Source organism: Platalea leucorodia, assembly GCF_965183815.1.
Source record: "Platalea leucorodia genome assembly, chromosome: 11".
Taxonomy (NCBI): Eukaryota; Metazoa; Chordata; class Aves; order Pelecaniformes; family Threskiornithidae; genus Platalea; species Platalea leucorodia.
The window spans coordinates 694,562-809,880 of record NC_138833.1 but is presented as its reverse complement, the minus strand read 5'-3'; the positions used below and the strand labels follow the sequence as shown (position 1 = coordinate 809,880).

At 40.6% G+C, this 115,319-nt stretch overlaps 3 protein-coding genes and 1 long non-coding RNA gene across 9 annotated transcripts in view; 2 read left to right on the top strand and 2 right to left on the bottom strand.

Moving 5' to 3' along the window:
- Positions 1 to 20,672: 20,672 nt before the first annotated feature.
- PWWP2A (PWWP domain containing 2A) lies at positions 20,673 to 52,795 on the top strand. Of its 4 annotated transcripts, none has more exons than XM_082323833.1 (3): positions 20,695 to 21,410; positions 35,080 to 36,047; positions 50,386 to 52,795. In XM_082323833.1, the coding sequence occupies exons 1-3, from the start codon at positions 20,725 to 20,727 to the stop codon at positions 50,397 to 50,399; spliced, it is 1,668 nt and encodes a 555-aa protein (XP_082179959.1). In that variant the 5' UTR covers positions 20,695 to 20,724; the 3' UTR covers positions 50,400 to 52,795. The 4 variants fall into 4 exon arrangements, with proteins under 4 accessions (XP_082179957.1, XP_082179959.1, XP_082179956.1 ...); XM_082323830.1 differs by having other exon boundaries at positions 35,080 to 36,777; XM_082323832.1 differs by lacking the exon at positions 50,386 to 52,795 and adding an exon at positions 47,147 to 47,275.
- Positions 52,796 to 53,341: 546 nt separating this feature from the next.
- LOC309596081 lies at positions 53,342 to 65,590 on the top strand. The gene is made up of 6 exons (XR_014229440.1): positions 53,342 to 53,475; positions 59,765 to 59,867; positions 60,943 to 61,091; positions 61,934 to 62,015; positions 62,686 to 62,864; positions 65,443 to 65,590. It is a non-coding gene; the product is annotated as an uncharacterized lncRNA (long non-coding RNA).
- TTC1 (tetratricopeptide repeat domain 1) lies at positions 63,869 to 99,413 on the bottom strand. 3 transcript variants are annotated; one of them, XM_082323836.1, is made up of 9 exons: positions 99,338 to 99,413; positions 98,370 to 98,702; positions 85,725 to 85,785; positions 83,740 to 83,852; positions 81,671 to 81,707; positions 79,754 to 79,902; positions 76,076 to 76,155; positions 73,557 to 73,611; positions 65,354 to 65,486 (listed from the first exon to the last, which is right to left on the bottom strand). In XM_082323836.1, the coding sequence occupies exons 2-8, from the start codon at positions 98,691 to 98,693 to the stop codon at positions 73,572 to 73,574; spliced, it is 804 nt and encodes a 267-aa protein (XP_082179962.1). In that variant the 5' UTR covers positions 98,694 to 98,702; positions 99,338 to 99,413; the 3' UTR covers positions 65,354 to 65,486; positions 73,557 to 73,571. The 3 variants fall into 3 exon arrangements, with proteins under 3 accessions (XP_082179961.1, XP_082179960.1, XP_082179962.1); XM_082323835.1 differs by lacking the exons at positions 76,076 to 76,155; positions 99,338 to 99,413 and adding an exon at positions 98,816 to 99,050 and having other exon boundaries at positions 63,869 to 65,486; XM_082323834.1 differs by lacking the exon at positions 76,076 to 76,155 and having other exon boundaries at positions 63,870 to 65,486.
- A 13,750-nt stretch (positions 99,414 to 113,163) lies between these two features.
- The window catches only part of ADRA1B (adrenoceptor alpha 1B), a gene marked incomplete at its 5' end in the record, with an annotated part of 17,937 nt that continues 15,781 nt past the window's right edge, over positions 113,164 to 115,319 (bottom strand). The window contains one exon of the mRNA XM_082324550.1: positions 113,164 to 113,811. Coding sequence (XP_082180676.1) covers positions 113,249 to 113,811 — 563 coding nt within the window. The 3' untranslated portion in view covers positions 113,164 to 113,248. The remainder of the gene's footprint in view (positions 113,812 to 115,319) is intronic.

Here is a 115,319-nt window from a genome sequence, read left to right as displayed (position 1 = left end):
GACAGGATACGTCATGAAATTCAAGTTGCATTTCAGAACATTTTTGTCATTCGTACGGATGCCAAAGCAGAACAAACTGACCACCCCCAGACATATACTAGATTGAAGTACAAGAACTGGTGATGGAACATTCAGTAAACATAACATCTAACCAACACAGTAATCAATGACAGGGGAGTGAAAGTAATACTAAATGCCAGTGGTGCTCCAACATTAATTATCCAGGCTGCAGGCCTCAAAACCACAAAGAATGAACTTGTATGAAGTGCAGATTGCTAGGAAGCAGTGTTGCAGTTTCAAATCAGTCTCAATCTTTCCCCCATAATAAATAGAATGACATGGTACAGTTAATTTGTTTTTCTAACAGTTTTCCCCTCTTTTTATTCTATTAGTCAGGTTGAGCCTAAATAGAGAAAACATATAATCTTGCAAAAAACCCCAGTCATTAATATGTCCTTCCTTTTCAGAATGAAGTATCTCTACTGCGGTTTAATTTCTATAGTTTTCAAACTGCTATACACTATGCTGGGAAAAATGCATTTTTAAATCAGTTCTCAATGTTTTTGCAGCCTAACTATGCCTACTAGAAGCATAAAGAAAAACAACTGCACTTCTAACCAACCATTCCAGTGAACAGAATTAAATTTAGGCTGGCAAAGGTATCTTTTCCTAGTAGAGTATGTACTATTCAGCATGGTGGTTTTAGCTGTAGTGGGGAAGGAGCTCCATCTGTTAAAATAAACTGTGCTATAGAGCTACATCAGCATATCCTTGGTCCTGCAGACTGGGCCCTTATTCTGTGATAAGCCTCCACATGGGGAATTAGATTAGTACAACGACAGAGAAATGCAGCATAGTTACACCAACATATTTCCTCAAAAGGATGGTGAAATACTTGTTTTCTATTACATGTTTTCTAAATACAAGGCTTGTAATTTTCTTTTTATTATTTACTGGGGGGTGGGGAGAGTTTCAGTCGGACAACTCTAGAAATAAGGGAATTTGTGTCATAAAAGATACTAATACTGCATCGTCCTTCATATGTAATTCAAGACATTACTGCTATTACCGCAGTGAAATAACAGTGTGTGTTTAAACAGTCTGCACTATTTTCATGCATTCTACTACCATTTAAGAATCTGCAGTACCTACTGAGCACCACTATTCAAGTCTCCTTCCCTAAGGCAGGCATATTACTTTACTTCACAACTTATTCTCTGGTATTTAAATTAGCCAGTAACAAAAAAAACCAAACCAACCAACCAACCAACCAAACAAACAAAAAAGAAGTGTGGTGACATTGAGAATTTGCCTAGAAAATACAATGTTATGTGCTTTAATTACAGCATTGAAACTCCGGGCCTACAGATACTGCAAGATACTTTGTAGAAAATACCATACAGCCTCAGTAGATTCCACACTAAGAGTTGATATTAACCAGACAGAAGAAGACGGGACTTTGGTACATGACAAAAATGCAAGCGTTCCTGCTAACTTCAACAATATAAAAATTGGGCTTTTGCAGCTTTAGAAGTCACTTGACCAATGGAAGAACTGCAAAAATGAGAACAACGCCATTCCAGCTTTCTGACAGAGGCACATTCACAAGGTCCTGAATTCAGCCTTGCTGTCAGACTCCGTGGGCTGTGCACAGCTCTGGAGAACTGTGTGACATGGGTAAAACATTCTGTGAGACAACACAGCCTTCCTCCTTAGCTCCTTGTAATGCCCACCAACAGTTCAAATTTCATTGACGTGCCCTGAAACTCTGCTCAATGTCCCAAAATCGCCTGTCAAAACTTTTCACGGATTCCTGCTAACCAAACAACTCTCTCCGAATACAAACAAGAACCCAGTTCCGCACATTACGCTTCAGCAAAACTTCCACTGACTTCAACTGTCAAGTAGAACACAGACAATAATCACAACAAACAACAAATGCAGGAGCTCAAACGCAAGATCCAGCCACTCTTATTTCATGGAATGCAGTTAAAATGAAAAAACAATGTTTTGCAAATTACCAAGATTAGTTCTAATTACGGTCATTTTTTGCCTTTAGAGTTGCCAATAGATAGATATGCAGAAGTCTTGGCTAAACACAGGCTGAATGACACAGTGGCAGACATGTTATTATACCTTGGCATTTGTAATTTTATGGACTTATCTGTGACAAGACCAAGGAAAATGATTTTTTAGAGTTTCTATTTTGACTGCATCACTCCATATCTACATTCCCAAAACTTTTGGACAAGCAGCATTTACCATCTTGCAAATTTTTCCACTGATCACCATGTGTCCTTATCATTGACAGGATAATCAAGTGTCTTACATTAATCGTCTCTGACCTGGTTTTGTGGACCAGCTGCCAAGCACTTACCCTGACATAACAAACCACAGTGGTTTATTGATTACAGTATCAGAACCACAGCCTGTTTTGTTTTTGGGATGATGGAATGTTTTTTCGATGGCTATAAGGCTTGAGTTAAAGGGAGCCTCTGCATGAGGGCAACACAACTTCCCAGCCATTGACAATCAAGCAGACCCTTGAAAGATAACAGAGCAAGCTCTTAGCTTGAAGGATTCTTTCTCTTGACGTGCAAACCAATTGCAAATAGTGTTCTCTCAGAGTTTTAAGTTACAAGATAACCTGGTAAGAGCAATTAAAAAGCGACCTGACTTTATCAAAGGGAGTGAATTGCCAAGGACCATGCTGGGTATTGCTGATGAGCTCTGAACAGAAGACAGGCTGAGCCTGAACACTCCATAAATTGATCCTACCTGGATTTGGATTAGGTAACGGTAAGAAACCATGTGCATCAGATAGGCATAAAATAGAGGTGATAAACTTTTCCTTCTTTTGAAATACACTTAGAACAACAGGTTCTACAACTTAAGGTCCACAAGAAAACAGAACATGAGACACTGACAAGAATAAAGATCTGTAAAAGAACGAACACAACATGACGCATTGAAAAGAGCAAAATGGTTTAAGATCTAGAAAGAATTAGAGTGGTCAGAAATGCAGATATCTTAGTAAACAGGATCTAACGTTTACATTCCCATTTCATTGTGTTAACGACTGAACTCTGCAGTCTTGTGGCCAGACTGTGTCTTCTAAGTGCTCTCACTTCAGGGAGCACTGAAAGTCGCTTCATGCCAGGCATACTTTGCTGTCAATGTGCAGGGGAACATTTGTGTTCTGAAAGTAGTACAGCATTTTCTCCCTTGCATACTTAATGTTCGCAGGGTTTTAGCAAAGGTAGGTCTGTGTAACTTTAGGCTAACCAAGCCTGGTTAGACAGTGGCACAAATACAAAATTGCTGATGGAATTAAGGCATGTGACATCACAATGTTATAGCATAGCTATCCTTTATTACGTGATGGAAGCTATTTCCCACCTGAAACTCCAAGTACCACACATTTGTCGATGCAAATGAAGAGCTGTTCAGCACATGGCAGAGAAATGAAGATATTTTGCAAGATTAACTCCACTGTTAAAGATGAGGTAGGATGACAGCACCCAGCTCCAGCTGCCGAATGCTATGTGCATACCTCTAGGCTACTGACAAGATGGCGACAACATCCTCAGCTACTCCCCATTTTGGGGGAGGAGGTGAAAGGGGGAAAAGGACCTTAATTCGAATAGCTAAAAATTTGTACTGTCTTCCAAAGAAAGTAAGGACATAAGGACACAACAACTCTCCCTTTCCACCCCACTCCCCAAAAGGATGACTGAGAGCAATCTCTGTAGTTTATTTCTCTATATATTCCCCCTCAATACCTGTGATATTTTAAAATCGATAATAAACTTGTCATTTTTATTAAACAGTAGGGACCATTCATTATTTTTATCAAGAATGCAAAAATACAGAGAGTAGATAGGGACACATATAGTCTGAGGTACATTTTCAAGATCAGAAGAGCCGAAAATACTTGTCTGTGATGACAGCATTTCTTGAATTGGTAAACCATGCACATCAGATGAGGCCTGAGGAAGTAAGAGGGTGGATAAAAGGGAACTCTGTGGAAAGGCAGAAAGAAAAGAGAAACAGACAGATAAAGGAAGAATGAGAACCAATCCTATAGCAAAATGTTACCAAAATAATTCCGGGAAAAAAATGTCTGGCATTGAGAAATTGCTAACTGCAATTTTTTATTCTAATTTTAGTCAGAGAACAGAGCATCTGATAAAGAGATGAAATGTGCACATTAGGCACAGAGACATTAGCATACACAAATGGGCCATGACCTCTCCAACTGTTGTTAGTGCTTTTTTGTGTGTGCGTGTTTGCAGACACCATGAGGGACAAATTCATCCTCAGTGTAATCGGATCAAAAAGTCAGTGGAATTATATCAGAAATGAGCATTACCCTGAATATCTCTATATTGATGTGATTACATGGTATGGGAAGATTCCAGCTCTGAGTGGCTTTTTCTCCCCCTCACATGCGAACTGCAGACCTCAGTACCAGCTGGGGTTTTTTGGTTGGTGTTTTTTTGGTTTTGGTGTTTGGTTTGGTTTGTTTTAACTGAGAGCTTAACTGGATGGCATGGCTAAGCTGTATGCTATGCTTTTCAATACTTTCGTTTGGCCTTTTTAAGCAAGGGGGAAAAGCTTGAAAAACTTGGATACCTTGTCATTTACGCCACACCCTTCCTCTTTGAACAGTTTCAAAACTGTATCACAAGAGAGGCAGAAAGAACCAAGTTAGTGTGGAATCCTAGGCTCCACAGTGTCTCCATTTTATGACTTTCAAAACATCAGAGAGATGGCAGATAGCAAACTCAAAGGAAGATCCAATTACAAAATATACCAGTTATGAATGGCATGTGGACAATAAGACAAGGATGTGAGACAAAAGTTACTCACTCTTATTCAGGGAAACTGTGAAGTCAAGGTGACTTCAAGAAGGACTGCCAATTATAAGCCCACTTTTTAAATCTACCTAGAAAATCCCAAAACAAATTTGTTCTATTTTGTTGACCTTACTGCAGTGCTTAGCTCTGATTCGTAGCCCATCCATACATAATTGTTGCGTGTAAAGCAGTGTCTAGCTGGAAAACACATTTGCCTTCACCAGCCATTTTACTGAAACATATCCAATTAGTCATGTAAACCAATTAGCAAGAAAGCTGAATGTGTCAATAACTCTTAATTTAAGGAGAGAAATTAATTTGAAATTTATGGAATAACTAGGTGCATCTGAAAGACTAATTATCTGGTTACTGTGTCTTTGTCAAGGATAACATTTAGCACTTACATGGAACTTTTCATCCTCAAGTTGTTTGTAAACATTCACTGTAATGAATGTTCACATACTTCTGTGAATGAAACGCCATTGTCCATACCTCACAGCCAGCAAAGCTGAGGCTACAAATAAGTGGCAAAGAAAAGGACACGGTGTCAGAGATGTGTCGGCAGCTGCTTGCTTCAGCTCGGGAAGTACAATGGTTGCGAACGATTACCAGTCAATTCTATTTCCTCTATTGTCCCATCTTCTTAAGCTCTTGTCAGCACAAAAACCTAAATGACAATAGACTACGTAGGATTCCCATTTCTGTAAGTAATTAAGGTCAGTATTTTGCCATTCCTGTTATTCCTATTTGACATGAGATTTATCTCCAGGGACCACAGGTAAGGAAGAGCCACACCTCAACAGCTGCAAGTTCTCTTGATCTTGGGGTCAACAGAGCTTGTTTACAAATGTAGAACAACCTCAGAAACACTACTGTGTTTCCACAACCAAAGAACAAGAGAGTTGCTTTGACGTATTATTTAAGGCAAAAGACACTTTTGTCATTTGCTCAGAAGATTTCTATGAGAAATTCTAAATTAATTACCACGCTAACTTACCTATACTTGAGTTCAGGCCTCCCAGTTTATCCTAGCTCCAGTGATAATGTCGCCAATGCATTACAGGCATGTCAGTAGCATACGCGTTTCAACCCACAATCCACACCAAACCAACTAATTCTTGAACAATATAGCCATGAATTTGAGATGGGTATTTTTGCATGGAGGCAGGCAGGGATCAGGATAGGAACAACGTTGCAGTTATAATATGGCCTGGAGGGTAAAATGTAACACACTTATATTTGATACAAATAGTCTTTCTGGTACTGCAGGAAAAGCTGCATAGTTATTTGTGTTACAGTGGCAGGTAAAGGTTACAACCAGGGCTGGGTCCAATCGTTTTGTGCTCCATACAAACATATAAAGAGACCTCCATGTACCTAGCAATCTGTGGTTTTGAAAATACTTTAATGGGAAGGAAAATTAAAAAATAAAACAAACAACAAAACAAACAAAGAAGAAACCTTGGGCAATATACTGACCAAATAAATGTTTCCATCTCTGTACCCGTTTGGTAGCTTCTGTCAAATCAGAGTGGGGTGCGTTTGTGGAGCAGGCCTGGAGCTCAAGGGGTAGGTGCCATACAGCACCGGGGAAGAGAGCAACGCTGCTGCCTGCTTGCGCTGTGCACTTCCATGGAAAACAAGAGCTAATAGTTCATGTAATTCATACACAAGTACATAGAAAATATTGCAGAAAAGACAAGACTCGGGAACAATTTCACAGATAAAACAAAGACTGGTGCCTAAGTTTCTTCTCATTCAAATAGTGGTAATATTAAATAGCTAGCACGCTCCTAGAAATAAGGGGACAAGGGAACAGGTCAGAAAAAAACAAACAAACAAAACTGGGAAACACTCAGAAGCCCCAACAGGCTCTTTTACTTCAAATGCCAGTCCTGCCTTAGGCATTTTTTTTGTCCTTTCAACTTTTGAAACACTAGACACATAAGTTATTTCTTCTGAAGATGCTGCAGTAACCAGGAAATTTCTTGACTTGAATCTAGCAAGAAGTAATTTCCAGAATAATTTCCAGAACAGGATTTGGGAGGTCATACTGTTGGGAACAACTTCATAGTACAAAAGCTCGGATATCTATTTATACTGAACTCATTGCTGTGGTAAGTCAACTCATAGTAACAGGCATCTGATCCTAAAGAGCACACGTGTATCTGTAATTTTATCTTTTGTGCATTTAACATCTGATAAAATATTCTACTTTTAGAGTCCTGCAAAGCAAATGATCTGTACATGCACAAAATAAGTTTCTTTACAGCACTAGTACGTTCCATCCCTTCCAGAGGATTTATTGATCTGTGGGCCTGTCCATACGTTGAGATGGATGCAGCTGCATGTTTGTCCTGCTTTCCTGAACCGGGCAACGGTTGGGCATAAACCAATGTCAATCCACAGCCTTTTAGACATGTTAACATACAACTGCCGTTGCAGGAAAAGACCTGCCCCCTTGCAAGGCCCTCAATTAACGTACCTAGGCTAAGCTAATGCGACACCATCTAAGCGTGTCTATATAGACATGCTCTGTCAACAGTCCCCTACTGACTGGCTCCGTGTCCTGAAGAAGAGGCATCTTCTCAGACACAGACAGTTATCTGAATGGAAATAAGATAGTGATCTTCAACTCGCTTTCTGTAATCAGGCAACGTTCATAATCTTGGTATACAATAAACAGTTCTAGGCTGAATTCGGATCCGTCATAAGACACATACTCCCATGTAAAATTTTCCTGCACTGATGTTACTGCAGCTGCCCACTGATCATTTTGCTTTGATCTTAGCTCTTAACTGAAGGCTAGTGGACAAGTCAGTGTGGCAGACTGAATCAAGTATTAATTTAAGACAATCATCCTACTCTTCCCTCCTCCTTTCTCTCTCTCTTTTAAAGAATGTAGATTATGTAAGTCAGTGTTCTGTAAAGCACTTTAAGAGCCAGTAATTGTAACAAGCAATTTAAGTGCCAGCTCAACACAATATTTAAAGGAGGAAAGATAATTACTAATAGCACTAAAAATTAAAAATTAATTGTATAAAAGGGACAGTGTGAATAAACAGCTCAAGAATTAAGCAGCTCAAGAATTAAGCAAAAAACTAAACGTACTTGAGACACCGTGGTCAAATTATTTTCATTTAGAAAAAGATTATCTTGTTCAATGATTTTCCTGTATATTATTCATAGATGGCTAAGAGAAATATTTATGACAAAAGGAACAAGACAGAACAAAAGCTTAGATGAAATAAGAGCTATTAATGAGGAAGAGGTACAACTGCAGAAATAAAAGGATTCCATTTAATTGTCAGAAATGAACTGGGTCTTTGATGCCCAGCAGACATGAACCGAAGTGATCAATTTAAGAGAGCTACTCTTACTTAGGCCTGCTGAGCAGCTGCCTCCAGCAGTTACAGGAACATGGTGGTGTTTACAGCACTGTCAATGATTTGCCAGGTGACTATGGAGGAAAAACAGTTCTAAATTTTCAAAATTACCATTTGCTTTGGACATTGAGGATTTTCACCAACTGATTTAAGGTCTGTTTTCAAAGACCCTAAATGCCTATAAAGACATTCGAGTAGATAGGTTTAATTCCTACCTGAAGAAAGGAGGTGTTCATCCATCACACCTTAGGATACATTTTGTATTTTGATGTCAGTGCTTTAACAGAGGGACATCAGATGTTTCTTATCTGCTGTATACTCAATGCACTAACATTTATGAAGGGGAAGTAATTAGAGAATTTATTCATTTGCTTTTTCATGTAACAAAACCACCCCAACACTCATCTTTAAAGGAAGGTGTATCCTGTTTCACTTGGCAAACAAGCACGTTGCATATAATTTAAAGGTAAATGTTCACATATTTTATACTAACTACGTAATACCATACATAGCAACGCACGTGTTCGACACCAAAAATAATTTTGGGGAAAGGTTTAGGAATGGCACAGAAAATCCTGAGAAACTTTTCAACAGTACTTTCACTTAGTGCAATTTGGTCCCTTCCAAACAAAAACATTTTAAAACTGTTATGATCAAACACAAACAACTTCCAGCAGCTTAACAAATTGCAACTACTCAGCTGAAGCACTGCATGAGACACTGGATTTCAGTCCTCTGTCACGAAATCAATAATAATAGCTTACACAGCAGTAAAATACAGCCCCTTGTGAGGACCTGTAGAAGGGCTTTCTCTTGTAGAAGAGAAACAATGTTTAAAGTAACCGTGTTCTACCTCACCCTTGGAGTGGATTCGCATAGGCTCCTGCAGTAACTTGGGTTACACTGGGCAATGTGTTAAAGCAGTGTTACTTAATTATATGCCCATATAATTTACAAGTTAGTTTACAAGACCCAAATGAATTAGGTAGTATATGGGCTTAGTAAAAGAAAGAAATGGAAATCAAAAGGGGCAAGTAAAACTCTCAATCATCTTTTCCACTTGCTTATAAAAGTGTTTTCTCCCCCACCTTAGTTCAGTCATAAGACAAAAGAAAACGTCTTCAATACTCAGTCTTGCATTAGCTAAGAAAGAAAAACAAAGTGACAGTTATGTCCTTCTGAAAACATTTTCTTTCCACTTCCACATGAGTAATTTCCCTCCCCAACATGTATGCAAGAGTAAGTAATTGACTGATTGACTATTTTCTCACAAAATCAAGCATAATCCAACTTGTAAGTAACAGTTCTGGCTACCCTATCCAAATAGGATACCTTTTCCCTATCTTTGCTCCTTTTTTATTTCATTAAACACAAATTTGAGTATAGATGTACTCCACTTCAGATTTCAAAAGGACAGTGAACCTACATATTTTTTTACCTGCAGCAGGATAGACTTCTTCAGAAACAATGAAAATAATTATTTAACATCAAATCAACACTCTGAAAACAACTGATATTAAACCAAAATACTCAGTGAAGAATCCTAAACAACAGATATGATGTCAGATGTTTTAAAACAAGAGTAATATAATAATATGCAGAATCCCCTGTTAAATAGTAACAATTAGTACTTGTAATTGGAAGTCTAACGTTTCAGCCAAATACCAACTATTTTTTTATTACTGCTTTTTCCAGGTACCCTAACATTCAATACAATTTCTTCTCCCAAAACACAGGTGACCATCAGTAAATAGTAAATACGGTTTTCAGAAGTGCTGCCCAAATACTTCCAGCTCCCATTTTATGGTGCAAAGAAATACAGTTGCTGTGCTCATCCCATATGAAAATCAAGCTGGATGTGACCTGATAAAGACAACCAAACCTACAAACTGTTAAAACACTACTGACGAGCTAAAAGGAATTTGAAAGATTTGGTTTACTTGGAAATTTCCAGGAAATATTTGTATACTATATTTTCCTGCTGTTCTCTTTAGATAAGACTTAAAATACTCATCTTTCATAGTTCTAACATTTTAAAGTCATATTAAACATATTACTGCCACATATTTGACTAATACATATTGCCTTGTTTATTTGCCACAAACATTCCAAGGAGCTTTCTCACAAACAGCATGCTTAAATAATTAAAGGAGACTGAACAGAAATTAATGGATCAAGATGATGTATTCATAGATAAAATAACTGTATTTGTACCTTAATTTAAAAACAAAAAACCAAGAAAAGACAGTAGTTGCATGGCTAAGAACAGAAGAGCCAGGCAATGCCAAAAGTAAGTTTGCATACACACCCTTTGTCCCTTAATATGCATTTGTTCAGATAGCATTTAAGTCCCTGGTTGCATTTTTCAGTACTGTATCACTCATTTTTCATACCTTTAGCTATACAAATTTCTCCACTTCCAAGGAGATATTCTGAAATTCACTTACATACAAAATATTCATAAGATATATTGCATTACTTGAAATATAATTTGTGATCATTTAATTGCGCTGCAATTTTATTTTGCCAACTGGAATGACTGAGACTTACAGCTACAGAGTGCTTGGCTTTTGATAAATTAACCATTCTTTCATTTCCATTTATTCCCTTAATACTTTTCAGACAGAAATCTAGAAATCTCTCCCATTGGTGTCCCAAAGTAAAGATAGAGAACTAGAGCTTACAATGTAAATTCTTACACAATCTTAGTTACAAATAGCCCCTTTCATCCTAAAGAATACCTAAATGTCCATGCATAACACACAGAATTCATTAAATTAGACATTCTTGACTGGAACTCAGGACCTAAGGAAGGAGGACACAGATCCTAAGAAGCTGGTTTATGTTGCTCAAGGTCTAAAGCAACATCAAATCTCGCACAACCTGCCATTTTTACAAATGAATCTCTGGGTGATTCAGAAGTATCCTAGTGATTCTAAAAAACATCATTATCGTGGCTTGATCCAGTACCTGTCACAAGATAAAAGAGGACATGATGGCAGGGAATTAAAGCCAAAAAGGAGCTTCTAAACCTTCACCTCAGATAGGAAAGTCACTAAAACCCAACCCTGTTCCAGAGCAGAACTTAACGGATTTCAACCACAACTCAATACCTAAGGCTACTGCATTCAGTTTAACTGGGGGGGTGGAACCCAACACACAAACCACACCGCCCCACCACAGAAAAGAAAATACCCAAGTCATCAAGACTAATATCCTAACTCTTAGGAGAAGTAACAGAACTTCAGTTGCTTGTTTTACATTTCAAGTCAAAGACAGTACCTCCAGGAGCACTCCAAGGGCTACTCCCCAATCCCTATTCTGGAACAGCTTCCTTGAAGGAATGATTTTCTTCATTCTTGGACAATTACTTTAAAAATACAGAGACAAAAGTGAGTTTAGTCCTAGAGCAGATCTTCAGGTTCAAAGAGAGACAATCAGAGGATGAAACCTCAAGCTAAGGCTACGTAACGTACCAGTATTAGCAGTGACTGGCCCTTACAACAAATTCTGGAATCATTTCTTCTGCTACGCAAAGTAAAAGAAGTAACTCAGTTAGCAATTATAACTGGCACAGCTGCAGGGCTCTCCACACTGACAGCTGTGGCACCAATAAGCACCAAGGGCACTTCTACTGGTGCTAGGGCAGCTTGAAGAGATTATGCCACAGCAGCAAGGGTATCTGCAAAGGATAGTCACGGTTAAAAACTGCACTATGAAAATTACAAGTTGCACGGCAAGGCCTCACTTTGGAAAGCCTCATTCAATCAGAACAGAGTATCCATAAAGGGAATTGTTCTGTAATAGTTTCTGTGAGCAAACTCTTCTGCTATGTGAGCCATTACTCAGTGTAGGACGCCGATTTAGCACTGATTCAGGAAAGACTGTTACTGACTCAATTAGTAAATCACTTGAGTATTCTGTAGGGATCTCCCACTCAAATTCAGGTAAGGGCCAGTCCTGCTTGCCATGTCAGGACTATATTTCAATGAGTAACTGACACATACTGTGCCATAAACTTCACTGCAAAACATATAAATAAGGAATGAAAAAACTTAGAAAGTTTTCTCTTCAATCTACAGTTGAAGGGCTAAAGATTTAGAGAATACAGAACAGGTATCTATTAACTAATTACTGGTCAAAGGAGGTGGTATCATCACAGATCATTAAGGAGGGAAGAAGCTGGAATCTAACAGCCACAGGGGAGATCTTTAAAAGAGTGACAGTGTAAATTCTTAAATTAACATGGGAGACAAGACTAAACAACCTCTCTGCTAAATCAAGCTTTCAGCAACACTATGGATTCTGAAAGCCATGACTGTGTTTTAGAGCCATAAGTTATACCTAAAGATAAAGTAATCTGAAGAACTACAGCAGAACTTCACAAGTGAATGTCTACATAAGACACAATGAAACGCCTGGCAAGACACAGTTGCTTTTCCATCCATTAGAAATATTTAGACACTTTGAGAACACGCATGACTTTCCTATAAAAATTTATAATCTTCAAACTGAAATATAAGTATTTACTTGCAAAAATCCGCAGTTGTGAATAGACATGTGATCAAGGTGCAAAAGCAGCAGCCAGCTATTGTAGAAAGGAGCATGTACAAATATTCATGACAAGTCAGAAAAATTAAAATCTGTACATTACAGTTCAGTCACAAAATTAGAAATAACTGACCATATCCAAATATACAAAGACTTGCATTCCCACAAGAAAGAACACTGTATAGACTACTTGAAGCAAATGGTTTCCTTTACATTAGATTTTTTTATACCACCTTATATTTATGCCAAAACAACGTGAGACTCTGGCTAAAAGATCATCTAAAACTTGACTAATAATATATCCTATTCTGTTCACTACAAATCATAGACAGGGAAATCTTTAAACAGGCAGAAAGAAAAAAAAATTAACATCTGATGGACATCAGTTTTCCATTTCCCTAGATCTTAAATTCCGTAACAGTCCCCAAGCGTGCTGCTCTTGGCACTAACAGAGTCATCCAAAGAGAATACACTAGCTACAGTTCTGCTCTTTGCAAAACACATTCTTTTAGAACAGGAAAATTAAACTTTCCTAAAACCATCAAGGAAAATTAATCAAAAATTGTTGAGGAAGAACACTTCTGTAAGTAATACTGAAGTCTGTTTAAAAAATGTACATAAGTAATTTTATTCCTGAATAGAGTCAGAAATTGCATTATATTTCATGTAAGCCCTGAAAACATAAATGTTGTTTTAGCCACAAAATTATTCAGAGAGCCTAAGGCCTTTATGCTTTCAAAAATACTTAGCCTTAGCACTCAAAATTAAGACGAAATGGATGCCTCAACAGATTGGTCACTTACTGCCCAAACAGACACTTGTTAACATTTGTAGAACCTTCCTTTCCTCTTGAGAATACGGCAGTACAGGTGATAATCACAATTTCAATGTTTAAACTGTGAAGCTAGAGTACCCATATAGTCGAAAGGGCAGATGGTCTTCCGAGATCACTTCAGAGCTAGCTTAGCATCCCTTTCTGAACCACTGTCCTGACAGTGATCCCTTTCTTTACTAACGGAGCTCCTAAACTGGCTGTTTAATCTAGGCACTTAAATCAGGTCATGTCAATACCTTCCTCTATAGCTAAACGACAATTGAAAATGAACTTTCTTCGTCATTTAGGCCCACATTAACCAATTAGCATCTCCCAGACTGAATCCACCTGGTCTATCAGAGCCTGCCACGCTTGATGAAGAGGTGGCCAGATGGGCTGCCAGCCCATCACGAGGTTTGTAGCTCCAGCAAGAAGGAACTGGAGTATTTCATACCCGACTCTGACACAAGGCAGCTTGTGTGCTGACAGAGTGGCGTCCTAGCCCCACCGCCTCTCGTAGGTAGACTGATACACCTCTGGCCCACAGCACTATAAAGGCTGAATTGTCCTGACAATAGTTTTGAAAAGGACACCCTGCAAACTCTGCTCTTTGATGCCTTGGTCACATTTTAGACTAATTTTGATTTACTGAGTCTCCAAGACTCAATAAGATTGATTGATCTAGCTGGGCATTACAAAATTGTATCATATAAATGAATGAATTCGTTCCACATCCACAACTTTTAATACTGATAATAAGTAACTGTGGAAGAGGACTAGCATATGTGTGTGGGAAAAGGACTCGCACTCTATCTACTAAGAATTAGTTATAATCAATAAATTAATCATTTAATAACAATGATCATGGTTTGAGAAACACTATAGACCTAATTTTTAATGCATGATTAATTTATTTTTATTTATACTAAAATAATGAAAGATCTTTTATTAAAAGACAGTTATAATGTATGCACGCAAAACTAGAGGTAAGGTTTTAGATGTCAAAATACAGGACAACAATAGTATTAGCAATTTTGTGCCTTCAAAGTTGTTTTATCTGAATGGAAAGATATGTGGTGATACAACGTGGATACCACCAGTACCTACAGATGTACAAATTTCAGAAGATAGCAGAAATCAGTCAGATTACAAGACAGGAAGTAATTTCAGATTCACATTTGTCTAAAATTATAAAGTAAATGTGAGACATCATCAGTGAGCTAGTGCCAGTGCTTTGCCCCAAGGGCTCATTTATAGTTGCAATTTTTTTTAAGCAACTCCAACTATGGTAATGGATTTAAGTCAGTTCTCCATATGGACATCAGGTAAAGCCCCAATTGTTGACTTCATATCTGGCTCACAAGAAGTTTAGCATATAATTAACTTTTCAAATTGCAGAGTAGACTTCTGGGGAATGTGTGCATGCAGTGAGATTTTACAAATCCTTTAATGATCATTCATAAACCTAACAAAATGAGCTCTACATTCATAAGGCTACAAAAATCAGTTACCATACATTACAGGAATGACTGATTATTTTCTCCTCCCATACCAATCTTCTGTAATAAATCAATAATGAAGTTTCAAAACAGCTTAAATGCAGTTAACAATTGTTTTAAGAGCATTACTTTCCTGTTATAGAAGCAGCGAGTCTGCAGCATACAATCAAGACCCAATCTTTACTTTCCATTTGTTTGCTTATATTCCTTTGCATTGCTTACATACATCTGCTTTCATTGGTTACACTTTTTAAATAGGAAAGCCTTGAAAATGTCACAACAATAGCAGATCATGCCTTGCAAACACTGAATAATGTTAAAACTGATTTATTAACACAGCATAAAACTGTGGTCCCTAAACCTTGACTTGCGGAGGTTTTTGTGAGACCCTCAGACCTTCCTCAGGGTCACAGGAAATTGTTATCACTATAGCAGTCACAGGAAGCTATTGCCACTACGATTCAGACTGACGCAGGGAGAAACGTATGATGTTTCCTGTAGTACACTATTTCTCAGTGTTACTGAAGAGCCAGCAAAGACTGGAGCTATTGGATGTATATAAACCACAATCTCTTTAATATGTGGAGTCACAAAGTCTCAGCTAGGTTGTTAGAACTTCAAATTGTAAACCTCTAATCTAAAATTCTTATGCTCCAGTCTAGATATTAGGAAAAATATCTGCTATCCTACCAAGACACTATAACCACTCCCTATAAATCCACACACTCGTTTAGAGCTTTCATATGCCTACACTAAGACAGATCAGTTGCAGCATGAGCAGGCATAGTGAACTTATACATATCCAGCTCGCTTGGATACCAATAACACCACAAATTCCAGCTACCAGGCAATTACCAGGGTACGGCCCATTCTGGAGACTGCTGTCACAGTTTCACCATTATTGGTAGCTAAATTAGCTTCAAGAAAGCTGAGTATTTGTAGATATGCTGCCATCATGCACTTTGGCTTCCCTGCAACCTTGATTATATTCCGTTTATGTATATTGTTCCATTACAACCTTGCATTTTGTGTTGGCTCTTTCATGGTAGTGCACTTTTATGGAACTTGATGCCCAGAGAACGATGTTACCACTATACATCACCTTAAACTATACACGCTCTAACCCAAGGCACTTATTAATTGAAACACACATACATGCTGCGACTATTCACAGACTTCAAGATTTTCTATTCATAGTTAGGTCAGGGCAGTAATACATTTTGGTCATGACAGAACAAATCAGTATCGCTAACACTGAGCAGCACAGGCCTTTAAACAGTCAAGTCTGCCAGACCCGATCCTTATTACGTCCCAGCTTACACACACAGAAACAATTCTTTCACCCATGTATACCCATGCATACAGTCGTATCTACTTCTTACAGGCATCATGCAACCGCATCACATCCGTTCACTCACTCAACCCAAACTTACTACCACTTCTTCAGCTACCCAGCCTGCCAATATGCTGTTAACACATCTTCATAGAGGTTTGCATTTTTCCTGCCGTCAAATTAATCATTTTATTCCCTCCAATTGTATCAGTTCCTCTCTGAAATTCATAGTTTCTTCTTTCTACTTCTGTCCTTTCTGCCACTTGCTGAACACATGAAGAAGACTCGTTTTAATCTACAGAAAGTGTGTTAGTGCAATTTGTTTCATTAACTTAATTCATTTTATTTTGGCAGTTTCTAAAGGTTCCAGGAGAGAAATGAGGCTCCAGTTGCCAATCACTATGCAAACCAGCCACAGAAAGACAAACCCTATCCTAACGAGATTACAGGCTAGGTTTAAAATAAACAGAAATTAAATGGTGATTAAAGGAATTTGGGATGGAAAAAAATTATATAGCGAGCACTTTTTTGTTAAGCTTACAAGTTTCATCCTGTATCTACATGCCTGCTGTTATACTTCCATTTAAGGGTTACCTACGGTATCCTATTTCTGTTGGCCATTAGAGTGGTATATAAATGTTCTTATCTACCTCTTTTTAAAAGCACATATAGCACCTTTCAACATCCAAATGATACTGCAAAAGAGCTGTTTACATTCTATTTTAAGACCCCCCAGTAGTTTAAACTGCTTGGGTCAAGCACGTAATCTCCTCTGTTATTGCAATGAAACATTTCAGAGTGTTAACAAGCCATATACCCAATTTGTTTCCTATGCTTAGCATAAGGATTGCTGGGGACTCCAGTAGATGTAAAAGATGACAGTTAGCATTTTAATGGTAACTGTCTGCCATAAGGAACACCTGCTGAAAAGCAAGGTGGATTTCGGTAACCATTAACCTCACTGAAGTCTTGCAAGAGGAAATCTTCCATTTTACGCCCATCCTCTACATAAGTCTGAACTTAACATAACAAAAAGCCTGCTGGGCTGAGCTATTGGATCTTAATGTCCCATCAGCTCAAAGGCTGAGCAGTCTCTTTGTATTAGTTGGTAATTTCTTGTAGGCTCAGAATTTACTGCCATCCTTCTATGCCATGGCACAGCAGCACCAGAGAAATGAACTGTGGCTAACTGAACTGACCGGCTAGCACAATTAAAATCGCCAACCGTACAAAGTATCTACACAAGCCATGCTGTTTTATAGCAAGGACCATGACAGTTCTGGCCTCCCCTGCGTGAAAGCTGTCTGGCAACTTTGCTTTTGCAAACTTTTATCTGAGTGCAAGTGTTCATAAGCTTTTGATATACAGTACTATGTCTTCTGAGTAAAGAATAAAAAACAATTTAAAAAAATAGAATGGAGTATATGACAATACATATCCCTGTACCCTGCCAGCCCTTCTAGCTAATGTGATGCCTTTTCCTCACAGTATTAGTCTTGGGATGAACAAATGGATTACTACCGGTGTAAGACAGTAATAAGGAAAACAGCATTTGAACAGATGATCGTTCCTCTAACGTGCAGAACAGTCCTGCACATGCAGAGTATGGCTTGGTCTATTGTTGAAATACAGTTGGAGTACCTCCAAGCACAGTGAAATTCTTTGCGTAGGAGAGCAACGTAAAAACAGTTCTGGTGTTACGTATGAGCCATCTTCGCTAATATGTTTCTTTAATCTGTCCTAGGACTCATCTGAATAAGGTAAAAAGTTTCTGGGAAACAATCTTCATTTTCTACATGTCATATGTTGTCATAATCGCACAGAACAAAAATAATGGGAGGAAAGAACAGCAGACTTCTCCTTCCACTCCCACGACCGTTTCTTTTATACTAGGCTTCAAGATGAGAACTCTTTACGAACCGTTTGCAACTTCTATGAACCTTCCAGAGCCACTATTGCATTCTGCTTGGCAGAGCATACAGAAAAACCTGAAATCTCAGATCTGAATTAAAACTGAAATCTTTGCACAGGGATAGCTTTGAAATGAAGGTAACTCAGTAGGAACACAAATCTTCTCATTATTCTCCAGAATTCTGGCAAAGAACATATTCAGCCTTAGGGGCGCCTAGACAGTTGCCATCTTTCAAAGTATTATGGCCTCAGGATACGGAATACAGATCTTTCACAAAGATGGTCTAACAAAATTGTTTCAAAATTATTTAGGAAGTAATAGTAATGGTAGGTAGTTTTGGAAAAGCTTACCAAATCTGATTTCTTTTAAGCCACAGATCATATGCTGAATCCATCTGCTGTTTCTCTGTGATACAGACTGACAAAGCTGCAAGCACGGCTGGAAAAAAATAAATTTGTAATTCAGTATCTACTACTCCTTCCCCAATAAACACATTCTATTCTACCCACCCACACTACCAAACCATTGATTTAACAGATATGGTGGTAAAACATACAAAAATTTATTAAGCAGTTTTATCTTCAGCAAATTCTTTGAACTATTTCTAATGTGTTTGTCTCTAGAAATGTGTCTAGCTGTTCTTCCTGATGTTCCCATATGTTCCTTACACACTTTACACCACCGATAATGCAAACATTATGTTCACCATGCAAAGTAAACCACTACCAGATACAAAAGGAAGAGTCTTTATGTCTGGTACATTAAGTCAAACCACTATGACCAGGACAACAGAGTAGATTAATCACACCTTTACTACTTACTTAAATCCTATAGCTAGCAGCTTGCAATATCATGTTCTACTTGCATACAGTTATGCATAACTTTTTGCTGTTACAGAAGACATGTAACATGTCCGCATTTATTATTACTAAAAAAAATTCTTTGCATTACCATAGTCCTTTAACTACGTATAACTCACTTCTCCTACAACGAAGAGAAAAAAGGTGTGTGCAGTACCAGGCCTTAAATCTGATTGAGGATTTTTTTTCTCATCCTTCTTGCAAGAAATTTGTTAGATCTTCATGCCTGTTATTTATAAGTTTTTTACCTGACAATCCGGGGTGGAGCTCTGTTTCTATTGTAAGCATATGGTTGGTAGGAACTTTGAAGTCTGCCAATAAAAGTCACTAACATGAAAGAAAAGGAATACTTTAAAGAAAATCTTATAGATTTGACTTGTTACTTTTCAGAAAATGTCATTTGATGCTGAACAATATCTCTCTCATAATAACACTAGGAAGAAAGAAACCAGTCACGCTTTAAGATCACTTTTGTCTACATCTCCAGTTGCTCCTACTTTTCCTTCTCATCTGTCCTTCCTTCTAACAAATTCCTCCTTTCTACAAAGGACTCGGCTTCCCAAAATACAAAATTATGCATATAGCAGACTAAAACCTTTCATTTTTCATTAATTTTTCCTTAGGAAATACAAGATTTCCTACCTGGGGGGAAAAAATGCCCACACGGTAGCAACTATTGATCCCACAGGAAGAAAAATCACCGATTCAGAACACCTTAAGGGAAAACGTTAACTCTTTTTCCTCCCCTTTTCAACACTGCGCTTTTCACCTTTATCCGACGTACCTAATTCACGCGACTTAATCTTTTAAAGTGTTGCTTTACTTCACAAAAGACATCAGGCCCCCTGCCTTCATCACATTTTCCCTCTCTCCAGCGACCCGCCCGCTCACCACGCTGCTCCCCTCAGTAAGGGCCCAGCTCGCCCCCACAGCACGGGGGCGGGTGGCGCCACAGACCGGCAGCACCCGCACCCGCGGCGCGGTAGGAGCTGGGGGGCAGCGGCGGCCTCTCCCCCGCGGCGCCGCTGCAGGGCGGGCTAACCCCGAGGGCCGCCACCCCGGGCCCGCCATCTTCCCCGCCTCCCGCCCTCGCCCGGCAGCGCGCGTGCCGGCCACCGCACGGCCCCTGCCTCGCGCCGCCCTGACGGACGTTTGGCGCCGCCAATTAGCAGCCTCCCGCGGGAGCGGCTCCTCCTGCCGCCAATGAGACGGCGGAGCAGCGCTAGAGGCCCAGCCCCTCTAATCTGTAACGGCCTGTAAAGCACTAAGCCACACCCCTTCTTCCTCTTCCCGACTCTTCATTGAATGAAGTCCCCGCTGGCCAACGAGAAGTTCCCGCTGGGCTTGACGGACTACTCCGCTCTCCAGTAGACGTAGAAAACTGCACCGTACCCTCCAATAGGCTGCCGGATGCGAGCCTGGGGGCGGGCTCTCCCTCCCAGGCGGGCGGGGAAGGCCGCGGTTATCGATCCCGCTGCTGGAGGGAGGCGGTGGTGAAGCAGCAGAGAAAATGGCGGCTATGGCTGCGGAGGCGGCGGCGACTGCCGCGGTGCCGGGCGATGGGGGGGCCGGCGAGGCCGAGCCAGAGATGGAGCCTATCCCGGGCAGCGAGGCTGGCGCGGACCCTCTCCCTGCCGTCACCGAGGCCGTGGAGTCGGTGGTGCCCGATGGGGAGGAGGCCGACGGGGGGAAGGCTGCTCCCGGCGAGGCCGAGGAGCCGCCGCCTGTGCAGCTCGCCCGGAGCCCGGCCGGGACTCGGGAGCCGGAAGCCGAGAGGACAGAGAAGCTGCCGCCCGGCGCCCCGCAGGCGGGCTCGCCCCAGGCCGAGCACCGGGGAGCGCCGAGCCCGGAGTCCGAGGAGGAGCCGCAGCCCTGCCCGCCGCCTGCTGGGCACCCTGAACTTCCCGAGGAGGAGCCGCAGCCCTGCCCGCCGGCTACTGGGGGCTCCGCGGAGCCGGAGCCCGGGGAGGAGCCGTCCCGGCCGGAGGAGGAGGAGCCGGATGCTGCTGGTGCCGCCGCCGTCGAGCCGAAGTCCCCGGTGCCCGTGGCTCCGGCCGGAGGGGCGGCGGAGGCGCCGCTGCTGCCGGGCTCCGAGGTGCGGGTCACCCTGGATCACATCATCGAGGACGCCCTGGTGGTCTCGTTCCGGCTGGGAGAGAAGCTTTTCTCCGGGGTCCTCATGGACCTCTCTAAAAGGTGAGATCCCACGGGGGAGCCGTCCCGAGCCCCCGCCCCGCGGCGAGGGCAGCGGGCTCGCCCGCAGCCGCCTGCCCGCGGCGGGCCCTCCTGGGCTCGCCCCGCGCGGGGAGCGGCCTGGGCAGGGGCCGAGGGGCGCGACGGCAGAGGCCTCCCCTCTCCCCCTTCGCCCTGCGAGGCCGGAGCCGAGGGTCCGCCGGGGGGCACGGGGCTCCTGCCCCCGCCTCCCCGCCGGGCAAGGGGGGCGGCAGCTGACGGGCATCCTCCTCCGCCCCGGCCCTTCCCGCCGGGGGTGGGGGCAGCGCGGCGGGGCCGAGCCCCGCGCTCCCCGCCCGCCCCCGGCCTCAGGGCCCGTCCCGCGGCGCGGGCTGCGAGCGGCGGCTGTCCGGCGCCCGCTTTGTAGCGCTGACCCTAACAAAAGTAGTCCCGAGTGGGAAGGAGAAGACGGGGGAGCCGGGAGAGGGGCGAGCACATGGGCGCGTCCTTCCGACTCGGTGGGCGTCCGCGCCGGGCCGCCAGCATCCCTGTCTGCCGGGGAAGGAGGACCTGAGCTACAGATGCTGGCATCTATTCCAGCCTTTGTACAAACGTGCAGACCGAGAGGTCTGTTTTTCCTGTTGTGTGTTATATTGCCTAGGTAACCTTATTTTTCAGTACGTGTTATTTTTCAGAAGAATGGTTTTCAAGCCAGGCTATTACAGTCCTGAAGAACAGTTATTAGTACTGATTGCTCCTTGTATGCAATGAATGGGGTGAAGTTTAATGGTTCTTAAATACCCTTTTTGTTTGGGGGGGAGCTGTTATGTATCACAAAATACCGTGAAGCCTTATCAGACTGTGAGGTCTGGGGGTTGTTTTTTTCATTGTCTTCCTGTAGCAAGAGGTCTCAGGAGGCCAGAGGTCATCAGTGATACTGTATCTCTTAAACAATCTGGCTGCTATTTACAGGTGAAAATACCTCTTCCTCTTATTGTTTGTTTTCTAGACAGATAAGGATTATGCAAGTACATGAGAGAAAAGTGAAATTTGACCAGGGTTATTATTTAAAATAATTAGTATGCAAAAAATGCAGCGTGCTTTTCCCCAAAATTTAAGCTGCATGTGTGGTCATATGTCTTTTATCACTCCCTTTTACATTACTAGTAGGTCTTTAATAACTTCCTGTAATATCAATATTATTAATGCTTTCTAAAAGGAAGGGTATTAGGGACCAGCACTTTTGTCCTGGGCCTAGCTTCTTGGTTGGTTTTTGAAACAGAAGGCCTTTTCTGAAACCCAAGTTCTGGATCATGTCATGGAAGTAAGTTTTAAATTTGTCCATTCTTGTGGTTTGAAATGCTAAGTTATCAGTTTGTCTTTTGAAGCCAAGTACTAAAATGTGATCTGCAAACTGTCCTCACTTCTAGTGGGAAATACTAAATGTCTCAAAGCAGGCCCGAAGGCATTACAACTTAAGTTGCAGTGCTAGTCAACATCGATTCTTTTGTAGCTCTGAAGTTATACCAGCAAAATTATATTGTTGCCCTGGTTAGCAGGGTGACAAAGCACATGCTTCTGTGCTTCTAGGGGTCTGTGTGTGTGAAGAAGGAAATTCAGCTTCTCCCTTGCTCCTGAAAGATCATATCTTACTAAAACACACATTGACCACAAACATCCCCTCATTTGCCTGAGGTTTTCTTGTGCAGTGAAGATCCTTCTCTTATGCAGCAGATCTACTGCAGCCCTTTGCAATAAAGGTCATCTGTAGCAGGCAAGCTGTCTGCTGCTTTTGCATTGCGGCTTCAGCAGAAGCATGCATCGTAATTTCCTCTGTTTTTAAGCACAGGCCCTGGGGCAAGTCTTCACACTAAGAACTGTGGAAAAGTGATACGTGAAGGCTTGTGCAATTACTCCCAGATTCTCTTATGCAGTGGAACCACTTATTCCTTTATCTCCATTCATATGATCTTGGACTTCTTCAGAGGTGCTTGTTACATGGGAATCCAGAAGGTGAAATTTAAATTCTAAAAGCCAAGCTCTTTGGAGTGCCTGGACAAGAAGAACTGAGTTTCTAGACATAAGGTCTATAATATTTGGCTGGTGACAAGTAAATATTTGTAGGTGAATACCAGTCTCTGTTCAAATGTCTCAGAGCAGGAAATGCAGTGGTAAGTGAACTCTAGTAATAGTCCAAGAACTTGCTACCTGTAAGAAATTGAAGCATTATCAGAAAACAGGTGTTACATGGATGCCCAAGATTTAAATTTTATTCTAGACTTTGACTTCGGTGGTGAGTGACTGAATGATAGTACTGTTTAGGTATCAGCTTTTCTTTATATCTGTTTATTTTTGTTTTGTGTAGCAGCACCTGGACTTGTAGAACATTAACATTTTTCGTGAACTTCCTTCTCTATCTGTGGCAGGACCCGGAATTCTTATAAGTTTTTCCACTGGACTGAAAAAAAAAAAAAAAAAATAAAAAGGAAAGATAGGGTTAAATCAAAACCACCTAAATTCCAGCATGCATTTTACATGAAAACACTGAGATTTCTAGGATGGAAGATGGGTGGTTACTGAAAGCTGTCTCCACTAGCTGATTCAAGTGCATGGGAATAATCTTATAAACTTTCCTAATGCAAAGGGGATCAATATCTTAAGACTGCCAGTTCTTATTAAATAAAAGTGAAATTTTGTATTAAATTTACTCATTCAATAGCTTCAAAAAGTGGCTGATGTGTTCACTGCATGTGCTAATGCTATTTTCATCATATACTGGGAAGCAAATAATTCCTAGTCCTTTTTGGATCTTAATTTCTGCTTTCCCCTCCAGGGCAATGAAGGTGTTACTTATGTACAGTACTAAGAAGAGTAAGTTTTAATGACTGTTTTAAAAACCTGTCCACTGGACTCTTTTTAGCCTTCTCAAGTCATGTTCTGAATTACTTGAACTTCAAGGTGAAAGAAAAGCAAAAATGACCCTGTATATTTCTGGTTTTAAAGTTGTTTTTTTTTGTTGTTGTTGGTTTTTTGTTTTTTCCCTTTTTTTTTTTTTTCCCCCCTAATTCTGTTTCCATTGTTGAAGTGATGCACTGGCTTTGCATTTTGTTCTTCTGGACTTTGGTATGAAGTCAGTGGTGTTTGTATTAAAGGTCTGATTTCCTCTTCCTCTCCTACCCCCTGTAAATAGGATGTCCATTTAGGAGTTTATAACACAAGAACACAAGCACCTCAGTGTTCAGTGGACTTTATTCCTGCATTTATTTGAGGTAAGGAAGTATTTTCTCTGCCTGTACTAATGGCAGCCTTGTGTACCTGTCAGCTGCTACACAGGAAGTTGTGAAAATCAGTAGAAAATAGGAACCCATATCTACTGAGTCCCAAATCAGTTTCTTATGCAGCACATCATCATTTAAAGAGGGACATATCCCCACTTCTGTTATTCGAAAGCCTTATTTAAATTAAAAATCTGATCCTACTGTGACACCTTCTAAGTGCCATGTTGCATGCTAGGATGAGGTTCTGATGCGAGTTCCTCAGCGTATACCTGCCGGAGCTGGGCTGATGGGGGAGACAGGAAATGCAGCCAGGCAGGAGAAGGCAACCCTGTCTCATTTTGTCAGAGCGGATAGTGGAATGCTTTGTGCACAACTGTAGTTAATTTTCCAGGCCATTGTACAAAATGTCATTGAAAACTCCTCGTTAGGTATGGGGCTTAAATAGGGCTCGTAAGCTTGCCTGTATCCAGCATTTGACTAACATTGTGTTTGCTTAGGGTATATGAGATGTTAATGCCACCTGCTGGCTCAGAATTAGTGGAAATCTTGCTCTGCACCTGGAGGAAGTAGACAGTAAGGAAATACCTGATGAGCATAGCATTTGTAAATCTTAAAATGTAGGATTAAGAAGTCCTGGTTTTAGTTTGCTGTTCTGGAGAGAGGATAATTATTTCCGCAAATTTTTTTCCTTTCCTTTCCCAAAGATTAAGGGGAGGAGGGGGATTAAGTTTATGTTATGTTGTTTTGCCAACAGTCAGGACTTGGACTTTCTATTGCTTTATCATTTGACTAAAATTTTCCTTCTAATCCTACAGATGTGATGGACACGTGTCTTCCTATTGTCTTTTTCTCTAAGCTATTTCCCTTCTGACTTGTGTGTGACCATAATAGTTCTTGAGGGGGGGAAAGGGAGAGCAAAAAGTTGTTTTGTGACCTCAAAGCCTTAGATATCCAAAAGATGCCCAGTGTATTGCCAGTAGACAGGTGTTTGAAATTTTATCTTAATTGGGGTTTGGTTGTGGAAGATAAGGAAAGACTTCCTGCAGCAAGGTATGCATGAACTATATGATGAAAATAAGAATTAGAAGCTGTCTATAAAAGTTTATAATCCTAGTAGCAGTTTTCAGTCACAGCATTCTTTCTTGGCGACTCTTGAATCCTACGCTTTTCCCAATTTATTCATTGAACTTTCTACTGCAAAAGAATAAGGATAAATAATGAACTATTGTATCTGTTCCCTAGTTCGTGTTGTCTTAATCTGCAGAACATCTATTAGATTTTTTTAAATCATTTACATTTAGCACTTCTTGAAACTTGCGGTCTATGTATGCTCGCATTTTGTTGGTATAAACTCCGCAGGGTGAATCTAGTGTGTTGTGACCATATATGCCAAGAAAGGTGGGAGGGGAAAAAAAAGGTACTCCCAAGTTGAGAAATTCAAGATCTGCTGATGCAAGAAGGAAACAGCAGAAATCTTACTTGAAAAAAATGCAGCATGTTTCTCCCTTCTCTTAAGTTCTCTTTTACTAATAACTTCATTTAATAAATAGGGACTGCATTTGGTCATCGTTGTCTGGGGAAGGTTTAAGTTCTATAGAAGTATCAATGTTCTATGATACATGTTTTCCAACAGTAAAGAAATGTCTCTTACTCCGGGTTGTGTGTGGGCTGTGTTTCAGACTGAGTTTGGTTTTTTTTTTAAACTTACACTCAGTTTGCAAGGTGTTCCTACAATTTGTCACCTGTTCTCTTTTGTTGTTTCTCAGATGTGCAAAAGGAGCTTGGTGAAATTCTAGCATTTAGGGAACAGCCATAACACTTCTTTGATACTTGCTTTTATCCCCAGAACACTGGAAGCATAGGTGTGATATGAGCGCATGTGTGGTTAATAGAGTAAATTACATATACTTTGCTTGTGACTGACAGAGGTTATATTGAATGGTATAGCATCAGATTTAGCCTCGCTTAGAGGACAGGGTTGGATCAGAGGACCTTGTGATATTGCTTTCAACATAAATTTTTCTATGATTTTGTAATGTTCCAGCTTCTATATGAAAATAGTTTCTCTTGTATCTCTATCTACATCCAAAACTTTGAGTGTTATTTGTGGTCACTTATCAAATGCTTTTTGAAAGGTTTACTCATTTCCAAGTTTCCACTTAGAAAGTGAAAATGGCTAACAAAACTGGACTAGCTTTTAGGATTTTGCTCGTATAGGAATAAAGCACGTTAAAGCTGCTGCTTATACTGAAAACGCTTGCCAATCTGCTTCTGATTTTGAGCCAGTACAAGGAGTGTGACTTTTCCCTTTCTCAAACCACTACGCCCTAATCTTGCTGGTAAATAGGGCATCTGTGCATTGTGCCTCAAACTTTCCTAAAGTAGCTGTAGTCTACTACTGTTCCTTGTAGGTCTGCGATGCAACAGATGATGGTTAAGCTGTCCTTTCTTCTTATGGTATGCTTTTCTGTATTCCAACAGCATGGGTTGCCCTTGCTTTCTAAGAGTAGCTTGACTTGACTTGGCTTGAAGTGTTGAGAGACAGGGTGGAGGTGAAATTTTCAGTATGTGTTAAATAATTTTTTTTTTCTTTACACTGTTACGAGACTGAATGACTCTTGTCCATCTTGACACTGAAGCGGCTTAAAGTTCATCCATTAATAAACGGTATCATTCTCTTCCATGTGTCTTGGCTCTGACTGGTACGTGGATGATTTTGAAGTGTATATTCAAGGTATTTTATCTTAATCATAAAGTTTTGAAATTGTGTAACACTTCCAAATATATCAGCAAAGCATCTACTTTAAAATGCAACTGACACTTGAAACTAATACTGCCAACAGATGTAAAACTTAAAAGATAATTTCAGTTTAAACAGACCTTCAGCTTTATAAGCATGCCAGTAAAATTGTGGGACTTAGTGGGAAGCCTAAACTTAAAGCATTCTACCTTTTAAAGTTTACTTTTGTATCCCTGATAGAACTGCAAGTTACAGAAAACTGAAGGAAATTCTGCGAATTCACTTGTAAATCCTTTCCAATGAAAAGGTGAGGGGTACCTTCCCACTTCTGTGGGGGGAAAGCAGTGATTAGAGGACCACCTGCGTACTCTTCAGGCTTATCAATTTAGAGATTCTTCTGTCTTTATGGTGGACAATTCTTCAAAGTCTGCATCAGCATCCTGACTACATGGACTTCTGTGATTCAGTTTCCTGGAAGTTGAAGTCTTTCAAAGGGCTTCTAACTTCACGGAGAGGTGTACTCTAAGCTAATACAACCTCTGGTATATTTGCATATTGTTTGGTATCCATGAGTTGGTTTCCACTTGGGTAGTGATTGCAGTAGGAGTACCAGGTGACAGTGGTTAGGAATGATTAAAATCAGCTGCTGCCTTGGATACCTCTAACCAGCTTTCTTGAGATACTCTTTCAGACTCCATTCTACACATACCCTGCTCTTGTCTTTCTGTGCCTTGAAAGTGTGCTGGAAACAAGAGCTTGGATTTCAGGCAAGTGTACCTGCTGGAAAAACACTAAGCTTAGCATTGATTAGTAAAAGTCTTTGAGTATGTCAGCTTCCTACTCGGTTGCTTAGAAGTGGATTGTTACGGTACTTAATTTGAACTATCATATCTTTAACGAAATTTTTCTTGGTGCTGAGAATTTGTGATGGTGAGGCAACATCTATTCTTGATGATGTGTTATTTCCAAAGAGTCGCTTACACTGCAGTCTTTTGCCATGTTTTTAGACCTCTAAGAGAAATGTGTGTTTTTCTAGTCTATTGAGCCTAGTGTTCCATTGCTCAGGGAGGTGATAAACCATTGAGTTGATAGTTTGGCTTCTGTGTATGCTTTTTTCAGTAAGGTGCCTGCCACTTGAAGCAATGTGTTCCATATCATGCTTTATCACACCAAGTAAATTGTATATTAAAAATAGGTTATTGCATAATCTGTGTTTTGAATACAGGTTATTTTGAGGAGTTCTGAAATACTTTGTGTTCAAATAGCTATGATCTAATTGTATATTATATTGAATGTTATACTTTAAACCCTCAGTTTAGATACATGCATAAAATATATACTTAGCTGTACATTATTTCAGCATATTATTATACTCTCAGCATTCAGTCTTTGAACTTTTATCCATGCAATAAAAATTGCTTCAGTTGTTGCTTGTCTTGGCTTTTGCAAAACACTAAGGATGATTATTGAGTACAAGAGCAATGCATAAAAAGGTAATCGGAGATTGCAGTAGTCTGACTTAAGGGTGAAGATGAGTTTTGATCATGGTCATTTACAACAGGCTTGATTTAACACTTATCATGACACTGGAAGCTACTGTGCTTTGTTGATGTTAATTCAGTGTGTTCGCAGACAAATGTGAAATACTTCTGAACCGGTTCAGTGGGTTCTCTCCTCCAGCTCTTCTTGGCAGAACAAGGTGCTTTTTCATTTTTGTTTCTTTTAGTAGAGAGGTAAAAGTTAGACATTGGAAGCTAAAGATGAGAGCTTAAGACTTTACATAGTAACGTAAGAACACTTTGCCCCAGGATGTATTGTTTAGATGTTTATGTACATAGAGTTATGAACTTAATTTCATTAAGGATTTATTCCTTATCTCATGTTTATTTTTTAAAAAATACTCTCTAACAGTTTTGCATACAAATTGAATAGTAATACGTATTCATTGTAGTAATTCTGCTATAGAATTTAGATTTGAAAAAAGTGTTTTCACTTTGCTTGAAGTACTTAAGTTTACATATCTGTAATACAAATCTGTATGGCTTTAAGTGACACACTTCTAGATTGGATACCCAAACTAGCTCTTACATAATTACAAAAGATGCCATGGCTACCTATTCACTAACTTGCAGGTGACAAACTGTGGAAATAAAACCTGACTGTTTTTATCATATTTCTGTCTCTGCATACCCTAGTGACCTGAAAGCTCTTATCAGTGTAATGATCACTGGACTGCCAGAATTGATCTCGTCTACCCCACTAATCTCCTATTTAAATATAGTTCCTGATGTTCGTGTTGCTATTTGTCTCTAGTGCATACATATATTGAAGTGATATGTATAGCAGAAATATGATTAGATCCTGCTGGTTGCTCTGGTTACTTGTAAAACTTCTTGGAGATAAGCTTCTTCCAGTGGGTCTCAACTGTCTTCTCTTTTAGAGGTGCCTTTTCAAAGCAAAAAAGAGCCAGGACACCTTTACAGGAGAGGAAGCTGGCAACATGGAAAACTGATTCTAATTTTGAATAGGTATGAAGCAGCAGCGCACTGCTTTCCAGAACTGCCTTAAATTAGGTTGAAATACCTATTTCTTTAGTTTTCCTAACACTTCAATTTTAGATCCCCCATTAAGGAATCCTTCTATTCCTTCAAGTGATAGTCTGCGGCAGAACTATATTATGTTATGCATGAGTAGGCTGTACAATGAACAGCTGGAACTTAGGCACAAACAGATTTTTTTTTTTTTTTTTTTTTTTTAAGCAAACAGTAATTGGAGTATGTCTTTCCAAGAATAGCCTTTTCTGGAGGAAAGTAATATTATATCAGGGACAGGTGATACTTGGGGTTGATATATTAAAAAAAATGTAGTTTGTTGTTAGAATAAAAACAAGGCAATTCTTTATAGTACTTAAACATGCAACATGTGACCAACAAAATATGTAGGTAGTCTCACTGATGTAGCATAACTGAAATGGTTTCTTTTGTGAGGCCATCTTCTACTGCCCAGTCATTGACTGATGTGTGGATCAGTAAATGTCATGATACAACTGAATTACGTTGCTTGGTTTTTTTAAATCTTTTTTTCATGTGGTAGCCTTTTAGTCCATCTTCATCTCGGTAGTAGATGAACCAAATGCTAGCTGTCGCAGCTCTTTTGTCTAACCTACATGCATGTGGCACTCCTAGCTATTTCAAATGTATAGTTGGTGTAACAAAAATTATTATTGTGATTGTATGAGAAATGCTTGTCTTCAAGGTCCACGAACTATAGATGTATTAAAATAGGGCTTGAAATTCTAGTATATGCAATAAATACTTGTGTTCACTGTTGAACTCATTAGATGCTGTGTCATGCCTTGTCTTGAATAGGTTTAAGATCACATCTTCATTCTGCTGCTTCTTTTAAGAAAAATAGGCCATTCTTTGTTTTGCCTTCACTCTCTTCTTACCTTGTTCTTTGTCTTCATTGTCTCCTGTGTCATTTACTGTTAAAATTCCTAAGTTTTTCTGCCATTGTTCTGTCTTCTTAATTTTCATATCATTCTTCCAAGTTGCATAGCTGGAGAACTTCACTCACCAAGGAGCAAACGAAGATCATCTAAAAACTGAATGTTTATGAATGCAACCTGCTATTGGATGAGGCCAAAGAGGAGGCATCATACACTCAGCTGTTGGAAGTAATATTTAGTCTCTGGGCTTACCAAATTCATCTGGTGCTTCAGGTGGACTATGTCTTGACTAGTCATGTCGTTATGTATTGGCACATAGTTTACAGGAACAGTGTCTTTGTTTGCTCTTACATAACTGGCACTAGATGATATCTGTGACTGTTCTCTAATTCTACAATTCATTAATTTTTAGGTAGACAGGGCAGGAGATTCTAGTTCATTTGTTAAAACAGTACCTTCTGCGAGACAGACCCAGGCTTCAGAGATTCAGTCTGCATTGGGTTTGTGTCTTACTAAAGCAGGTTTGCATCTTAGATTAAAAATTCCACTTTGGCTGTCCTGTTCTTCAGCTGTTTGGCCTGTGGATTATGCAGATGCTTGAAGGAAAGGGTAGTCTAAGGTGCAGTATTAATCTGTGATGCCTTTATGGTATCAGTCACATGCGGAGCTTTCTGTTAGGCTTTTTTATGCATTTGGAGTGCTAATCACCCTGACTTTGCTTGTGAGGCAGTAGAACAAAAATCTAGGAAAATAGAGATTAAGTACTTAAATGGGATCCTTCTGGAGAACCTCTGTTAAGTCCTCTTCATCTACTTCTTCCCTGGTCACTGCTAATAATGCTTAATTTCCTAACATGGAGTCATCATAAATGTCTTCTAGAAGAAAGGCTTGTGCATTGGACTATGGAAATGTCTTGTGAGGGGCTAGGAAATGCAGTTCCTGAGACAGTGAAGAGTTGCAAGTGATGTTCTTCTGCATGGGTTTTGCCCATTTGATATCACACTCCTGTCTGGTTCTACTTTTGTGGTGTTTGTCTGGGATTGAAACTTGCACAGTAGAGATCTTGCCCTGTCTTGTTCTCAGCTCTTACAGTAAATTAACTTTTTCCCAAGTCCTGTAATCTTTATCCGGTGGTGAAAGATAGGATCTGGATCTTACTACTCTTAAAGCAGCTGAAGTTCTTGATGCAAGCAACTGAAAATATGGCTAATTTAATTATTATCAGCTGATAGTTTCTTTTAAAGACCTACTTGGAGTTGACTAACTTACTCATAATCCTTAGTGGAAGGAAAGGTGTTTGTGGAAAAGCAATGTCTCTACACTTGATGGACTTCTGGGACTTTAGGAACCTTAAAACTTTTAGTTATGAGTGAATCCCTTGTGGTTTAATGCCAGACTGTAGGCTGGAGAAATGCCTGTGTCAGCTGCTAAATGTTTGTAATTCACTGTAGCCTTCACTAGTGCAGTGGACCGCATTTAGTTATGCTGCTCATTTCTGGAGGGACGTGGAATTTGACTGGAGTGGGTCCAAACCTCAGAAACGAACTTGTGGGGTGGTGAGATATTTTGTGGTAAAGAGCACTCATCAGCCCATGGATAAGGACAGAACTGCTCTAGCTGCCCACCTGGGCTCCTGCCTCTGTCTCCGGAGTTCAAAGGTATGAATATAAGAGTACCTAGATGTAGGGTAAAGCAGTGCCCATGTTGATACTAAACTGTAAATTGTCACATATTCAACTTCCCTTCTTTTTTATGACGACAAAATTGTTCGTTTGCCCCTTGCTTAGGTTGTCTGCTGTTTCTGTTCTTCTGTAATGAGGTGCAAACTGGATGGATAATTTAATCTGGGATGGGTTGTTTGCTTCAATTGCAACTTCTAAGTGTAAAAAGAGGCTTAACAGATAAGCAGAAGGACAAACAAGTGACGGCTTTTGTTGGTGACAGTGTAAAGAAACTTCTAACACATGTGGTGATGTTTTTTCAAAACCAGTTTTGAAGACGGAAAGCCAACGTATATAAACTGCGTGTTTCTTGCAGGAGTGTGAATGGAAAATAGACCGGTATTCAGCATTTATCTTCAGTTGAGAGGCAACCATAGATTGTCAATAAACTTCAGCTCAATCAGTTAAGAGGGTGTAGCAGTTGAGTAGCTGCAGTGCAGCATGAGCCAGTGTCAACCTGAGGACGTATCTGGGGTGCTTCCTCCTCCTGCCAGGTGGGGTGGGATGAACAGAATGGTGTTTGTTCAGTGAATCAAAATGGATGATTTGGCATTTGAATTGCAACCTTGTCTATCGTGGTGTTACTGCATGAAGGTCAAACTATGAAAATACCGAATAATGTAAGCCAAACACTAGTGTGTGTATGGGAGCTGGAGGCAGGCAGAGCTGAAGAGCGGTGAACGGCCTAGTGACAGCTCTGTGCAAGGCTGGTACCTCGGCTGGTAGGTTGTGGAGTGGAACAGAAGGAAAGTTAAACAAGCTCTTATAATCCCTCCTGCCCTGTTCTGGGGATTGAAAGGTACATTGTTGTAAAATGCCTGTGTTTATCATTTGCTTTCCTCTCAGGAGAAGGCAAGCATAATGCCTTGCAGACTGATAAAATGTTTCCCTTAGCGCAACCCTTTGCAGAAAGTATTGGTTAGCTGTTAGGCAACATGTTACTTCTGTTACTGCAGGAAAGTTGAGCTAGTGCCCGGGTCATACTGGGGTTTTTCATTCTCCTCTGTCGGAGCTGATCAGGGTGGTGAGAAGTCCTGCGTGTGTTCAGTGGGGCAGCAGAGATCTAGAGCTGTCTGGAGAAAAGTAGGAAAAGGTTTAAAATGTTGTTTGCTCGCAGAACAGGGAGGAGTGGTTTGTACTGTGTTGAAATAAGGGTAGTTTTGCTGGAAGAAACTCAAACTAATAGGCTAGCAAGTTTTGGGCTGTAATGCATCAGATCATAGAATCATAGAATGGTTTGGGTTGGAAGGGACCTTGAAGATCATCTGGTTCCAACCCCCCCGTCATGGGCAGGGACACCTTCCACCAGACCGGGTTGCTCAGAGCCCCATCCAGCCTGGGCCTGAGCACTTCCAGGGAGGGGCATCCACAGCTCCTCTGGGCAACCTGTGCCAGTGCCTCACCACCCTCATGGTGAAGAATTTCTTCCTTATATTTAATCTAAATCTACCCTCTTTCAGTTTGTAGCCATCACCCCTTGTCCTATCACTATGCTCCCTTGTAAAAAGTCCCTCTCCAGCTTTCCTGTGGGCCCCCTTCAGGTACTGGAAGGCTGCTATAAGGTCTCCCCAGAGCCGTCTCTTCTCCAGGCTGAAGAACCCCAGCTCTCTCAGCCTGTCCTCATAGGAGGGGTGCTCCAGCCCTCTGATCACCTTCGTGGCCCTCCTCTGGACTCGCTCCAACAGGTCCGTGTCCTTCTCACGTTGGGGGCCCCAGAGCTGAACGCAGCGCCCCAGGTGGGGTCTCATGAGAGCGGAGTAGAGGGGGAGAATCCCCTCCCTCGCCCTGCTGGCCACGCTTCTTTTGATGCGGCCCAGGGTACGGTTGGCTTTCGGGCCTGCAAGCACACATTGCTGGGTCATGTTGAGCTTCTCATCAACCAACGCCCCCAGGTCCTTCTCCTCAGGACTGCTCTCAATCCGTTCTCCGCCCAGCCTGTATTTGTGCTTGGTGATCAAGTGCTAATCTTTTGTGGATGAAGAATGATGGCACTCACTGTTCAATGCAAGTATTTATGCAGTCTGTATTTGCCTCAATTAAATCTGAAACATATTCAGCCTTTTGTGCTATGCTAAAAATGGCAGAATTTTGTAAAAGTTACTGAAGATGCCTTCTTCACATAAGTTGACTTAGTATGGAAATTAATCTTGGGTAGATTTGAAGTTGATGGGATGAGTGTGTAGTTTGTATGTTTATAAGCATTTTCTAAAAGCACTAAGTTAATTCTTTTACTGCTGTCTCTAGGTGATATTTTTTTGTTACATTTCAGGGCATCTTGTTCATGCAAGAGAAACTGATAAGCGAATTTCATGTTCTCTACTGACTTGGTTTTGGTGTCCTGCTTTTTCAAAGCATACCGTAAGGCTAGATATGAAACTTTGATTTTCCCAGGACTCATGTCTTTCAAATGGTGGCTACATAATGTGGACAGGTTTTCAAATGCTTTTTATAAATGCAGTAAAAGGTCCCTCAAAACCTTTACTTTTTTTTTTTTTTTCTCTTTAAGGTTTGGACCCCATGGAATCCCTGTGACTATATTTCCTAAAAGGGAATACAAGGACAAACCTGAAGCCATGCAGCTCCAAAGTAAACCATTCCAAGATGAGGCACAGGTGAAGTGTGAATCTAATGCTGCAGTCCCTGATGACTCTTCTCTCACGCAGCCATCAGAACCTAGCATAGCTAAAAGCCTATGGACTTCTAAACCACCTCCTCTCTTTCATGAGGGAGCGCCATATCCTCCTCCTTTGTTTATCAGGGACACGTATAACCAGTCAATACCTCAGCCTCCACCTCGGAAAATTAAGCGGCCCAAGCGTAAAATGTACAGAGAGGAACCCACTTCTATCATGAATGCTATCAAACTACGACCCCGGCAGGTCTTATGTGACAAGTGCAAAAACAGTGTTGTTGCAGAAAAAAAGGAAATAAAAAAAGGTGGCAATGCAAGTGACTCTTCAAAATATGAGGATAATAAAAAACGAAGAAATGAGAGCGTGACTACTGTGAATAAAAAACTTAAAACTGACCATAAAGTGGATGGAAAAAGCCAAAATGAAAGCCAGAAAAGGAATGCTGTGGTCAAGGTTTCAAATATTGCCCACAGCAGAAGCAGAGTAGTTAAAGTTTCTGCACAAGCAAATACTTCAAAAGCGCAGTTAAATACAAAAAAAGTTCTTCAGAGCAAAAACATGGATCATGCAAAAGCTCGGGAAGTCTTGAAAATGGCCAAAGAAAAGGCACAAAAGAAGCAGAGTGCAACCTCCTCTTCTAAAAATGCACATTCAAAGGTCCACTTCACACGGCGTCTTCAGAACACCAGCTCAGGTTCCCTCCCACCCCGATTGCGTTTAAAGCCACAAAGGTATCGGAATGAAGAAAATGACTCTTCTCTCAAGACAGGACTTGAGAAAATACGGAGTGGCAAGATGGCAACTAAGCCCCAGTCTCGCTGCTCCTCCACCCGCTCAGCAGGTGAGGCCCCTTCAGAAAATCAGAGCCCCTCAGAAGGCCCTGAAGAGGCCAGCAGTGAGGTTCAGGACACAAGTGAAGTGCATGTAACTGTTGATCAGGATGAACACCAGACATTGGGCAAGAGAGGCAGCAAAAGCAATATAACGGTTTACATGACCCTTAATCAAAAGAAATCTGACTCTTCCAGTGCATCAGTTTGTAGTAGTGATAGCACAGATGATTTGAAATCTACCAACTCTGAGTGTAGCTCTACTGAAAGCTTTGATTTTCCTCCAGGCAGCATGCATGCACCTTCCTCCTCCTCCTCCTCCTCTTCAAAGGAAGAGAAAAAGCTCAGTAATTCCTTGAAAACGGAAGTCTTTTCCAAAAACGTCTCTAAATGTGTCACACCAGATGGCAGGACCGTATGTGTAGGGGACATTGTTTGGGCCAAGATTTATGGCTTCCCTTGGTGGCCAGCCCGTATTCTTACCATAACTGTGAGCCGGAAAGATAATGGCCTTTTAGTTCGACAGGAGGCTCGTATCTCGTGGTTTGGCTCCACAACAACATCTTTTCTTGCTCTTGCACAACTATCCCCCTTTTTAGAAAGCTTCCAGTTGCGCTTTAATAAGAAGAGAAAGGGTCTTTACCGCAAAGCCGTCACAGAGGCAGCTAAGGCTGCTAAGCAGCTGACTCCCGAAGTTCGGGCCCTGCTGACACAGTTTGAAACGTGAACGTGGAAAGTAAGGTAGGCAAGAAATCTGGAGGCTCCACAAAATTCATAGCCTAGTTAGAGAACTACCATGAAGGACTTGCCAAGTCAGAAGTTGCACTCGGTTGACTGCTCTTTTTATACTAAAGTTGTTCCATTTGTAGCAGTTTCTTGACAGTTAAACAAATTGAAGATGCAATCAAAATTAGCCTAAAGTGAGAACTTCAGTATTTTTCAAGTGAGAATTTTTTTTAAAGAAAAAAAACTCCTCAAACACCCAATGCATAGGAGCCATAGCCTCAGCTGAAAGGCAGCTTATTTGCAGGGAATTTTTTAGTAGTTTCTACCCAGTATATAACTAGTTGCTGTGTGGCAAAGGGTTAACACAAGGGATGAAAGTAGTAGCTGTGACTTTTTTTTTTTTTTTTAGGTGGCCCATCAGGGAAGTGTAGAAATGTAAGCCTTGTCTAAATGGTCTTTAAAGATTATTTTAAATAGTCTCTAATGTATTTAGTCTGGCCAGTGCAAATTGGTTCAAAGCATGCTTAAACATCTTAAGGAGGCATATCGCAGTCCACGTAGGCCAGTTTAAATGACATTAGAAGACTTGCTGAAATTTTTAAGGAAGAATTCGTGTAACTTAAAGACCAGATTAAATGGGGTTTTATCATAGTGACCACTTAAACACTCAGCCTTTCTATGCACATGGGGGCACAAATATAACACTTCAGGGTCTGAGAAGCTGAGAGGGATGCCTGTAGCTCTAAGACAAAGCTGAGAAGTTGCTCAGTATTTGGGATCAAGGGCTGTTAATGCTGCATAGGTGTGAATCATAACTTCTGGTCTTTCTTCCTGAAGAAATCTTTCAGGCCATTTGCCTGGAGGTTTAGATTAAGAGAGGCTTTGTTTTGAATGTGTAAATAATTGATTGCTGAAATTGGTCAGATTTTCTCCTGACTGGTTGCTCCTAAATTCTTAGGATACGTCCTAGTACATTACACTTTGTGAATTGTCAGATGTGTAATTGTTGCATTTTGGATGTATCTAACTTCATTTTTTTAATATTTCCGTTTAAGGTATCTGTTTGCAGGTCAGAAAATGAGAATATGTAATTGTGTAATGCTCTGAAATGTAAAAAAAACAAACTGTAAATAAAATTGACTAAATCTGAATTATTTGTGTGTGTTTCTCAAAAAGCTTTGAAAAAAAATCCAGGATGTTAGAGTACTTTATATGTATGCCATATTTAGAGGACACCCTTTTAAAAAGTAAATTGTCCTTTTTCACACATTCCTAAAGATAACTGCTTGATGTAAAGTACTATTGGTATACTTCAGTCTTAATTTTGAGATAAAGCAATTATCTGTCCCTTTTGTTTCAAAACTAGCTCTGTAGAGGGCTTCCTGTAAAGTTTATCAAATTTCTCCCTTAATTAGATTTTGTTCCATATATTTGAATAAAGACTGTGGATAATGTCACTTATACAGTGGGGAAATGTTTTCAGTTTTCTCCATCTATCGAAACCTGATCAGACCCGCTCTCCACTGCTACTTCAGTTTTCTTGCATGTCTTTTGCTCAGTGTTGGGGCATTTTCATGCAACTGACTTTACTTCCCCCCCCCTTCTAGTTTTGGTCCTTACCTGACCATGTGAATTACTGTCTCTTCTCCAACCCACTGCAGTTTCAGCCTTGCAATGCCTTGTGAAGAATCTCTCAGCGTTCATCCCAAAGCAGTTTTCAACCTGTTTTTTCCATAATTGCCTATGTAGGCAATCATGACAGATTTTAAGTTTAGACTGTAATTAGATTTTAAACAGACATAAAAATGAGGGAAAGGATTTAATCTTCAAACCCTTAAAAAAATCTTTTTAACTTAAGATTAAATTTCATATGTTCATGATACTGTCTGGTCTTTCCAAAGCATTCAGTTTCTTTTTACCTTTTTAAATTATTCTGTTGTGCCCACGGAACTATTGGAAGTCTAAAGTGTCAAATACATGGTCGTTCAAATTTTCCTCAAGTTTACAGTCATCTCTGTTAGGTGCTAATTAAGCTTCTAAATATACCAGCTTTACCTTGGCATTCTAACAGTTACCAAAAAATCCCCACTGGTCAATGCTTTTTGAATGTGATAAACACACAATAAATTTCATAATGTGGAGGAAAAAAAAAAAAAAGAAGGAAAAAAGATCCTGTTTCACTTCTATGTATTCTTTCCTGCAAACAGAAACAGTTACTCTATTTAAGTAAATAAGCCATACTTTGTTATTAAAGCAGCTGCTTTTTGAAGTCAAGAACCCATACAACGTGGTTTAGATGTCTACACTAGTTCCTTGAGGTTTAGAAGCTCAAGTGCACTGGTGATAAGTTAGTTGTTCTGAGCCAAGTAGTGGTGAAATCAATATTTACATTGTTAATTTTTCTTTAAAGAACATGGAAGCTTTGTACTCTCATCTCTTAATTTATATAAAGTTAGAATAGTACTAAAGCATACATAGTCAAAGCTTGCTCAGGTGTTCGCTGGTAAGATGAGAGAGCAAGTATGAGAGGGGTATCTTTAGATTGTTTTATGTTCAAAAGAACTGTTTATGAAAGGCATTTGAAGAGTCTTAGTTTTGATTTGTAGTTGATCAGTCTTTTAAGAAGTCTTTCCTAAGTTTTATAGTGAATGTGCATTATTATGTCAGACTTATCAGGTCTCAAAACAGACTTTTTTTTTTTTTTTACACCACCATGTTATATTAGGTTGAAAATATCCTATTCATACTTGTCCATGATTTTCCTTTCACTCTGAAGTAGCTAACACTCTAGATATAACAGAGTTCACAGTGGAGAAAATGTTGGGCTCGAGGTATAACGTCTGGTTACAGTAAGTAACCTTGGTTACGGCAGTATGGATGCTGCATGCTTTGAAGACTTAGACAAAGCTTAGTGCTGTTTTAGCTATAAGCCGCAAAAAACCCCACGCTTCTGTGTGCCTGTATGCTCCCAGCCGTGGCTGCGCTTTGAGTGTGGACTGCTCTTCTAGCAGTTGGGTCCATCTCCGAGTTAGCCTGAGAGTTTAAATGACTTTCAAATAACTCATGACGGGAGCACGCCTGTACAGCGCCAGGGTAGTGCATCTGTGTAATTAAGCTGTGCAACTGTTGGAAGCAGCCTGTGTCTTGAAAAAACAAACATCAGTAGAAAGAGTGACTGATAGTTTTCTGTCATCAGCTTAATATAATAAATTGCAAATGATGTCTTTTTGAGTTAATGAAATTCCTCAGTGTGTTGTTGAATATGTATGGTCTTTCAGTTTAGGGGGGAAAATGTGACAGGTGGTGATGAGTTTCTAGTACAAGCCTACTTTTCCTTTGAAGATCTTTAGCTTCGGTTAAAATGTTTTGAGAGAGAGTAGTTATTCCAAAACTTAGAAAGATTTCCTTTAACAGGAGTGTTTGAAGGTATGATCTCTTCATGAGTGAAGCTAGAAGCAAATGTGAAATGCTTGTATGTCTCTGGAGTTCTACAGGAAATGGAACAAATACTTGTTATTTTTCTAATCAGAGTTGTAATTTTATGTCAACACTTAAATGAGAGAATCATCTCGGTTATATGGTATTTTCTTTTAGACAGTGCTGTCTTTAGTTTGAAACCTACATAACTAACAGCTGCCTCACCAGGAGGGGTGTGTTTAGTTGGGGTAATTTAGGTCAACTGTGCAAAGCTGAGAAGACTTTTTTTTTTTCCAGTATGTTGTAAAATACTTTTTTTTTAAAGTAGTTTCTAAATGTGGTTAGGTTTAAGAAATAGCACATCAGTGGAAGTGAGGAAGGGGTAAGAGTTGCTTTTTGCATTGCTAGCCTTAGGTTTGTTTCTAGTCTTAGGTCCTGAAACTGATTTCCATTCATGTCTTCTATAAGCTAAAGTTGTCAGAGTAAAGTAGGAACATGAATTTTGGAAAACAAATCTTAGTAGCTAGTCCTCTGTAGCACTATCATCTGTCCTCATGCATGTTCTGCGAAGTACAGTGAAAAAAAATAGAGCTGTCTTCTTGGCTGAAGAACTCTGGAAAGGAGGATACTGACAATCAGTGAAAGGCTATTTTGGTTCATCTCTTTCTTTATAATTATATTCTAATAAATGCCTACAGGAATAAGCAAATTCAGTCAATGCAGTGGGATCACTACACTAACTTGGAGATAAAGACTGTGAACTGGAAGTAGAGTGAGCTTATGGTTAAAAGGGCAGTAAGATGGCAGTATTTTGTATCATAAGCTTGGTAAAAGTATAAGTATACGATTTAAAAACAAACTTGAAAGTGATCTTACAGTACGGAGTTTATAGTGGTTAAAGGCTGAGGTGCTTTCCATTCTTATTTTCAGTTTACTTTTTAAGGATATAAATAGAAAGGTCATAGGGAACCTGAAGGAAAAGAGAAGAACTTGGTGTATTGAGCTAGATGTGATACTGGAAGGAGAACTATGAGTTGGCTCTTGGAGAATACGATGTTACTCTACAGGTTCAGTAGAAGGGAGTAGTGGTCTCCTGTTTTAGAGAGCTTAGGAGAACTTTGGTTAAATGTATGTCATTATCCCACAGTCAACTCTTTGAGCTTCATCTAGAATCTACTTCATGCTTGTGGAAATGGAGTGACTTCCTACAAGATTTTGTCAGTTTAAGCTCTGCTTACATTAAGTGCGTGTGTCTTTTTGTATTTTTAGGATAGGGTATAGTAGCATACTTTTTGGGGATATAGACAGGCTATACTTGCAATAATGTAGTGAAATTATCCCTATACATAAAGTATCAGTAACAACGGAGGTTTTGCATAACTAACTTCCTTAAAGATTCTTCTGACATGACTGTAGTGATCAGAGATGATCCACGTTTAACATCAGGACAGGTAGAGGCCTGTAGCATTGAAAACTTCCGTAGTAGCTGTCACACTATCTAAAGATCCATTAGATCCAAGCTTGTGAGATGTGGATGTAGTATTCAACTTCAAATTATTCTTAATCTGTAATGGGAAGAACCTCTGTTTTGATACATGTCCTTAACAGTTATGATGGCAAGTTCCTATTCAACATTTAAAATACCTCAACTACTGTTCTTTGCAACAACTTTGTATTTCAGTTTAAATAGTTCCCTCCTATGGTGTCATCCTGTTAGTGTGGCCATTTAACTAGATAAAATAAGATCCCTTTGTAAGATGGCTTTTCTATTCCCTGCTCATCTTACTGGCATTTCTATGCGCCTTTTCTAGTTTGAACCCATCTTTCTGTGACATCAGCGGCAAGAACTGTTTACGGTAATTTAGATGGGGTTTTACAAAACTCTTATCGAATGGCAGTGATTCTTCCCTCAGTCAGAAATACCTGATTATTGGTTTTTAATTGTTAGATCCTAATAGCAGCTTATAGTTTCCTATGATTTACTCATACATTTGAGTCTTTCTGCTGTAATACCTGGGATGCGTATACCAATCCAGACAGTAATTTAGATTAATTTGCAAATTTTTTTCTTAAACTGTGGCACAACTGCCCTTCTGTGAACACAAGGCAAAAGAGCAGTTCCCAGGCATGGCTGTGGAGACAGCGATTTGGTGACTGGCTCGCTAGCATGCTTTTTCCCTGCACAGTTCCGTTGTTGCTACCAGATTTGGCAGCTGGGGATACCTGTCCCTGGGGCGGCACTGGCAAGCTTAGTGCCAGGTACCGACTGTTGAAGGGAACTCAGATCCATGGGTCCATTGTTTTTCCCCCAAGAAAAAGCAATCAATGTTCTTGGCGTGAAGTAGGATAAGCAGTGGCATGGAAAATTAATGTCATTGATAAGACCAGGGCTTTTGTACCTTAGAAGAAGACCTGAGCCACCTTGCACATCCAATAGGGAGAGAAGTGGGAGTAAGAGATGGTCTTGAGTGCCTGCGTAACCCTCCCAGATAGTTTCTGCGTGCATGGGCTGAAAACTCTGATTTCCTGTGCTTGTGCTGATGGAGATGTATAGTCTTTGATCTTCTCTACCTACATAGCCATGGTCCGAGGGGATAACGTTAACAACACAGGCTGCAGGTATAAGCTGGTGTGAGGAACAAATCAGGATCCCCTGTTGCAAGTTTAAATTCGGGTTTGCTCATTCAGTGTGTGAAGACAAATGGATCTGTGGGATTTATTTGGGCTACATGTTTGAGAAGTTATTTTCAAAGTCAGGGCATGCATGTTTTGAACAACTGCAATGCAGTTTCTATGCTAATGATTTTATTCCTCAGTCCAGAGAAGGAAGAAAGGACTATTGGAACGGAGGATATTTGAGGTCTGCAAATACCTGTGCAGGATAGGTGCAGAGGCAAAGGGGAAACATGCTTCTGTTTCGTTGCAACTAGGACAAGAAATAATACTTAAAATTATAAAACAGGGAGTTAAGACTAGGCACTAGAATATTTATTCCAGTTGTTATAGTGAAACCCTTGGTGTTGTTTGGAGAGTTGCATAGTTTTCGTAAGTACAGGTTTTTAAAACCAAGAGATTAGGCTAACCTCTGTCAGGAATGGGTTAAATTCATCCTGTGTTTAGGTATGGGATAGAATAGGTGATCTATCCTGACCCTGTCACGGCTCTGTCTTCTGTAATCTTGTTATTAACAATTCTGGTTTTGGAAAAACAGAGTCTTTGTAGAAATATGCATATAATGAAGGATTTTTCCTCATGCATCCTGTTCATAGTCATGCAGGAATCATGCTTGGTGTAATGGAAGTATGGCCGTCTAACAGTGGAGTCTTAGCTTCCACGTGCAGTAAAACTGCACTGCATCTCCTGCCGGGGCGTCTTCTATGCAAAATCATGTTTGGATGACTTCATTTATATAACATGTCAACTTCAAATTAGGGTCTTTAAAAAAAAAAAAAAAAAAAGATCTAGGTCGGTTTTCATGTTTGCTTACTAATGGTTTTGATGTCAAATATGCAATATGAATAAGATATTCAGCCATGTGCTATGAATCTGTGATTTGGAAGGCAAGCTGTGTTCTCACTAGCTTGTTACCATCACTAAAAGATTCTGTAACAGAAATGCAGCATAATTGTGGTGACAGAATTGTCCTTGCCTGTTTTTAACAGGTGCATAAAGGGGAAGAGGGTACTTGCTTTGTCAGTAAAGTAAGCAGATACAATTCCAAGCAAATATTTACTTAAATGCTAATCTTGCATAATTTTTTATTTAGTAACATTTAGGATTTTTGTTTGGCTTTAGGAAACACTAGTGTTTAATTGTACTTCTGCAATGGTTCAGAATTTTAAAGCATGTGGTGCCAGTTTTCGTAATTAGTAGCTCTGGTGAAGAGGAACTAAATCCATAAAAACCGGATTTTTCAAAGGTTAGGTTTAGAACCTCAAGCTGCTCTGTATGACCTGATTAAAAACAGCTCCCCCCTCTACCTCTGCTCCCAAAAAAAAAAGGAAAAAAGCAAACCTGTTTTCCTTTATTTTTGCTAGAAAAAATAACAAAACAAACAAACAAACAAAACCCTCAAACCAGATTTTTTTTTCTCTCTACAAGTTGCTGTTAAAAATCATAGCTGAGGTTTTAAGCATTGGCTATTTTTTGGTTGGAATATCACATTAGCAATATTTGATTATTTTCAGGGGGGGAAAACTTTCCTTGAGATTTTTCAAGTGTTGAGGGTTTTAGGGACCTAATCTCTTCTGATACATTTATATGAAAAAGCTGGTTTTGGCCAGGTTTTAGAAATTCTTGATACTGTGTTATATATTTCAGGGCATTAGGCATGTAAACTGAAGAATGTGTTACTGCTCTTGGTTTGCCTTGTAGTTGAGGCCCTGTTGTTGAAGATGGTCGTGGGCTGTAGAGGAATGCAACAGTTCTGCTTGCTTTTTAGTCATTCATTATGTGGAAGAGAAGCCTATTTTAACTCTTCCTAACTAGTTAAAATCCAAATATGTCACAGTAAAATAACACGTGCTGTTTCTTCTGTTACATAGTTTTGCATATAGACAAAATATTAGTGCCCTAAAGAAGTTGCATATATGTTACTTTAACTATTTTTAAATTTGGGTGCTCTGCTGTAAGAGCTATGTATCTTCTTCACAGTATGTGATGGGAGATACTGCTATTTTTACTTTCCTTGTCCTTCTGGGCTGCCCTTTCTTCCTCTTGATGGCTGCCTGTCATCTTTCTGCTTTTCCTTTGAAGAGAAAAACAAATACTTTCAAAGGCAGTGCTTCTCTTTGGACATTAGTCAATACACAGGATCGTGAACATTTTCCCATTAAAAAAATCAGAATCCACATTACAGTGATGACTCCCAGGAAAGTGGCTGTGTAAAATGCAGTTGAGTGGGGCAGACGTTCATGACATCAGTGTTGAAAGGCCATAAGCGCCGTCAGTGCTTGTCCTAACACACATGCTGATATTTGTTACTGGTGGTAATTTTTATGATGGCTCCATAGTCTCCAGCAGTTGAATGAAACTGCTTCAAAACAGAGTCCAAGCTGCTGTAAGTATACAGTACATCACTGGAGAGCTGTACTCTCAGAATTAGGCCTTGCTATCACTGAGCTTACAAACTGCGGATGACACAATGGAGTGAATGAACTCTCTGAATGACTGATAGAACGGACAACTTGCTGCGCTCACGAGGGTCGGGGAATTGAATGATGCAGATATTGAGCTGACGCAGGCAGCTTGCAAGTGTAGAAGCGCTGTCTGTGAGGACCCAGGGACCCTTCATCCTTTGTGGCAACTCCGCTCTTTGTACCTTTTGTTCTCTGGGTCGCCAGTCCTTGCCCGGCATGGTTCACTCCAGGGAACTCCGCAGGGTAAGAAACATTCCTCCACAATACAAGGAGAATGAGATATGTGACTGCACGCGTGTGGCTTTATTTTTCAGTCACTCTATCCGAGGAGTCTAATCTTGAATACTCCTGCCTTGAACCTTTTCTATACAAAACACTGCTATTGATCTAAATAAAACAATGTAAAACCAACTGTATTTTAACGGGGCAGATCAGACATCCCCTAATCAGTTTTCATACCTTATAGCAATCCAGCCCAAGGTTATTCCTCACTGGTCTGGGCTGAATTCACATGCAGCACTCTGAAGTCAGCTTCACTGTGACAGTACAAAGGTTCCCACAGAAAATACTTCATATTCATTAATTTTGCCAAACACGCAGGTGACGAGTGCATGATTAGTATGTACTGGAATAGTGAGACTCTGCGATAGTTAGAAACACTCTTGAAATTAATAAACCCCTATTTTTTAATCTACTTCTTACCCTGGATTTTTGACTCCAAATCATAACATCCATGAGAGCAACTGGTCTGTTTGCTCTTTCACCTTCTTGTCTCAGTTTTCTTCCGTCCTATAATCACTTTAACAAAGATTACAATGCCACTAGCAAGAAGGCTTTGAATTTCTCTTTAAAGACTGTGTGAATGACCGAGCGGGAACAGTTTTTATAATACTTGTAATAAAGAATGAGAAGCCAAATACAAAGAAACTCCAATATACTCCGCAACTGTGAGTGAGTCATCTGCTTCTCTCTCAAGCAAATTTAATTACTATAATAAAGAAATTCTTGGTAGTTTGACCATAACGAATGTAGTGTACACGCACAGTTTTGTGCGAAGATACAAAGCCAAAAGAAGGCACAATCTTATTTTTATGGTTTTTACCTGAAGGGGAAAACTAGTGTCTCATCTGAGTCATGCTCTAAAAAGGGGAGGAATAGCTGGTGGTTTTCACATTTTAGAATGCAAGACAAAGGTAAGATGTGGAAGAAAGTAATGATTAACTGGATTTGGCTACTGGTTGTATTGCTGCAATGGCAAGTCGTCTGCCTCGCTGTCACACTTGTTTGCATTTTTCAGTGTATGAAAAAATCTGGTTTATCACAGGCTGCATTGCCCAGTGGCTGTAAAATTATCAATATTGAATAGATAGTGCCCTAAGTTTGCTTTTTTTACTCTAAAATAGAGAAAGGTCATGGTCACCATGAATTATAATCCATTGCTTCAGGTTCCACTTATTCTAGGTAGTTACTTTGTCCAGCAGAATTTCACAGTATCACTCCGGCTTTGAGCACCAAGTTGTTCAGTGGGCAGTACCAGTGTTTGCATAGGCGTTTGTATAGGTAGATACTTTGTTTTGCTGTCTGCTAGTTTGTTTGCTAAGTGATGTGTAATTTCCCTTTAACTCTGCTGCTGAAGTCCAGTGTAAGCTCAAAAAAGTTGGTATCTGATTTTTCTGTGAGTTTTTAGCATCTTTTCATGGTATGCTCTTGTCTGGAAAGCAAAAGTAGTACACCTGGTAAGAATTCAGGCAGGCGAGGAGGTTAATTGTTTTCTTTTTAAAACCATCGTGAATTCCTTACTCCTGTTAACTGGATTTTTTCTACCATAGGTCTCAACAAATGGCAGCATTTTACATCAGACTGACGAGTCCTGCTGCTCCCTTACAGTGTCTGACAGACCACTGTGGATTCAGATTGGGGGCACTGAAGTTATCAGTGAAATTGGCAGGTCTGTCTGGTTTAAGCCCTGCCTTAAGTGAAGGGCGCAGTATGCTATCAACTAATCATATGCAAAGCAGGTTAGGACAGAGGTAATGAGCTACCTGTTATTTTATTTCCCTCTTCTATTCGAACCTTCAGATACAGCTGTTTTCCCTGAACTAACCTGTGTCAGGATTGATACGCATTTTATTGAAAAGAGCCACACTAAGTTTCTCTTTAGGCTTGCTTCTTGAAGTTTGAGGTACATGATTAGGTTAAATAACTTGACAGGTATAATGTAAAGGTAAAAAAAAAAAAAAAAGATTTTTGTCTCCTAAACCAGCAATCCTCAAACATTTTTGCTATGTGGATCACATCTTAGTAGGATCTACCCTGTGGGCAGTTCATCTGCTGCTTGAGATTGTAGGCAGAGCTTCCTGCCTTCACTGATATGTAAAAGTAAAATCAGGAAAGAATTTCATAACATTTTAGTCTTTTTAAAGAAGTTCAGTACCTAAAACAAGGAAAAGAATTGAAAACATGAGCAGGAAGATCTCAGTGAGAAACCTGCAGATGACATATGGACCAGAGTTAGGGAGCCACTCTTCTAGGAAAATGAAGTTTTATTTTCTTTGTTCTTTTTTTTTCTTCTCTCCCTTCCAAAGCCCTGATCTGAGGGAGTAACACTTAACAAGCATGCTTAACTTTCAATGCGTGCCGAAGTCCATAAGGAAATTCAAAGCACATGTTTAAAGCCAAGCAGATACTGAACATTATTGGGAATTCTAGCCCAAATGTGTATTTACTACTTAGGTCTGTCATGGATATATGCATGTCTCTTGTATCTTTTTTTGACTTGGAGAGGAAATAGGGCAGTGAGGACAACATACAGCTGCTGTAAAGGGAGCTTGATTTACATGAAGAAGTCATGATTCTTACTTCATTAACATTAAAAAGTTTGATCCAGTACTATATTGTTGCATTAGGTCTGGGATTACATATTCAATATGCATTGGTTTCAGTTTTTATAAACTGAAATTTGCTGCTGGTAAAGCAGAAGACTGGACTATAATAGAGGATAAGACTAGTAACGTTTCTGGAGTCACTAGGGATGGCGTGTAAAGGTCAGTGGGAGAAGCGAAGCTCCTTGTTCTCACTAAGGGCGTTCTGGAATCTCTCAATGGTAAGAATCAAAGAGTAAAAGAGAGCTGTAGGAGCTGACTTGGGCACTGTAGGAACATGAGTGCCAGGTTTGTAACGATCAGACTTTGCCAAGTATTGATTCTGAAAATCACTGCAACTGCATGGATTGCTAAGTTGGTAGATGGGGTGTGAAAAATAAAACTGCCTGCCGTCAGAATGAGGAAACACCCGTGTTGAAGTGAACTGGTCATTTCCTTAGCCCTAGTAGTAGTTGTTGTATGCATGCTCAGATAACTGAACCAAATTCTTGTCTTGTTTATTCCTTTGTAGATCCCAGAAGTTTGCTGGCTAGTAATAATGTCACTGAGGCTTGAATTTGGAAGTGCGGGTGTTTGGACATACTGGCTGAACTGTCATCCAACCTTTTATGGGATTTTTGATATTTCTGAGTAGAGTTTGGGTCTCTGACATACTATAAAAGCTTCTTTTTGCAAGACTTTATGGATACATGATGTTAATTTAATATTGATCTTATTTTGGAGAATTTCTTATTGGTCGTATGCTTTAATACCCAATATTGGTTGTTTTGCAGCCTGGAATACTGTGGTGTTTAGTTACCTGCACCAACAGTAAGTACTATTGAATACAGTGGAACTTTGTCTAGCATCCTTCTCTTTGTAGAGGCTCTGCCGGTTTATCTCATGCATCTTGGAGTGCTAAAACAGGTTTAATTGTATGTCAATTCTGAGTATCATACCCAAATGAGGACCTATTGGGTATTGGAATGGATGGCTGCTAGTCTGCTGTCAGCATATAGCAGCTTAGTGCATCTTTGCCTGGATCTGTTCAATTTCATAATTAGTCCTCATTGCTTCTGTTTCAACTTTCCCAAAATTTCATTCCTATTTTAATTCTATTTCGTTGTATAAGATATAAAATGAATTATTTTTCTGTGGTTTATGTTGTCCTTTTGTGGCACAGCGAGCAACTGAGCAACTGAGCAACGCCATAGTGATTATCCCCTTTCTCTTCCCTGCCTCCTCTTGTGGTAGGACCATTTTCACAAATCCCTCTCTCCTACTTCTCTTTTTTTTTGTATTTCTTTTGGATATTATTCAGAAGAGTTGTCTGTTTGGAAAGAACTATAGGATTTTCCTGCCTGTGCTATGAATTTCTCTTAAATTCGGTTGTGTTGTTCCCAATGCTTTTGTCAGTACTGGAAAATGTATATGTACCTCTCAAATGATCCTAGCAGTCAAAAGCTCAACAGAATGGTAAAAGGAATCAACAAGACCGGCCTGGTCGTGTTGGAACCTTTTTTTGTTCTCCTGTGTGTTTTTTGAGCAAAGGAGCTGGAGCAGATGATCTCCAGAGGTCTCCTCCAACTTAGGTTATTCTAGAACAATGTTTTCTCCGCCCTACGCAAGAGGCAGGTCAGCGCAGGCTGCACGGCCCTAAGTGGTTACTGACTGGGGGTGGTCTCGTGCAGTAGTTATTACCTGGACTGCTTCTGTCTGCTTTATCATCATTTTATTCCAGTTCTGAGGAGCAAATGGGAAAACATAAGCAACAATGGGAAAGAAACACGATTAGCAGCTTTATGCTTCCGTGCTCCCATGCGCGCTTAGGTCTTGCATTTGGAGTGGCCTTACAGCGTCAGATTTAGCTTTGTATTGTGAACTACACGTCATCATATAGACTTTGTATATTAATCTCCCTCCTTCATTATCTACCTTTAAACGTCTTTAAAAACTGAAATTGTCTCTGGATGCTGAAATGGGGTGAGATATAACATAGATTGGTACGGTAGCTTCTCTTAAAGCTCCAGTCAACTGAGGAGTTTGTTTACTTGTGTATGTCTTGTGATAATATAAATATTTCTTTTGTCTTCTGCACACAATGCAGGTGAACTGGTAACTTCTGGCCACCTCAGATTTTGCTTACCTACTTTTGCAACATATGCTGGAAGACATGTAACCATTTTCCCTTTCTCTCCCCTTTTCAGCTCAGAGACACTAGTCAACTGCTGTTTTTATGGAACCTCACTACACTGCCACGAAGAGCACCAGCTCATCAGGACTGAAAGAAATCTGAGACTGAATTGTCCTATTTTTCCTCTGATATCTTCACCAAGTAGTAAACATTTTTTGAAGGGGAAAGGGGGTAAATATGTTAAAGCTCCCCCTCGCACCCTGTTAGGGCATCTGTACCTAATGTACATTTTCTTTAAAATTTAAAAAGATGTTAGGAAATATTTTATAAAACTTTTTTGCAATAAATGACGCATGAAATTATTAAAGACTATATGACACTTACATGCAAGGAACCACTTGAATTATTAGTATGAAGAATCACTGCAAATAACTGGTTTTTTTTGTAATGTGACAGTCACGTTTGTATGTTTTGATAGGTGCCAGTGATGGAGCCAATTGCCTGGGAAGCTGACTGTAACTTTTGAACTTTTATTTTAATTCTTAACTTTAGCATTGCAATTTTCCATTCTATGAGGCTTAGTTAGTATTTAGTGCAGGTGTTAGCAGAGCTGTGATCTGTGATCAAAAGCATGTCCAAAACCAATTGTATTGTAAAATATGAACAGTCCTGCTATATGAGACCAATATTTCCCATAGAGGTGATGGAAAGGACAGTGACCACAAACTCCATGTATCTCTGTATTATGGGAAAGCTCCTTCTGTGTGAATATGGTTGCATTTTCTTTATGCTATTGTAACACTTAGGGAATTGAGGATTGTGGCGTAACGTTAAGAAGGGCTACAACGCAGAGAGATGGGAATCATGAATGGGGAGTGATACAATGGGATGGCATTTCTGTTTCAAATCATGGGTTAATTTTTCCTTTTGACATAAATATTTTTCAGATAGGTAACTAGTAGAGCAAAGGTTTTATTAGCGTTTCTGGTGGTTGTTGATCTGAGTTGCATTGACTTCTTTGAATAGCTGTAAATCAAAAAAAGGAACCCAGTGGGTTTTATCCATTTTATTCCCCTCCCTCAAAGGTGTTTGGTAAGACTTATTTCAGTGGAGCTTGTGAATGCTGGACACGCTGCTGAAATATTGAGTTATTAAATATTAATTTATTTGTCACTAATTATTTGACATGGTGTGCACACTTTCTCAGCAGTATCGTTTCTTACAAAGTTCTTAGCAGGGGATTTATTATATAACCTGGGGAGAAAAATCTTTGTTTTGAAGAAATGCAGATGTGCACATAATCTACTAAAAGTCAAATTTTTGTTTCTATAGAAGTGAAAAGACTTGTAGTAAACTCTTTTCCTCCTTACTAATGTCCTGATTCGATTGAAGAAAACAGAGTGTCTAGATCATTTAAAAACAGAGATACCTTTCTGTATCAGCATCTGTATCAGCATAGAGGCAGTTTCACAGCCTTCGTGTATGGAGCCTGAATCAATCACGTAGCATTCGAAGTTAGGACACCTCTATCGTTTGGCTTTGATATTGGCACCAGGTTTATACTTGTTAAACAACCGGAGAGGCGGGGAAGTGGGAGGCTGGGACACGCACCCAAATCCCGGATAGCTGTATCAGCGATACACGTGTGCTGAGGCAGTTTGTGCTTCGTAGTGTTTCGGTTTCTATTTTTCAGAGGTAAATTCTGAGTATAAAGCCAGAAATTGAATACTTACTGCCTACTTCTTAAAGAATAGCTGTATAATGCTGTACAATAGGTTCAAATGGTACCATTTTCTATAAAAAACTACAAACTTTTTTTTTAATTGGAGATTAATGTTTCTTCTACAGTGCTTTTCCTTTTCACCCGTTGAAGAGGATCAGCAGTCTGGTCCTGTTTGTGGCCCGAGATTTGACCACAAATGAGAAAAATTAAGACATCCAATTTGAGGGAAGGGGAAGTGATTTGATGTCGTGTATGTGCCAGCCTTTCGCCTCCGGAGACCAAAACCCGATTGTATTGACAATGAACGAGGGTCTTGGCCTAATAAATTACATTCTTATCCACACACACAAAGAAAAACCCCAAACAAAAAAGAAGCCACCAAACAACATGGCACAAAACAGTTTCTGCTCAGGAAAAAGGCCCAGGACTGTAATAGCAGGGTTATTGCACATTGGATTGAAAACGGATTGATGTTGTAAGTAGAAGCCAGTAGTGCCTGCCTGTGTGACATCTGACTCTTAACCAGTGCTCTTATTCCCTCACCTTCGTGAGCACTTGTGCACAGCAGCTGAAATACAAAAAATACACTTAAGAGAGATGCAGGTCTCTGCATTGGAGAATATGGGTATATAAGCAAATAGCATAAAAATAGACAAGGTAGCTAACTGTATTTGCGTTTGTTTTCACAGAAAGTATTGCAGCCATTTTGTTTGAAACCAGATTTTCATTTTGAAATGAAATTGTCAGGGATATTCTAATGATAGAGAATTACAGTAATGTATTGCTTTTCACTTTTTTGCTTTAGTTGCTTAATATTTAAGCTTTGCTCTGTGCTACCTTCTTGTCTGTATATTGAATGGTCACTATGCCTCTTTCATTTTGTAGACTTGAATGAGGAAAATATGATTCACCCTTTAAGGTTTGCTGAGAAGTAAATGATAAAGAATGTTGTGTAACATTTATTCAAATAAAGCCTTGATTTTTTTCAGTGCTCTTTTAAAGGGAAATAATGTTGAATAATGTTTTGATGTCATAAATTCCTTGTTTTATCAGTCCTTGACCCAAAAGCCTTTGATTTATGTTAACTTTTTTTTTTCCCTGAATTAAACAAAAGATTAAACTGAGGTAACCAGTCCACTGCTGGAAGTCTCACCTGGACAAGTCTCTATCCAACCTTACCTTTCACCACGGTGGCTAAAAGATACCAAGTCATGCTCAACCAGCCAGATGCTTCCCACAAGCAATAGGAAAAAACTTTTCTTTTTCTTGTGTAACTAGCAAGAAAAGACTATGTGTACGTTGCACAGACAGATACAAAGAAGCCCCGATGGCTCTGTTCCACGGCTGTGGCTGAGAGACGCTAAGTCCCGGTTAAAGGAGGAAGGTGGATGTCATGGGAAGAGGTTGCTGCCCCTTGCAGACGCGATTCCAGCGCCACCGGTGAGTGCCGAGCGAGCTGCGGAGCTGGGGGCGAGCTCAGGGCTCCCCCAGCTCTGCTGGGCAGCGCGAGTCTCGCTGCGAGCAGACAAGGTCCGTGCTCTGCAGCAGCAGTGAGGCACAAAGCAGCTGAAACACAGAAAAAGTGCTGGGCCTTTGAATACCTGCGTGCTGCCTGCTGATCTTTTCTTTGGCTGGTGTTTACTGCAATACTAACAGTTTCAGACGAGTTTGTCCGTTGCAGGTAAGTGTAATTGGGTATTTCTCTGCTTAGGGAAGAAATGCCTTGCACTGAGTTGCATTATCTTGCCGTGGTGCCCTACAGGAGGGGGAGCAAGTTGTGCTGTGGCAGCTAACTCCTGTACTGGAGCTCTCCATCGCTGGCACGGCAGTCGTAGGAGGGCCGCGGTGGCACCTATTTCCTCAAATGGCAGAATCTGTAGAGTTGCACTCTCCCATTAAATAGAAGGTAGCATTTATATAGATTTTTTTCCACTTGCATTTTTATTACTGTAAAGAAAAGATACCCTAATTTTAGTTGAGCTCCTAGGTTAAACAAAAAAAAAGCTGCTCAGGTAAACTTGATTTCTAGGAAGTTCTTATTTCAAGGAAGTGTTATTTTTTTTTATGGCACACAGTGTGTCAGGAACTAGTGGATGATACAGAGGTACTAACCCTTTTGTAAGTAAGGTGTTTTGTTGCAGCGACCTGTTGTCAATCGTCAGAATTCTTTCCCCAAAACTGAATTAACTTCTGGAGTGAAGGGATTGTGTGCATGTGCACTGTCTGTAGCGACTTTTGTCTTGGCCCTGGGCCTCTGTGATGCTTTTGAAACTAGCCGGTGCCTCCTGCAGCGGAGCGTACGTCCACATCTGTCCGTTGGTTGGAGCAGAGCTCCAGCATGTGTTTTTCTTCTCCTTCACGGGGTTGTTTCTTATTCTGTCCAGATTACAGGAACTCCCATCCTCTTTCTCTCGTTATTCATCCATCCTTACAGCAGTTCCTCTTGAATTGGTTATCCTCATTAGGCTGTGGTGGCGAGGGGAAATCCTGCTGAAATGTAATTGCTCACTAATGGTTTTTCCTTTGTGGCATTGTGTTGGTAGCGTCTCGCTGTGGGAGTCTGCTGGATTTGCTGCGTGACTCTGAAGCCCACAAGAGAGGTTAGCCAGACAGATTTCAGAGTTCTGCAATTACTCCATTGATTAATCTTCACTCCAGTAGTTCGGTGACAAAAGTATAAAAGTAACCCAGCCCTCAGCGACGAAGCCAGTCCTACACAATGCCGCTCAGTAATAGTGTTTACTGCTGCCCTGCAGCATCAAAAGGGTGGTACTTAATGAGGGCAAAAGTGCACAGAGCAGCTGCTCAGTGCGGCTCCTGGCGCAGGAGGGTTTTGTGATCGCTCGCCAGCTAAAATGTGAGGGACTGGTACAGAGAAATAAGATTTCTTTTAGGGTGAGACCAATGGGCAGATTTCTTAAGGAAATTGGGTAGATCAGTAACAGAGAGATGATGTAGTAAATTCAGACACTGTCACATACTCGTTATTTTTAAGCAGTATGTGGTGAGGAGCGCGGTGGGAGGAGGCAAGCGGTCACCTGCCTGAAGCCTCCCCTGCGGCTGAGGAAGGCATGCAAGGGATACTCTCGCTTACCTCTGTGCTCCCTGGGTGATCTCCCCGACTGACAGTGTCCTCCGAGGCAGCTCAGAGTGTAAGGGGCTGCCGAGATGTGCATGGCGCGGTCCTTCTCATGCTTTTGCACTTTCTGGAAAGCGGGGAACGCCGGCAGGCTGGAACGATTCTCTGAGGTGTGAGGTGTGGTTGTGTGTTGCGAGGAGCACCCATAGTGCAGCAGAGAACCTGAGCTGTTTGAAAAGGAGCTCATCCCTCTGCTCAATCAAAGGTAAGGCAATGCTCAAATTGCCGAACGCTAACGAGTGTGCAAAGAGACTGTCAGCAGCAGGACGCAGCAGTACCAGCAGGCCTCTAAGCAGCTGCTGGGGCAGAAAAAAGCCAATGTGCATATGGCCATGGTTATCAACTGCTGCTCGCTGTTGTCATTTTTTTTCTCTTGCTCACTTGTCCTTGCTCAAGTCTTCGTCGGTGCGTTTGTCGTTCTCCCTCTTCATGCAGGGAGGGCAAGTGGAGTCAGGGCTTTCCGAAGGCACTGCGCGGCGAGTGTCAGCGTGTGCTGGGTGGCAGTAGGAAAAGGATCACGTTGTTTGCTGGTTCATACAGTGCTGGCAGCTGGTTCTTATTCACATTCTGTAGCCTGTTTCTATGACTCTTGCTCCCGCTTTTCCCTTGAGTGTTTCTGTGGTCTTTGTTTTTACTGCCTTGCTGGGTTTGGAGCACAAGCCGTGGGTGCTCCATGCTGGGCAGGCTGGGCGCCTGCCTGGGAAGTTTTTGGGGTGTTCTGAATTTGGGGTAAATATTCAAAGCCCAGGAGGGATAGTTCTAATTTTGAAATCCAGATTTTCAGCTAAGAGCTCCGCATCTTAAGAGCTTAGGGACTGGAATTTCCAAACGTGGTTGTCTTGGTCATTAAATATTAAACTGAGGCTGTGCCTGCTGGAGGGCTCATTCAGACATTGAAGCACTCTGAGCCATCAGAGGAAGGGGCTGGGGGCTCCAGAGTGTAAAAGGGTGAATACTGGACCATGCTAAATATAAGATCTGAGAAATACTAATACTGCAAAGATAGGTATAGATAATCCTCTTGTGATTCACTCAGTTTGCTCTGTTTGCCTTTAGAAAGGCGCCATTGCAAATGAGCTGTGAGAACGGGGGCTGGGGTAGCCGTACATTGTACTCCTTTTCATTAATACTGCGAAATCGTATCAGAAGCCATTGGTCGCATCGTGGCTTAGTAAACTTGCGGCTGGCTGCAAGTACCGTGGCCTCAGCTGTATTTGAGCTTGGAGCAGGGACACACAAGTACATTTGGGCACAGAGAGAACTGTCGCTTCAAGGGCAGGTCAGGGGCTGCAGCCGTAGGCAGTAAATCCATCAGCTTCCAGGCTTCTTCCTTCCCAAAGTTTCCAAATACTGCAATTCCTCCATCCTCAGGTAGAAAAGTGCCCCGTGATGGAGGCCAGAGCCAAACGAGCTAATGGAAATGCGTCAGTCTTCACCGAGATAAAGAAAGATGCACTTGTCAGAAGCTGTGCTCAAATGCAATTAGGCAAGCAGAGCCCACAGCCCCGCTGCCTCTCCAGGGGCCCATTTTATCGCTTGGCACTCGCCAGCACCACTCCAGGAATACATTTAGGAAAGCCAGGCACAAAGCTACTGCCTAGACGAGATAATACCATTTCCCCCGCTCTTCCTGACATCCCACCTCACCGATGCGTCAGCCTGCAGGGAGGGTGTTGCTCAGGAGCACCTCCCGCACTGCTGCACTCGGGGCCGGGCTAGGGCTGGGCTGCATTTCACCTGCCAGGGTTAGAAACGAAACAGAAAAAACCTGCCCGACAATGCGTGTGTATCCCAGATGAACGGGCATGGCTGATGCCTGAGCACTTGAAGTGTCATTTACTGTGCCTGGTGGAGGGTCACGTTCTTGGTCAGCAGCCACAGGGGACCCACGCTCCTGCACCCAGGGACGAGCACCCGCCCAGTCACTGCAGGGAGCTGACGGATGCGGTGCGGGCAGTACTGGGAGCCAGGACCAGAGCAACAGTCTCAGTCGGGCTAGGAAAGGCAAACCTCTTTCTGCAGCATCTGCTTAAGGAATACTGGCTTTGTAAATCATCTTCTTGGGAACCGGCGGATGAGAAATGGGCAGGTCCGGGGACTCTGGGCTGGAGTCATAGCTGCAGATGGTGATGTTTCCAACTGGGGGGATTACCACTGAACATGCAGAATCAGAAAAATGTGGTTTATTTTAGTTTTCAGTTGGTTTAGGACCTTTAATCTATAAAGGACTTTGCTTTGTCAGGGTAGGCTGTAATGACTCTGGCTTAATGCCACAGCAGCCAAGAGCCTGACAATTTACTGCGCTTCGGCAGACAAGCAGACTAGCCAGAGCCTCTGCCGATAAAAGATACTCCCCAGCAATTACATCCTTTCTAGCAGGAGGCTGCACAGGTTTAAAAAAAATTAAGCTGCTGAACAAGAAAATGCTGGGATTCTTCCAAACAGGGAAAGCTTGTGAATGAGCAACGTATTAACGCTGCACATTAAATATGCCCCTGCACATCTTTACCTACTGTTAAAAAGAGGTGGCGCTTTGATATAATTGGTTCTTGGCTGCAGCAGCCGGCAACAGAGCTTGGCTGTTGCAATAATCCCTTGGGAATAACACAGCTAATTAAAGCCTAGGAACTGGTGACCAGCAGATTCTCCTTTCTCTCCGGCTATGTCTATGCTAATCAGAGCTAGGTAGATCTCAAGGAAGTTTTGTGCTGAAATGTGCTAATCAAGGAAGGAAGGATTCGGCGTCAAAGCTTAGTGCTTTAGCAAATCCTAAATATCCCAATGCAATGAGCTGAGAGAGAGTTTGGATCCCTGCTTAATAGCTGGGTGGGAGGGGATTGGCAGCACTGTGCTTACGGTTCAGTTACGGGCATGGCATATGTCGGTCCCAAGGCCTCTTTTCCAAGTCTTGCCTCCTGCCGCCTCACTTGGGGCTGGTTTTTTGGGAGGCAGATCTTAGTATTATGTGAGTGGAGAGCTGCTTTTTTTTCCTAAGAGATGCTAAATCCCCCAAATCTTTAGTTAGGTTGAGGGAACTACAGGTGTTCAACTCCTCTGAAGGCCAGGCCTCGGGACTCTCACAGAATCCAGAATTAGCTGGAAAAGCCCGCTTTCACCCAAGCAGCCTTTCCCAGAAGCACCGCGCTGCCGGCGGTTTGGCGGAGCCCATGCAGGTCAGGGCACCGGTGGTTTCTGCCCCTTGGGGGTGTCTTGCAAGCTGAGCTCATTTTGTGGACGTAATTTTATTCTTTTCTTAGGGGAAAGCGATGGACTTTGCTTTGCTGGTTACTCCTGATTTGGAACAGGTTGGGCTGTCCTGCGTTTTATAGCACCTGCCTCAGAGCTGGGCGCTCCAGCTAAGGGCAGGCAGCTGTGCCGGGCGCGGTGCAGCCGAGCTGCCCGCCCGTCTGCCACTGAGCGTACGGGTGGGCTGAAACAACAGTTCGTTGTTCGGTGGAGCCAGGTCAAGTTGCTAGCAGAGGCGCTGGTACGAGGGGAGACCTGGGAGAAGAGGGAGGAGAAGCAGCGAGAGGCGAGACGGGGCACGGCGGTGGCAGCAGGGCGCGCAGCTGGCGCGGCCTGTGCGGGTTGGCGGCCGCAGCTGAGGGAGCCCACCTGAGTTCGTGCTTTAATGGTCGCGGGGAGGCGCGAGCACGCGGAGGCGGGCAGCAGCACCGCTGCGCCAGGTGTGCGGGGGACAGGGACAGATCCGGCACGGCTCCTCACTGAGGAGCCAAAAGGCACGAGCAGGCGGGAAGGAGCGAGGTGGCGGCAGGAAGAGGGGACTGGGCCTTGCACACCGCCGAGGGCGGGAAGAGCCCAAAGCAAAAGGGCGGTCACTGCACGGTAACAGAAACCGCCCTGGGTTTGTGCCTCGGCCAACTTGGTCGTGATGCTCTATCATCGGGTTTGCTCGTGAGGGTACGTGGGAAGATGTGGCAAGGTGAGTGTTTGGGGGAGAGGCCTTCTCGGGGCATCCCACCTCCCGCTGCAGCGAAGTGATGTCAAATAAAACAAACCAGATTTTGACAGGGTTTGTGGAGCCCTTCTCTGTAGCTGGGTGGATAGCTGCACTTTGCTGAGGGAGACAGCAAACCAAGGCTTTTTCTGGGGATACGTGAGCGTTTGCTTCTCAGGAACCTGTTGTATAGACCTTAGAGCTTTGCGAAACATCCATTTTGGAAGCCCTGCAGGTTGGCCGAGCGCAGTGCTGCAAGGGCAGAAACGCAAGCTGCAGCTACAAGGCTGGGTGGGTTACAGAGACCCAGCAAGGGTCTGCTGCCAGGGATAACCACAGGAAGGAAATTACTGAGTATGGGACACTGTAGGGACCCTGTAAAGTTATTTATAAAGCAATTGGAAGAAGCAATTCTTCCAATCCCTTGAATAAATGCAGAGATGCTGGAAATGGCTGTACTTCACTGCACGTCTTGGGTTTATGGCATGGAGAGCTCTGACGTGGGGAAGGTCGTCTTGAGTGGGCCGAGTCCTGCGTGCAAGCCCTGCTGGGGCAGTGCACCTGCTGGATTTTTAGTAATTTAGGTTTTTGTGCTAACCCAAACACCCGCTCTGAACTTTCTCTGTGTCCAGGTTTGATTCGTGAGGTGGAGCTGGCTTACGTGGCGGCAGAGAAGTGGAGGATGAGGATGGCTCTCTTGGGTATCCCGCTCCCATCGCACAGGAAGAGGAAGAGGTAAAAGTGGTATAATCTGAAATTTAGTGTTGTAAATGAGTCGTCCTGAATTATCAGAGAGCACACAGAGGTTTCTAGTTCGTCATTCTTACTCCTAATATTCCTGTACAATAAGAACATTCACATAGCCTCCCAACTGAGGAAAAAATAATGATATAAGCTTTAGAATTTGGTAATGCAGTGGAATGACTTAAATGCCTGGACTGGCAATTACTGGCTATTACCCATTCAGGAAGGGTAGAGTAAGTAGAGGAAGAAGCAGCAGCAATTTTACATACTGTAGACTAAAAAGGCTCCGGAGCACATATCGAGGAGCCTGAGGATAAAGCTCAGGAAACAGGACTAATGGGCCCACTAGAAAACAGATGAAAGCGCCCTTTCCAAGCGCCCTTGTAATGAAAAGATAAACTGCTGGAGCCATACAGGGCACTCTGCGTTTCCTAAAATCATTTTGAGAAGGGCTTTCTAATATGAGATCCTGCATATGTTATTTTGAGCCATGTTATAATGTCTAGAGACAAAAATCAGTGTCCTGCAAGTTTTTAGTTAAAGACCAGCAGAGTCCGGATTTACCCATAGATCTATGCACATCTATTCACATATAAATGTACATGTTTTTTCCATTTCTACCTCTGCTTTAAAAAAGCTAAAACTAGAAGGAAAAAATGGGTAAACTTGACTAGAAATAAGAAAATGAAAACCAAAATGTAAATTTCTAAGAAGCTAGATAAATAGATTTTTTTTTTTAAAAAACTACAAAGGGAGGTAATCTTTGGTTATACAGCTAGGAGGCTCAACAGCGATAGGAGGCAGAAATTAAAAAATAATTAATGGATATGGGAAGACAAAATAGGTAGTTGATATAAACTTGATGTAAGAGAATGCAATCCTGATAAGGAAAGCTTAAAAAAGGCATGACTAACAAAGATAAGGATGATACAAGAGAAATTTTAATCCATTGGGAATAAAAGCAGTGCCCAAAATGCGGTGGCGGCCTGTTGGTGACCATAAAAATACTGGTGTTGGGTATTTCTCAGTTTAAAGCAAGTGGAATATGTATTTGCCATTCTGTTAGCACCCAGGCAGAACGGTAACCGGACGGAAAATAAGCCCAGACACTTCACCTAAAACAGCCAACGGGCTCACGCGCTTTGCCTGAACGTATGCTGGATGCAGAGACCGGTCAGTGGAGCAACAGAGGGCAAGATGACAACCCGGGTAAAGGTAGGCTCGTTCATCTGACATCGGGGACAGGAATCTGAAAACACGATCAGAAATCCATTGCTAAAGAATTACAGGCGAACATGCAATTAAAATCCATCAAAAATAGACCTTGTCATTCAACCAGGCTTAGTAATTGTAATTATGAAGACGCATCACCTGGCATGGCACTCCACAGTACACGCAATATTTACAGATAGCTATCTACAATGTAAAATAAACGACGCACAGGCGGATTAAGATTGTCTCCCTGACAGATCTCAAACAGGGATGTTTCCTGGGAGATTCTGCTCAAATCACTGCCAGACCTCATACTATTTGACACTTTCACCAGTGATTGAGCAGCAAATCTAAAGTCACTCCTGAAAACACCAGTAAGCAACAGCATGGTGGGAAAACACGCAGAAAAACATATATTGCTCAGTAAGACAGGCCTGCCAGAAAGCGTGACTTAATTTTGCCTTCAGCTGCATTAACACAAGGAAGAAAACGTTGTCCACAGCTGCAGGAAAGGGGAGTCTAGCTCAGCTATCCCAGAAAAGGCTGAGGGGAGGTGTAAAACTTAGCTCATCTGTTGCCGAAAGGGTTAAGACAGTCTTTGAGGGTATAAACAAGGAAGAAGTGAGTAAGAATGTCATGCCTTCCGTATAGAGCACCTAAATGTCAAAAAATGGACAGTCTGAGACACAAACATTATAGAAATCCTGCAGAAAATTCTTTGTAGGGAGAGACTTAAAGCAGCCCTGTCTCTTCAGCTTAAGGAGGAGCCCAACAGGCCCCTTCATTACTCTGCAAACATGTTCAGGGAGAAGAGACCAGGTACCAAAAGGTTTTTTGTTTTGCAGGCAGAGTAAGAAGCAACAAAGGCTGGGAGCTGAGGACAGACAACTTGAAGTGGAAAAAAGGCACGTGCTTGTTACAGTAAGGGTGAGTAACTATTGGAACAAATTAGCAAGGAACTTGTCAGTTGAAGAGCACTTCTATCTAAAAGACTGTTTCATAAAACATTTTTTTTTCTTATTGGAGGTTGTAAGCCCAGCACGCGTGACTCAAAGCACCCTGGCACTGCGGTGAAATTGTGGCCAGTTACAACAGACGGACGTACCGATGACATTTCTGGTGGCAGCTGTGATGACTAGTTCACACATTAAAAAAACCCACAAACTTAAAAATAAAAAGCAAAATAAATGCAATTGTTCAGGATTTGGACAATGCAAAAGGACTTCTTTCAGGCAATTAATTGGAATTTTACCTAGAGGAGAACTTGCTGTAATGGCAGATAACACATTTTAGAGGTTTCTGGTTTAGCTGGAGTGGCACTTTGAATAGGTATGACCTATAGATGTGAGTCCTCGGTAATGGTGTGCCCAATTTCCAGTGACACTAACCTGCCTCTTTCACACAACGCAATTCATTTACAAACACAACTGTGAAAAGCAAATTGGCTGCAAGCCTTCAGCTCCATTTGTTCTTCCTTTCATTTTAAAACTATTAGGTGCACAGTGCGCATCCAGCAGGGAAGTTGCACACTTACTTGATGTTGTGTTTGCACAGCAGGTAGTAATTTCAAAAGTTTTGTTGTGCTTTTATTTTCCAGAATAAAGTTAACCAGCCTCCACCCAAGAAGGCATATTTGCAGCCCTCCAGCTCTTTAAAGAAAGATGTGAAGGAGGAACAGAATGGAAGGAAGGAGATTTGTCAATGAACTCATTTGCAAGACAAGTGGCAGGTTGCTAAAAGCCACTGCTTGTAACTGTGCACGACAGCCATACACTGGTAAGTAACAGTTACACACACACACACTGTGTGTAAAGAGAGCAATTAATTGGTGATAACAAAGATAGATGGAAAATTTAAAGTACCCATAGTAGCTTCAAAGTGGTTCCATTTACGTATGGTCTAAGGGAGCGTATATATGTTGTAGTTGAGTGAAACCCGGGGCACAGACCCAAGCTGCCTCCCGTTCAGCGAGGCAGGCCTAGCGCTAATGTTGGTAAGGAGACAAAAGCCTAGATGAACGCCTTTCCCCGCCCTTCAGCCCCTGTGGAAAGTCAGCTACTGTAACTCAAGGGTCAGTGGATTGGCTCCAGCTGCAGACGGATTGTACTGCTTCCAGGGCCGCTTCTTCCACTTCTGGGCAGCATGGAGCCTGCGAGAGCAAGAACTGGCATCTCTACCCGGCTCCTGCTGAACCGGGAGCTCTAGGGAAGCACGGTTCGGACACACCTGAGCGCCTCAGTCTGAACACAAGCCAAGCTTACGAGCTTCAGCCCAGTACTGCCTCTGCCCAGGGCTCCTTTGAAGCAGCTTGGACACCTTTGCTCTGTAGCGTTCCAGGTTTCAGGGAAGATTATTAACATTTCTACTAGTCCTAACACCCTGCCCAACCCAATGAGCCTTCCCTGACTCTGAGGGGCTCAGTTCAGAAGGCGGCATGGTTTTACAGCTCATTAGCCTATCCAGACCTGCACAGCCTCTTGGGTTGAAACTCTCCTAGCAGTTTCCCTCAGCCCCCCATTGCCCAGGTAAGCTCAGCCCTCCGCCTGCATGCTGGAGTTCCACACACCCAGCCTCTGGCTGGCAAACCCCGCTCCAGCAGCACTGTGGCCGCTCTGAGGAGCAAACTCTTGCTTTAAAACCTCCCATCCACACACCTACCCGTTTGCCCAAACTTTATTAGTAAAGGAAATTCAGCCTTGCACATTAGAAACTTTACTCCAGTAAAGCACAGCATAGTTACAGTTTCAGCACGTGGAAATCCTAGAGGCTGTTTACTGTTATTTAGTTAAGTGACATTTTAATTATGCAGAAGATGTTAAAGCTGCACAGGCCTCACTGTGAATGAGGGCTTCTCCCTTCTTTTGACAATGACATTTTAATTCCCACAGGCTTAATACACACTCACTGCAGACTTGAGATAGTTTACAAACAAACAGGTAACCACAAAGTCAAAACTAAAAATGCAGCAGGACGGAGTTAAGCAACGATCAAAAAACCCCTCCACAGCTGCAGAGACAAAAAAGAAAATAAAGCACCACGAACACCTTAGCCTGAGAGACTATTCCTTTCAGGCATGTTAGTGTAAAGACTGGAGCTCTATTTCAGTCCTTAAGTACGCAGAAAGAGACTTCCTGAAATAAATTTCAGATGACAATTAATAGCCAACAGACAGCCACCACTAATTATTTAATTAATCACGTATTGAAGTCTGCATGAAGACAACTGAAAAATCTGCCTCCAATGTAAACACTTCAGCATCAATACACAAAACAGGACGTAGTCATTATAAAAGACACCCCTTCTCCAAAACCTGAATGAACTACTTCAACAGTACCTAGATAGATAGATACTTCAAAGCCTTCAAGGTCTAGTACATTACGAAGATCTTTTGCGATCAACTTTAACCTCACTTATTTGTTTGCCATTATGGATATCCATAATATGAATGAATCTCAGACAAGCAAGTTCAATTAATTTTATGGTACCATCACAAAGTGTGTGTGTGTGTTTGTATATATATATATTTATACACACAGAGGCACAAAATTTCCTTGATACTTTCAGAAAAAATAATAAGTAGTAAACAAACTGTGGTGAAAGAGTGGCCTGAGGTTAATTTACTGATATTGCTATAAGCAAGTCAAAAAAAATCAAATGCTTCAAATTAATGTCTTGCAAGTATGTTATTTGTGCATGGTTGTAAGCAGTTTTAAAAACAATACCACCATGGGAAGGACTCAAATAAGGCAAGAACTTCACAGACCAAACCAACAGAAATACCAAGCCTTTATTGTAAAGAGAATTATTCCACCGAAGAGGCTTGGCTTGCTTCCATGCATGCTGTCAGTCATATCCACCTGCTGAGTGTGGAGAAGTGCTTCTGCTAGATTCATTAATTCCCCAAGACACCATTAGGCTTTGTTCTTGGCTACAGGTGTGTGGGCATTTTGATTCCACTGAATTGCTTGCTAGAATTTTGTTGCCAGCATTGAGTGGGCCAAAATAATGAACCTGACTGTTGGACATCCAAACACCGCAAGGGAAGAAAAAAAAAAATTCACACACTGGACACTTATCACTAAGAGAAGTCAAACGATTTGCTTTACATCCACACTGTAAATTATTTCACAAGCAGGGAAATGAATATGCTTGAGTCTTATCTTCACTTGGGGAGCATGAAGAATGTTTGCTGAATCCTTTTATTGGTACGTGCAAGCACACGGTCACGAAGCCTGAAAGCCAGCAGAACTAGACTGAATTAACGTTATCTATTGTTGTTTGGATTTTGAACAAAATTGATGGAGTATGAACCAGTTGATGAATCCTGTTTTATCTGGAAATTTTCTGTCGACAGGCCAAAGGGGCGGAGAACCAAATTCCCAAGATCCTTCAGTTTGCCTACAATGAAAAGGAGAGAAAACACGTTACGCATTAAGCAGAGGGAAAACCCCCATTGAATTATGCCCAACTACACCGTCCAGCGCTACTGATTTATCTACTAATTTAAGGTAAATGCTGTGGAAATCTCTGCAGTTTGTTGAATATTTAGGCTTTTACATGAATTAAGAAAATCCCAATCGTGATGTAGTTACTGTCAGCTTTGGGATTGAAAACAGATGCCACGCTGGTTCTGAACAGCTTGTCAGGCAGTGATGAAGAGCCAGTGGCTGCAGACAGTCATGGCTGTGTGGTTATAGCTCTCCAGAAGCGCCTTATTTCCTCAGTCATAAGCTCTTGAGGCATGTGAGTTTAACAGCTCACAACAAAGCATTGGTCTCCCCTATACTTACGCTTGGATATAACTGATAGCTGCCAATATTCAATTTTCTAACACAAGGTTTTCAGTTCTGGTCATTTCTGATGCAGCTACAGCTCTATAAACAATCAACAAACTAGCCAGTTTCCATGACGACCAAAAGAAACAATGAAAGCCACAGTTCAAACTGCTCATTTGTAATTATTAAAAATCCCTTCCTAAAGGTGTGGATTGATATAAAGAAAAATAAAATTCATCCTTGCAACTGTGTTTACACCTGCAAACTAAGCAGTTCCATTTGAAGCATACAACTTTACAGCCATTTTGCCTGCAGAAAAACTCAGCACCATGACATAACATCATTAACTCACTTTCAAAGCTACAGTTCTCCAGGACTAACTTACACCGCGAAGAGCTCTAAACAACTATTATTTAACAAGCATTGTTAAATATACATAGGGTATAACAGTTAATAAAATCTAAAGGCTTCTATCAGCATGTATGTAGCATACATGCTTTCTGACTCTAGAAAATGAATCTTGCTACCACCTATAAAGGGGAAGGGCAACAAAAGGACATTCTTTTTAAAAAAAATCATCTCTCTGTAAAGGTAATAGAATAGATAAAATGCATAAAATTAAACAAGAAGCAGAGGTAACAACTTCAATGTTGGCTAAACCCAAGCTGAGCCCCTGGCACGACAAGACAAAGGAGGAAGATGCTCAGTGTTCCAAGAAAAACATTCTTTTCCTCCTGGCCTCAGTGCCGAATTGTAGACTAGTTTCCCAAAGAACAAACAGAAGAAGTTTTGACACGTTGAAGCCTACCCTACGTTTGCATCCACAGGCTACACACCACCTTTCAAAAAGCCTTCTGCCTTCACTAGATCCTCAAGGCAATGGATTTTGTTTTGCTGGGAGTTTTGTGTGTGCACAGGGTGAGGAAAAAGTGACGACACCACCATTAGCTGGCACACGGGAAACCCAGTTAAGCAACTGCAGTAGTCACAATCACGGAACTGAAACGCGCAAAGGCCACACCTATTCCTGCGTGCACGTGTGTGCCTTCCGCAAGCCATCTCAAGTCATGAGAAACAGCTCTGTTACTCTAGTCATCTTCACCTTCAATTTCTGTTTCTAAACTAACATATTAGAATCGAACTGCAAAGTCATATGAACACTTCTTATTTAGTTTCTTTGCTTTTCCTAAGTTATTTCGTTTGTTTGAAAACCCTGTTTCTGCCCAGCAGTGCAATCGTCACTGTTGCTATTAAGTCAGTTCCCTCACTACAATGCACCAGCCAGAATTCAGCGCAGGCTTTGTTGCTAAGCCACACTGAAGCAGCAACTTCACAGCAGTGATAAAGTAGAGAAACGTAAGGAGCAGAGCCACGTGTAAGTTCCTTACAGAAAGAGACAAGCAGTATTTACGTTGCCCAAATGGAGTAGAAACGGATCAAGAGATTTGCCTTGCATGACACTGCAGGCCTGTGACCGTGCTCAAAACAGAGATCGTATCCAAGTCTGAACTTATCGCATGGAAGTACGCCCCGTATCTCTTGCAATCTGGCAGCAGTTCAAGTCAGGCTGGACACCGTCACCATAAACCAAAATATGCTGTTTTTTCAATCACATTTCCAAAATTGAATGGGGGGTAGGGGGAGCTTTTTTGAACACATTCACAGAAAATACAAAGAGAAGCAATGGCTGGGGAAAAATGTAAACATTTTATTCTACGGAACAACTAAGTCCTGCATAAAGAAACTAACAGTTAGCATTACTACAGTACTCCTAAATATGCCAAAGTAATCAAGATCTTGCATCCAACTGCTGGTCCACAACTGGGTATCTTTCAGAGATTTGTGTAATTACTTTAAAGCAAGGTTGGTCTTTGAGAGTCAACATGGAAATTCTGTGGCCTTACACAGCAAAAAAGACAACCTTAGCCTACAAAAGCAGCTAGTTGGTGAGACAATTTTTCTCCAATTTAATATTTTTTCTGTGTGGATTAACAGATGAGGTGGTAGAGTGATCTGGCCAAAGTAATTCCAGTGAGTGGCTCGGCTAGGATTAGTTTAATACTAAGCACTAGTACTGGTGGTGGGGTTTTTTTTTAAGCTACACCCTGTTTGAGCTAAGTTAACTATTAAGTTCATAATTTTATACTGCATCCTAAAAGCATTTTGGTTATAAAACTATCAAGTTGTTCATAGCATCTCTACGACTGGGATGAATAGTTGCTATTGTACTTCTAGACAAACATTTGGTCATTGCTTAGCTTAGTTTGGGGTGAGAAGTGTCTTTGTCTGCTGGTGGAAGAATCCTGGCATGGTCTGGCATTGCTAGAGCCAGTTGTAAACAGTTCACAAGTTATCCAGGCACTGCAGCTGGCTCAGGAGCAGGCCGCCGAGTGCGCCTGTTTCAGGAGACTGTGAAAGGTCTTTTCGAATTGGAGCTAGGACGATGGCTCTTTTCCGGTCATACCAGAGCCAATAAACACAGAACAACGGCCTTGGTATTCCTGTTTGCAGCTAGGCCAGCTCTTTGGGAGAAGCTAAAGACTAGATGATATATTTAGTACTTCGGTCTTCATCTCACTAGGATTGAATAATTAAAACAATACAGTCATAGGTCGCCTTCCTGTTCTATCACTTAAATCCACGTACAGCAATGCCTTTTGGTGCAGCCACATTTAATAAATTGTTAATGAAGCAGAAGAAAGCCTTGCCTTTTCCAGGAACTCAAGCCCAAAGCGCTGCTCCTGCTGTCTTGGCGCACATAAACCCATCATTGTAGGAAAGCACTATTTCCTCCTCCCCCACTCCGCTTTCATGCCTAAATTAAGATCTGTAGTTAAGTCCAACCTTCCCCTCCCCCCAAAGAAAAGCTCTCTTAAAACAGAGACTGTGCTTGAAGGAAGGAAAAAGGCATGTGGAGCTGTGACTCAGCTGCAAAGAGTCCTCAGCAGTCAAACACTCGTTTCTCCCCGGGCAGGGTCACATTCTCCCCTCTGAGAACGTATTTTCATAGATCTTGTTCTTTGTATTTTAGAGAGCCTATGTCTGCTTTTCACCTGGAACTCCAGCATGTTAAGTTTCTTCAGCAAAGCAATATTCAGAGGTTAACAAGAAAACTAACTGGTAAAAATCAATTTAGGGCTCAGAAGTCTGTGATTCATTACTCACCTAAACTGCAATATAACATCCTGTTGCAAAAGGCAGATGCACAAAAAGATTTCTCACAATTTACATTAAGATGGAACAGCCAAAATTAATCGCTATTCAGTCTTTCTGGCAATAATTCTAGTATAGTTGCTAGTGTTAATGTGGTGTTAGGAAGTTGAAAAGCTATACATTGTTTGTGTTAAGAATTTTTTTTGGATAAAGGACAAATTTCCTGATGAGTCTCATCTTTGTATAACTTTCTGTATTACCAACAACATTTCTTAAGCAATTAAAAGAGCGAGGCCAAATCCTTTTCCCTTCCCTAAATGGTAACTGAGGACTGAACTAAAAGTAACTGTATATTAGCTCTGGTTTGAACTATTTAAAGTGACCTCCCTATAGACAGTATTAGAGTTTAGCAGCTTAGTTGAAAATACAACATAGCCTTCAGTATCAAAAAAAAAAAAAAGAAAAAAAAAGAAAAAAGAAACTAATTCTTTAGGCGCTAAGCCTAACAAATACCCTTGCTGATCTCACGTAGCTGGAAAAATCTCTTATTGGCAGAAAGGCCCAGGTGATATGCTCTGATGGGTCTTCCCATTAATCACATTGATAATCAAGTACACACATTTCATTGTTTTCTGGAATGCACTCATTTATAACTTAAGCTGAAAGTCCCAATAGTTATTAATTAGATTTGATGAACTCTGTGTGTATGAGATGGGTTACACAGATTGGCATATGTTCCATCCCATTGTTTTATATCCAACATACTTGGCTCCCCTGTAGCCATGCAGTATTGTTGTCACAGGCCCCGAGCTGCTAAACCTTGCTAAAAGTATTCCAAACTTCCCTTCTTCTCACACTCTCTCCCCAAAGGAGCTGGTCCTAGTTATCACAACAATTATAGTTTCTCTAAACAAGACTAGCTTGTTGCACAATAGCTGGAAATCTTTGGCTTTAAAGTCAGAAGAGAAATAAAAAAACCACAGAAAATGGTCAGTCTATGGTCATGTCCTGGGCAATTACTAAGGCAGAAGACGCTCATGTTATGAAAACATAAAGGGAAAGAGCCACATGGATTTAAAAGCTACTTTCAAAGTGCACTGTAAGTTAAGCTTTCATTAATGTGAAACTCGGAGGTTAGTACGTACTGAGCAAACTTCAGTGGCAAGTGGCAGCACTAACCTGCAAAGGCTGAATCAAAAATACGAAAATAATTTAAATACAAAAGTCAGCTTTAAAAAGTTAGAGCCTTGCAGAACACATAGCAGAAATGGACTTGGTTTGGCAACAAAACATGTTTTCTCTAATGACATCAACTTCATCAATCACATGCACTACCACTTGCATGCAAGAATTCATTGTTAGGTAGTCTGGAAGAAAAATCCAGCCAAGAATGCGTACTCTGATTTATTTACACACAATCACTTAAGAAGTGGTTTCGGCTTCTGACAAACTACGTGGTAATGAGCTGTAGCGCTGGAAAACAGGAAACACACTTGGGGAAGGAGGAAGATGCACTCCATTTATTTTGGTTTGTTTGTACACAGCTCCAGTTTTCATGACAGTGTTTGTTAGCTGGGTATACCAGGCCTTAGTTTTAGTTGAAAGAATAAAAGCCTAGAAAAAACAACGTTAGTGGCTGAATCATTGACTAAAATAAGAATTCAATTCAATATCCAAACCTCAAAGGAGCCAAAGCATGACGTGTGACATTCTTTCTAAAGATTTTGTTGGTGATTTATTTAAGTTTACTGTCAGGGCTCCTGGACCAGGCCTCGCCTGGAACTATTAGGATGCATCTGACTTGCTCTCCTGGAACCAAAAAATCTGGGGTACAACCCAGAGACCTGAGCTGACTCCCCTGTAAGAAGGTGGGGGAATGAATCCTTGCACACCTGGCACTGTTTAACTAGTAGTCAGATAATCTCCTAACAGATTAACACAAGCAATGGTCTATCCTGACACAGTACTCAGTTGGTAAATAGCATTAACAAAGTGCTTGAAAAAGAAGTTGAAACAGCTTAAAATAAATACATTGTACAACAAAAACAATCCAAAGAAATCTCTTCACCACCACACCGTATCAAGCTTGTCTTCTTTCACTCCTTCCAGAACTCCCATCTAATCCCCCTTCTTCAATTGTAAGGGTTTTTCCTTGACCTCAGACAGAACAGCAGCATTTTGTAAACCCTGGGTAGCATTTCCTTCCCAGGCCTTCATCGTTAGATCCAGAACATCACTGCTATCTCTCTTACTGACAAGATACAGGGAATTTTATAACACTTAAAAAAATTAGTCTGGTTCCTGCCCATATTCCTAACTTAATTTCAAGTGTTCTATTAAGAGAATATATTATAGAAAAAAAATCCTCAATTTGTGTTACACTAGCGATCACAAGCAGTGCTAAGAATAAAATACCACCTGCCCAATTAACGCCATATCATTTTAACAATACATGTGACAATTTATATGAATCCTGTCACACGCAAAGGTTGTGGATGAACATAGAGTTATACGCTGTACCACCCCACTCTTTGTCTGCTTATCCTGGCTGCTACATACACGCAAGGAGATACACTGATGTTTACTGTTGTAAACGTCACTGAGAAGGGATTCCTTTCTTGAGAAGCCCAATATAAACACCCTGAACTGGTTTCCAAAAGACCAGTTCCGTTCTGAAATCCTAACTGCCACTGGATTAACACTTTTAAAAAAGATCACATCTAGTCTGAAATCTAGGCAAAAATTAGCATTATAGAACTAGGTTTTAATGGCAATTTATAAAGCTGGATTTATTGTTTCAGTATAGTCCCTTGTGATTAGCGAGGCCCTTTAGACATTGGTAACAATGGTACAAAGGGCGAGTTCAAAAAGATCAGGAATTGTTTTCCCATCCCATGTCCTACAAATGTGCATGATCCTTCTGGAGATTTTCATTTATTTATATTATATTTATTCATTTGTCATTTATTTATAGCACTATCACACTTGACCTTCTTTATTTATGGCTTGTTCTAAGTACAACGGTGGAAACAGAATCTGATGATGTAAAGGTCTAGAAAGCCTCATTGCAACTTCACTAGGCCAAAACAGGTACAAAGCAAAAGCTAATCAGACTCCCTGTGCAGCAAGAAAAAATAAATTAAAGAAAAATATCAGCTTCAGCATAAGCCCTTGAAACAGTCTCTTCTTCCCAAATATTTTAAGAATTAGTGTTACAGTATGCAAGACAGTTTATTTAACCTGACTCTCTGCAGATTAGCAAAACACTGTCTTCCCCTTTCCCATTCCAAACCCTCAAAGCCTACTCATCTTAAAATAGCATTTCATCTTCGACTTGTCACACCTAGAATGAGTAAACAGATAACTATTGAAAGCTATTTCTGAAAGAGGTTAAGTACAGTTAGTTTCTCTTTATCTTATACTGTCATTTGTCCTTGCTCTTTTGTGTGGGTTTTCTAAACAGTCCAAATGAAAAGACTATATAAAAATAAAAACTCATTTTAAAAAGCACCAGAATGTCACATTGGCTTATGTAGCATCTGAACCCCTAAGAATTAACAAACCCTGTTAACTAGGAGAGAGTAGACAATGCTGACAGCAGTCTTTTTTTGGGCGGGAGGTTAACTGTTAGCTTAACCATAACACTGTAAGTGGTGCACGAAGCACTTTACACTTAAGATTACACATGAAACCCAGTCTTGCTTGGGCAATCTTACTTAAGTAGTTACTCTTTTGAAATACCTCAATCCAGTTAAGATATTATCCAAGCAATACCATACAATGCGACAATGGGGGCACATACATGCAAATGAGTTATATTAATTAAATTCTCTTTTCTACAAACAAGTAGAGTCCATAGTATCCCTTCATATAGAATAGTAACAAGTCAAGAGACAGTGAGCTACGCAGTTAGGAAATCTAATTCCACTCCTAGCAAGGCCAGATGCCTGTTTGTAACACTAGGTAGGTCTAATTCAGTCTCCACACAAACAGAACTGAAATACTATATAAATCAAGGTAAACATGAAGGCGTGGAGGTCTATAGGTTCGAAGCGCTACAAAAAGAACCAACTTTATTTCTTCAGACACAAGATCAAACATGCTCAGTTATTACAGCTGGTTGACTTCTTTTATGTCAAGGTTTAGTGAAAACCCCATTCTATCCCTTTCACGGGAATGTTTCCTTTGAAGGTTTACTTGCAGAGAGAAAGGGCAGAGCAGTTGGTCTGTTTCAAACCATTTTCCCCTGCTTTTATATGCATCAATATTAAATTGTTTTAGAAGGTCTTGAGTATTTCTTTCTTTAAATTTAACTAATAGTCTTTTCTGTATGGGAGAATTATTTGGCTAGAACTTACTGTAGGTGAAAGCAAGCAACAGAGAACTATGAAGAAATCAGGAGTTTTGTTTACCAGAGAACAAGTATTTCCTTTAAGATTTACCCTCTTTAGATTTTATGCAAGAGATTCTACTCATGCATTTTTATTCTTCTAGTAGACTACGAAGATTATTATGCAAGTTATATGTACATGTTACTTACCTAACATTTCTTTCTTTAATTTTTCATTCCGCTCTTCAATTTGTCTAGGTAATCGCTGTGGAAAGAGACAAAAATTGGAACCAGACCCATGCTTTCAATAATACCGTAGGTTAAGCTTCTGGAATTTTCATACCCAGGATACACTGTTTATGGCCTAAAAAGAATCCTTAAGTCAAACCACAATTTCATCTTATTTCAGAAACCTGTGATTCATCCTATGACATCAGTTCACATAAGCAGTAAGTTGTAACTTTTAAGTGCAGGTTTCATACAGGCATACATTTTTACTGCTGAAAAACAGATCTAATCTGTTTGCTTGGGATTTTAACTGAAAAGCTTATGGAATGTAAGAGACTTACAACTGAAGTATATTTTAGCCCTGTCTCCTCTTCTGGATGCATAAAATTTGTAAGAGAGGCTAGAAGAACTAAGAAAGCGCAGCACTTGGCTTCTGAACGTAAACACAGGTGTAATGAGGAAAACATCCATAAAGTCAGTTCTCAGTGGCATCACACTTCAAGGAAATCTGCACTGTGAGAACACTAATGTCTTCTAAATACAAATATTTTATCAGATCACTGAACTAACTGTCTATGAACTTCAGGACACAGTTTAAGCAGCAGCATCTTATTATGCAACGTATGGCATAGTTCTAAGGAGGACAGGTTATTACAAATAAGGGCCTTGATTTGGCGATTGATCGTGGGGAGGGAACTCCAACAGTTCATCTCGAGCAAGGTATTAGTCCAAGTAACGGTTCATTAACATGCTTTTTCCCTCCTCAGAACTGGCACCAGTGTTAAAACCTGTTGCACCATCACAAACGAACTTATCCCATGTTTCTAATGAGCATTATGTAACTGCATGGTCTATGCATGCCTCATGATCTGAGATTCCCATTTATGCCTAGAACATCTGTGACTGATCTTCCATCCTTACACAGTACTGGTGTTTTGCTATATGATTGTAATGATCCGTTTTAATTAGAATTTTATATTCACTACAACTAAATTTACCATTGTATTATTTAAATTTTGCATTTTCTATACATCAGTTAAATACAATATTAAAACAAAATATTATGAATGACAGTCACTTTTTATACATCTTTTTCATATTTTTCAGAAGTACTATTTCAAGCTTTTATACTCTGCTTATTAATGTATAATTCTGGCAGTTCTGCATACAATTATATGCATAACTATGCTGTCTCTTCTTGAGGAGATCATAGCAAATAAGACATCTGCTATAATGGTGCTATCAGTAAATTAATTACAGTTGCGGACTACGGTAACAGGTGTGGAATTCACTCCTGATACACTTCCCTTGTGTCTCAACATAGTTAAAGAATTAATTTCCTAATCTTGTTCCTTCCTGTCATTTACAGCTCCAGTCATCATGGATAGGTTTGTCATCCTGATATTGCTATAGTGAAATAAGATGTCCACCTCAAGAAGAAGTCCATTGACAAGGCTGCCTGACTATTCCTCTCCAATGCAGGATGTGCTGGTGAACGCAGGCAAACACGGTTCGTCTTCGATAGTGATGGGAAAGAGAGGTGGTATACCCCAGGAAAAAACCCAGAAAAATGAGTACTAAGGAATACAATGCAGATATATATGGATGGCTAAGCCTGAAACCAGCCCAGGCCCAGCATCACCACCAATGAGGCAGATCTAATTAGCCCAGTCAGACCTCATCTGACTCCTGCTGACCCAGAGGGGCTTGTTAAGTTGGGTGCAGATCTGGACCTAAGCTGCCTGCATGAAAACACATGTGGATATCCCCAGGCTCTAAATTCAGTTTGCATTGCGGCTGTAAGATTTGCTGAATCTTGGACGAGTTTGGCATGTATAGCACGTGTCTCTCACGTTTGGACATTAGGCTTTAGCAGGATATGAAGACACAAATCCTTGATCTGAAATACATCCTCCATGTTTTGTCTCTCGGAATACTGCTATTCCAAAGACTCCGCATTTCTCACTCCAGAAATGTATTTGCAAGGTTAGTTATCTATAGAAAGGTGTCCATAAGAACAGCTGTTTATCTGGTGTCTATGATACTTATCTCAAAGTACAGCTCCTTTTGGTAAATAAGTTTATCTGGCCTGCCAATCCCTCAGAAACTGTGTTGAAGTTAAAATTCACACAACACTGTTACGCATCTGCTAAAAACAAAACCTAAAGATTGATACCATATAATAAAACACTTTCTGGGAAAGCACCAATAGGGATTATTTGACCACAAAACATTATAATTTCAAACTGTTTAATTTGGCATTGAAGGTGTCAAAAGTAACTGAAGTGTGCAACATGAGGATTTAAATCAAAACACTAGCACTGTACTCCTAAAATAGAAAGAGTACTGAAATTTTAGAGCAGCTACCAAATCAGGAAATCAAAGCGAAGAACTACTGTGCATTTAATATTTTTAAACTGTCATTTAACAAGACCGTGACATTCCCTAAAGCAGCATGTGAAATATTTTCTGTGTACAGGAAGGAGAAAGATTTGCTTTACCAGTGAATGAAGGTAATTTGCAGATTCTCTTGATGCATCATTTTCATTACCAGTGAGGGGGGAAAAATGCTGTGACATTTCTGCAAAGAACAATGCACTTTACCTTACAGTAAAGCAAAGCTTCTTAGTCTCCTACATATTAGGTATGTTAACCACATATGTTGAGTCAACATTACAGCTGGAATTGTTTTTCTATTATGAAATTTAGAGATTGCTTATGAATATTTTTAAAAGTGTAAAACTAGCTGTCAGTATTTCCTTAACAATTTTTCAAGCAGGGAGTTTTACGCTGCAGTCTCAAAAGATTGTTTCTAGACTGAAACCTGACAAAGAACAGGACCAACTCAGGACAGAGTGTCCTAAATCCCACTACAGTGTAAATTGACGGCATTTTGTACCAAGTGTTCTGCACCACACGTGAGCCTAAAGCCACTGCCTAGTAAAATGAGGTCAAGGAGCAGAAGGCATATGAAACAGTCAACCTCTGTACTTCCCGGCTACAAAAATTAAGAATAAATTACTGATCGTTCTGAAACATTCCTGAAAGATGGCCAGGAAGAACAGCAGCACTGTTTATGATTCTCTTGTAGCCCAAATCTCCACTGGTTACTGAGCAAGGGCTCTTTTGCGAGACTATTAGAGGAATACTCACTGAGAGAAAATTGTGGTTTTGCAAGAAGTATAAAGGACAGTATCTATACTTTCAGGGGGTTCCAATAAGCCAAAATATATGTATTTTAAACTCCTTACATTTTGTACCTACCACTGACAGTGTTCCCAAGTCTTAATCTGTGGAGTCCTGACTGGTGGTTCACAATAATCTGTCTGATCTTCACATTGTTCTTTCTAAGATGAGCTGCTAAAATGCACCCCTTATACACTAATACTATTTTACCAAGTAACTGGCTAGATTACACTAGGCCTCACTCTGGAGCTAGTCTAATGCTAAAAGACTACAAGCTACAAAAACTAAACCCCATCGTTTCCTTTAGAAACGTCAGCAGGCTCCTTGGCTGAATTCCTGGATCAAATAAGCCATAGTCTCAGCTAGGAGACTATACACAAGGCCAACACAAATACTCTTTTCTGGACTGTGATGGACCCATCACATTCACTACCCATGCAGTAATAATGTTTGGCAAGCTTGTCATTTATTAAGGTACTGCCAAGAGCTAGGTGATAAAGTGCTCTCCTGCTCTCAACCAGATGCATGCAACAAGCATCAGTGGGTCGTTTCACAGTACAGTAAACTGACCTTGTCAAGGAGGGATGCCAAAAGGGATGGCCCCAATTCCTGCACTGCCTTGACCACGTCTTCTTTCCTTCTCCCTAGCATTTGCAGTAGGACTTGTCTGACTGCAAAAAGCCAAGGCAATATAAAAGTATGTACTTTGGGGCTTTTTAGTTGCTGGCTTTTTTTGCTTCTTGTTGCCGTTTTTCCCTTTAGCAGAGTTAGTTGTCTGCCAGACCCATATGTAGAACCAGCCATCCCCTAGGGTCGGACACGAGCTAGTATCAGCGCTAGCAGAAGGAAAGCAACCGGACAGCTTTGTAAGCAGCAGGCAGTTAGTACATCAGTTTAGCTGTTTTGTGAAACCATACCCTTACAGGAGTTACACAGTTAAGCAGAATATTTTTCTGCCATCAGTGCAACTGATACAGTCCCAAAGGAAGTAATTTCAGGCAAGGCTTCTTGTCTAATATGCTATAAAAGCAGTTTCTAATCTGTCACTTACAACACCATAGTATGGGGAAGGGGGGGGGGGGGGGGGGCGGAAATCACTGCGAATTATTTATTTTCCCAAATGGAGAGTTAGAACAGTTAAACCTAAGCCTTTCAAAAATATTTCTGCATCAACATATTCGGAGTGGTTTTAGAGATAATTTTGCAGGTGAAGCAAATGATTTTTTTTTTTTTCTTTATGGGGCGGAATACATTGCAGGTTCACTGATGTGAAGCTGAACTAAAATAATGACACCCTTTGAAAATTTAACCAGATGTAAATAAAGTCAAGTATTGGCATATGAATTTGGGTGCCCAACTAAGAACTACATTTTAAAAATGCATCCATTTACCTTAAAATGGAAGTGAAGAATAGTTTGGCTGTTAGTTTTCCCTGCAGAAGATGGGTCAGCTCTTTACAGGCTCTCCGGTGCTTGCAAATCATTCACCTACCGTGACCTGAAGCTCCCACTTTGATAAAAAGCGACCACCACTGTACTTTTTATAGTGGCTACCTTTCATTAGCACGTTCCTTCAAAACCACAGGCTGTCTGGCTACATCTCTACCACATTTGTCCTTTCAACACAGCCTTCATAACCTCTTTTCAAAAATAAGAACAGCAAGCAGCCTGTCAGAGGAGCTTTCTGCACAAAATAAATTTCCCTTCTTTCTACCCTTGTGAAAAGACCCTCTGAACTTGTCAAATCCACAGCTTTTTTTTATTTTTCATTAACATACTAAATATCACTAGAAAAACCACTTCCTGCTGGTATTTTACACAAAGAGTTACTTAAAACCTCAAATCAGCAGGCTGTGGCAGTGACTTGAAATCCCCATTGAGCAGGGATTATTTACATGTTAGACTGGGGTTTCAGGAAGTCCTAGGGGTTTACCTTTTTTCATCCACACTGACACATCCTAAAGGCCAAGGAAACTTTTAAAGCATTTTCTTACACTTACAGAGATACAGCAAATATTCTGCAAGAAATGTTTAGTCCTGGAGTATTTGTAATTTGACTGAAAGTGGACACTGGAACACAGTACTAAGCTGCATCTTTTTTTTTTTTTTTTTTTTTTTTAGAACGAAGAAAGTAACTGAATCAGAAGAGAGTGCTGTTTGCAACCACAAGGTGCTTTTTCTTCAAGGCTAAGTTTTTGAAGTTTAATAGCAGACTTCAGTCGCTATTAGTAAAATAACTCAAAGTGGCCAATACACACACTAGGCATAGCAAAGAACAGAAAACAGCTAAATCAAGAAACAAAAATATCAACACTTTAAAGTAGCTACAAACATAGATACAGACTGGTAGAATTTTGTCTCTCTGCCATTTTCAAAGTTATATAATCGAGTGATCAAAAAAAGTAATTATTTTATAATTATGCCATAAAGGCATTAGACTGCAAATTTACCAATTAGAAAAATAATTCTCCTGAAATAAAACCAGACCCCTACTAATTAAACAGCTATCAAGAACTGTGTTATTGGGTGCTTGTATTCTGATCTCCAAATTGAAGATCCTTATTGAAACGATGGCTACTAAAATGCAGCAGTGGTTCAGGCAACCTTTTCTAGCACATGCATAAATACAATTAACAGCCTCAGTCAGAAAACTAGAACGAAGTGTGTGTTCGTGTGGGTGTGCGTGCACGCTATTCAACAGCTAAACATGTAATTACATGCTTACAGCTCAGAACACACGTTTACATTCACTCATTTTACAAAAGTAAAAGCAGGACTATGCTTTATGGACCTGAGACTTGTCATGGAAGTTGTGGCAGCTCATGTAATCTTCCTTACATAAAACCAGATGAGAAAACCACTACAATTTCAGACTCAAAAAAAAATTATAACCACTGCATATAAAGCTGCTTGCATAAACAGCACTGACTATTTAGAATAGGAAAGAGAAGACCTTGGTTTAAAGTTAGGCCAAAGTATTCTAAAAAGGCTTACCATGCAAGCTTCTCTGGCTTGATGAACTGATGGGTCTTTTTCTAGGACTGCCTTATAATCTTCCAGAGCTTCATCTAGTTTTTCTGTTTTTTCGTATAGTTCTGCTCTCCTCAGCAAAGCTCTAATGTAGTTAGGATCTAACTCCACTGCTAGAAAACAAAACCAAAGCACAGTATTTTACTTGAAACGTTTCTACACCCCTCAAATGAATTCTTAAGTGTGTATTAAATTCTTAATAGTTATCTTTACAATGTAGCTTAGGATCAAGCAGAGTCACAGTTTAAAAGCTAAAGTCATAATTCAGAAAGGCATACATCTGCCTGTGAAAGTCTAGTGCAAATGATCATATTTCATTTAATGTCTACAATCTATCACAGATAGAAGTGATTTATAATGCACAAACATTTAATTTTGCAATACTGTATATGCAGAGATTCTAAGTGACACCTCAGAAATTTTAAGGACCTGTAAGATATTTTTCAGCTTTTGTATATTAAATAAGTGTATATCATTAGATTACAGCTGAAGTTAAATATACCTGAAGATATACAGAGCAGGGAAAATAAACATTTCCCTGCTTATCTCAGTTCAAGTTGAGGCAAACTCCAGGGGAATTACCGGTGTTCTTCTGAATTTAATATCAAACAGTCAAAATTGGGTTGGGAATCCACAAACGGTTATATTAGCTCTACAAGTTAGCAGAGGCGCATACTGACTGAATTTAAGCTTTTCCTCTCCTTATTCCTTTGGCAGCCATGACCGTGTTTACGGATGCAGTTAAGACTGAATGCTAAACTTAAGAGGAACCTGCAAATGGTAATTTCTCAAGAATTTCTTTATCCATTTTTCATCACAGAAAGAGGGTGTATGAAAGACTGCCCATTTTATAATTACTAACCCATTAAAACGGTTCTAGGGACAATTTAAATCTAGGATTATCTAGCTAAATATTCTAGCTTATTTCTTCTGGAAGGACAAAGACAATGCTACAGTCAGCAAGTTGCAGGTTAGTGTGAATTGCTCTGCTGTGCTCCAAGTGTTGCATTGCAGTTTGTAAGCCAAGTCCCTGGGGAGTGTCAAGTGATGGTAGGTTTAAGTCTCACTGCTGCAAAGCAGACCGATTCCCCTTCAGCCACTACAAAATTAGCAGAAGTGTTTTTCAAAATGCACCACTGCCAAAACAACGCAAACCTCCAACTGACAAAGGCCAGCTAGAATTTGTTATCTTGAAGAATACTTTTAGCATGTACAAACTCATATTTACTGTACAAGCAGTACTGGCACGCAGCCATTGGATTAGTTTTCTGATTGGTAATTTGGATTTTTTTCCCCCAGCTGTCATAGGGAGTTTAACAAATATTCGAGCATGGGTGAGTGGGTGGAAGCAATAAAGCAATGCACAGCTGAAATGACTTCACCAGAAGTTGCAGAGAGAAAACTATGCAGGATAAGAATGGGAGAGCATAAGCCCTTGTGACAAAGCAAAAGCCTTGCATAAAAGGGACTTGATAATGCTTTTAATTCTATGAGGCCTCACAGTTCTTTGGAATCTGGGATTAAACCAAGATTGGGGGGGGAATGGCAGGTGGAAGTGGGTTTAAAATAGTAGGTGTAAGGAAACAGCTTCCATAATAAAAAGACTTTCCTATTAAAAAAGTACAACAGCAGCCTTATTGGCACAAGGGAATAGAAAGTAAATGATTAGAGACAGGAAAAGTTTGATAGACATTTTACAAAATAAATAATACAAATAATGTAAGTAATTCTAGATTCAGGTGTCTTCCACCACAGCTTTTCTATAATCTTTAAAGACCCTTATGCCCAAAATTACAGCTCTGCAGTAAGGCACTAACTGGCATAATTTATGTATGAAAGATCTTCTGGCACAAGAGCACCACACAGAAAAAAAAGTCATACCTTTGCTGCAGTCCCTTAGGGCAGCTTCCATCTTGTCCTAGAACACGAAATAGTTTTGTTATATTTAAGTCATATTTCTTGGGAAACAGATTATTTACAATTGCAAGCAAAAAGGTTTGTCTGGCAGGCCAAGGAACTGGGATGTTCATGTAATCAAGGCTTTTCATACCGTTGCTTCTGATGTAAAGCTCTTTACCAGTGATTAGCTTCCTCTGTGAAAGCTGCCAGTGTTCAAATTGCATGGCTGCCCCACTAATCGGTCTGCACTGAACAGCCGGCAGCAAGCTACAGTCAAAAGGCTGAGTCACATCTGCAGGCCTTGGCTTAACCGAGCTACAGCTTTTCTACCTTTGTCAAGTAATTAAGGGGCTGGAATAGACGGTTCCCAAGACTCCCAGATAAATTGTTGTTTGTATGAGCTAAGACATTTGGAAAGCAGATACTGCCTTTAGCACTAATACAGCTTTCTCTACAAGGGACAATGCATGAGAGTTCCGGAATTGGTAGGGACAAGATTTTAGTGCACCCAGACAACCATAGTTAGAAGATGAGAGCCAGGCAATCTGCTTATAATAAAACAAGGAAAAAAACCAGAAGACCAGAGACAGAGATCCTATTTGCATTCAAACTAAAAGGGCTTAAAAAAAAAAAAAAAAAAAAAAAAAAAAAATCAGGCTGTTCTGTGCTTGTATGGTTGATCTAAGTATCAGTAATCTTTCTACACCCAAGGAACTATTTTCCCCTCCATAAAACAGAAGCTGTCTCACAGAAGAATGCCTCACAAGCTTTTACTGTAGTGCAAGGCAAATGGGTGCAGCAGGTATGGAAGAACAAACTTAATGGGGAAGTTATTGATAATATGAATCTATCTTCAGAGTAATGTCTTGGTCTGTCAGGTTCCACTGATCTATACTGGTGGGATACACTAGCTTGTGCACAGTTCTTCTGTCATCTTGGCCTCCTTTGGGGACTATTGGATTAGTTTCCCAGTGCTATGAATAGTTAACACCTGTATTATGAGGAGGTTTTTCAGTTTACAGCTTTCATATTTGAAAGGTTCCAGCATCTGTTATTAGAGATTTTATTGCCTTTTTTCCTTGTGTGCTGAAACAATTCAGTATCCCAACAGCAAGTTAGATAATTCTAGCCAAACATGAATACTCTATGCTGAGTAAGAATGTATTTATTTATGCCTAAATATGGCTGCCAGGTACATTTCTAAACAGAGCTGCATCTGTCTCAATACTGGAGGAAAATTGCAAGAAAGTTCCCTTTGCAGGAAGGTAAACTGAGGATAGGAGTTACTGTGCTATTTTTCTATAATAATTTAATCTTAAAAGCAAAGGCAAAACCAGGGAGTAATTACCCCTCAATTCTTAGTATCTTCTCTTTCTAAAGAAGTGAAAGTTTCTGTTCAGACAGATTGTGTTCTATGCCTTGCATGCTACCTAACTGCATTGCCGATTCTGGTAGCATCTGGGCACCTGTCCCTGGTCAAGGAAGAGAAAACATCTGAAGAAAGCTGTAGCCATTCTATCCAGACCGTGACATACTATATAGGTCTGTCCTACTATATGGCAACTGTGAAGGAAGCAGACTAACTGAATTAATAAAGCCATAGTTAGGAAGTCCTGCTTATGCCTCAAAGCATTTGAGCCAATTAAATGAAGTATATGACAATCCAGGCTTTTAGAAAAAACACTCACTAGCTACAATTCTAAACAATCTAATACATGGTCTGCATACGCTAAACATGCTTAAAGACATCTGTTCCACATGAACTTTAGATTTCATTAAAATAAAGAGAATGAAAGAAAAATCAGTGTTGTAAACATAATGCAGCAGAGCAGCTTTGAACAGCTGTTCCAAGTGCAAATTTCAGGTTTGCATTCATCCTCACTAAAACCAAGCATACCAGCATTTCTACTGGGAGCATGAGACTGAGCAAGCAGCAAAACCTGCAAACAGCTTTATTCCTTTGCCCTCCTTTATGCACCCCTAATGACTTCATTATTACATTTGTCATATAATCAATACATGGTATTTCATAAAACAAAACAAATATTCACCTGTTTCATTTTTGCAGCAGCTCTGTTTGAAAACAAAACAGCCCTATCTTTTTGGAAGCAGGCTGGACAAATCTGCAGAGCCTTCGTATAAGAGTCTTCCGCCTCTCCATAGTCTGCAGATGCAATAGGACAAAAACCAAAACCGACAATTTATTTCAAATGCTAGTACATTCAGTGAACCACATGGCTAAGATTTCTTTGGAAACATTTCTCAATATATGATGTGATATTAAACCGGAATCAGTAGCTGCTCTCAGACAAAGTGCATTACTAAGTAGTACATAGATTAATGACAATTAATTATTGTAAAATCAACACCCTTGTAAAAGCAGAAATATAGTCCTGAGCTTAATGTAACAAGTGCAGCATGATGTGCATATAATTCTAATCCCTGAAATTGTTTCATCCTATTGGAGTACCAACCTTAGAGGTAGAATCTCTTTAGATTAGGCATATCCTTTATCTGAAAGGAAGCATGTGCTGAAACACATCACTGCACTGATACTTGTTCAAAGCAGCTATGGAGAGATTTTATTTACCACATCATCTTCAATGACCGACTTAAAGGTCAGTCACCACAAACCCATTATCAGCTGAAGATCATCCGTCATCAAGTCTGGTCTAAAGCAAGGACCAGTGGTAAACCACATGGGATTATCAAATTATTCATTTTCTAATAAAGGTAGAGTCAAGAGTGAAAAGGTGGTATACTGACTCTGAACAACGCCCTGCCAGCTGACAAGTGCATTGTCCTCAAAACAGAGCAATTCTTTCTGTGCACATTAGCTGGTGACCATTCAGGTGCTTCAAAGGTTGTGTATTTCTAATTAGTAAGCACTTTGGCAGGCACAGGCACACTGAAAAGATCTGCCAAAGAATCTGTCAAGAAGAGGCTATGGATGAGACTTCACAAGATGATTCGGCCAGCATTACAGGCATGCTGCTTTCATGGTCCGAGTAGTTCCCTTCTGCCGGCTCTGATGCTTGCCCAAATTGGTAAACCATTCCCCCGGAATCTTGCTCTCTTAGCACACGCTAAGAGACCTCCAACAGAAAGGCCACTGCCTGGTTATCCGGGTGTACTTCTGGGAAGGGGAAGTTACTGGTTTGTGTCCCTGCTGACTGACGAAAGTTTGAATCTGCATTTCCTGGTTTCTTTGTGAATCCTCCAGCCACCAAAACATTAAATGAAAGGCAGGTGTCAAAATCACTTCCCCCTTTATGTTTTTTAATTAAAAGCATTGGCACAGGTATTTATTACTGACCTCAACCCTGTTGTTACGTATTAACTATGTTCAGAACATGTCCAGTTCTGGCATAAGCTAGAAACTCACATACCTCTAGATTTTATTTTTTTTTAATATATGTGTGTGTGTGTACATGTACAGCTCTATATATACACACGCATACATGCGTGTACATCTCTATATACACATAAACACGTATATAGATGTACATGTAAGTACCTACAGCTGTACATACATGTGTGTGTATATATATATAAAAATGTCTGTACACACACATACATCAATAAAATGTGTAACAGACAGAGTCAGTGGATAAAAAGAAACATGCAAATGTACAAAAGTATGAGAGTGCTACTGAGCCACTGAGTCCTGCATCAATTTTAAGCACATGCATTAGCAAAACTCGAAGTGTAGTGGAAGCCTTATTTGATTAGTAAAAGAAACCCTGGCACTTGGAAGGCAGTCAATTCTGTATCATGTTCTTAGATTTAAACACTTAACTTTCATTAGAATCCTGCTTTAGTAATCCAAGTCTTTGTGATTTAAACTTAACTCTTAAGGAGGTCTACTATCTCTTTCTGTTCTCCAGAGCTGGATAGAAAATGATATAGATGGTAGATTTGAACAATGATAGGTGTGAGATCTTCCTATGGGTTTTCTGCAACATCACCCCAATGGCTAAGTATTAATTTAAGATTCCCTAACATCCCATATGGCGTTAAAAGATTATCAACCCACCTCCTTTCTTGAACTGCTCATTTCCTTTCTCCTTCAGCGTTGTGCTCTCCTTTCTTCTTTTCTACAAAAGGAAAGACAATGTCTCAAAGTATTTAATTGAAATGAATAAGTAGGTCAGCTGCAGTTCCAAATAAAGTATGAATGGAAGTCAGAATAAAATATAACCTGAAGAATTTTAACTACTACCAAGATCACTTGCTTGTCGTCATTGTGACATGATATACTTTATATATCCACGAAACACTGGAGTATAACAACAATGCAATTAAAAAGCTCCAGTTCACGGACAACAGTATGCAGAAAGAGCATGCATAGTGAATTACATGGTTTAAACTAATATGTTAGCTTTTTAGCTGGCTGTCTGCTTCTCCCTTCCAACTCAGTTTAATTCAATCAGTGCAGGTCAACTAGGTAGAATATATTTTCGATGTAAAGTCTCAGAAGTTTTGCTTGAAATAATTCCACCTCAGAAGTCCACAGTTACTTTCAGAGATGTACAAAGCATGTTGAGCTGACTGCATCAGAAACAGGTCCATGGATAATACCGCCCTGAAAGATTTCTTATGCAGAGAGTGACTGCATCAGACCCAGAGACAGGAAGATTGTTCTGTTATGCAGTGAAAATTGCACATGCTGAGCAGAGTTGTGTTTTCAACCATGAATATCTTAACAGTACTCTTGGCACAAGTGACGTTGACATGCATGTTCTTAGCCTTTGACACAGAAAACACAGGATGTCATCAAGCCATCTCTTCAACCTGTTTACAATGGAAGTCGTTCACATGCAGACATACCTCACACAAGTAAAAACAAAGCAGTGTAAGAAAGACAGTAACATCAAGAAGCAATGCTCATGTTCATGAATCATTTCTATGGTAGAAAAACGATCATTTGACCACTGATTTTGCCCCCAACACACATGCATACACAAAGGACTTAAATCAAGGTGTCTATAAATTACAGATCATTGGGCAATTAAAAAGCCAACACGAGGAAAAGGAGCAGTTTCCTTTCCTGCAGATTGTGTAAATCAAGGATTAATGCAATTATCAATATCGCACAGAACATCTCCTTGGAAACAGCTAAATATAGTACTCTTTGTGGAGCGCTGCACCATCTCACAGCTATGCCAAGTAGCTGACAAACAATACAAAATCAGAGGTTCTCTCCTCTTGCTTTTATTGGTTTTGGAAAGTAATTCACCCGACCATTGTCACCATCTTAGTAATAACAGACCACAATGCTCTGAAAACTAGGCTCAGGGGAATGGCATTCAGTTTTGACACACAAAATTACACAATAAAATATGATCTGACCCTTTCGATACATGCCTAGATCACTAGATTTTTTCCTATCGCCTATTAAATATGTTTTCTAATACTCATTGCTCCTCACATTTAAAAAAAAACGAAACAAAACCATAGGTCAGACAAAGCATGCACCGCTATTTAGAAACTAGCCTTCCTCCAGCGTGGACTGACAAATCTACACAAATCCTTCCACAACGTCACTTGCACCAAGGTACGTAAGCCAGTTGGTGCTTTTTAAATATGAGCATACAAACAAATTTGAGCACTTAAGGCACAAGCTGCATTAAAAGCACAGATTCTTTGTATATATGCCAGATTCTGCTGTTCAGCACAGGGAGTACGTAACTGCATTTGAAAGCTGTACCTGAACTTTTGAAGTGCCACACAGAACAGCTCCAGCAAGGTCACTGCCACACGTGCAGTTGCCCCTCTACAGAAAGACATTTTTAAAACATCTTGAATGCATATAGAGTGAAAGCACAACAGAAGCAGTTTTCATACCAGTGAACAAAATAGCCAGATTTCAGCAAAGAACAGGTTTGGAGATGATGATCCTACTGGAAAACATGAAAGACCTACATAGACAACCCTCATTCAAGATAAGAAATGCTTGAAACGCTAGCCCTACTGACTTCATTGCTCATGACCTATTTAGAACTGGCCTTTAAGTGCCATTAACTGATCCACTGTTGCGTAAGGTAGAGTTACAACTCTACAATAATGAAAGAAATTTTTTCATATAAAATAAGAACTACAGCATGGTCACAGTACTCCTGATGCAGAAACCCTAAAATCAAGGAATACTGGATGAAAAGCTCTACCTGTATTAGCATTATTTTGTTTAATTTTATTAAAATTATTACAAAATAGTACATGTTTACCCCAGTTAAGTATTAAATACTAATATAAAAAGTGATTTGCAGCAAGAAGGCTTCAGGAGAATAAGCTTTATATTAGAACAAAACAAAACAAAAGTAAAAGGAACAAAAATAATTCTTAAGTTGTGGGATTCCTTCTCAGGTAGCCAAGAGGATTGTGACCTAGAGCCTCAACAGCACAGAAGACAGACCAAGGTGGCTGTGTGGCCATGTTCGCTGGGGAAACATGTGCAGATAGAAGTTCTGAGCAGCTGAAGAGTTTAAGGACTGGCACACTGGGAAGCTGGTGATTCATACAATTCTCCTCCTCCGACAGCCTGTTCCTTGGTATGTCTGCTTGCCTGTGAATCAAACTGCATAAACTTGAAGGATAGAGAACTATTAGTCACATAACTGTTACAGACATACAAACGTCAGTGAGAGTCTTGGGGTCACTTCTGACTATTTGACCAGAAAAGGTGTTGTCCAAGCATGTTTCAGAAGCCAGCAGCATTGTTAAGAACACCGTATATGGTTTTGCAGCTTACTCAGCTCCCCAGCAAGCAGCAATGCAAGCAATGCAGTCCTGGTTCAAAACCAGTATTTCTCTTATAGCTTGACCAACATTTTCAAGATATCCCTGTACTACAGGTTTCAGGCTGTCCCTTAAGTTCCAAACTGTACAAGTTTTCACGGTATTTTTCAAACAGGTAAAGTCTATAGGGTACCTCATGCATCCTTCTGTATTTGTATTTCAAGTATGACCCATAAGCAATATATAGTAGCACACTATCGCTAGCAGCAAATTGCTCTGGCTTTTCCACAAAATGTAAAACCATACACATTAGCACGTCACATCCTAAACACACTGTATTTGTGAAATAAATACACCATTTATTCCTCCATATATACATTTTTTTAAACAGAAAATCATAACACAAAAGCAGTGGAAAGTCAACTATTTTGGATGAATTTACATTTAACCTGAAACGACTGCTCCAATGGATGCTGTTAGAATATGTCTTCTATTCAAACTCAGAGTAAAAAAAACCAAACAAACCACAACCACCAAAAACTGAAGCGCTGTTAGCAGACATAACCTTTTCACTCAGTATGCTGCATTTCCAGTTTCGATGGAGAATTGCAAATTGACTGGTCATCAGTTTACTGTGATCATATCAGCCCAGAGTGAAAAAATTGCAAGTGACTTGTCCTTGGGACAAATTTTGCACAATGTCATTTCAGCGTCCCCACCCCCTAATTTTTCAGCAAAAGATTTAAGTAGCTGCAGGGCAGGCTAGCCTTTCCTCAGTGAGGGAAGTAGGTCAGACTGAACTCCTAGAATGCTCTGCCTAAGGAAAAGATATCTTGACCCACTACGTTTCCTGAGGCTGATCATATACGACATTGGGGTCAGGTGCAACTTCCCCAACTTACACTCCGTTATGATTTTCTGCTATTCAAAGTCAGCCAAATCTTAAGGGGGTTTTTCTGCATATTTTATTAACACAAAGATGGAAAATTCCAAGTGGCAGGCATTAATTTTTGATGTACGAAGTAAAAAAATTGTTTTTTAAAGTCCAGAAGAAATAACTATGTTTAACTAGTAATATGATTCTTAAAGGATATGATTAGAAATGTTTACAGATTTGGATACTGAATTCCAATCATCCATATTCTGAAGAAATTAGGGTCTTAACATAAACCTGCCTGGCAAGCAAGAGGTCCTGCAAATTAAGGCCTGATCTGAAGCAATGCGAAAAGACAGCTTGGCCTTCTGAATAAAGTACAACAATTCAAAAGAAAGGCCACCAAATACAGTCCCCAGACCTCAGCTACTCTGCCAAAAAACTCAGGGTTAAAAAATAAAAGCACCAGAGTATTATTCTACTATTAGAGAAGAAAGCAAGCTACACATTTTCACAGTCTGTTTTGGAAGTAACCAACATAATAAAAGTGCTGGAAGTGAAATCCTTAAATATAGCTGGTGAGAGCTGAAGGAGAAACACCCTCAGTTTGTAATGCTTCTACCAGTGCTTCCTCTGGCTGTTCCTATGCATTTTATTTGATCAATTGATTTAACTTTGCTAGGGAACTGTTCTTGGCTCCAGTTTTGTCAAGAGCAGCAAATGCGTACTCTCTTCTCTGTAAGGCTATTTATACAGTGTGACAACGCACATCTGCATCTCATATACCCTTTGGTAAGGTCACCACGTAGCAGCCAATTTAAAATTACTGGGGTTCAAAGGGTGCACAGAAGCAAGGAATTTAAATAGATACGGAATATATTTTTCAGCTTCAAATACCAATTCTATTTCTAAGTCATCCATTAGTAGTCATCTGCTTCCCCCTGCAGTTTTGTGAAGCTATTGCTGCATCATGCATTCAACGATTTGAACTTCAATTTAAGGTTGTAGTCACTCAAAAAATCCTTGCTAGAGTTGTCACTTGAAAACGGTGCCAAAGCTGCCCTCTACACTCAAGAGGCAGAGTAATAAGCATTGCTAGACTCTGGCCGATTTCTGCTCGTTGTAACTCCATGGTAAAGATGCATTAGTCTTTCTGCTGCCAAAACACTACCTTTTCCTGAAATTGTAAGCAGCACTTCCAGAGACAATAGGTCATATCCATCCTAGACAGTCAGTTTAATTTAACACGCCAGACTAACTGCGACTATTCCTGTGTGACAATACACGCTGTTCAGTCATTCCTGTTCCAGAGGCAACAGCCTCAGGCAGAAAAGTGAGGCTGACCACTTATTCCATCACCACCACGAGTCCAAAAGGTCTCAATTTGACAGCATCAGCATCTTCCACAGAAATACGAAAATGAATATAAGACTAAAATCAGATGGCAGCACTGAAAGAAAGACGAAGGTATACTTTTCACTCTTTCCATTAAAGTGCCATCCAGCAAAAGACTTTTTCTAGTTTAAAAATGTAACTCAAAGAACTATAAATCACACAGGGAGATTATAACTCCAGATTTTATCCAGGTTCTTCTCACCAGCACTTGGAACTAATTACCCTAGCAGATACAGATATGCTTCTCAAATGTACTTCTCCAAGCTTTGATTAATTCAGAAAACATAACAGTATGCTTTCTTCTATTTTGCAAGCCAGAAGACAGGGCAGTTTTAGTCTAGCAATCCCTCTTTTCCTCCAATTTGACCAAAACAATAGCATATTTAGTATTGCTGCTGTACTGTATACAGGATTCAGGTTATTAAAGTAGGTCATTTGAATAAGGGTATCACCTTTTATTATATTTCACAAGATTGCATTGTGTGGCCTTCAAAACCCAATTGTCTTGCAAGTTTTGTTGCTATACAAAATAATTTTGAATGCTGATGAGAACTGTTAACAAAAAGATATATTCCTTATTGGTATTTGTCAGTAATTTATGTAAAAAGTGTTACTGCTGTACAGTCAGTTGGATTGTCTCATGTATTAATAATCTGGGTTTTCTGGTCCAACCACATAATTCTTTCCGGAGACCATCTCCAAGTGATCAGCACCTGAGGACTGCTCCAAAAAATGACTTGCTTCATTGTACCCTATCTTCCAGTTTGTACCTTAGCTTTTATTTTGTAAATACTATAGAAAAAGCAGCAACTTTGACAGAGTCAAGGTCACTATACTATATTGGACAGATGGAACCAGGGAAACACCAAATGCTGAAATGAATGACTACACCTGAGAAGCCATCTCACAAGAAATCCCAGATCAGTTCTTCAACCCCTGGAAAAGCAAATTCTATACAGAAGCCATAATTTATGGAAGAACAATGGGATCAACCTGAAGCATGGGGAAGAAAGGGTCAGGAGGGGAGCAGCTTAAAGGAGATTTCTTGATTAAGACCATGTTCTAACACATTCTAGAACTTCTGGAAAAAAGGAAAAAAAAGAGGAAAAAAAAGAGGAAAAAAAAGAGGGAAAAAAGGAGGGGAAAAAAGGAGGGGAAAAAAGGAGGGGAAAAAAGGAGGGGAAAAAAGGAGGGGAAAAAAGGAGGGGAAAAAAGGAGGGGAAAAAAGGAGGGGAAAAAAGGAGGGGAAAAAAGGAGGGGAAAAAAGGAGGGGAAAAAAGGAGGGGAAAAAAGGAGGGGAAAAAAGGAGGGGAAAAAAGGAGGGGAAAAAAGGAGGGGAAAAAAGGAGGGGAAAAAAGGAGGGGAAAAAAGGAGGGGAAAAAAGGAGGGGAAAAAAGGAGGGGAAAAAAGGAGGGGAAAAAAGGAGGGGAAAAAAGGAGGGGAAAAAAGGAGGGGAAAAAAGGAGGGGAAAAAAGGAGGGGAAAAAAGGAGGGGAAAAAAGGAGGGGAAAAAAGGAGGGGAAAAAAGGAGGGGAAAAAAGGAGGGGAAAAAAGGAGGGGAAAAAAGGAGGGGAAAAAAGGAGGGGAAAAAAGGAGGGGAAAAAAGGAGGGGAAAAAAGGAGGGGAAAAAAGGAGGGGAAAAAAGGAGGGGAAAAAAGGAGGGGAAAAAAGGAGGGGAAAAAAGGAGGGGAAAAAAGGAGGGGAAAAAAGGAGGGGAAAAAAGGAGGGGAAAAAAGGAGGGGAAAAAAGGAGGGGAAAAAAGGAGGGGAAAAAAGGAGGGGAAAAAAGGAGGGGAAAAAAGGAGGGGAAAAAAGGAGGGGAAAAAAGGAGGGGAAAAAAGGAGGGGAAAAAAGGAGGGGAAAAAAGGAGGGGAAAAAAGGAGGGGAAAAAAGGAGGGGAAAAAAGGAGGGGAAAAAAGGAGGGGAAAAAAGGAGGGGAAAAAAGGAGGGGAAAAAAGGAGGGGAAAAAAGGAGGGGAAAAAAGGAGGGGAAAAAAGGAGGGGAAAAAAGGAGGGGAAAAAAGGAGGGGAAAAAAGGAGGGGAAAAAAGGAGGGGAAAAAAGGAGGGGAAAAAAGGAGGGGAAAAAAGGAGGGGAAAAAAGGAGGGGAAAAAAGGAGGGGAAAAAAGGAGGGGAAAAAAGGAGGGGAAAAAAGGAGGGGAAAAAAGGAGGGGAAAAAAGGAGGGGAAAAAAGGAGGGGAAAAAAGGAGGGGAAAAAAGGAGGGGAAAAAAGGAGGGGAAAAAAGGAGGGGAAAAAAGGAGGGGAAAAAAGGAGGGGAAAAAAGGAGGGGAAAAAAGGAGGGGAAAAAAGGAGGAAAAAAGGAGGAAAAAAGGAGGAAAAAAGGAGGAAAAAAGGAGGAAAAAAGGAGGAAAAAAGGAGGAAAGGAAGTTTTACTGTTTATCCCAGAACTGAAAAAATCTCAGGTATAACTCAAAAATACTATTTCTCAAAGATCAGTTTCACTTAATTCTTACAGAGTTGCTAACAAGATACTAATCAAGAATCTCCTCTACTAGAGCTGCGTTCCTTGTCTTGCTGACACATTTCCTAGTGTTAAAATAGAAGTTGAGCATGATTACAGCCTGCTGTAGCTCTAATAAACATGCAACAGCCCAAAGAAGGGAACTGCTTTTGAGGAATATTAAATATTTATTCTGGGGTCTTACAGCAGCTAGAAAGGAGTGTTCTACATCCAAAATAAAAGCTTACTAGGCCAGGTGCTTAAGTCTTTGCCAGACAAGGCCCAAAGAACAAGACAATATCTGTCACGATGGAAGAACATGAGGGATTCAGAATCTTGCTGCTGGATAAACTCATAATTAACGGGTGTCCCTCCAGAAGAGGAGCGGGTCAGACTGAAACAATTACCATGTAACAGCTGTTGGGTGTCTTCTGATTAATTCTGCAGACTAGACCAATGTCAAAGCCATCACTGTCAAGGACAACTAACCAGAAAAATCTGTTTGCAATGCATCAAAAGCAATTTACTGCTCACTGCCTCTGCTGAGGCAGCAATCAGCATGCTTTTGAAATAACCACAAAAATCTTAGAAAGTGAATTTTGTTTCAGGCTGCTTAATTCTTAAAAAGCACAGAGTTGCAAGTCCAGGCAAGCAACCAGGCTCTCTGCTACATCTGTTTTAAGAATACGTATTGCAGGTTTGTGTCTTAATATCCCTTCAAGTTCATATTTTGCTTCATTGTGCAGAGACGACTTCTTATGGTATCAGTACTGGAAGTAATTCCTGTTGCTTAAAATTAGAAATCTCACTGTATGGGGCTCTCAAAATATAATTGAGAGAAAATACACAACCACTTGCTCCTTCACTTTGATCTCTGCAGCAGCTTCTGCATGGGTGAGAATTTCTACTCAGACCTGCTACCATGAAAGCTTGCACATACGATACACATAAATACACAGAGCAAGGACTAGAATCTGTCTTTGCATCTTCAGAATAAATTAGATGCTTTGTTTTCTATGGCCTAGTTATTGGATAACACTGCTCAAAAGAACTGATTTATTAAAGCTGCTAAAACATAACAATGGGCTTAGTTAAAAAAGAAAAAAACAAACCAAAACTATTAAGGTGTAGCTCCATAAATTTGATTTGAGCAGGGCTAACAAAGTTCTTCTTATGACTGGAGTACATAGTTTATGGTTGGTGCTGCAACCACAGTTCACAGGAAGTTTTTCTTATTTAGGCGAGTAGTCTAATTGAAGAAAATCCATCTACCCCTGTATGCCATCACAAGGCTGCCATTTGATGTCTACTTTTACCAGCGCTGCCCTTGATCTAAAAATACAGCATTATTTTTCATCTGAATCATTCCCTGTAACTGGTTCACTGCACATTCAGAGAGAGGTGTGCTAGCACAATGAAGGAGGCAGCAGGGGGCTGAGAATAACTGATCAAGGACTGCCTAAGTAGCAAACACAGCACTGCTGCTGAGTGTCTGGTCAAAACATAAACAGTCAAATAAACAAGTTCTGAATATTTCTGCATCATTTTCTCCAGCTGCAAAAGAAAAAAAAAAACAAACATGTTGCCCTTCTTCTCAAAAATGACCTTTTGAGTAATTGGAAGGAGGCTTAAAATGTTTGAAGAACTCTAAATAAATGGATGTACAGTAGCCGTTTTCAGATCGTAACTGCAGTATTTTTTTCTTAAAAGCTGCATCATTTAACAGATTCTTTTCGTAATCAAAATATATAGAATGTTTCACTTTTAAAAATAAAATAAAATTTGTAGCCATCAATTCCAAATATTGTGAGGAAAGTTGGCAGTGGCAATTCAGGAATGACTCATCCCCATGGTTTTCTACACAGAGAACATCAGGTGATGCAAGGTAAGATCATGCAAATGGGCTACTTCAATAGTTTTAACAACTGCTGTAAGCTTCTAATTCATCTCTCATTTCTGGATTTCTCAAGCTCTTCTTATAAGAGATACCAACAATATTTTGTTAGAGAAAAAAATAGCTATATTTTAAAGACTGCTTATATAATCCACTCAGAAAGCTCTCTATGGAACATAAACGAAATTCACAATATTATTGCCAATCTAATATTTATGGCGATACTCAGAGATGCAATCCCTCCATTTCATTAGGTATAATCATAAACCAAGCTGAAAGGTACAATTACTCAACACTACTGGAAATAAACCTAGAGAAAGATGAAAACTGCAGCTGTCTCCATACCTTCTCTAAGGAAATCTTTCCAGCTTTAAACAGTTACTATTTTGTACTCCCATAGCACCTTTCAATGGAGTTCCACAAAGCTGAATGCAAGTATTCAACATCCATGATTCTTTCGTTCAATCTACAGAAGGCAAAAAATTATGTGCAAAATTAAATGATTACCTAACAATACAACAGAAACAACAGCAGCATGAAAACTAAGACACCCAATTTCCAGGCCTGCTGCTCTTTCCAGAGTTTAATTCTACGACATAACTTCCCCCCAGCTTTTAACATTTTGTCTATGAAACTCTCAAGCTGCCTTCAAGTTATAGGCTGCTGCAGAAGCCTCACCGTGACTCATGATGACAATGTTCCTTGTAAAAGCAATAAATACAAGTAGAAAAAAGGGATTGTTTAGTCTAAACTGGAAAAGACACAAGGGCAACATGATAGTAGTTTTCCTATGTACGCTACAGAAAATGGAGAGGGACTCTTCCTGGAGGCATGCAGAAAAAGAAGGGCAGTGGTCACAAGTTGCAACAAAGGAGACACTAATTAAATATGTGGAAAAAAGTTTCCACCATGAGGGTAGTTAAACACTAGAACAGGGGCCCAGAGAGGCTGTGCAGTCTCCAGGCTCTGAGATGTTTGCATGGCTGTGGGCAAGGTGATCTAATTTATGTAACTTTCAGCAGGGGGTTGATGACCTCTCCAGAGGCCTTTTTGGGGCAAACGATGCACCAGATAACCTCTTGATATCCCCCACCCCCACTATTCCTTATTAGATCTCAAAGTATTACCACTGGCAAGCATCATTATGCCCATTTTACAGATGTCAAAATTGAGAGACACAGAGAGAGAAAGAGAGAGAGAGATGAAGTGATTTCCACAAGGTGAAGCAGCAGACAAGTGTTACATTTAGTCTCATGCCTACCACAAGGAGATTATATTCCATGTTCCACTTCCCCACTAGTCCCATATTGCTTTTCCACCTCAAGGAAATTCTACATTAACATGACAATCTGTACTACAGATGAAAAACTACCTTTTTGTCTTCACTGATGTCAGAAATGCCACCCTACCAGCAAGGGAATTATTTGAGCCACAACTTGATTAAATTTCTTTATACTGGCTTGTAACAAACACTTTAGATGTTTGGTTGCCTCTGGCATCTTAGCTCTGCGTATTTCTGCCCCTCGTTCTCTATTTACAGTAGCAGGCAGTAAGACCATGGCATAGTCAAGTTACTACTTGCTAAGCCCCTCCCTCTTTCCAACTTTTTTGAGCAACGTATAGCCAGCATTTATTTACTTATACAACACAGACAGGGCTAGCCAACAGTTAAGAAAGTGTGGTCCAGCTTTACCAAGTCAGTTGAATTAGAAAAGATCACCCTGCCTGTACAAAAGAGTAATAAGCCCTTATAAATTCAATGAAACATTCATAATATTTTAAGCACTTGAAAAAAAAAAAAAATTTATATGACCCTTCATTTCTTCTTTTTCATCAAATGCCTCATTTTAGTAGTACTTGTCCATTACAGTAGTAATTTCTTCTACTGCTCCTGGTGATTTGGGAGTTTCCAGAATAAAAACTATACAGCTACACAACACACTATCTTCCCTTATGAAGTAATGCTTTCCTAAGATGCTGCCGACCATCTCTTGTCAGTTACCATTCCTTACTCCACTCTCTCCTTCCCTCATCATAATCAGTTATCCAATGTTACCGATGATCCAAATTGTGCAGCTAGCCTTTCAGTAAGGACTTCTTTTATTAAAACAAGATCTAATTCATGCTACAGGACTATAAAATAAAGTTTGAAGTCTTCCCTTCACATAAGTTACAATATGTCAGAATTTAATCTTTTCCCCAACTGCCAAAGAATATAGTAGTACTTTTTGTCACTATTTCAATTTTCAGTACAAGTAACTGCTCATTTGGATAATTCAATCAGATGTTAAGAGGCTGGATCAGTTCTTTGAAACACGATCTGTTCAAGAGGCCAAGCTATATAACTTGTCAAAAACAGAGTGTTAAAAAAAAAAAAAATTACAGCAGTTGTATGTTGGGATGCAGATTTTAGTTTAATATCTTTACTCCCCCACCATTTGCAACTAAAGTTGAAAAAAATTAGGAAAAAAATTCCATAAATCAGTAGAAAACCTTCCACCATTTGCTATGAGAACGTAATTACCAGCAGAAATCACCACATTACTCAAGTGACCAGAATCTAATCCCGAAAGTGATGTAACAAGTTTTCTCAAAGTTAGGAAAAAAAAAGTTCTATCTTTTTTTCTAACTAACTACTTGATGACCATGATATCTTAGAACCCTGAAAACTAACTGCCATCAAGTGACACCACTGAGGGTCAAAACAACTGGTTCACACTGACTTATGGGGGAGTAAACACTATTACAGAGGCTGTCGGACTTCCCCCAAGACCTATTTTGTTACTCCCCACATTATCCAGTTTGTTACCCAAGCGCTTTGTCCAATGTAACCGCACTGAAAGTAAACAAAGCCACATATTTAATGTGCTTTGTTTGTTTAAAACTTAAGCAATCTATAGGGATACTGTCAAATTTAATCACCATTAGTTGTATTACATAAACTAGCCTTTCAGATATTGAACTATCCTGAAACCGGCTCTGAGTTTTGGAAAAGCACCTTGCAGCTAATGAGGTGAAAACAATGAATGCACACAACTAAGTAATGTGAAACAGGGAGATTTTTGTTTCTTATAAACTCTCTGAGTCACAGTAACCTTACACAGCGATGAAAGGAGACAAAAATCTGCAATGGAATGTGATGATTAAGAACAGTGAGGAAAGCTAACAAAAATATTTGTTACCTAAAAGAAGAAATTAAGAATAGTAAAACTAGACACATAAGAGAGTTTTAAATGTCTATTTTCATGCCGGTCACAGACCATTCAGAAACGTGACACTGAAAACACATCTTCTTATATTCAATACTGGTACTCTGGATTACCTGTTTTTCTTCCTCTGGCATATCTTTTTCTAGTTCTAGTAAGTATTCTTCATCTGGTTCTGTCTGCTTCCTTGAGCTATTCTCATCATCCTGTAAATTCCCTTCATCATCCAGCATAGGTTCTTTTCCCTCAAAGGAGTCGTGACAGTCATGGAAATACTCATCTGCTGTTATGGGATCTTTGGCTGAAGATGGTGCGTATCCACTTTCAGTGTTTTGGGGATTCTGTGCATCTTTGGGGCCAGTCTCTGAAGACTTCTGATCAGAAATCTTTAAGTGATCAAGTAATTCTTCAGGTGGACTTGCATCTTTAAACTCTTCCATGTTGGACTCCTTGGAGGGGTTAGGTTTTTAGAAATGAGAAAGAAATAACCCTCAGTAAGTATAATGTAAATGCCTTGTCAGCAAACAAATCTCTAAAGTACTTAATAGTACTCTTTCATCACCTGAGGGAAACTATTGTCGCTCAGGGGAGGGAGCAATTTATACAGGCATCTTCTATGCGCTATACAGCGACACGGGGCCAGTACGCTGTTCCCATAAATACGCTAATTCACAAGCTCGGATTCCCAGGACCGGCACGCCACAGCACCACGCTACGGCTTTTCCTCTGCAGGGGGACTGAAGTCACACACACAGGCCTCAGCACCGCCTCGCCCGCCCCGGTCCCCTGCGCACTGCGTGCAGCGAGCCCCCCCCCCGCCACCCCAGGCCCGGCCTGCACCGCGCTCCCCTTCAGCCCCATCGCGACCCCCCAGAGCCAGGCCCCAGGCAGCCGTTCCCGGCTCTGTCATCTCAGCGCTATCCCGCCCCCTGCGATAAGGAGCCGGGCTGCAGCCGGCGCCCCCCATGACGCCGGCGCGCCCCCCCCCCCCCCCCGGACCGGACCGGACCGGACCGGACCGGACCGGGCCGGGCCGGGCCGGGCCGGGCCCACCCCGCAGCACCCGCCCGGCCCCGGCAGAGACCTGCGCCCTCCTGCCCTTCCGGCCGCCGCCGCCCGCGCCCTCACCGCGCCGATCGCTTCCTGCCGGCGACAGCCAATAGGAGGAGGCGGCGCGCAGGCTGCTGGGATTTGCAGTCTTGCGAGGGCGCGCGATGCGCAGCGCGCGCAGTGGGGGTGTCTCGCGCCGGAGGGGAGCGCGGGCCCCCTCAGGCAGCGGGCGGGAGCGGAGCGGAGCTGAGGAGCGGAGCGGGCGCTTCGCCCCGGCCCCGGCCTCTCTCTCCTCGAGGCCGCACTCGCGGCTGCGTGGGGCGCTGCGGTCGAGTGTTTTAACGCGGGCCGCTTGCACAGCTCTTCTGCGCACCTGGAAGGCGGTCTCTTGTGGTCGCTTGGGCTCACTGCAAGGTTAGAAGTTGCGCCTTGGCACCGCCGCTGTGGTAGCAGCGGGGTCCGCCCCTGTAAGGCTGCGCGCAGGGCAGCTCTGAGGACACGGGGAGGCTGGAGGCTGCCGCCCCGGGGCTGCTCAAGGGGTCAGGCGCCTTTGAAGCTATGGGAAGTCCCTGGGCTGGTAGAGCCCTGCTGCAGGTCGCCCCATCCGCGGCAAGGGCGCGGCTCAGGCTCCTCGCCAGGAGGCGGTTAAGGGACGGGGGGGTGCGTGGTAAATGAAGCACAGGGCACAGGTAGGGATGATGCGGGTGGACAGCGGGAGAGGTGTGGTCTCGGGCAGGTGCCACCTGGCTTGAAAAGACACATCAGGGTAAAAATGTGGTCAGCTGAAAAAATAAAAAAAAAAAGACGATAATAGAGAGGAAAGTCTTGGTAGATGGACAAAAAGAGGGATCGTATCTACAGCAGCAGATCGGTGATGTTGGCTCAGGTTCTGTTGCCTGCACTACTTCAACCTAGTGGTTCATTTATCTAGCGAGTGGCTATGCAGCATGCATGTGATAGCTGTATCACTTCTGAGGCACCGTGAATTGGTTGTTTCCCATATGGACTTCAGTTTTGGTTTTTCTATTCCAGTGATGTGAAAACTGAGGTCTATGTATCACGCACTGGAATAAAATTCCCTTTCATATTGTTTTGCATGTGTTCCTTCTGTACCCCACAAATGTTAATCCCCAAATTTTGAAACAAAACTGAATTTTCACAAGCTTTGAATTCAAAGGCATGTGAAGCAATGCCTTTTTACTGAAAATCGCTACGGCAAGCCAAAAGGCAGTTAAGGCATATTCTTGTGAGGTTTTCCTCGCACTAGACAGCTTTTCAGTAAGCAAGTTCTGATGAAGGATAAAGTCCAAAATGTTCCTCTAAATAAGTTCTTAAGTAAGTGCCCTAATTTAAGAAAAAGAGCCCAATATCAAAACTTAACAATGACCAAAAAGCCCGTGCACTATATAGGCTGTTCCAGATTTGGGTTAGGTAGAATCTGTTCTGATCAGTAGGACATGGTCAAGGAGTATCCTCAGAGAACACGGGTTCTTAAAAACAGGAGGTAATCAATCTTTTATTGAGAGGGCGATTCTCTTTCTTCTTTCCCTTCATACTATGGGGAAATATGCTGACTGTTAAAGCCATATCAGCTCTTTTGGAGTTACCAGCCACCACTGTTAAATTACCAAGAAAGTGTTAAATCTGGCAGAACTCCACTAGTGGACTGAAATGTGTCTATCCCATATGAGGGTGCTGAGGAGGAGGTGCATCTTTAGAAATATTTTGAGATGTGTCCGACTTCTGAACTTCTTCTAACTGGCATCACCAGGCTTTGATTCAAGCCTGAAGGGCCTGTGGGATGTTTGGCATTTCAAAGTTGGGGTAGAAATTGAAGATTTGGATGCCAGATTCATTTTTGGTCTTAATTTGTTTGATCACTGCTTCTAAATGAACACTGCTGATGACTGAGGCTGTTGGTGCCAGTGACGGATGTGGGTATTAATGAGAGATTGCAACACTTCGCAGTAAGTTGGCAAAAGCATGGCTAGTTGCAGTGAAAGCAAACAGGAGCTCTATGGCTGATTTTTCTCCCTCTCTCTCTGGATGAATAAGTAGATTCAGCATTCTGCAATATCCCAGCTGCAATGATTTTGCCCACAAAAATGTGCCTTTCTGCTGTTCTGCTAGCACTGTGTAATTTATTCTGTCTTACAGAAAATATTTCTGAACCTTCACACTGTCCTGTTAAATATCATGTCATTTGAAAAGGGAGAAGGAAATTACAGCTGTGGTACAAAATCAATCCATGCAGTTTTGAATTTGGTGAAATGCTATTTAAATCTCCTCTGGCTGTGCAAAGAGCACAGGGGTTTGAATAAGTTACAGTGTTTCATCCCCAGAAGGAATTGAACTGGTAAGAATAATACTGGGCATCAGGGCTCAGCAACCCATCCAGGGTGGTGTGCTAGCCTTTATTTTAACTTTTGCAGAAGACAGTTTATTTACCGGCAAAAACTCTACAAGAATTGGACCTGCTTAGAAGTTTTGAGCTGCTGCTGATCAGTGGTAAGATACAACCTTGCCTCCATGTAAGGCATGGTTTTCTAGCTTCCACACAGTTCCAAACTTAGTGGGAGCCAGGACTAGGAATGTTTGCTTTTCAGGAATGCTGTGGTTCCCAGTTCTAGTCCCCGACCAGCCCTGTTGCGCACCATCCAAAATCTATCTGCCGCCTTTGGCTCCTATCCCGTGGGGCTGACTGACAATTTTTCCTTATCATCACATTTTTAAATAGAGTTGATGAAACATACTATCCTATTGACTTCATAGGAAGAAGTGTGAGAAAAATGAGCAAATTTTACCATATACATTTTCTGCCTGCATCTCCTCTGATCTGGATACACTTTGGGGCTCCCTGAACTTTATAACTGGAGTCTATTCAGCATTTTATTTCTTCCAACACAACATAGGGGAAAAGGTGCAACTCCCCAGAACCCCTGTTCCCTGCTCTCATTTAGAGGTGATTATTCCCTTATGACTCTTTACCCTAGATCTAGCAAGAAGGGCAAGCTTTCCCATGGCCCTGCTTTATTAAAGATGGGGATGTCCCCAGCAGTCCTTTTTAGCTGAGTGACCTTTGAGCCTCATGGCTGCTGCTCAGGGTTGTTGGTTCCCCCTGAGGTTAGCCCTGAGCAAGCTGCAGCTCAGGAAGAGTCTCTGAATGTCTCTCCTGTGGAACTGCTCCTCAGTGCCACTATGAAGTAAAATCCCAAAGGCTTCACTGGTATTCAGGAAATAAGACACCCTCCAGGGGAACCAGAGGCTCTCTGCCCGCCATCAGGGGGCCAATCCTCCAGGAGGCAGAAACTTTCTAACCCCTCATTAGATATCAACCTAGTCAATGCGTATGACCTCTGTCTTTCAGGTTGCCAAGTGCTGACTTACTGTCTGTATGTCTCACTTCTTTACACTGTAACTTTGCTTACAGGAGTGTTGTGTTCATAGGCTACGTTATGTTTGGAAAATAGAAGAACAAGTTGTCTTGTAGTATTTTCAAACATACATATCTTAGTAAGAAACACTTACCCCGGAGGTTATAGAGCAGTTGCCAGTTTCTACCAGTAAATCTCACTTGTTCAAACACAGAACATGTTATGGCTTTAATCAGTCTTTTAGAACCTCTAATTCATTGCTGTAAGTGAAAGTGTATGAGTAGCTGAAGACTGTATATATACAAAAAATGAAAACTTGGTATCATTTGTTTAATCTTCTTGGTGCTGAGGGATTTTTCAGAGCATTGATGTTTGTTCAAGTGAACACCTGTTGAAAAAATTGAGAACATATAATCCTGAATAAGTAGATATGTTTGGATAAGAGTTCAGTGATGGAAGCCTTAGCTTGTATTGTTGAGATTTACTACCTGTTTTGAATAGGCTTACTTTTCTGGGTAGGCACGCAGCAGAATCCAGGGTCACTGAGTACCTCAAGTGGAATGCTTTAATGCTACAACACTTTTATTGAGCCAGGCGTGAGTTGAAGAGGTAAAGTCAGAGTCTATATCTCAGTACTTTCCTCCAGCAAGAACTTCCAAATTTTTTCTTGTTTCTTCCCAAACCCACAGTGTGGTGATGGTGGTGTTATCTGGAATGATCAACAGATTCAAGTACAATGTAGTGGGCCAAAAGGAAAGCTGGAGGAAGTGAAGAATGTTGTGTTGACCCTAGCTTTCTCAGTAGCACTGAAAAAAATCAGAGAGGACCGATGTGAAAGAAGATTTATATTCTTTTGTTTCTGACATGAAAGTTTTCTACTAGATGGTATACAAACACTTTTTTTCTTACTGTTTTTGATATAAACTTAGATTTTGCTTACCTTTTATAACTATTAATACTATTATAGAAGACAAGAGGGCAACTGGGAAGAGTAGAGCATTTTATTCAGGTTGCTAAAAACACATATTTTTAAAATTCATAACAGTTACTCCCTATTTTGCAGCAATGCCTAATTGGCAGTTGGTGAAATGACTCTGCTCTTTTAATGAAGTTACTGAAATTCATAGCCTAATATCGTCGAGTTCACTAAAACATCTTCTAACAAGACTGAAGACAATGAGCGTTTCTCATATTTCCAAGAGTAAAATGTTCGTAAAATGTAACAATAGACATACAATAGTTTAAATATTACAGGCCAGCTGATTTTATGCTCAACAAACTCCTGAGAACAATACCTGGCAACTAAGTCTCACACTGGGAGTTTGTAGCTCCAGTATTTATGGCCACATTTTCAAGATGGCTCTGCAAACAATTAGGCATCTAATCTGTGTGCATAATTACAGTGATTTCAGGCTGACACTTTACGGCTGAATTTCTTGTGTTTGCTCATTTGCTTGATTTATGTGAAAAAGCAAGAAAGCTGAGCATAAGAAAAAAAAATGTACCTGCATTTTGAAAAAAATCATCCTTAAAACATTCTGGGTCTTGGGATAAATAAAAGCAGCTCTTTGCACTCCCTCCTGCAGACTTGTGATACCCACATATTTCATTTGTCTTTATGGATAACAGTTTTCTAACATTTCATTCCAGAAAGTTGCATTGTTTTTCTAAATGTTTCCATGAACTGTGAGTTATTCCAGTTCTGAGCTCCCCTGATGAACATTTCATGTTTATATATCTCAGGAGTATGTGGATTTTCCCATGTAACTTTGAGATGACCTTAAACTTGTTCAGTCTCACATACCAGTCTGGTTTCATACAATATTAAAGGTGTTAAGGTATTTCAAATCTGAGCCTGAAGGGAGGTTTAAATTTTGCCAGTAGACGGAACTAAAATCCTGGATTCAAACAGCCAGAGACTATGAGGATATGCGTTTGAATTTTGCAGTCTTTAGATGTTCACTACTACTTACAGCATACGAATTATTGCACTCACAGCTAGGGTGCAGGTAAGCCGATGGGCGTGTACTGCAGCTGAGTACAATTTGTGCTGCTAAAACTCAGCATTCTAGAAAATAGCTTCTCTTTTTTTATTATCATTATTATAGTAAACTCGTGTTTTGCACAAGAGGTGAATTATTTTAGAAATGAAGACCAAATGAAAGAGTTTCTACTAAAAGAATGCATGTTATATCTGGAAGCTTTCAGTCAAAGTAAGCAGTGCTTTTCACAACTTTCTTTTTTTTTTTAATAGGTTCTAGTGCTGAGTTGCCTGAACAGCATTTTCTCTTTTTTTAAAATAAAACAGAATAAAACTTCAAGACATGTGAATTTCTATGGAAACCAAATTGCCACTTTATGTACTTTAAGGAGAGGATTTTTAAAGGCATCTGCAGAATTCAGTTAATTGACTTCTTTTTCTGTAAGCTTGCCAATCAGCTTTACTTCATGGATTTTATTGTAAAAAAGAAATGTTTTGACAAAACAAACGGAGCTTTGGGAACTCGTCACTTCTGGAAGAGGCTTAATTGAAATTGAAGATAGGATATCTAAGTTCTCTTGCTGCCTTAAGAAAAAGTCTTCCTGATTTACTGTTAAAGAGGCTGAATTTGTAGTGTGTAAAATCCAGGAAACTCTTAGCTGGATTAAAGTATTTTTGAATCTCACCCGGCATAGAAATCCAATAGATGGCGATGTTGGATTTTCAAAGCCAGGTCCCCAATCCTTTCCTTGTAAAACTCATCCAGTTCTTATGCAAATCAGGGCTGAAGCTCCTCTGTCTTACAGTAGTGCAGGACTGGACTCCAAGCTAACTGGAAGAGGGATGAACTGTTCCATAATTACCTCAGGCTCCAGAGCATATGCTAAATTTACTTTTTGGGACAGCTTTTTTGGTCTTCACAGTGAAGAAACCAAAGCTCAACGAATCAAGCAAAGAAGAAATAATTATCATTTTCCAGAGGTCATATAAAGTTCAGGTTCTTTGCTAGAATTAAACATTTGCACACAAGTCTCAGTGGAATCAAATTATTGTGCTTCCCAAAGAACATTTTAAAGAAAAAAAATTGTGAAATAAATAAAGAAATAAAGAATAAAGAAAATAAAGAATAAAGAAAAAAATTGTGAAATAGGCAATTAAAGGCTTTTTAATCACAGCTATAAATTAAAGTTTTACTACATCTGCTTTTTAGGTTGACTTATTAAAGAAATTGTGAAGGATTCTTATTAATTTTGAACATCCATTCTCTTTTTCTCCATGTCTTGGCTGGAGTCCTATAAAGATCATGGGAATTACTAGATAGGGAGCATGTTCTTCGTTGGTCAAGCTAATATATTTTGACATAAGAAATTTCCAGCAACAACACCGGATTTCCTTTCCCTGTCACCTTCCACTTCTCTGAACGACCCTATCCCAGTGTTTTTTCAAGCCTCCCATTGTTTTCATCAGTTTGACTCAAGTTCACAGGGTATAAAATAAGGGTCCAACCTGTTAATTAAGACTGTTCTTTGCCTTTATCACTGTTTACATATTTTGTAGAGGCAGGATGCTCATTGTTCAGCCAGTGCAAACGAATTTGTCTCATTTGAACTCAAAACTATGCCAATTCACATCGTTAGAGTATCTAAAGCAGGATTTGCTCTAGTGAAGTCATTAATTCGTCTGGTAGGATTGCGTGCCCTACTGGTGACTTTCATTTGGGGCATGCTGCTTCTTACACTGGTTTCAGACTCACACCCTCAATGACGCTAATGGAAAAGTGAAGTGACCGAGACACGTTTGTCATCTCTATGGAGTTCACTGGTTACAGGAATAAATTAAAAAATGCAGCTTTAACATCAAGCCAGTGCTTGATTAAAATCAGCAATAAGCGTATCATTGTGAATTGCTAAAAAACAAAAAAAAGTTTCAGATTAGTCTTATTAGAACTGTGTACTCGAATTTGAATGTGATATTCCTAAAATTATGGATATTCTAGGAAAAAGCCAAACCATGGATTACAACTGAGTATAAATTGAACCTAACCTAATGCTTTTACAACCAAGGCAAGATAACAGAGGAATGCAGATGCATCTCTCCGTGTCATAGTGACATAAATTGACATAATAGCCTTGCTTTTCTCTACAGGGAAGCTTTGCTTATCTCCTCATTTTAGTTATAAACCAATCAGATAAACATGGTATAACAAGTTGTCCTGTGACCATTAGGATGAATAAAGGCTGATTTATGGATTTGCAATCTTTATCTCTTAACACTTGTCTCTTTCACTTGGTATTTTGAGCACCCTCATTTGTCTTCCATGTTGTCCTCCCACATGCCCTCCTGTTCCTGTCTTATTTGCCTGTCTTATCGGGCAAACGGGAGCATGTGGCTTAGCTGCTTCTGGGCTATGCGTGTGCTGATTAGCTAGTTAGCATGTACAAGCTTAGGAGCCAACAGGCTTTGAAACTGGTTAAGGGACAGACTTATAAAAGTCTTTTCCTGAGAGGGGGCGCTAATTTGGGTCCTTCTATTCAGCCACAAGTTTTTATAATACAGAATTGATTATCTTTCTTAATTTAACTTCTTTTGCAGTTTGGCAGAAATCAATGAAGAGGTTCAAAGGCTAATAAGAAGAGGATGGGAAAGGAAGCTGACAGATGGACAGACAGAATGATTGTGTGAGCCTCATTTCTCTAAAATACCAGGGTAAAGATTCATGTAAGTTAATGAGCAATATGTTATTTGCCAACTTTTATATATATTCGTATATTCATCTACAACTAAAGGTGAAAGCAGCTTTGCATAATATATTGGAATAAGGTCTCTGTTCCTGAATCCAGAATTTTCTATGAATAGGCTAAACTACATCTATTTTTATATCTAGATTTCATTCTCTGTTTCCCAGAAAATGTTACACACTGTCCAATGTATATGAACTTTGTTGATACCTTTCAAACGTCATGCTTGTTCTCAGCTGGCTGGCACAAATATCTCTACACAGGCAGGAGAATAGGGTAAAAAATTCCTGTACGCTTTACCACAGAAAGCATGGTTAATGATGTTTTGATTACTATGTGTTCAGAGAGAAATTTCTCTTCCATTTCATAGACAAACCAATAATTACACATCCCAAGAGAATAATGAGGGAGTTTAGAGCTGTTTGGATGTATAAGTATACAAACCTAAAATAGTAAGTAATGGATAGCGAAATCTTAAGAAGGTATATAATTTCTGTCTGCTTGTAATGTCAGCTGAGCAGATGGCTCCAATGAGCCACTTATATGTAAAATAGCTGTTCCCCTTTCTTTGGTGAGCCTTTGGAGGTTTTCTTTCGTAATTAACATATTTGCTGAATGTTATACATAGGTCTGCTAGAAAGCATTAAACTCTTGTAAGACAAGTATATGGAAAAATACTTGATAAAAGAAAAAATGTGCCTGCATGAATAAGGGTTATCTAGGATGATAACAAAAGACAACAAAATACTGTTGTCTATGGATTGTGTGCAATGCATGGAGAGAGTTAGGTGTTTGACAATGGGATCTAATATAGACTACTTGGGAGAACCTAAGCTGAAAGCTGCCTGCTGGCATGTACTAGGACATTGCTGGGAGGACAGAAGGCATCCTGAAACCCTGCCTTGTCCAAGGACCTTGCTGTATGCTGCAGGAAGGTATCTCCAAACACTTGGGATCCATGGTCTAGGTATATCTGCTGAGAGTAGGCACTTTCAACTGTTCTTTGGAGGGAAAGAAACAGAGGAGGCCCAACAGTTACCGAATGGCAACTGGCATAGCCATCATTCTGTAAGAGGGACTCGTGGGTTCAATTTTCTGTTCGCTCTAGGGACTGCCCTAAACCCTGGAGAGAAAGTTTTGCTGGATGTTTCCTGTAGAAGCCATGCCACTGTATAGCTGGGACCTCAACATGCGTTGTGTAAGGGGGAGGCAATGTTGTGCCACAGTGCTGTGCACAGCCGTCTGAAAGGGAGGACTACTGTTCTCTGCTCCTTGCACTGTCTGTGCAGATTATTATACAGCCTGGAGGTGAAACATAGAAACAGTCATTACGGCAGAGGCTGGAATTTTCCTAGGTTAGTATTCTGACCACTACTGCTGCAGGTGTTTTTACTGATCTTGGGAATCATGAGTTACCTCTTGCACAAATAACATGCTTCATGAGGAAGGTAACTAGTACCCCTTCTAGTTCCAAAAAAGTCATAGTGGGTGGAAACATTTTTTGGTTCCATTAAAGTGACTTAAACTAGCATGATGTGTCTTCATATTCTGAAGTATTTCCTTTTCACCACTTCAGGATGAAAGTGGTGTTTCTTTGTCTGATGCACCATCCCTGCGATACCGTGTTCTGCCCTACGAAGTGTGAGTCACAGCATTGCCAGCATGATTTGGAAAAAAGGTAAGCATATCTGTTGTTGAGAGTATCAGAACAGAATTCTATTTATTCTCGTGGGAATGACCCCATGTTAGTTTGTGGCCACTAACAGGAATAAGCAGTTGTTAGCATACCAGTACTTTCATACCATAGCTGCTGTGGATTATCATCTTCTGTGTTGTGCAATTTTATGCTCATTTGTATCAGGTGAAAGTCAAGCACAGAAACTGAGAGCAGAGAGCACATCTCTTGAACAGAAAGTTGCTATTTTTACATTTTCCAAACTAGAACTGCGCTTTATAATATTAATGTTCTCTCTTCTCTCCCTGTCACATTCGGAAAGATAATAGAAAACTGCGTTTCCAAAGAGTAAAGAATGTAGAATGCTCTAGAATTTCAGTCTCATTCAGTTGGATTGATTTTACCATAACTCTCTTCAAAAATAAGAAGCACTTGTGATAGCTAATGGGTTTAATTTATGTGCAGCTGGGCTGTGACAATACTCTGTGAGCCATTACAGCTGTGCCTCTCAACTGAATGGCTTTGTACAAGCCCCTAGTTAGTGATTAAGCTCCACACAGTAGCTTAACCTGGAGAAATTCACAGTGGTTTATGAACACCTTCTGTGCTAAATGGTGGCAACTCCTCTTTGAAGGCAAATCTATTCACCCACAAAATGGATTCATCAGAAGGTCTGCTAATATGTATAAAAAATATGCACGATGGAGTATAGTTGCATCTGATAGACCACCATCGTGTGGCAACTGCCATTTCACTAGATTGCGGATGCTCTGCTTGTCAAATTAATTTTGGCTGTGCTAAAAAAATGGACTAATACATCCCGCAAGGTTTGATGATGATACCCTGACCCAAAATTATTAGAAATATTAGGAACCCTTCCATCTTATATTTGTTACAAGTTGTAGGCTCTCCAGTCTTAAAGTTTAATTGGATAGTGATTAATAATGAGACACAGTTTGTTAAAATGATATCTGAAGTATGTATCAGGTATTGCCTGGGCTTGTTCTCACTTCTTCCTGTTATCCCTGGTTGCTGTGCTGGAGCCTACAGTTTGTCATTCCTTTATCTGTCTGATGCTAGGGATTGTATGAGATGATCCCTTCAGATGGGGCCTAATGAATATGCTAAGAAAAATGGGCCTGATGTAAATGTCTGTCTTAGGAATGGCAGAGTATATTTGTTTTGATTGCCTGTGATTATTTCCAACTTCTTGTTTTCCAACTTCAACATGGTGAATAAACTTTTTTCCCCTTCTTGTTTTCCCTAGTATCAGAAATCCCAAAGCAGAGCTTCTTTTAGTTTCCTTGGCAAGGCAGCACAACCTAGTCATGTCCCCAGGGAGGTTGCCCTTAACATACTTGCAGGACTTGGGCCTGAGGAAGGGAAGCAGCACAGGGCTCCTGTGGCTCTTGAGCCACATGCGTTTTGCATGCAGTTCCAATGTGCCTCCCACACGAGGCAGGACATGGGAAGAGCAGCAGTGCTGTGGCTGTCTGTGAGAGAAAGCAAGCTAGCAGGGGTGGATGAGTCCATGTTGCTGGCCCTGCAGAGTGCAGCAGCCTTCCCAGCTCAAACTTACAGAAGAGCAGTGTAACTCCTGGGGAAAAGTGTTACTGTCTGCCTGTGGTATGCCTTCTCTTCTCCACTCTTAAAGGCTTATGGGACATCTGTCTTGGGGTTTTTGGCTCTGAGGTTTTTGGTATATGATTCATAAGGTTAGAGGCACTGGATATTCCAAATGGCATGGACTGCATGATGTTAATGCATATCTCCTCCTCCTGATCAATTACAATGTTTAGAGAAAGCTGTTTTTTCCCTACTAAAATGGCTGAAATTATCTTTTTATAGATTTAAAAAAAGCAGTAAGGGAACTTTCCTTGCAGTTTTTGTAACATGATGTGTAAAAATGTACAAAGATGATAAGTACTCATAGGTCACTTCAGTATGGGATAAAAGCCTATCTGATTTCATAGGTAATTAGAGAATTATGTCATTGTTTAAAGAGCATAAATGATAATCAGAGATCACACAGCCTTTGTTAGGACTAGAAACTAATTAAAAGAATGATCAGTCTCTGAGAGCAACATATTTAAAGGCTTTAGAGTAATGGAATGCTATTTATTCTGAAAGTTTGCAGTATCAGTTAGAAATTCTCAAATATGGATAACATTACTTGGATTTACTTTACACTGTAGATGTCGTGTGACTCAAAATTTAGCTGAAGTGTGCCGTCAGGTCATTAGATTAAACAAATTTATTTCCAATTAACAAGAATCTTCAAGAAGCTTTACAATACCCAGAAGTGTTTGACAGCCTACTGTAGGTTCCCTTCAAAAATTATAACAATAGGTTAGAAATATAGTTCTCTGCCATTTAGAGGCCCAAAGAGGATAGCTTCATACTAATATATCACAGCTAGATAGAATATTCTTTATGGCAACCTCAATATATGAGCAACAAGAGTTTGTTTATCTGTCTTATAATACTTCTAAACTTTGTCAGCAGTGTTCTTGTAAGAGGAAATTACAGCCTTCCCCACAATCAAAATGGAATTATTAAAATAGGAGATTGGCTATAACTTCAATCAGGATAAGACTGAAAATACACTGATGTGGTTCTTGCTATAACATGGCCATGGGAATACCTTGGAACATGACTTTCCTATCGTTGCTCACTGAGCTGGGGGATGTTTCATCTAACCGCAAGCCACATGTCAACTTAATGAGAGAATACACATTTAAGGAAACAAAAGGAAATGGCTCTCCCTTGGGACCTAGCATTGTTAAATTGTCCCTAAGTGGTTTTAGTACATCTCTTTATGGTTCATTCTCTGTTTCAAGCAGAGAATTTTTTTTTTTCCAAAAAAAATTCACTAAAATTCCTAATAAGGAAAGTCTCAGTTGGAGGAAGGAGTAAATACCAATTTTCACGGTTTGTACCACTTCATGTAAAAAAATCAGTCATTAGTTTCATGATTCACACTTAATTGCAAGAGATGAAAATAACTTCCAAACATGACCTAAAATGTCCTAGAAGATATTCTCAGGAATTCTGTTACAGTTTCTGTATTATTGAGTTGAAAAATATTAATGACAGTGAAACTTACACTACTCCATTGTTTTGACTCTTTCTCTTCTTAAGTGAGTTGCAAAGTAAAAGCCTCTAAATGTGCAATACTATTTTCAAAGTGTGGTGAAAGAACCAGGGGCTCAGCGTATTTGTCCTAAGGCTGGGTTTTAGGCCTCCAGCGGTCAGTGTTCTTTTGTGCTGTGTCCACAACACTGTTTACGACATATTTGGAGTGATTTATGAGTGTTGCTTTTAGAAATCAGATCCTCTGGTAGCCTGTATGTTTACAGGATGCTTACTAATGTGCTGAAATGTAGATTGTGACCTCTCATCATTGCTGGTATTTTCAAACTTTCAAAAAAGAACAAGGATAGAGGAGTTACATGTGTTGGTGATAAGGGAATCATGGAAGGGAAGCAACCGCAGAGAGATTCAAGAGCATCCTAGAAATTACAATGGCAAACTTAACGGCTATGAGTGTTTTATTCTGAAGTGAAAGTAGTGATGAGGGAACTTGGCTGAATTCCAGTCCTATAGTAATAGGTGCACATGTTTAAATTGTTGCAAAATTACTTTAATCTTTGACATTGTTTTCCACTTCTAAAGTGCTAATGTACAGTGAAGTACAACAACAATACGAATTTACAGGCAAAAGCAGCGGCAGCTAGTACCCTGGAGAGGTACAAACAACACTGCATTGCTCGCTTCCACTCTCAGGCATCCATACATGCAGCTAGCACACGTGTACACACACGCACATTCATACACATTTCCCCTGACCACCCCCATATTTATTCATTCTTTCTATGGACATATGCGTTTGGCTGTTCCACAGCACTTCCACAACATCTAAATAATTGTATGTGCACTTCCCTGGATTTATGCAGCGCCTTCCCTGCGTTCTGTTCTTGCTTCAGTAGGCTCTCTGGCAAGTGACTGGGAATATGGTTAGCCCCTGCTTTTGCTGCTTTTGTGACATAAATCTGCCTGTTCCTCACTGGCTTCCTTCTAGTGCTGTACTGAGAAACTGTGCAAAGGTCCGTTTCTTCGCCTGGGCTAAATGTCAAACAGGGTAGTGTACAAAGAGAACAGGCTGTTTAGAATCTGTTCATTCCAGCGTCATGTTTGCTCTACAGTCGGTTTTGCCATTCAGTGTGTCACAGCTGGCCTCATGGTCCCCATTGCTGGAAGCTTGGCTGCCAGCAGGAACGTGTCCGTTGCGCTCTGTTAAGAGATTGAAGGTGAAGAACTGGCATGGGTCCTTTTGTCTGCTGCCTTCCTGTAAGGGGCTCAGGAAAGGGCTGGAGTTTTTCCATTCCTGGAATGTGCACATCTCCATATGTGGGTGAGTGATTTTGCTCAGGTAGCCGGGGCTAGGAGATGCTGAAGATAATGTCCTCTGACTGCCACTTAGGAAACTCCCGCCGTCTTCCAGGGAGTCCTTCCTAGGGTGTTCAAAGGAGCACCGATTCCAGTTTCTGTAGCTGTAAGCCCACCACCCCAACTGCTTTCGACGGTGGCACTGGCATTTTAGGATCTGTATAAAAGCCCTCTTGAACTCTTTGCTTGAGCAAGGGTAGATGATTGGATTCAAGCAGCTGTTAAAGTAGCCAAGCCAAAAAATCACCTTGAAGATCGTTTCAGGGGGCTTCAGAGCCGAAAACAGAGATCCTGTCCAGAAGAAACAAGCAGAGACAATATCTGAGATAATTGGTTTGTCTGCCTTTAGGAAGGGTAAATGTCCCGTCAGATCACTGTTAGAATCTGTTTGTTAAAGATCCTGAATGCATGTTGCTTTCATTTTTGGTCTTTTGGTAATAAAATGTTACTTTTGTTATTTTTAAAGCTAATAAGGAAATGCTTTTCACCATCTGAAAGCTAAAGGAGCACATAATTAATGTAGAATTAAAAAACAGTCCTTGTGTTTATATGTACACATCTGTTGCACTAACATCTGTTGATCTCAGTGAAAGATCAAACCTCCATTGCCCAAGCTGTTGCACAATGCACACATGGAATAAGGTTGTGCCTTCTTCAAAGAGCTTTTGAATGTCATTTTTGAAGAAAAAGATCTAACTGTTCCCAGGCTTCCCAGAAGGAGTGTGTTCAGACATACCTTATAACTTCTAATACATTCTCTGGCAGCTCCTAAACATCACCCCATTTATCTAGATTATTATGATAGTACAAACCTCTTGAAACCTGAAGTTAATTGTGGTACTTCCCATATCCCAGGCATTCATAAAAATGGTGTACCCCAAACAAAGAGGTTATTTTATGAATACTTCCTCTTCCATTCACAACCAAATAATTTCCCTTGAGAGGCTGCCCAAATGAAAAACTCATACCGGGAAACCCATTTCATGTACTGTTAGCATTAAAAACATGCAATTAATCAGCTAAATTTAGCAAATAGGACTTTATAACAGAATGTATGACATTTTTTAAGCAAAACAGGCATTCAGCAGTTATCCAGCTGGGAAAACACCTTTGTGTTTGGCTAAAGTGATCAAAGAGCAGGGATTCAGGAGAGAATTCTTATTTCAAGAACTGGAGTTAGATTTGAAGAGTTTTTCAAATGGAAGGTGGCACTCAAGCCTGAACGTCACATCTCAGAAGAGTGACCTTTTACATGGGAGTGGTTTCAGGTTCCCTGGGCTGTGAAAGCGGCTGAGTCAGTTGTGACTGTCAGGATGCCTTAGTGGGGAGGGACATGATTCTAGGCATATTTCCCATCTCATAGCAATGTAGAGGCCATGACTTGGGCTTCAAAACTATGCAAAAGCACTTCCTAGCTTCTTGGGTGAATAGCTCATATGTGCCACAGCAGATACTGCTGTTTATCTAGATGACAGTGTTGGCCTGGTGCTGACTATAGGGGTCTGAGTCTCCTTAGGGCACAAGAAAGCCAAAGGGAGGTAAGTATGTGTCATTCCTCACACATCCACTGCCCTCCTCAGTGTGTCAACTAGTCCCTGAGCTGGCTCAGAAGAGAAAATAAGATGCTGAGATGGCATCAGCTATCTGGAGAGACTCTTCATGCCCCTCACTTGGGCAATAGGAGTCAGGAAATATCCCGTGAATCCAGAATAATAGATTTTTTCCCTGGCAGTGTTTTGGGATGGTGCCAGCTAGCACTAGCTCTACCTATTGCCTCGGAGCTAAGCAACATGCTAGCC

Coding starts and splice junctions, on each gene's coding strand:
- PWWP2A (XM_082323830.1), top strand. CDS start 20,725: ATGGCGGCTATGGCTGCGGAGGCGGCGGCGACTGCCGCGGTGCCGGGC. Junction 21,411..35,079: donor CTCATGGACCTCTCTAAAAG/GTGAGATCCCAC, acceptor TTTCTCTTTAAG/GTTTGGACCCCATGGAATCC.
- TTC1 (XM_082323834.1), bottom strand. CDS start 98,693: ATGGAAGAGTTTAAAGATGCAAGTCCACCTGAAGAATTACTTGATCAC. Junction 81,708..83,739: donor CTGCTGCAAAAATGAAACAG/GTGAATATTTGT, acceptor TTCGTGTTCTAG/GACAAGATGGAAGCTGCCCT. Junction 65,487..73,556: donor ATTAAAGAAAGAAATGTTAG/GTAAGTAACATG, acceptor TTTTCATTGTAG/GCAAACTGAAGGATCTTGGG.